At 34.3% G+C, this 139,820-nt stretch overlaps 1 protein-coding gene across 1 annotated transcript; it reads left to right on the forward strand.

Annotated features, from left to right (window-relative positions):
- Positions 1–3,844: 3,844 nt before the first annotated feature.
- On the forward strand, positions 3,845–121,520 carry LOC111045067. Its single transcript, XM_022330374.2, has 11 exons — positions 3,845–4,077; positions 35,959–36,001; positions 77,406–77,663; positions 98,069–98,222; positions 101,210–101,427; positions 103,841–103,977; positions 106,293–106,447; positions 110,838–110,916; positions 116,483–116,645; positions 118,905–119,067; positions 121,177–121,520. The coding sequence occupies exons 1-11, from the start codon at positions 3,959–3,961 to the stop codon at positions 121,401–121,403; spliced, it is 1,716 nt and encodes a 571-aa protein (XP_022186066.2). The 5' UTR covers positions 3,845–3,958; the 3' UTR covers positions 121,404–121,520.
- Positions 121,521–139,820: the final 18,300 nt, after the last annotated feature.

Raw genomic sequence — 139,820 nt, forward strand, 5'->3', positions numbered from 1 at the left:
TTTGCTAGAGCTATCACCTTCCACTTCTGCTTTCGGAAGTGCTTAGTAAACAACTATTCTCATATATATGTATATTTTTGTGTGTGGCGAAAAATAGCGTTCGCACCACGGGCAAAAATGTTTTTCCGGCTCTCAATCTTTTCTAGTCCTCGGCCTACGGCCTCGGACTTGAAAACCGATTTCGAGCCGGAAAAATCTCATTTTCTGTTCTAGGTGCGAAATATACTATGACAATAATACTGTATGGTAGTACACTTCCTAATCATTTCTGGTCTCCATTACATCTAAGAGAATAATAATTGCAACTTCTTGACGGGAAGAGGAACTGTTCGGAATGTCATTATTCCCTCACATTCCTCAACAAACCAGAGATATGTATTTATGTTGTAATTCCTCACGTAATAAAATGACGTGCAAACATTTTCTCTGAAACCTATCAATTTCATGTATTGTTGGTGACATCACGACAAATGCAGGCAAGTCGTGTTGTTTCAATGATAATTATTGTTGCTTGAGTGCTCAATACCGTAATAATTGATATTGAAGGAGGAGATTTAGGAGAAAGAGAAAATTAAGAAGAAGAAGAAGAAGAAGAAGAAGGAGGAGGAGGAGAAGGAGGAGGAGAAGAAGAAGAAGAAGAGTAGAAGAAGAAGAAGAAGAAAAGAAGAAGAAGAAGAAGAAGAAGAGGTGAGAAAGAAGTACAAAGATCACAAGAAAGAGAGAAATTTTATTGGAGTGATGATCTCATAGCTGTGATAGGCTACTCATAACAGTATATTTACTTCGTGGTTGATGTAAAAATAGAGAAAATGTAAATTATAAATTCAAAATTGTTTGTAATTATTTCAGGACCAAGAATATCTGTGTTTGAAAGTGCTGACGAATCCCTCTTTTGGACTAATTTTCAACAGAAATTTGGGAATGGGATAGTAAGGGCTATATGCCTGATTTTCCATTTCCAATTATTTTATGATTTTGTGTTTTTGTTTTTGTTGAATAAAAAATATATAAATTTTCCCTGATTTCTAATCAAATCATATTTTTATTTTCAATAAGTACAGAACATTAATATAAATATGTGTGACAACAACAGATCAACAATAAAGATGTTTATAGAGCATAATAATAATTAATAATCAATATTCCCCAACATAATGATTAATAAGTACAAAGAAAACAAAAGAAAAATAAAGATGTTTATAGAGCATAATAATAAATAATCAATATTCCCTAACATAATGATTAATAAGTACAAAGAAAACAAAAGAAAAATAAAGATGTTTATAGAGCATAATGAATAAATAATCAATATTCCCTAACACAATGATTAATAAGTACAAAGAAAACAAAAAAAAATAAAGATGTTTGTAGAGCATAATAAATAAATAATCAATATTCCCTAACACAATGATTAATAAGTACAAAGAAAACAAAAGAAAACTTCTCGAGGCCTTGCATGTGGGGGTGAAGTATCAGTTATATATATATATTTTTTTTTGATTTTGAAATAAATTCAGAAGCTAGAAATGAAATTTCAACAATGCATTTCAATATTTGGGGATACAAGTTAACGTTTCATATTATATCACGATGATTGAAGATTACAAACTCATCTAACTATTGTGGTAAGTCTTATTATGAAACTTATCTATTGTGCTCAGTCTTATTAGAGAGCGCCACTCTTCAATTCTATTGGTGGATGTCTATTACAGCGTCATACAACGCCGACCAATCACGAGCAAGTAAATGTATTGTCTAGAACAAGCCACGCCCACAACGTGCTCTCATTGGCTTGATCGAATAAACTCCATCTTGTTGAACGATATCATTCGAGAGTCGATGAGTTGTTATCGATTGAATTCAGATTCGTGAAGAGATGATTGAGTTAGTTATTCAAATCAAATCAAATTTATTCATGATTGAGTTGGTTATTCAAATCAAATTTATTTATGATTGAGTTAGTTATTCAAATCAAATTTATTTATGATTGAGTTAGTTATTCAAATCAAATCGTACGTTCTGTCAATGTTGTGAAGGTAGAAACGGATAGTGCTATCTGCTTGTCGAATGATAGACAAGGATAGAAACACCAACGTTAATCAAATACTGTCAGTGTAACGTGAACCTCACTATATAGTCCAGTCGCCAGCCAGATAACAAATCTAGAGTTGAATAATGTTCTCAAGAAAATATCTTTTTCAATTATGAAATAATACATTTCCATGATTAACCTAAAATATTCTTTAATTACTTAAAAACTATTTCTCCAGAGCTACTTGATTTGTTAGTTGAAAAATAGCACCATAGTAACTCTTCAATGTTTGATTCCATTACGAACTGCTTGTTAAATAATCACTTATGAACAACTAATTACGACATAGCAGTCAATTATTTATAAATAAAAGCTATTAGTTTCTACTCACATTAGTGGAGCGCTTTCGGACACTAGGCCATTGAGGGCTATAATTATAAATAACTAGCCGTCAGGCTCGCTTCGCTCGCCATATCCGTCTAGCCAGGGGCTCCGCCCCCTGGACCCCCGACTGGATCGTCCAAGAATGAGATCAGCGGGCTCGCTTCGCTCGCCTGCATTTTTCATTTGAGCATGCTTCATTCCATCATAAAGTCAAAGTACTGAGAAAACGCAGAAAAGCTGAGAAAAACGTTGGAAAAACGCTAATTTTTGGCGTATCTTTGGCGTTATTTCAAATTCCTTGTAACACAACATTATTACACCCTAGCTGAGCTTCTGTACTAAATTTGAACATTTTCTATTCATTTGTTCTCGATAAAGCTGAGAAAACGCTGGAAAAACGCTAATTTTGGGCGTATCTTTGACGTTATTGCAAATTCCTTCTAACACAACATTATTACACCCTAGCTGAGCTTCTGTACTAAATCTGAACATTTTCTGTTCATTTGTTCTCGATAAAGCTGAGAAAACGCTAAAAACGCTGGAAAAACGCAGATTTTGGGCGTAGGCTATCTTTGGAAATTTTTCCAAATCCGTTCTTAGTGCGCCTTTAAAGGGCCAACTGAACATACCTACCAAATTTGAAAGTTTTTGGTCCGGTAGATTTTTAGTTCTGCGAGTGAGTGAGTCAGTCAGTCAGTCAGTGAGAGAGTGCCATTTCGCTTTTATATATATAGATTGACTGCTATGTCGTAATTAGTTGTTCAAAAGTGACCATAGTAACCTTTCAAAAACTTTTTTCCAAAATTGTTTTTGTATTTTATAATGAAAAGTTTTTAAAAGGGTACCGGTACTATGATATTTTTTCAACTAATTTTTCAATTAATAATACTTCTAAATTGTTGAAGAACGATCTGTCAACGTTGTGGAGGTAGAAAAGGATAGCGCTATCTGCTTTGTCGAATGATAGAAAAGATAGCAACACAAGCGTTAATCAAATACTGTCATTGTAACGTGGCCATCACTATAGTCATATACTTCCGTCAGGGACTCCCCACCAATAAGAACCATACGAGTTTTATCATTACTATAGTCATAGAGAATATATATTGTATATATTATATATCTCTTGAATGCTGTGTTATATAGTCCAGTCGCCAGCCAGATAACAACATCTGGAGTTGAATAATGTTATCAAACGCGACGACGTATGAGATGATATTGGAGTGGTGCCATAGAGACGCGTATCACAAAGATGATACGTTTCGCCGGCTAATTGAGATTACACATTGTGACAGTGAGAGAATCGTGCAACGCGGATCCGAGAAGAATCTCCCAGAGTTGGTACAGAGGGCCCATGCCGCGTTGCAAATTGCTAACTGAAAGACAACGACTGGTACGTTGAGGAAATGAAAGTGACTGACTGAAGATGGTCCGTTTCTGGAAGATGTTGAGGTTGTGGGGGAGCGGGTGGTGGTAGAGGAGGAGGAGGAGGATTGGTCCCCCACCAGATATCACCACCAACATCTTCGGCTTCTGCAGGAGATGCCAAAACCCAACCTCCCGTTCCCGAATTCAGACGTCGTGTCAGCTTCTGTGATCAGTAGTCGTACGCGTTCCCTCAGGATCATGGATTTGGAAAAGTGCTTTTGGATAAAGACCAGGTGAGCCAACTACTTATCACTACGCATCCACACTGGCGGTCTCTGCATATCTACTACAAACATTGCGTGGAGATCGCCGATATACAAACTCATATAATCAGAACAAATTAAACACTCAACATGATATCATGAACCAGTGATAAAATTTATGTTATTTTCCATGACGAAACACTTCATAATAACTTCTTTGTAGTCTAGACTCTGTATTTTCACGTGGAAACAAAGTTAAAATATTAATGGGTATAAATTTAATGTATATTGATGGGTAAATGAAAAATTAGGTAATTAATAAATCAAGAGATATCTTGAATCAGTTGAATCAGATGTTATTTTCCATGACAAAACACTTCATAATAACTTCTTTGTAGTCTAGACTCTGTATTTTCACGTGGAAACAAAGTTAACATATTAATGGGAGTAAATTTAATGTATATAGATGGGTGAATGGAAAATTAGGTAATTAATAAATTAAAAGATATCTTGAATCAGTGATAAAATATTAATTGATGTTATTTTCCATGACGAAACACTTCATAATAACTTCTTTATAGTCTAGACTCTGCAATTTCACGTGGAAACAAAGTTAAAATATTAATGGTAGTAAATTTAATGTATATAGAGGGTAAATAAAAAATTGAGTGATTAATAAATTAAAAGATATCTTGAATCAGTGATAAAATATTAATTGATGTTATTTTCCATGACGAAACACTTCATAATAACTTCTTTGTAGTCTAGACTCTGTATTTTCACGTGCAAACAAAGTTAAAATATGAATGGGTATAAATTTAATGTATATTGATGGGTAACTGAAAAATTGGGTAATTAATAAATCAAGAGATATTTTGAATCAGTTGAATCAGATGTTATTTTCCATGACAAAACACTTCATAATAACTTCTTTGTAGTCTAGACTCTGTATTTTTACGTGGAAACAAAGATAAAATATTAATGGGAGTAAATTTAATGTATATAGATGGGTGAATGGAAAATTAGGTAATTAATAAATTAAAAGATATCTTGAATCAGTGATAAAATATTAATTGATGTTATTTTCCATGACGAAACACTTCATAATAACTTCTTTATAGTCTAGACTCTGCAATTTCACGTGGAAACAAAGTTAAAATATTAATGGGTGTAAATTTAATGTATATTGATGGGTAAATAAAAAATTAAGTAACTAATAAATTAAAAGATATCTTGAATCAGTGATAAAATATTAATTGATGTTATTTTCCATGACGAAACACTTCATAATAACTTCTTTGTAGTCTAGACTCTGTATTTTCACGTGGAAACAAAGTTAAAATATTAATGGGAGTAAATTTAATGTATATTGATGGGTAACTGAAAAATTGGGTAATTAATAAATCAAGAGATATTTTGAATCAGTTGAATCAGATGTATTTTCCATGACAAAACACTTCATAATAACTTTTTTGTAGTCTAGACTCTGTATTTTCACGTGGAAACAAAGATAAAATATTAATGGGTGTAAATTTAATGTATATTGATGGGTAAATGAGAAATTAGGTAATTAATAAATCAAGAGATATCTTGAATCAGTTGAATCAGATGTTATTTTCCATTACGAAACACTTCATAATAACTTTTTTGTAGTCTAGACTCTGCATTTTCACGTGGAAACAAAGTTAAAATATTAATGGGAGTAAATTTAATGTATATTGACAGTTGAATGAAAAATTAAATAATTAGTGAATTGAAAGATATATTGATTCAGTGATAAAATATTAATTAATGTTGTTTTCCATCACGAGACACTCTATAATAATAATTATAGAAATCACTGGTACCCTCTTTATATTTTTCACATAAACATAACTAGTCTCGAGCACTAATCAAATTTTTAAATGTATAACTCTATAATAACTTTGTTGTATTCTAGACTCTGGGTTTTCACGTGGAAACAAATTTAAACAAAAATGGTGTAAATTTAATGTACTGTATAATATTGGAAGATTGAATATTAGATTATTGTTAAATTAAAATGGGCTTGATTTAATTATGATTGAATATTATAATGGGTGTGAAGTGTCAATACAATTAATGATGATAACGTGAATTTTTCATAAATTAATAAATTTATATCTAATCATAAACATTGAAAACATTGAATCATAAACATGAGTTCAAATAAGAAACGTAGCCCTATAAATCACTATATAGTCCAAGTTTGTCTGGGGTTATCACAGATAATCTAAATCACATCCAATGAAGTTTTATTCAATGGTATTATCATTGAATAATGATAATTATCATGATATTATCATCCCTGATATACATAACAAAAACAATAACATTCAAAACATTCACTTGAGAATGGCTTTAAAGCCGAAAAATGTTGCGAATAATAAAAAAAAATAATATGTGTGCTTTGATTTTTAGTTTTTATAAATATAGATAACAAATTACGTGACAGATTATATAAAAGGTCTTCGAATAGAACAATACTGGTTGCTCAAGAAAATTCTTGTCTGCAAACAGGAGTTAAATGATAGATTTATGATACTAAATGGATCAATTTTCAGTTCACGCCTATCTGATAACGATGAGTTAAGACGGGAAATTTGATCTCATGTTATCTCGGGATTTGTCATTATAATCATACACTTGATGGGATTTATTGTGAATTTATACTCGATCACATGATTAACTTATGAATGAATAATATACATCATTTTGGAGAAATACGTATAAAAATCAAAACAATGCACGAGTAAATTAATTAGATTGTCCTCAATGAAAATGATAAAAACTATTTTTGTGTGAAACTTTCATTACAGATCAGGTGTATTTTCTAGTGATTCCACCCTATAAATCAGAAAAAGTGTGCGTCGTTTCTTAATATTGGTGTAACATTCAACCAATAACTGATCGTATGAAAATAAATCAATCTTCTATTGGATATGAAAATCTTTATTTTCCAATAAACAGTGTCTTGCTCTGCAAAAAAATTAAATCCAGTAATATCCTGATATTAGTTCGTGAAGTAATTTATTTGTGAATTGAAAGTGTCAACAAAATCTTTCTGGGATTGTTTGTTAAAATAATTTAGAAAAGTGACAATTCAGAATGAAACATCTTATTTCGCATTCAACTACTGCTATAATTCAAGCATTTCGGAATAAAAGTGTTTAATTATTTATTTATCATTTGTAATCAACTTAAGGACAAAGAAACAGACTACAGTCCAAAACTTCTTTTCATCCCAATTTCATAAAATAAATTGTCCAAATAAAGGTTATGTGCGACTTTCCAATTCTTCACTAATTTCCACATTGAAACAAAACACAAACACTTTTATTAATTTTGTATTAATAATTTTATTAAAATTTTATAACACTTTTATTAAAATTTTGTATTAATTATTAATAAAAACAATTATTAATTTTGAATTTAGAAAGATTAAGATCCGAATTGTTAGCAAAATTTCTTCTACTTAGTAGGCCTACTCAAAACTGTAAAATAAATATTAATTTGAAATATTTTGTTCCGAAAATTAAAACAATCTTCTCCACTAGAAGCACAGCTGTGTTGGATAATAGGTTTGAGTGATAACTCCTATTAGTCACAAAATTAGTGCAAAATAATGCATCAATTTCAGTGTTCAGTTTCATAATAATATTATGGTAATATCCCGGTGTTTAGATTGTAACTTCATCTCCCAGTTAGTTCAAAAAACTAGATCAATGTCTTGGCTAAATTTTATAGTATCAGATTGTCGAAAAGACCTTTAATAGAATCTATTTCTAGCTATATCTTGAGAAAGATATGCTTCAGTTATATCTTATTATGAACTATTACGTTATTAAGCTTCACACTAATGTTTATTCACGGTATATAAGAAACTCGACTGCAGAAAAATGACTTAAAATGAAAATTGTTACGGAAACTGCAGTTCGAGACTTTGTTTATCTAATTTAAAATAATCAGCCATGAAATCTAACCAGAAGGTTTATCAGAAAGGCTGAAAATATAGAGCTGTTCCCTACAATTTTACCCTTCAGAGATTGCAGAGAGAATTTTCCTCAAGAGTACAGAGGATTTGAATGATCACTCAAAAGTTAGCAGACAAAACTTTTATTGCTCAAATCAACATCTCACTATTGAATTGACATTGAAAATTATAATTGATCTTTCGTCCTAAGCAGAAGTGTATTGAAGACTTTGTTCACATAATCCATTTCCCTTGTAATGGAATTTCTCTTATAACTAGTAGCTCTGTGAACAGTAGACCTCGCGCAGTTATAAACCGCAGCCTCCTCTTTCAAGAAAGTTCGAGAGACAATACTATGTTATTTTAGTTATTAATTGCATGCGCTATTGCACGCAATCAATAGTTCATTTATTTATTCACAATGGAGACAACGGGTTTCCCCAAATATGTCTCCTTAACAATGAAATAATGATAAAAGAAAATAATACGTACTTATGTAATAATAAATAATACAAACAACAAAAATACCGCCTAATTCAAAAATGAAAAATACAATGATTTCAAATACTTATGAAAAAAGTAAAAATAAAACAAATTGAGAATTCAAAATTCCAAAACTTATAAAAATTAAAGAATATAATAACAATAATAATGAACAAAAATGTTATCAATAGAATAAATGACATTTATAACTGAACGACGTCCCAAACCATATGCACATCCACACTGATACACCAACTATTTTTTTGATCAGATCATGCTTACACAAGATTTAATTATCATATAACGTTTTCCGGAATTTAACACGAGAAAACCAGAATACATCTAGGCGCCCAGACAAGCTGTTATAAGTTCTCTGCATCCTATTTTAATAGTGCATAAAATTGCATTCAATGAGGCATGCAATTTATAGTCTACACAGCTGCTAAGTTTTTACCAAGTTACATTGAGATATTGAATTGCATGCGTTATGGCATGCGATTTATAATCCTCTCGTCAGCTGATTTATGAAGAATAATACTATAGTCTGATTTTTACTCTAATATTGGCTCATGAAGGAGGCTCCTATTATTATCCTTGAAATGCAAAATTTCCAAAAACCTTGTATATACGTCGACGCGCAATTTGAAAAGAACATACCTGTCAAATTTCATAAAAATCTATTACCGCGTCTCGCCGAAAATGCGCAACATATAAAACATATAAACATTTAAACATTTAAACATTAAGACTTGAATCTTAGACCTCACTTCGCTCGGTCAATAAACTAAATCACAAGAAATTCGTGAGACATATAAACCTTGGAAACCGTCAATAAATGTTTCAGCACTCAAATCAAGATTTGCCGCTCAAGAAAGATAATTAAAAACACAACAAAAATCCAAATGATAGCGATTGATTCTATATGAATACAGTTATTCCAATTATCAACTAACAAGTAATCACTCCAAAACTAATAGAAGTTTACCTATTTATTAGATACAAACTTGTTTTTTCGAATACGAAGTGTAAATTCAGAGAGGTTCAATAACAAATATTTAATTGATCTTGAAAATTTATTATATACACTGGGAGGGAGAATAGCGGCTGGATAGATTCTCAATAATTATTCTTAAAAATAATTGGATCAGCATTATGATTTTTTCCAGCTCTTAAACCATTTTGACATTGACGTGATATTGTTGTGGATATCCTTTGCTATCAATAAGGTTGATGGAATATTGTTAAGTAATAAACACGTGACTTATTCTATGAGAAATATCCAGCACACTCAATGAACATAGGAGAGAGTTACAAGGGTTGCAAGTTACTATAATATTATAATAGTCATAAAATAACGGATGAAGATTTGTTATTGAAATCATATGTTATAGGCTACTGAAACAGTAATGCATGCTCGTATTAATTACGTACATTTTCTTGTTGAAAAGACAATATTTAGAACGATTTTATAACAATTTTATTCACCACTTTAGTTCAAGATTAGAGAATATCCACATTGGAGCCTACATGATTGACAAGGTGATCAACGTCAAATACTGCAATCGTTATCACATGGTTGAGATATCCCATGGTATAAGGCGTGATGCACCAAATTTCACTGATTTCACAAATTTCATAAGTTTATAGTCCAAGTAGTTGTTTTTCGTGAAGCTATGTGACGCTGGTAGTCTCTCATCACCCGGTCGTGTGTTAATGGGAAGGATATTTTATATCCTTTTATATCTATTCTTCTTCTAGGATTTATTTTATATCCCAAGAGAAACAACAATTATTTGATGAAACACCGCCGATTTATGAAGTTACATCACATTATTATATTATCGTTATTCCAATTGAATCCAATCTTTATTCTCATTGATTAATTTAAACTTTGTAAAATTCGTTGAATAACAAGCATTATCGTCATTCAATGTAGATTAGTGTATAAGCCAGTAAATATTGTAACATACATAAATTAAGAAATCTAATCTCATCTAATCTAATACTGTGCAGCTCTTGAATACCAAATACAGTATTAAAATAAACAGTAGTCGACAGTAATCAGCTTGAGTTGACAAAATAATCTGCTAGAAATGCCAAATGTAAACAACCTATATCATGGGATATCTTCCTATCTTTTCTCTATGCCAGTGTACAACGGTGTAGCTGACCATATATCAGCCTGCAACGAAAACTTGATGCAGTGAAGCTTGACGAACTACATGGCTCAAGTTCCCATTTGTTCAGTATCTCAAGACTTGGTCGAAATCTTAGACCAGTTATAGAATAGACAACGGCTCATTGTATATTCATACTGAAAGTCGATGAAGCCAACCAACATCTACTGCCAAATCCACCCATCTTGACGTCACAACAGTGACGTCACGCATCGTAAAGAAATTATAGAAAACTTTTTTGAGTTTGTTGTGTAAGTGTTTGTGGTGTTTAACTTACATTGTTGTTAAACAATGCATTGTTGTTAGCTTGGTTGTGACGTCAAGATGGGTGGATTTGGCAGTAGATGTTGGCTTCAGAGGCTAGAATTCCAAGCGTGTCTATTCTATAACTGGTCTAAGGTCGTAATAGGTGCTTGATGAACTGAGAACTTGACGAACTGAGCCCCTCCAGGAAATTCATTGAACTTGAATATTATCAATAATATAATGAAGGAAAGGGTTGCCTTAGGAAAGGTGTATTAACTTATACACACGTACGCGTTAGGAAATTCACGAATGCATTATCACGTCTGAACTACTGGACTGATTTACTTGAGTTTTTGCAAATAGATTCTTAATTCCTTGAGGATGGTTATAGGCCTATTTTGAATTCTTCAAGATTTTAGTAGGTCAAGTTTTCAGTCTGTAAAATTTTCAATTGGACTCTTGCGAGGCACGGGTATCTGCTAGATAAAACAATTTCAAATTGCCTGTTGGATAAAAAAATCTTTAATTGAATGGAAACGACTTGATATTGTCAAACCACTGTTTTATTAAAACAATATGAGATACTAGTTTTGTTTGTTACACTAATCTCGATTAATCAATCAATCTATTATAATAAATATCGGGGCACCGAGCTTCGCTCGTTATTTATTTATAAACCATTGATAAACAGAACACAATAATTCTTCAAAATGATTGGGGAAGGACTAACAGGCACAGCCCAAAACTGTTTCTTCCCCAAATTTTGATTTATACACTATAAATATTCCAGAAAGTAGATTATGTTCCATACACTTGAATTCAGGTTCAATTTTCGGTCCAAACATTTAAAAACAAAATAGTTCTAATTTAGATTATTTACGAACCAAATTGAATAACAAAATAACACTCACTAATCACTTAGAACTGTTAAATAATGATTAAGTTTGAATATTATGATATACCATCTCATGTCAACAAATCAGATTATTTTGATCGAGACAATTAAAATTTCTAGATTTCTCGCGAGATACGGTAAGCTAATTGATTACACAGCTGATCTCCCACACAGACACATACATACGCATCTTCTGTTATCGACAGACGACGAAATTATCATCTGTTTTTCCAAGGATGAATCCTTTCCATGTCCTTCAGCGAGTTTTCCCAGGGATGAGACCTAGTGCAATCGAATTTTTATATCATAAACCTACTATGTTCCAAATTTCGTGAAAATCGTTAGAGCCGTTTTCGAGATCCGTTGAACATAAATAACCAGATATAAAAATATAAACAGATTTACAGAAATTGCTCGTTTAATATAATAGGATAAGCAATCCCTAATGAACTAAAATCTTAACTATTGAACAATAGAATATGATATACTCGTTTCATTTGTAACAAAGATTTCTAATAATCAATCAATCAATCTATAATAATGATAATAATCAATATCTTATTAACTGAAAACTTAAACGTTGAGCAGTAGCATATACGGTATGGGTGAAGCTCTTTGATTGGCCATTAGCTGTTGTCAAATGAAAGTTAACCTCTACTGTCATTGGCTGAGACAATACACGCTCAAGTTCTCCAAATAAAAGGTCATCAGAACCTTTCAACGACAACTACTATGGGAGAGAAACTTAGTAATGACAAAACCTAATGGTTTATATGAGAAGGAATAGAAGAATATAAAATTTGAGAATCAGTAAAGACAAAAATACAAAAACAACATCAATAAAAACAAAGGTAGAAAAATTATTGATATGTATGGATAAGCCAAATTCAAATTTAAAAGTGGAGTAACAAGATGGGCGAACTAAACTACTACTAAATATAAGACAAAGTTAGAGGTGTTGTACTAGTCAAAAATAAGTATGTTCATCTAAAGGTGCGTACAGATATACGCGCCGCGAACATGAGCAATTCACTTTTAATCAGCTGACTATATCTGTATTTCTACAGAAACGGTAAGATACAGATATAAAAAGCTTGGCATCAGCTGATTAAAAGTGAATTGCTCATGTTCGCGGCGCGTATATCTGTACGCACCTTTAGCTAGACATGGAATCTTTTTTTATTATCCTAGTTATTTACATTGTTTCTGATATGTTCAACTGTCTGCTTTGCCATAGACATGTAGAAATTGAACATTTTCTTCACCCTTGAACTTATGATTTTTTTCTATTATATGCTCGGGTATCTTATTTGAATCTCCCAAAAATTTGAGCTTCGCCCATATAGATTACTAGTGAAGTGAAACCGATTACTAGTGAAACCGATCCCCAGTTTACTAGTGATTGATAATGTTGAAACAACTGAAACCAGTATTTCATTATTGTTTCAATGAATTAGTGATTTCCATTCAATATGAATATCCCCAAAAACATCACCTTCACAAAAAAAAACAACAAAAATTTCAAGTACTCTTACTTGAATAACCTATGAAATAGGTTCTAATAATCTATTATCATTTGCTATTATACAGTTTCATGTCACGAAGAATACAATAGTTAGAGAGCTTTGAGTCAAAATTGATTTGACATGATCTTGTCCTTGTATTTTAAGCTTACTAGAAACTTTTTTTTGAGTCGCTCATTCATTAATTCTCCAAGGAAATTCCCATCTATGCTATAATCATATCCAACTTTCAAAATTGTGTCGATTCTTTGATCACCAAAGTAGCATTTTCTTCCACTTTGGAAACGATGAAAAGCAGTACAGCTTTGGACACTTGTTCATCAATACTATTACAAGGAACAATAACCACATTAGCGAGGCTATAGTGATGTCCACGTTATAATAGCAGGGAGATAGGAGAACAACGTTGCCGATCCTCTGTCTTGTCAATGCTTTCTATAGACGGTAGTTTATACAGACAGGTTTATTGATGCAATATTAACTGTTCATTCTCGTTTAAAATAATCAATTATACTTTTTGTGTAGTTGAGAAGTTGATATTGTGGTAATTATTCATATTGAATGAAGAAGACTGAGAAATTGTCAAAAAACCACTGATTTATTGATAATTAGAAAGACCGGTTTCGGTTATTACACCATTGAAAAATATTCTTTCTTGCTTAATAAAAAATAATTGATTATTGAATGAAAAAGACTGAGAAATTGTCAAAAAACCAATGATTGCACCATTGTCAATGGTGTAATAACCGAAACCGGTCTTTCTAATTATCACTAAATCAGTGGTTTTTTGACAATTTCTCAGTCTTTTTCATTCAATAATCAATTACATTTTAATAAGCAAGGAATAATATTTTTCAATAATTTCATAGTAAGATGAAATATTTTGTTGATTAATTATAAATTCTACATTGTTAAAAGGAGATCTGACAACAGAGCAAAGCGAGAAAGAGATAGCGCTATCCGCTTTGTTGAATGATAGACAAGGTTAGCAATACCATGGCTAATCAATCAATCACTGCCATTATAACGTGGACCTCACTATAGAGCCTTAGTGACCAATAACGTTTGTAACTCAAGGGTTCCGACATCCAACATAATAGAAGAAGGCTTTTCGTAGGCAGAATCAGGTGTCTCCAACAGGTGGCTGGACATTGTTCTTCAACACAGAGGCGTTGATCACTTAGAATATTAGCGCAGTTAATGATTTTCTTGTATTAATTGTTCATAACTAGATATAATAGGTTATTTGAAAAAAAATCACCCATTCCTGCACATATGCAGTGAATATAATTGTTTTGGCGCACGCAAATTGATTCAATATAGGATTTCAGTGGCTACAATTAGTATTACACGATTATTTAAAAATATTATGATAACGGCGGTTTAAAAATTGAAGGTAGTAGGCTCTATAATTGAAAAGTTAAATTTCCAAGTCTCATGTTGTCATGTTCATCTGTATATATAAAAGCGAAATGGCACTCACTCACTGACTGACTGACTCACTCACTCGCAGAAATAAAAATCTACCGGACCAAAAACGTTCAAATTTGGTAGGTATGTTCAGTTGGCCGATTAGAGGCGCACTAAGGTGAGATTTGGAAAAATTTCCAAAGATACGCCCAAAGTTAGCGTTTTCCCAGCGTTTTTTTGCTTTTTATCAGATTTATCGAGAACAAATGAACAGAAATTGTTCAAATTTAGTACAGAAGCTAAGCTAGGGTGTAATAATATTGTGTTAGAAGGAATTTGAAATAACGCCAAAGATACGCCCAAAATCTGCGTTTTTCCAGCGGTTTTTTGCGCTTTCTCAGCTTTATCGAGAACAAATGAAGAGAAAATGTTCAAATTTACTACAGAAGCTCAGCTGGGGTGTAATAATGTTGTGTTAGAAGGAATTTGAAATAACGCCAAAGATTAGCGGTTTTTTGCGTTTTCTCGGTTCTGATCTCATTTTTGGACGATTCAGTCGGGGGTCCAGGGGGCGGAACCCCCTGGCTAGACGGATATGGCGAGCGAAGCGAGCCTGATGACTGGTATTTAATAATAATAATAAGCTTATAGCACATAATACAACTTGGTTCATGCTTCATATTTGGAAACAAGAAATAAGTAGTGTTCTCGACGAATATTTCCTACACAGAATACATGTGAATGCAACAGGAATTGGTATAAACCTGTTTTTAGTATAAGGATAGGTTTCGTCAGTAAAAATTCAGTGCATGTCTCTCGTTCATGTTTGAATGCAATTTAAACACGTAAAACTGTCGGTCCCGGCTGAAGTATGACAGTCGTAAGGCTCACTGACGGCTTGAATTATATATTCAGGCGAGGTGTATCTTCCGTCAGGAGCTCCCCGCCACTAAAAGCCTTACGAATATTTTAATGCAATTTATTGGATGAAAAGACTAGAGATATTGGATAGATACCACAATATCACCTTCACAATTATTCTGAAAGAAATTCATTTTATTCTAGAATTCACGATCAGTAGAATAATTAGAATTGAATGAAAAAGACTAAGAAATTGTAAAAAACCACACATTTATTGATACTTAGAAATATCTAATCTATTAGAATAGATCACAATAGCAACTTCTCAACTACACAAAAAGTGAATAATTAGTGGTTTTATTTCTGTCGTATCGATAGCAAGGAACTTGTAGATTCAAAAGATAGGGCCACTAAAGGAACGTTTTCATTGAGCAGATTTGACTGACTGGTGCAGTACACTTGTATAGCACACAAAAGCTACTTCGAACGGATATTTTCAACTTTTCATCTTTTGAAAAAATTGAGAAGTCAATGAGATTGAGAGTTGACAAGACGGGACGATCGCACTGATATCATTAGACTGTAAGGAGCAATACAGCATGTGCTGGAATAATTACCGTATAAGGTTAATACAGAATGTGTGTAACTTACTAGAATAACTTACAGCTTTGTTATAGAGGCTGGCTTAAAATTTCGTCTCCATGAAGCCTCTTCAAGCCTCTGAAGTTTTTGTATTTTTATTAGAAATTTATTTTCGATTGTGATTTTTTATATTTTGATTTCTTTCGTGTATATTGTGTTGAATTGAATTAAATTATTGGTTGATCGATTGCACCAAAGTTTCAAATTTGCGAAGCTAAGAACTGATGCCAGATAACTAATCTCACGCATTACTTACAAGTATTCAGTGAAGTAAGTAAGACTAAGTACAAAGTACTAACTACAAAGAAACGAAGCTCTCTAGTCGAATATTTAAAATTATTGGTTGATCGATTGAAAGTTGCACCAAAGTTTTAAACTTGCGAAGATAAGAACTAAAGCCAGATAACTAATCTCACGCATTACTTACAAACTTACAAGTATCCAGTGAAGTAAGTCTATATAAGTACAAAGTTATAACTACAAAGAAACGAAGCTCTCTAGTCGAATATTTAAAATTATTGGTTGATCGATTGAAAGTTGCGCCAAGGTTTTAAATTTGCGAAGATAAGAACTGAATCAAGATTACTAATCTCACGCATTACTTACAAACTTACAAGTATCCAGTGAAGTAAGTAAGACTAAGTACAAAGTACTAACTACAAAAAAACGAAGCTCTCTATTCGAATATTTGAAAAACCCAATGATTGATCTTAAACTGTAAATTATTCGGTACAAGTTCGCCGGATGTTTCACACAATCAGTTCGATGTACTTGTCGGCGCAGGTAGAAAGAACTGATTTTCAATATTCTTCTCCGATCAACGGTACAGAGTTCTTTGCCTGAAAACCTCTCTATATCTGAAACGATTAGAACTACGGTTGAGGCAGGCTTCTCTGAGTCTGTTCATACGATGTAAATTTAATTTATTTTATTTATTTATTTATTTATAAGCTTTACAAAGGAGCACTCATTGGGAGAGAAAAACTAAGGATACTCCTTGTACTATTTCTCTCCCAAATTTAGATAACATTTTGAAAGTCCGAAATGATTTATGATTAGGGTTATGATTTCACTTTTCTAAAATTTAGTCCATTTTCACTCATACACAACGAAAACTAAGAATTTTGAATTTTTACGGTTAATAACAGAATATAAAACAAAAATATTACCCTCATATATTTATGTAAATATGTAATAAGTCTACAAATAAAAGCTATATAACAAAGTAATCTTGCATTGTTTTTCCAACGGAAATTAACTCACTCAACGACTATTTATCGGATCAAGAGTGACTTTGAATTTGTATCTCCATATTCCACTTTATTCCGCTTTTTCATTAGCGAATTGAAATGAATCTGTTGAGTAAAACGTTGGCTGGCTTCAAATTTCTTGTACATTGGCACCGAAGTTTACAATTTGCGAAAATGAGAGCTAGAGCCAGTCAGCCAGCTCACTAATCTCAAGAATAAATCAATATAATTATGAATTTCAAGTTGTGATCATATTCACATCTTATTGATCATATTGATCAATTAATCATTATGATTAATAATTGTGGCTATGATTATGATCACAATTGATCATAAGTTGTGATCATATTTACATCATATTCATTCAATTGGGTATTAGGCCGATGCACACCAGAGAAACATGATATAAGTCTTTAGCTGGAGTAAAGACAAAATTGATATTTGGGATAAAAGCGGGGTGTACAAACTTAAATGTGATGATTGTAATGCTTGTTACGTGGGTCAGACTGGTAGAAGTTTCAAAAGTAGAATTAAAGAACACATCAGAGATTGGAATAAACAAAATGGGGAATCTAAATTTGCAGAACATTTGATAACAAATAATCACAAGTTCACAGTTAAGGAGAATGTTGAGTTTCTGCATGTTAATAACAAAGGCAGATCTTTGAATATTCTAGAGGCTTTAGAAATAACAAGAGTAATTAAGGAAAATCCCCAGTATAGTTAAATGACCAGATTCTTTCAACCAGTACAACACTACGAATTTAGTTTTATCATAAACATGTAAGCATACATTAGTCAATATTTTTTCCATTTACATATTTGTTTTATTATCTTTAACATTTGTTTTCTTGGTTCTTATTTGTACTAAAAGTAAATTTTATTATCATGGCGATTCTGTTGCTTAAGCCGCCATTTTGACACACCGTTGAGGGGGAGGAGACTGTCTAGCTAGGCCAATGGCAGGCGTTCATGCCCTCGACCAATAGCAGTACTCGCCTACTAGTATAAATTCTGCTGCTCTTGTATTTAGTTTTAGTTTATCAGAGATTGACAATGGTGTAATAACCGAAACCGGTCTTTCTAATTATCAATAAATCAGTGGTTTTTGACAATTTCTTAGTCTTTTTCATTCAATAAACATGATATAAGATGCATCACGATGAAACTTCAAATTCGGCTTCAGTGGAACCAGTTAATAATAAGATTATCTCAATTAGTGCACACCAAGTTTCATTTTGTTGCATTCCGGATGATGCCCATATGAGATTGCTGCTTGCACGAGGGTTATATAAAGTTCAAGGTGATTTGATTGGATGATGGTCATTATGATCAATTAATGATTGATCATAATGATTTTTATCATTATTATTGTATGATTAATTGATCAATATGATCACAACTTGAAATTCATTATTATATTGAATTATTCTTGAGATTAGTGATCTGAAACGTTTATGCCTACCGGCGGGATTCGAACCCACGACCAGGTAGCGCTAGCAGACTGAAGGGTGCAACGCTTTAGTCATCTCGGCTATCCTGGTGGGCATTGAAATGCGTTTCAATTAAAACAAAACTTGGATTCCATTGAAACATGTTAGCTAGAGGCTGTAAATCGAGGAATTTATTGTTTAAGAAAGCACTTTTGAACTATTTCGTGCATTTTAAAAGATAATGTGTTCAAACACACACAAAAATGTAGCTAACCAATATGAATTTGTCTAATTGGAGACTGTACTTGATATTGATGGAAGTTTATTGGCTAGGGGCTGTAAATTGAATAATTGTCTACGAAAGCTCTTTTAAACTATTTTCGTGCATTCGATAAATTTTCAATGAAAATGAAAATGTGTTCAAACACACAAAAATATAGCCTACCAATGTGGATTTGTCGAATTAAATACTCGATATTGGTGGAACTTTAATGGCTAGGGGCTGTAAATCGAGGAATTGTTTACGAAAACTCTTTTTAAACTGTGGTTAGTGGAGGGAAGTCTACGTTGGTCGTGGAGTCGAGATGCTGCTATCCCAGAGAGCACTGGCTAACGGCACACTATCGCGAAGCGTTACCTCATTAACACGGTCGTTTGCTGGAACAAACCGTCTCTTCTGGAAAAAGTGCTTTTGAATGATGCCCAGGCTGATTTTTTCCCGTCGATTTTCGTGCATTTTATATATTTTCCGACGATCTTTCACGCGAAAAGATGTAGTAGCTATATGAAGATTTGGAAACTATTCCATATTGATTAATATTCATAGGCCCGGTTGCACAAAAGCCGGTTAAATTTTAACCGTGATTAATTTCACGAGAACCAATCAGAGAGGGCCTTTTCTCTGATTGATTCTCGTGGAATTAATCACGGTTAAAATTTAACCGGCTTTTGTGCAACCGCTCACTGACTGACTGACTCACTCACTCGCAGAACTAAAAATCTACTGGACCAAAAACGTTCAAATTTGGTAGGTATGTTCGGTTGGCCCTTTAGAGGCGCACTAAGAACGGATTTGAAAAAAAATTCTAAAGATATGCCCAAAATCTGCGTTTTTCCAGCGTTTTCTCAGCTTTATCGAGAACAAATGAACAGAAAATGTTCAAATTTAGTACAGAACTCAGCTAGGGTGTAATAATGTTGTGTTAGAAGGAATTTGCAATAACGTCAATGATACGCCCATAAGTAGCGTTTTTCCAGCGTTTTTTTTTCTTTTTCTCAGATTTATCAAGAACAAATGAACAGAAAATGTTCAAATTTACTACAGAAGCTCAGCTGGGGTGTAATAATTTTGTGTTAGAAGGAATTTGAAATAACGTCAAAGATACATCCAAAATTAGCGTTTTTGCGTTTTCTCAGTTACCTATTTCATCAAATAATAGACAGGAAATTTCCAAATGTGGTACAAGGTTTAGCTAGGGTCTAAAAATTTTGTGATGAGGTGACTTTTATATTTCATGAAAGATACGCCCAAAATTATCGTTTTTCTCAGCTTTTCTGCGTTTTCTCATTACTTTGACTTTCTGATGGAATGAAGCATGCTCAAATGAAAAATGCAGGCGTGCGAAGCGAGCCTGCTGATCTACTTTTTGGACGATTCTGTCGGGGGTCCAGACGGATAGACTGATATGGCGAGCGAAGCGAGCCTGACGGCTAGTATTGATATAAAATTACAGCTTCACATTACTCGAAATGGCTTCCTCACAGAAAACTCGACGCTCTGATTGGCTGTCTGGCTGGAACGGTGTACTGTGCTGTGATTGGCCGAGAGTTGTCACTCCTACTTTTAACACTTGGGAGAGGGGAAGAGTCAGCCAATGAACGTAATTGTTGAATCATCGGTTATCAACAACTGAACAGTATTTCAGAACTGTGATCTGAATTGCATGTAATCTTTATATCTTCCAATAATCTCTACCCCACAATCTCATACCATTTGACAGAATGGAAAAAGCATAATATATGCTAACAAACTAAACCGGTAACTCATATTTCATACTCTCGGTGACTAATATCAGAGACAACTGATACGTACTTACGCTATCTTCTCTATGGTAATATTTTTTTTAGGCCGGCCCACAAAGCCGGCTGACTAAGTCTCGATTTGTACAAGTTTCCAGATTCTAGATATGCTATCACATTAGCTGACTAGCTAGCTAAAATCGAATCTAAACCTAGAAAGGTAAAGTTGGGGCGCAGTCGTTTCTACCTAGATTTAGAGACGCCAGAGTATATACTCTCACGGCTAAGAAATTTCTATTTGTGAATTTACAAGTGTTATTAGATGGGATACACACAAACAGCTTGAAACCATGAATACATCCATCTCTCTTTCTGACTACCCACGAAGAAGACGTCAAGATGTCATGTCGATTGTAAATTGTAATCATGCCTAGTAAACGATTAGTGAAACAAAATTGAGTGAAGGTTTTCGCTTCTGGGTCAAAATTGTCAAAACAGTGGAAACACAATTTTTTCTTACGGCGGCGCTATGAGCATTGAAGTCCCTCCGAATACTTCTAATCACATCTTTTTATTAATTTAATATGATATAATTCAATAAATATTTACAATTATTGTGTAGCTATTCCGAAGCATGCAGCTCGACAGCTTCATGAGTGCATGCTGGATGTATTAGCCTTCACACACAGTCATAAAACTGTTGAGACAAGGTTTCTATAGACAAAATCGCTTCGTCCTCTTCCTAAGCGTTTTTACTTTCCTTGCCCTATTACCATAGGTAAGGAAAGTATTGCTTTCAAAGAAAAATTAAGGTACCCCAATTTCAAGTTTTCTATACATTTCAAGGTCCCCTGAGTCCAAGAACATGATTTTTGGGTGTTGGTCTCTGTGTGTGTGTATGCCTGTGAACACGATAACTCCATTCCTGATTAACCGATTGACTTGAAATTTTAAACTTAAGGTCCTTATACCATGAGGATCCGACAGTAAGAAATTCAATAAAATTCAATTCAAGATAGCGGAAAAAATGGCGGATAATTACTAAAAAAACCATGTTTTTCTCGAAAACGGCTCTAACGATTTTCTTCAAATTTTTACCATGTATAGATTACTATCCATAAGCCCTATCAACTGACTTGAGTCTCATTTCTGGGAAAATTGCAGAAGCTCCGTAATATTCTTGAGAAAAATGGCAAATAATTACTAAAAAACCATGTTTTTCACGATTTTCTCAAAAATGACTTGACCGATTTATTTCAAATTCATACCCTGTATAGTTATTTATCAGCTCTATCAACTGGCATGAGTCTTTTTTCTGGGAAACTAATGGGGTCCACCCCATCCTTGAGAAATGGACTTTGTGAACTCCTTCTTATGCATGAAGTAGGTAGGTAGAGCAGTTTTATAAAAAGAACACATAGTCGAATATTTCATCTGTAGAACTGCTGTTTTGACGACTTTTGAAAAATCATCGAATTTTACAATTTACACAAAGGAAAAAGTACAATTATATATACACATATACAGTAGTCTGATCGTAGTTTCAAATATGTTGCCGCCAATCGTCATTAAGTTATTCCCCTAAATTATTCTCGTTTAAGAATGAGGCTTACAGTTCAATGGGCAAGGAAAGTTGTGTGAGCGTACCATACCAGATTTATTATTTTTTTGATATTCGATATAATTTGTCATTCAGTGAAGTCCTGTCGAAAAAGCTCACTAAAAGGGGTACAAATAAAGGGGATAGAGGGGTAAAGATACGAACAGAACGGTGTGGTTGATATCCAGCTTTCATTGTAAGTCGCGGTCGCGATCGACCTTCATGCCAAAGTGCATACAGACTTCTGCGCCACGAACACGGGCATTTCGATTTTCATTATCTGATGAAAAGCTATGTTTATTATGTGTGTATCTTACTTTTTTTGTACAAATAGAGATATAATAAGCTGATTAACAGTAAAATGTGCGTGTTTGTGACGAGTAAGTTTGTTCGCACCTCTAAATTGTCACAAGTTATATAATATTCAAATCTATCAAATCAAGTTTATTATTCATCATAAGACATAATACATTCATTAGAAATTATTACATTCATTCAATCTAACCATAGCATAAGCTTATACATTCCAACACTCACTTGAAAATGCTGGAATGAATCTTAGTCTACAGTGTAATAATTTCGATAATTAACACTTTGTGGATAATGACCCAGAGGTTACAGAACCTGCTTGGGTGAGAGACAAAAAGACAAATCTTATTCCGAATCAACAAGAATGAAGTATGAAATTGTAAACAAACAAAAAGGTCAAAAACTACAAAAAAAACAAACCTACATAATTATTCAACGATAATACATACATCTTTGAAAACTCAAAAAATGCTAGTTTACCATAAATTTATTATACATTATATTGATGAATCAACTTGAAATTTTTGCTAAAACTCCTATGCTAAAATAATCTATTATTGGTGTTATAATTCATAAACTTTGAACAAGAATGGGAAAAAAGAAATGGTATGAAACTGCATAATTATAGATTTTTGAACGTAGGCCTACAATTCTTTGCCGTCCTATGAATTGATTGAACAGATGATGTTTGTCAAGTGTCAAGCTCCATTCAATCTGATTCGGAACTAACCTAAAAATGTAGGTCCATTCTACTACCATCATCTGTGCCATTATTCCCACACAGTTCTGGGTATCGACCTCTCCGCAAAAAATCTCATGACTTTCAAAAGACATAGTGCCTGTTGCAGAAAAGCCAGTTAAATTTTAATCGTTTTAATTTCAAGAGAACCAATCAGAGAAGGATTTTTTTCGAAAAAGGGCTTCTCTGATTGGTTCTCGTGGAATTAATAACGATTAAAATTTAACCCGATTTTGTGCAACCGGGCCATAGAGAAGAAATCTTAATCGTGATTAAAATCGGAGGATTTTTTTCGAAAAAGGGCTTCTCCGATTGGTTCTCGTGAAATTAATAACGATTAAAATTTAACCGGCTTTTGTGCAACCGGGCCATGGAGAAGAAATTGTATGCGTGAACTTCGAAGCCACTTAATCAGAGGGTTCGGAACACACCTGAAAATGTAGGACCATCCAACTCCGATCTGATCATATGTGCCATTATTTCTGCACAGGTCTGGGTATTAACCATAGCGCAAAAAGTAGGTTCAGAACCCACCTAAGAATACAGTCCATTCAACTAACATCATCTGTGTCATTATCTCTGCACAGGTCTGGGTATTAACCTTAGCGCAAAAAGTGGGTTCGGAACCCACCTAAAAATATACTCCATTTAACTACCATCATCTGTGCCATTATCTCTGCACAGGTCTGGGTATTAACCTTAGCGTAAAAAGTGGGTTCGGAACCTACCTAAAAATATACTCCATTTAATTACCATCATCTATGCCATTATATCTGCACAGTTCTGGGTATTAACCTTAGCGCAAAAAGTGTGTTCGGAACCCACCTAAAAATATACTCCATTTAACTACCATCATCTGTGTCATTATCCCCGTCTGGGTATCAACCTCTCTGCAAAAAATCTCATGGCTCTCAAAGGACATAGCAATCATAAGGTGCATTGGCAGTGATCTTGTGCACATTTAGTGTTAGTGTGTGTGTGAAGAGAATCGGTGGACTATTATGTTTGCTTACATGTGGTCAGGCATTGCAATTGTCCGAACGGTGTGAATTTGGTGTAGCTCTTCCGGTTCAGCGAACTGTAGAAAATCACATGTGAAAGGCATGCACCCTGCGCCTGTCAAAAGCGTGAAATAAGCATTTTCAGCAACACAAGTGAAAAAAAGCCCCACAGTCGTCTTCGTCACATTGCCCATTGCTCATTTCCAACGGTTTGATTCGAGTCAAAAGATGTGATCTTCCAACCGGCCAACATCTGATTCGTTCCAATAGCTATTCTCACTACTGAATTCCAGACGAGAGCTTTTATTTATCATTCTTCTTACCACTTTTTTATCCATATCAGTTGATGTTGTTTCCTGTCACGGGCTCCCACCATCAAATAAACCCCGTTTGATGGCTCAATCGCTAAACATTTCCTGAGAGAGTTCAGCGAAAAATGTATTCTTTCAACTCTTTCCGAATGATTGACGGATTTCTATACTGAGTATTTGCATTATCCAGAGTGTGGTAACAAATGAGTAACCTAATATCAAAGATTGATTGATTGAGTACTTTATTTATGTAGATTACAATATATACTGGCTTATACACTTATATACAATAGCTTAAAATACAGCAAAATTATAGATGAATTTACATAATATAGACTAAGAAAATAATTATTGAACTGTATATGATATGAAAAAGCAATTTGTAATATAATAACTATAGATAATAATTATATTGTTATGCATCTACATAAATTGGCGGAGCTTTGGACATATCAATGTCCATTCTTCGGAAAGAATATTAAAAATATCCTCCCAAATAACTCTCTACCAAAGACGGACATTTTTCTGTACTGAAATTTTCCACCACAAGCATTTTTCTATATGATTGTTGTACTGCACATAATAAAGTAAATTATTTCTTTTATCAATTTATTACCACTTCAGAAGTCATATGAGCTACTTTCTTCATGATATCATGTTTTAAATAGCTTAAATTCCAAGTTTTAAAATACAGATGTCCGTTTTTGAAACCAAAGTAGTCTACAGCCGTCCGATTTTGAAATTCACTTCAATCTTGTTTATTGAAAATAACCTATTTCTGTCCGTTTTTGAAACAAACTAGTGTTACCATTGGAAAGAGCGCCGGAAATATTATTTATGGTATATTTAGAGGAGTTCGGCTCTTGAAGTGGCCACCCTAAAGGTGCGTACAGATATACGCACCGCGAACATGAGCCATTCACTTTTAATCAGCTGATTATATCTGTATTTTTACATAAACGGTAAGATACAGATGTAAAAATCTTGGCATCAGCTGATTAAAAGTGAATTGCTCATGTTCGCGGCGCGTAAATATGTACGCACCTTCACATGGGAAGTAGCAAGCGCATGGAGCTTAACTTATATTATCGATATTATCAGAGCGATCACAAAACCAGATCGCTACCCACTCTTATTGATTATAGAGGTTCGTATCAAAACTGTTGAGTCTGTGGGTGGAGAGGGGTGAACAATTATAATACAAAATTTCTAATAAATTCTCAAGATGTTGTAATTGATTTGATGTTATTGATTCAAATTCAACATTACGATATATTAAGGCTAGATATAACATAATTTATGAAACACTTTATTCTTGTGTCTCAAATAAGACACTTATCTCTCGTGAGAAATTGTAATTCTTTATTTACAAATTGTTGTCAAAGTTTACATTGTATAAATAATGATTTTATCGTCAAAATTCAAAAATTCAAAACATAAAACATTTGTCAAGTCATAAAGTAGCCATGACTCAACTCAGTTTCAGAAATAAAACTGTTTCATAAAGCAACTGTTTTATCTAATCCAACGGAACTGTAGATCTAGTGGCAATGGATCAAATCTGAGGTCGTAGAGAGATAGAGAAAGAGTTATAGAGAGAGATAGAGAGAGAGAGAGAGAAAGAGAGTGATAGAGAGTTAGATATATTACAGTTGGAATTAGCTCAGTACATAATCTGGCATAAAAAAGCCAATGAAACTTGATTATGAGCGCATCTGAAACACGGGAAGGCTATTTTGGTTTAATAATTCCGTGAAACACATTTTAGACAAATATGCCATCAACGCTTCATTATCTACACTACTATATATATTTATATATATATATATATATATATATATATATATATATATATAGTATTTAGTACTCTTCACTACTGTGTATATATCACACTACTGACATTCTGAACCATGATGTAATCTGGGTGATAATATCTTTGGTAATATACTTGTAATAGTGGACCGTATCCAGATGTTCCTGTGATAATTTCATATTACTATATTGTGGAAGATTCTGTTTTCTCAGCTTTTCATGCGTTTAAAGTGCAAACCACTCAACTGTGAGCTGATGTTTTATCTTTCATGGTTAGGTAATACAGAATGATCGCATTTCTATGCTGTTACTGCACATGAAATTCCTTTCTTGAATTCTTGAGGAATGCTGTTAACAGTAAACATTGCTGTAAAAACAGCCTCATCGAGCAAATTATGATATTGAACCCATTCAGAAAAACATTCTGTATAGTACCATAGAGAAATAGTACATTTCGCACCAAGAGCAGAAAATGAGATTTTCCGGTTCGAAATCGGAAACGACTTGCCTGCATTTGTCGTGATGTCACCAACAATACATGAAATTGATAGGTTTCAGAGAAAATGTTTGCACGTCATTTTATTACGTGAGGAATTACAACATAAATACATATCTCTGGTTTGTTGAGGAATGTGAGGGAATAATCACATTCCGAACAGTTCCTCTTTCAGTCAAGAAGTTGCAATTATTATTCTTTTAGATGTAATGAAGAAGATGAAATGATTAGGAAGTGTACTACCATACAGTATTATTGTCATAGTATATTTCGCACCTAGAGCAGAAAATGAGATTTTCCGGTTCGAAATCGGTTTTCAAGAAACCTAGAAAACTAGAAAAGATTGAGAGCCGGAAAAACATTTTTGCCCGTGGTGCGAACGCTATTTTTCGCCACACACAAAAATAAACAATATATATATGAGAATAGTTGTTTACTAAGCACTTCCGAAAGCAGAAGTGGAAGGTGATAGCTCTAGCAAATCTGAGGTAATCTGAATATCAGGAAATTGTCCAAGTATTTTTATTTTTTATTCTGATTTGTCTAAATAACCTAAAAGATGATGTTCAATTATGTGGGAGGTTGAGTTTATACTTTTTTATTCTTTCAAATGACAATAAGATTATATTATTATAAATGTTTCAATTATTGAATAATGAAAAAGTTTTTTGATCAGCTGTTTTTTGATCACCTTTCTTAGTTCCATGTTAGCGGCTGGAAAGGGCACTCTCTCCGGCCTAGGCCGGAAAGAAATCTGTTCTGACTTCAGACAAGAGTCGTCTGCAAACAATGTCTTTCAGATCTACGTAGGGACTGGAAAACAGCAGCTTTCTGTGCAGTGTGGCGAAAAGATACTTGTATCAGTCTCATATTATAGCACACACGACACTTGTTAGGTCAACCTCTATCCTGAATATCAACCAAATCTGGAAGATTTGTATTTTCATGAAATCCATCATGGATTTTAGTAAAAATTGTCAAAAATAGAGATCGCTCAAACTCTCAGGAAAAAGTACTTAACGAGAGAAACAATAATAATATTATGTCATCACATTGGCGAAATTCTTGTCTATTCTTGAGTTACAAGCATTTGAAGATGAGTGATTTCTCACTTGAGTGGAGTAGAGATTTCAAAGATCTGAGAGTGGGGATGAGATTTTCTGTTTCAGTGAATAACTCACCCTGTATTAAAGCGAAACATCTCATATTATAGCACAACACTTGTTAGGTCAACCTCTACCCATAGCCCGAATATCAATTAAATCTGGGAGATTTGCCTTTTTCATGAAAATAAAAGGATTTTTGCAAAATGGTCAAAATTTAAAATCGTCTGAACTGTTAGGAATGATAGTAATATTGACGAGAGGTCATCACATTGGCGAAATTCCCTCCTATTCTTGAGTTATAAGCATTTGAAGATGAGTGATTTTTCTTATTTTTGAGTGAAGGGAAGATTTCATGTTTCAGTGGATAACTCATCCTGTATTGTAGCGAAACGTCTCGTATTATAGCACGACACTTGTTAGGTCAACCTTACTCTGAAAGTAGGTTCTTAACCCTAAAGAGACACACTGGGGTTTTTTAACACCCCAGGGATTTTTTTTCTGTTTTGCAGTTGACAATATCAAACAGATGGGAATTTATGCCCAGTCTGAATTAGTTTTGTAGTATTTTCAACTACTCTCCACCACTTCCAGTCAGTAATAGCATTCTACAAGGTCATCAGCTAATCTTGTTCTTCGTTTGGGGTGTCTAACACCCCAGAGTGTCTTTTACGTAGGAATTTTATCAAACACTTTTATTACAAAGATTTACTTGTATTGTCACCACAAATGTGGTATGGGATGATGGATCAGATTGGAATAAATGCTATGATTCTCTACAACTTGAGATTCAAAACAATAAAATGAAGAGACGTGAGTTTTTGATGAAGTTGTCATTGGCAATGATCAAGCCATTCGTTCAAACCGGATTAGGAGCTCCAACACTTAGGCGGAACATACGTACCGGTACTTCTAAAATAAGTATAAATATTGATAAGCAGTGCTTTACTTTTGATTTATGTATGCACTTGGAACAAAAATGATTAAGAAATGATGAAGTATGGTCTAAGTACTTGTTTTTCATATTTTTCAAAGAAAAATGCAAAATTAAATTGGGGTGTTCAACACCCCAGTGTGTCTACTGTGTTAGCATAAAGTAAGTGTGTCTCTTTAGGGTTAACAAGTAAATGGATATGATGAGAAAACAGATATTGTCGAATTCCACTATAATATCTTTGTTCTCTTATTATGGAGAGATTTCACAACATCAACATCAATTATACTAATTTTATTAAATGAATATGAATATGAAATCTATTGGAGAAATAATATTAGGGCTATTTGGTGCGGTGTGTTTAGTGAACCCATTTAGAAGTGGTCATAACCTTGTTAGAAGAAGAGGGCAGAGAAAAGCACTCAACCATCTCCTTCTGGTCAGCTAACCAGGACTGGGACACGCTTCACTGTCAACTTGCTACTTGTTTGTTCTCTTTGAGACAAAGACAAAATGAGAGAAACGAGAATAGGAGAATAAAGAAAGAAAAAGAGAGAGAGAAGCGAGAAAGCTGTAAGGAAAGGAGGTAACAGAGAAAAATAGAAGGAATTGGAGAAAGATTACATTAGATTTGACTAAAGTAAGGTCCACGTCATAATGGCAGTGATAAAGATAGGAGAACAACGTTGCCGAACCTCGGTCTCGTCAATGCCTTCTATAGGTGGTAGCTGATACAAGTTTATTAATATAATATCAACTGTTCATTCTCGTTTAAAATAATCAACTGTATTTTACCAAGCAATAAGTTCGCTTAAATTAAGATGAAATATTTTGTTAACTAATTATTAATTCTACATTGTTGAAAGACGATCTGGCAACAGAGCAAAGCGAGAAAGAGATAGCGCTATCCGCTTTGTTGAATGATAGACAAGGATAGTAATGCCATTGCTAATCAAACTCTGCCATTATAAGACCTCACAATATAGTTCTTTATTCATGTATGTTACAATATAGTCTGTACGCACCTTTACATCATCGTATCTTATTATCCATGCAAAAGTTGCATTGCAAAAATCCACATTTTTATGTGGTTTTCATCCAGGAGAAAAACATACGTCAAAGTATTCGATTCATTATCTATTTCTATATTTTTATACTTTCAATAAATTTTACTTTGCGAAATAAGATGGACGGGATAGAAAATTCACGATCGAGGCATCATCAGATCCGAACGTAGAACTGATCAACTTGAAATTTTGCACAAATTGCTCAAAGCCCATATTTTGAAATGTATTTATTTTCCATATTATTGGAAATTTTTCCATATCTATTATTATTGTTATTTAATTTACCGATTTTGAAATTTTACTCAAAGCCCATATTTGGTTTACTTTTGAGGCATTCCAAACAGCGTTCTCTGGCTTCAGATGGAATCAGCATACGGTTTAAACTCGAGTTATAACCAGTGATGGGTTAGACTTTGTTAAAATTGCGCATTTGCATACGGCCCTAAGGCTCTGAATTCACGGAGGATTTCAATTCAATTCAATTTATTTATTCACGTATCATACAATTTTAAGAACATAATTACAATTATGAAATGAATTTTCCTTTTATTGTCACTGCCGCCTGCTTCAATGATAATAATGTATTATTACTCTTGTGTAAAACAATTTTCCCCTTTTCCTTTGTATAAATTTTCGCTATTTCCCCTCTTTTCATTAATTATCTATCAAAATCTGATGTATATTTCTTATTTTCTTTTTGTAATTTGTATTTATTTTCTTTCATCTTAAGGTGCGTACAGATTTACGTGCCGCGAACATGAGCAATTCATTTTCATCAGCTGATTATATCTGTATTTGTACATAAACGGTAAGATACAGATATAAAACGCTTGGCATCAGCTGATTAACAGTGATTTGTTCGTGTTCGCGGCTCGTAAATCTGTACGCACCTATATATACTTAAAATCTTTGAAGTGTTATATTTATTTTGTCTAAGTTTATTTATCTTTTGTAAATTGTTCTTTCTGTAACTGGGCATTCGTTGAAAAACCTTCGGGTCTGGAAGGACCCTCAATTGTTTGTATTGCGAATAAAAATTTTGATATGATTTGATATTAGAACCCACATAGACTATTACGTCCGTGTGATGGAGCAGTATGATGGATAGTTATGGAATTATTTTCATTTTCATTAATAGTTTGGTTATACAGTCGAACCTCTCTATAACGAACCTCCACTTAACGAAATCCTCTACACTACGAATTTTTACCTGGTCCCATGACATTTTAGAGTTTTTGCTGCTTATTTACCTCTATTTAACGAATTTTGGACCTCTCAACAACAAAGTTTTCTATGACTTCAACATACAAAGTGTAGTGTGTATAGGAAGCAGACTGTCATTTTCAAGAAATTCTTTAGTTTCAGCAGAAAGGTCAATAGACTAAAAATAATGGCAATTCAGGTAGGAAGAAGATAGGGTGGTAGACAGTCAATAGAGGGTGAAACACATGTCGAAAATCGAATGCAAGTTACTGGAAATTGAATTCCAAGAGCTTGTCATTATTGTAGACCAGGCAGGTGAACGACTGGACTTTCCCATTCTTGCTTTTGTCACACATTTCAATTCTTTGAACTGACTATGATGATGATGATGATGATGATGATGATGATGATGATGATGATGATGATGACTGTGACGAACCTGAGGAGAAGAATCCGTCAGCTCAAGAAGTTCTAGAGGCTTTCAAAATTATCAGGCAAGGATTAAAAGTGAAAAATAGTGTACCAGACATGTGCGACTGTTTGAATAGATGTGAGTCGTTTATCGAACATGATGTTTTATTCAAATGCAAAATTCAACCGATATTACTCACTTTTTCAATATATAAAACAAAAAATAGGAAATTTGAGTTATTATAGTATCTATAGTGAAGTTATTGACAAAATAACCGTATTTTGCGTTCCATCTAATAGTTGTGTAAAAAGTTGAAAAATATTGCTACAGAGTAAGTACTTTGATTAAACTCTACTAATAGTACAAATCAAGCTTTCTGGAAATAAATTGGTGAGATTACTTACTTATCACGTTCTACAAATATTCAAAAAACATGTTTTTTTCAACAGCATAAATTTTCGAATTTCAATATTAATATTCAAAAAACATGTTTTTTTTCAACAGCATAAATTTTCGAATTTCAATATTAATATTAGCCTAATAGGTACCCTACCTACGTTCGCGTTCTATGTACCATATTCATTTATTTACCGCCGTGATACGATATTATAAAATCCATAGGATCGTGGCAGTTTTCTTGACAGAACCTCTCAATAACGAATACCTCTCGGCAGCGAATTTTTTCTCGGAATAATCGACTTCGTTATACAGAGGTTCGACTGTATATTCTAGTAGTTTTTCTAAATCCGATTGTGCCCAGCTATATATCAGTTTGTGATTGAGTTAGCCAAGAGTTGATCCGCCCTTGTTAGTGAGCAGTGAACAGTAGTAAGCCGAGCTTGGCATGATGAAAGAGGGAGACCCAGATGTGCATTGGTGGGTGATGCCTCTTGCCTCTTGCCTCTGCCTTCAATCAGGCAAGCACATCACCGTCCGCCCGCCCGTCCACCCGCTTCCCACCTTGCAAACCAACTCCAAACAAGTCACTACATTGTACTGGACTACTTTCGCAATAGCAAATACTCGATCGACCAATTCAAAAATTTAAATTTCAAACTCAAATTTGAAACTCATGCTGAAAGGGTGGAATTGGGGAGTTTGTAAAATTTTTACGAAGATAAAATCACTTCACTTATATGGGCTACTTTATTCAAATTATTAAAAACAATAAATTATTGTTTCTCAAAGTTAGTTATCATGATGCTTGAGTTAAACATGACATTGGCATACAACATGATTAGGCTACGCACAAATTAGTATTATCACAGAGACAAATATACAATGTCTGTGGTTTTTTGTGGTATTACAGAAGAGAAACTAGCATTGGTCATTACATCAACTACACGGTCTACACCTGATTCCTTAGACTAATCAAATAATGAATAACTTCTCAAAAAGTGAAAAATCGTATCTTCGTTCCTACAACTACATCTTTGTTTATATTTCACAGATTACTCAATTCCATCCTTGGTCATTACATCAACTCAATAATATACAGAGTGGGTGAAAAGTCCGAGAACGGCTTAATATCTCACACACAAATGTAATTTGACAGTGGGTGTGATTGGGGATCCTACTCAAATTGAAAATACTACTTTACTATGACTTCAAAAATCTGGTCCGCAATCTTGGTTCCGCCATATTGAATGCAACTTTGTTTTTTTAAATAGGAAGGTGGTCATGCGATACATGATTTCGATACGGAATTTCAAGAAAAAATGAATGGCGAAAACCGCATATCGGTAGACTATCTCAAACCGTTCCGAAGATATTCACATTATTGTATTAATATTATATATTATTAATTATAATTAATATATTTTATAAAAAATATATTATAATTAATATTATATATTATTAATTATAATATATTTTTTATAAAATATATTAATTATAATTAATAATATATATCAATACTATTCAAAACAGAAAGGAGAGAAAAAAGTCCGAGAACGGCTTCATATCTCATACACAAAGGTGATTTGATGGTGGGTGTGATCGGAAATCGTACTCAAATTGAAAATACTACTTTACTATGACTTTAAAAATCTGATCCGCCATATTGAATGCAACTTTATTTTTTTTAATAAGATGGTTGTCATGCAATACTTGATTTCGAAACGAAATTTTAGGAAAAAATGAATGGCGGAAGCCGCACATCGATATCTCAAGCCGTTTAGAAGATATTCATATTATCAATCAATATCACTTATATGTAATTCATTGCAGATTTGCATGGTATTGATTAGTAATGTGAATATCTTCTAAACGGTTTGAGATATCGATGTGCGGTTTCCGCCATTCATTTTGTCTTGAAATTCTGTATTGAATTCATGGATCGTATGAATCTTCGACAACCTTCCTATTCAAAAATATCAAGTTCATTCAATATGGTGGACAGGATTTTTGAAGTCATAGTAAAGTAGTATTTTCTATGTTAGTAGGATCCCCAATCACACCCACCGTCAAATTACCTTTGTGTATGAGATATTAAGCCGTTCTTGGACTTTTTTCTCTCTTTTCTGCTTTGTATAGTATTGATTAATAATGTGAATATCTTCGGAACGGTTTGAGATATCGATATGCGGTTTCCGCTATTCATTTTTTCTTGAAATTCCGATCGAAATCATGTATCGCATGACCACCTTCCTATTAAAAAAAAACAAAGTTGCATTCAATATGGCGGATCCAAGATGGCGTACCAGATTTTTGAAGTCATAGTAAAGTAGTATTTTCAATTTCAGTAGGATCCCCAATTAAACCCACCGTCAAATTACCTTTGTGTATGAGATATTAAGCCGTTCTCGGACTTTTCACCCACTCTGTATATTGAGATGATGTAATGACCTAGGATGGAATTGAGTAATTTGTTGAATATTCACGAAGATGTAGTTGTAGAAACGAAGATACGATTTTTCACTTTTTGAAAAGTTATTCATTTGATTAGTCTATGGAATCAAGTATAGTTGATGTAATGACCAAGGCTAATTTCTCTTCGGTAAAACCACAAAAAACCACAGACAATATGTTGTAGATTTTTCTCTGTGATAATACTAATGTGCGAGTAACCTAATCATGTTGTATGCCAATGTCATGTTAAACTTAAGCATCATGATAATTAACTTGGAGAAATTCTCTGAGAGTCTAGCTCCTTCATATACTTTTCTAGTTCAAACTAGATTTCACATAGAATAAGGTGAAACATTATTTGGAGAGCTAGTGAATTTGATAAAGTTATGGTATCAATAATAGACACATTTATGTTTTTGAACATCAGATTTTTTATTTAGTTGAAAAATGCATACGGCTCTTGAAAGCATGCTCAAGTTGTGAAAGATCGCTTGAGAAACTCACTGTGTTTATTGTCTTGAAAAAGTTGTAGAATTTATAAAGGAAGCATGCTCAAGTTGTGAAAGATTGCTTGATAAATTCACTGTGTATATTGTCTTGAAAAGGTTGTAGAATTTATAAAAGATTGCTTGGGACTACCAACTAATGATGCAGAAAAACTGAAATATAGGTTATTAGTAGTCCACTGATTGGTAAAAATCTGTGTGCACTGTATCAATACTTGTTCAAAATGGAATTCAAAATTGAATGATCAAGCATGATTTTTACATCGAATATCAACAGAACAAATGTTAAAATTCAATATAAAAAATTAAAAAAATCATTATTATGATTGAATGAAAAAGACTAAGAAATTGTCAAAAACCACAGATTTATTGATAATTAGAAAGACCGGTTTCGGTTATTACACCATTGTCAATCTCTGATAAACGTCAATGCCATTGTCAATGACAATTGTGTAATAACCGAAACCGGTCTTTCTAATTATCAATAAATCTGTGGTTTTTTGACAATTTCTTAGTCTTTTTCATTCAATATGAATAATTACCACAATATCAACTTCTCAACTACACAAAAAGTGCATTATTAGGATGATTATTATTATTATATCTTGATGAAATAACCTCCAATGTTTCTGTTGCAGGCTACAATACACAATACTGATGATTGTCTGGACGATACTGCAGGTAAGTTCTCAGACAAGTATAGTACTCAGATATTTATATAAAATAACTTTAAATATTATATTTTAAAGGTTATATGAATCTCTTCAGCAGTGCTAGTAATGCAGTCGAGTTCCAGCGCTCTTCAATCTTTTGTAATCTGTGATATTGTAATACGCATGAGTGGAATTCAATCAATACTTTACAATATTGCGTTGTACGATGTATCTCATTCCTCAAGTCTTGTCTGAATCCAAATTTATGAGGAAAGGGCCTCACATCTGTACTAAATTATATGTATTATAATCTAGATAATGGGACAATGATCATATGACACATTTCCATTCTAAAATCAACACAAACATGAATTTTCTATGAATTGAAATTTGAAGAGCCGAACAAACAATTTAAGATTTGATACATTCAAGATTGAAACTTTGTAGACTCAACACATTCAATAGCGGCAACTACAGATAAATATATTGTATGTATATTAATAAATAAATAAACACGAAAATAAATCCTTTTTAAGTACCTACATCACATTACATTATTCTAATCTGGTTGATATAACTATTATCAAGAAGATCAATGATAGAGATACAAAATCAAAATCATATCACTTTTTGATTTGAGAAAAAACGACTAACAGTGATTTAATAATAAGCAGTTCGTGATGGAAAACAACATTGAAAAAATCATATCAATAACATATATTATATTATTTAATCGAAACTATGTGAGAAACACTAATTTATTTATTTATTTATGCGTTGATATAATTACAAATCATATGAATATGATCGGGATAGAACAACAGGCATAGCCCAAAATTATTCTGTTCCCAAATTTTGATAAATAATGAAATGTCCGAAAAAAATACGAATGAATATTCAATCAAATGATGAAATTACGTAAAAAACCTATTTAGCCTGATGGAACTCATATAAATAAGTAGTCTATACATGAACCATAGTCTACCGCATTTCAATAGTTCAATGGAAATTGTAACAGATGAGTTACGAATCCATGAAAACGTTATCCACAGCTGATTATGAATTAAGGCTGTGCAAAGGCTAAAAATCCATGATAATTTCCAAACAGATTCATGAGATTTTAGATCAACAATACCATGAAGAATCCATCCTCTGAATCTCATGGATTTTTATCGTACCGAATTTGAAATCAAATTTGAAAACTCAAACTTCAGTCGCTCATATCTCAAAAAGTAATGATCGGAGAAAATTTTTTCCCTGAGAAAACTCTTTCATTTTGATAGCTTGATGATATACAAATCGAAAAACTTGGAAAAATATCACGAGTAGAAAGTTTTTTTTAGCCTTTGCACAGCCTTAAAATTAATTGATATTTCTATAATACACCTGACGAATTTGCAACATCTGTGGGTGCTGGATAGTGAGGGGGGACTCATGTGTTCCAATTTCCATCGTACTATTTTCGTGCAGTTGACTTTATCATAATAGAATAACGATGTTTCAGTTCATTAGATATTTTGTTAAAATAGAAACAGTTATCAACAAAAGTGTGAGAGAATGGATGATGTAATTAGGTTATCCTCATCTAATGTTATATCCGTGTTTCGGATGGACACGTTAAGCCGTCGGTCCCGTCTGTCTAAAAAGCAGTCGTTTGGTCATGTCAGAGGCCCTGAAATTGATCAGTTGCGACCTGAAAACTCTGACACCAGACCTGAGCCATCAAAATGTGTGTTAAGCCTGTTATCGAAGCTGATGTGTGGATAGCACAACATGATTTTTATTGACTGTCTGTACATTAAGATGAGATTTAACTCCAATAAAGACGGAAATTTCCAGTCCATTATATATTTTGTTCAGATAGAAACAGTTATCAACAAAAGTGTGAGAGAAGGAATCATGTAATTAGGTTATCCACATCTAATGTTTGTTATCGAAGTTGATGTGTGGATAGCACAACATGCTTGTTGTTGACCGGCTGTACATGAACATGAGATTCAAATCCAATAAAGACGGACATTTCCAGTCCATTATATATTTTGTTCAGATAGAAACAGTTATCAACAAAAGTGTGAGAGAAGCGATAATGTAATTAGGCTATCCTCATCTAATGTTTGTTATCAAAACTGATGTGTGGATAGCACAACATGCTTGTTGTTGACCGGCTGTACATGAACATGAGATTCAAATCCAATAAAGACGGACATTTCCAGTCCATTATATATTTTGTTCAGATAGAAACAGTTATCAACAAAAGTGTGAGAGAAGCGATAATGTAATTAGGCTATCCTCATCTAATGTTTGTTATCAAAACTGATGTGTGGATAGCACAACATGCTTGTTGTTGACCGTCTGTTCATGAACATGAGATCCAAATCCAATAAAGACGGAAATTTCCAGTCCATTATATATTTTGTTCAAACAGAAACAGTTATCAACAAAAGTATGAGAGAAGGGATAATATAATTAGGTTATTCTCGTCTAATCTTTGTTATCGAAGCTGATGTGTGGATAGCACAACATGCTTGTTGTTGACCGTCTGTACATTAAGATGAGATTTAACTCCAATAAAGACGGAAATTTCCAGTCCATTATATATTTTTTTTCAGATAGAAACAGTTATCAACAAAAGTGTGAGAGAAGGAATCATGTAATTAGGTTATTCTCGTCTAATGTTTGTTATCGAAGCTGATGTGTGGATAGCACAACATGCTTGTTGTTGACTGTAACGAACTCTTAAACTCTGTCTTAACAAACTGTAGATTAACTACAGAGAATGCATGTCAGACAAACCACAGATTGCATTATACGAGTTTAGTGCGGATTTCCTTGCCGGATCTTGCAAGCGAGCGAAGAACTGTTAGTTAATCCAAAACTTTCGCTGCACTAACGAATTCATAACTAGATCTGTTATCTGTTACCTCTTTCATAAGCGTTGTTCTCTCTATCTCCTCGGATATTTATTGCCTTACCTGCTTCTTCTTTGTTCAGATCAAAAGGAAGAGACTGCAGCTACATATAGCCCATAATGTACCTAATGTAAATGTTACGTAGCAACTAATACAAGAATGATGTTCCGGTTTATGAGTATTTAAGTGTTATCACATTTTCATTGCGTTAAACGGTTGATGTTGATTCTTTTCGTCTAATAGACCCTATACTGTTTGAACTACTTCCATTTGGTAATATTTTTTCTTCGTAGATTTCAGTTAAGGTCAACAACTGAAAAGATTCATGTATCATAATCCTTTATTCTTTATTGATTCATACAAAAAGTACATCATCAAAATGATAGGGAAAGAAAAAATGAGGTAACCTTGTGCTATTCCTCTCCCAAATTCAGATGAGGTTAAACATAGTCCGAAATAGGTTAAGTCTAGTAGTTGTTCACTTCACAAAATTTTCAGGCCTCAAGGCTGTGCAAAGGCTAAAAATAAACTTTCTACTGGTGATATTTTTCAAAGATTTTCGATTTGTATATCATCAAGCTATCAAAATGAGAAAGTTTTCTCAGGAAAACATTTTTCCCCGATCATTACTTTTTGAGATATGAGCGGCCAAAGTTTAAATTTTTGGGACAGAACATTTCAAATTCGGTAAGAGATAAATACATGACATTTGAAGGATTGATTCTCCATGGTATTGTTGATCTAGTCAAATAAAAATTTTCTGAAAACATCAATTTTTGACAAGGTTATACTAAAAATGACCAAAAATAACTTTTTGTTGTTATTTTTGGTAAATTGAATAACTTCATCAAAAATTTATATTTTCAGAAAATTCTCGTTTCACTAGATCTACAATACCATTGAGAATCAATCCTCCAAATCTCATGGATTTATCTCTTACCGAATTTGCAATGTTCTGTTCCAAAAATTTGAACTTTAGGCGCTCATATCTCAAAAAGTAATGATCAGGAAAAAAATTTTCCCGAGAAAACTTTCTCATTTTGATAGCTTGATGATATACAAATCGAAAAACTTTGAAAAGTATCTCCAGTAGAATGTTTATTTCTAGCCTTTGCACAGCCTTAATATTATTCTCACAAAGTAGACTTTATCAAATTGTATTTCCTCCCGAGTCATATATTCTGAAAGTGTTGATAGTGAAAGATTATAGTATCATTAAAAATTCCTTTTGAAGCCCTACAATGTAGATCTATTTTTCATCGGATCATTGTCCAATAGTATTTGTCCAACAGTACAATAGTCTAACTCTCAATGTCTCCGAATGATCGATAGTGTTGAATGTTTATGACAACGTTAGGTGGAATAAACCACTGAATGCGATTTTGTAAACTTCTCTGCAGTGTTGAAATGCATGCATGAACCACGCAATGAAACGATGTATACTACAGTGTGAGGGTCCTTTCCCTCATTTTGATCCGCATAATCGGTTCTGAAGTATTGCCAGTCAAGTATTACGTCACGGACACTCCGCACATTTGAAATCAATGAAGGGTGAGGTTGGTTCACCTGTATAAAACAACTAAAAATGTGACAAATCGGATGGCATCGAAACGGCAGGCAACTGTTGAGCAGACAAAGAAGAAAAGACTAAGGGTAACTGAAAGTCACGTCGCGGTAAAGCCAGGTGACAGGAAAGGCTTAAGATGGATCGCGAAAGTACGTTGAGAGTAACGAAAAGAAGAAAATATGTACCATGAAATAGATGTGAAGAGTACGAGTTCGCAGAGCCTAGAATGATGAAGATCCACAAATTTTATATCTTAGAGAGTTATCAAACAAAAATTGGACACATCAGATGAATAATATCGGGGACCGAGCTTCGCTCTGGAGTACAAAAGCATGAAAAATGTATTACGAAAGAAGAAATTATAATAACATTCATACAGAAATGTTCTATCTAATCACAGTGAATTGAGATTAATTCCCAGAGGAATGCAAAAATTTCCCTCACAAAGGCCCAGTTGCACAAAAGCATAAAAAAATTATTACGAAAGAAAAAAATTATAATAACATTCATACAGAAATGTTCTATCTAATCACAGTAAATTGAGATTGATTCCCAGAGGAATGCAGAAATTTTCGTCACAAAGGCCCCGTTGCACAAAAGCCGCTTAAATTTTAATACTGATTATCTTCACGCGAACTAAATCAGAGAAGACCATTACAAAAAGATGAATCTACTGGAATTAATTAGGATTCAAAATAACCCGGCTTTTTTGCAACCGGCACTAAGTACCTGATTGAATGATTACAGAAGTTCAACAGCTGAGTCATAATTTTGACACAGTCACACACACATGAACTCGCTCACTCACTTCCATCACCAACAAACGATGAAATAGTTATTATCAGCTGTTTATCCAAGGATGGATAATAATAATCCTTTAAATGTGCTTCAGCGAGTTTTCCCACGGATGAGACCTAGTGCAATCGAATCTTTATATTATAAAACTACTATGTTCTGAATTTCGTGAGAATCGTTAGAGTCATTTTCGAGATCCGGTGAAATACAAACATATAGGCATCTAAACATATAAACATACTAGCCGTCAGGCTCGCTTCGCTCGCCATATCCGTCTAGCCAGGGGGCTCCATCCCCTGGACCCCCGACTGGATCGTCCAAAAATGAAATCAGCGGGCTCGCCTCGTTCGCCTACATTTTTCATTTGAGCATGCTTCATTCCATCAGAAAATCAAAGTACTGAGAAAACGCAGAAAAGCTGAGAAAAACGTTGGAAAAACGCTGATTTTAGGCGTATCTTTGATGAAATATTGAAGTCACCTCATCACAAAATTCTTAGAGCCTAGCTAAACCTCTGTACCAAATTTGAACATTTTCTGTCTATCACTTGATGAAAGAACTGAGAAACGCGAAAAACCGCTAATTTTGGGCGTATCTTTGGCGTTATTTCAAATTTCTTCTAACACAACATTATTACACCCCAGCTGAGCTTCTGTAGTGAATTTGAACATTTTCTGTTCATTTGTTCTCGATAAAGCTGAGAAAGCACAAAAAAACGCAGATTTCAGGCGTATCTTTGACGTTATTGCAAATCATATTATATTAAGCGAGCAATTTCTGTATTTATATATCTGGTTATTTTTAAATCTGGTTATTTATGTATCTCGAAAACGGCTCTAACGATTTTCACGAAATTTGGAACATAGTAGGTTTATGATATAAAGATTCGATTGCTCTCATCATTGAGAAAACTCGCTGAACGACATTAAAAGGATAATTCATCCTTGGCTGAAACAGCTGTGGATAGTAGAAAAGTGAGTATGTGGAAAATCAAAATATCGCATCCCCGAAATTCATAAGATGACGTATAGCCAGCTGTGAAATATAAACACGATCATTTTAGAGAATTGTGTTATGTATATCAATAAATAAAAATAACGAGCGAAGCTCTCAGAAAAGTTCTGGATATGGAATTGATATTGAAGTGGCACCCAAAGTGTTTCGATATTCCACATGATTAGATATCTCTTCAAAACTGGGATGATCAGTTCTAATGAATATTGCACACAAATTCAGTGTATCTATGTTTCTGTAGGTCAATCTGTCTTTGTTCAATGCGAATAAGACTCGGCAAGAGTCGATTGCTGTTGATCGAGAAGAGGTTGGAGGAGGAGGAGTCATGAAATGACCTTTTTTCGTCGTCTACGGGTCACCGAGTAAGTGGAGAGGCCTCCTCTCCTCCTCTTCCCACCCTCACCCTACCTGGTAGCAGAGTATTGTGACGTCATCCTCCCTCGGTTCACGGCCTGCGATTTTCACCAGTCATCCTAGCATGCTTCGATTTTCATGAAAACCCATCTACACCATTTAACATCAAACAACAAACCCTGCTATGCGACTTCTTCAACCTGAAAAATGACAAAGCTTCATAGTTTTGCTTTTTTGTCGGACAACGTTGGTGTGGGAATGAAGCTGAGAGGTCAATAACAGGCGATTTCGTGGATGCGTAGACTGTGGTTCATCCGAGGATTCATTAATTGCTGAGGATGATGTCCACATAAGCTCTAGGCCTGTGCGTGGATAATGAGTCCGTCTCATTACCTCAATTGTTGGGTTTTTAAACTACTGTTGGGTCGGAACCAAACTGTTGGCTTGGGTGGGGGAAAGATGGACATGATTCATTTATTGCTGAGGATGATGTACACATGAGTTCTAGGCTTGTGCGTGGGCAATGAATCCGTCTCATTACCTCAATTGTTGGGTTTTTAAACTACTGATTTGCATGATCCAGGGTCGGAACCAAACTGTTGGTTTGGGTGGGGGAAAGATGGACATGATTCATTAATTGCTGAGGATGATGTACACATGAGTTATAGGCTTGTGCGTGGGCAATGAATCCGTCTCATTACCTCAACTGTTGGGTCGGAACCAAATTTTTGGTTTTGGTGGGGGAAAAATGGACATTTAACAATAATAATAATTCCTCAAGCTCATCAAAATCACATCCAAATCAGTTTTTTGTAGAGGATGATGCCCACCTGAGCTCTAGGCTTGTGCCCTTGTAATGAGACGTATGATGAGGAAAGATGAGTGGACCTACAGTTTTAAGTGGGTTTCGAACAATAGAAAAGTGAATTTTAAACTCAGAAATGTATTTCAACTTTATTTTTACAAATAGTACAATGAAATCACTTCAAGACTGAGCAAAGCTCTAGTGATGTATGAAATGTCACCAACTTAGATTCAAACGAAATGATGAATTGAATGAACAATGACATGATGTCTCAAGTTAAATTAATGATGAATTAATGAAGGAAGGATGAACTTTATAGGCTCTTTTTGAATCGAATAAGAGGAATGTTTATGATGCGCTAAGGATGATCCACACATGAGCTCTGTGTGTCAGTAATAAGATTCATTGATTGATTAATTGCCTTTATTAATGGCGGAGTTAGGACTCCAGGTCCTCTCTGCCACACAACCCTAAAGACTGCCACAATCTTAAGACGGATGATGATAAGAGATGAGTAGACATACAGCTTTACGTAGGATTCGAGCCACCGGGAAGCAATTTTTAAACTCATTAATGGTATTTAGAGGAGTTCGGCTCTTAGAGTGGTCACCCTTACAATGGGAGTAGCAGGCTCATGTAGCTTAACTTATCTTATCGATAGCTTATCAACCCGACCATTAAATCAAATCGCTTCCCCACCACATCATATATCTGTTAGTGGGAGGGTCTCAGTTTTTCTGGATTTCAGTTGATCCTGCCTATAAGGTTAGATGTTATGACATAAAAGGTTCTGTTCAATTATTACCATTTATTTTTCATTTCTTACATGCTCAATTTGTTGGTAAACAGTAGTGCAGACTGATTTGGGCGTAATGCCTGTAGTCTTCCTTGACATTGTAAATAAATAAATAAATATTATTCTTTGAAGATAAAAAGGTAGATTAGGGAGGTTATAGGTCTTTCCTATTAAATGGCAATATGTTGGTATTATTCAAAATGTTATGATAGCTTTAGATGATAGACACAAATAACGTTGACCAGAAACACAGAAAACGTTGACCAAACAGCTGATCAGGATGTTTGAAAATATCAAAATGTTCGATGTCAAACTATCAATGTTTGATGTCAAAATGTTTGATGTCAAACTATCAATGTTTGATGTCAAAATGTTTGATGTCAAACTACCAATGTTTGATGTCAAACTATCAATGTTTGATGTCAAAATGTTTGATGTCAAACTATCAATGTTTGATGTCAAAATGTTTGATGTCAAACTATCAATGTTTGATGTCAAAATGTTTGATGTCAAACTATCAATGTTTGATGTCAAACTATCAATGTTTGATGTCAAAATGTTTGATGTCAAACTATCAATGTTTGATGTCAAAATGTTTGATGTCAAACTATAAAAATGTTTGATGTCAAAATATCGAAATATCAGGATGTTTGAAAAAATCCTGAAATACAGAATGGAATAAATGTCACCTCTGTTAGTGTGATTGGAGTGGAGATTTGTAGTGCCATGTAGATATAGATGGATAAAAATGACTTCATTTTTACACTTTAACACATTACAAGTGTTGTGGAGGAAGTTGAGGCAATAAGAGATCCCTCTTCCACTCAACCCATAAGAGTAATTCCATGTAGTGGGTTATTAGGGGTTATTATTATGACGATAAAAATTCTATCACTAAAAGAGCTACGAAATATTTATTTTTCTTATGTCCAGTCACTTATCGATGTGGGAATTTTAGCTTATGGGGGTGCCTATAAAACATTACTAAAATCCTTGGAAGTTACACAGAAATCTATTATTAAAACAGCATTAAGAAAACGTATACGCACTCCTACTGATGAAAATTTTGAAGAATTCAATGTTTTAAGTATAAGGCAAATTTATGTAAGAAATATATTATTATACATTTACAAAAATCATAAAGATATGTTTAAGAAAATTGAGCACAGCTATCGAACTCGTTCGTCAGAAGCAATAGGAATCCAAGTTCCAAGGCTAGTCAAAACTCATTCCACTACAAGTACTTATTATATAGCACACACTCTGTATAGAAATCTGCCTGAAAATCTACGTAATACCGAAGGTAAATCCAAAAATATTTATAAAAAAATGTTAATGACTGGTTAAAGGAGATTGGGAGGACAAATATAGAAGTGATAATTCATTCATTGTATAAAAAAAGCAAATGTCGTGTAATGATAGTCCAAATTTAAGTCTAAATGTTTACATCTTTTATACTTAAAATCCTTTAAACTTCAAATTTTCTCTGATATTAATACCTGGTTTACCCAAGAATGTGATAGATGCAAGTATGGGGACAGTCCGACGTTAGCCAATCATCGCCAAGACCCTCTTCCACACACAGGCTTTGCCTTTGTGGAGAGTTTTCATGAAGTTTTTTAAAATATAATGTTGTATTTTCTGGAGCTACGATATAATAACAACTAGATTTAGTTATAATGATTAATTTTTTAGTTCAACTGTAAGTTTTATTTATGATTGTTTGGTTGCAGAAGATGTAACGTTGTTGTATAATATGAATATTTATTTGTACCCTGAAATCATGATAATAAAAACCAATTTGATTTGATTTGATTTATGTAGTGGGTCATATGGGATGGGTGATAAGTTAGTGATATCCAGCTGTTGCAAAAAAAAAAAATTGAGATAAGAATAAGTAGAATGGAGTGGAATGTAGATAAAAATAAGTGTGATGGGAGGACGTCACAGAGTAATTTTCAATTCTCTTTAATCAAGTTTCTATTTTATTCTAATCTATTTCAAGTCTCTCACTATAACTATTTCTAACAGAATTTGAGTGTGGAATATGATATGTTCTGTTTTCAACCGTCAAAATTTAAAAATACAAGTTTTCGTAGTTTTTGAGTGAAAATGGACTAAATTTTAGTAAAGTGAAATCATAACCCTATTTTGGACTTTTAAAATGTTATCTAAATTTGGGAGAGAAATAGTACAAGGAGTATCCTTATTTTTTCTCTCCCATTCAGTGCTTCTTTGTAAAAAATATAAATAAATAAAAAAAATTAAAAAAAAGTGTTTGGTCACTGATAATGGAGAATGCTTTCAATTCGCTCAGGATCCATTGTAAACAGTCCAGGCAGGGAGCGATTAGTGCCGTGGTCGCGCTGATAAGATTAGCTTAGTTTAAGCTTTAGAAAAGTTTAGCTTTATGCGCCTCCTACACACGTTATAAGGGTGACTACTTCAAGAGCCGAAAACCTCTGAGCACCATTTTTATAAGTTGACGACAAAAATCACTTCTCGGAGGTTCAGAGCCCACCTAAAGCAGTGCCTCAGGCAGAGGTTGCGTAAAATGAATTATGCTTTTGCACAGCTGGGAAGGTTCCTGAGTCCTGGACACTGTCGTTCTGTCTACTATGCATATGTGCAGACATTGCTTGAGTATGGCATCTTGGCGTGGGGCGGTGCCTCCTTGGGTGTCCTGCGTCCTGTTGCGGTCTCACAGAGAGCACTTATTAAAACACTATTGGCCAAAAATCATAGATATCCAACACATTTACTTTTCCAAGAATTCCCTGTTTTAAATATAAAACAATTATTTATAAAAAATTTACTTGTCTTTATAAAAAAGTAACTTTGTCTTCAATGAAATTCAACATTATTATCCCACTAGAAACAGATTGCATATAAATATTCAATTTCCCCGTTTAAGTAACTCAATTCAACTTGGAAACTGTTTTCATTTAGCCCATTGGCTTTACCGTAATGTACCGGCCGAGATTTCAACTACTGAGGGGGTTAGCGTTGCCGTCTACAAGCGGAGAGTGACCGGGTGGCTGCTCTGCATCGGTTCAGATGCTGCGGAGGCTCTTCTACATTCTCCATATAGATGAATATTTCTAGTTCTGAACACAGAATAACATTCAAATATTACACACAGTACCACGCTAATGAAGCTATATTACTCCCAACTCAGCCCTTTAACCGCCGTCGAGCTGACACTTTTATTTTATTTATTTATTGTTTTTTTTTCTATCTTTAGTTTTAAAATTTATTATTAAAATAAACTCTCTTATTATTCTTTCAAATTTATTTATTATTCATAGTTTGTAATTTATTTTATTATTGCTAGTGTTTGCCCTCTGTCTGATAATTTGCGACTCCTCCCTGCCCACGGACAAATCATCCAGGCAGGGAGAATTTATTCATGTAATTTATAACACTTATATTTTGTGAATATGTAATATTTCATGAATAAAACAATTTGAATTTGAAAGCGAAAGGTTCACTAAAAATCATCTGTCTCAATACCCACGCACAAGCCTAGAGCTCATGTGGTATCATCGTCATCCCCAGCAATATTTAGGATCAATATTTTGAAGAGTCAAGTCAGAAATCAATCTCTGTATCGCTCAGGTCCATTGTCAACAGTACAATTCGATGTCAAATTCTTGTTTTTCTATACTTTCAACTGAATATTGTGTGGAATGTATGTACAGAACTTGTTTTTGACTTGAATGATGCACATGAAATATAGTATTTTGATTATAAATACTATATTCATTATGTACAGAACTTGTTTTTGACTTGAATGGTGTACATGAAATATAGTATTTTGATTATAAATCTATGTTTCAACTTCAAGAGATTGGAAAACATACATTGGAAACAATGTACGGAGTCCATTCACAGAAGTACAGAATTCATTATTTTACTTGAATGGTGTACAGGATGCATTAAGAAGGCATGTATCAATATTATGACTTCGGAAACATGTGCAGTATTGGAAACATGTTACAATGAAAAACATGTATGTAATACAGAAGAACAGAATTTGTTTTTCAACTTGGATGTGCAGTATGAAAATGAAAATGAAGTTACTCTTTATGAGGCGGAGTTGAGACTTCTCTAACCTTAAAATATTAGTATTGTCTTGTCAGGAGCATCAGCACTTTGATTGGATAACCACGTTTCAATATTATGCCATTGGAAAATATGTACAGAAAACATGTAACATTGAGAATACATGGTACGGAATATAGAAGTGAAGAATTTGTTTTTGAGCTTGAGTGGTATGCAGTAAGAAAATGAAAATAAAAAATACTCTTCATTAGGCGGAGTTAAGACTCTATCCTTGAAATATCAGAATTATGTTATCAGAAATGTCAATCTTTCGATTATAAATCCATATTTCAATAGCATGACATTCAATTCCGACATGTGTTTCAACCTCTATTGACTGTCTACCACCCTATCTTCTTCCTACCTGAATTGCCATTATTTTTAGTCTATTAACCTTTCTGCTGAAACTAAACAATTCCTTGAAAATGACCGTCTGCTTCCTATCTACACACTACATATTGTATGTTGAAGTCAAGAGAAAACTTTGTTGTTGATAGGTCCGAAATTCGTTAAATAGAGGTAGATAAGCAGCCAAAACTCTAAAATGTCATGGGTACCAGGTAAAAATTCGTTATGTAGAGGATTAAGTGGAGGTTCGTTATAGAGAGGTGCGACTGTATTTGGATTCATGTTTAGATAATATAGTGAGTATAGTAGACCAGTGTCCAGACAGTGAGACTGGAGAGGCCAGCTAGCTCTGTGTTGTTCTATGCAGTAGCGAGTAGCAAGCGACTCTTTGTTACGGACCATTTATCGCTCGCGATTCTAGGCTGGAAAAAAGACAAAAGATGGTGCAGCTGCTCGGAAACAAGGCCTCCTGGATCGAATAATGACAGCAGAGGCATCTTCTGCCGCGTCAAGAAAAGGCTTTTCCGACTACAGGTCAACGCTCCTGTTTTTCACCGATCCTGCAAGCTATTGCATTGCTCTAATCCCTTACCTTCTACCACCGATGCAACAAGGCATGTCTTGTCCAGTATGACAGACACCATTCTAGAAAATTGTTGTACTGTCGATGTGGTGGATCTCGATTATGCATAACGATTATCGATTATCTTGCTATGGGATCCCTCATCGATGCAAAACTGGTCTTGTCCATTTGTCCAACATGATATACACCTATCTCAAAAATAGGAAAAAAATGTGACACATTATTGAATGTCGATGTGCTTATCGTGCATGAAATATAGTATTTTGATTATAAATCCATGTTTCAACTTCAAGAGATTGGAAAACACACATTGGAGACATGTAACATTGGAAATATGTACGGAGTCCATTCACAGAAGTACAGAATTCATTATTTTACTTGAATGTTGTAGCCTACAGGATGCATAATATTTGCAATAAGAAGGCATGTATCAATATTATGACTTCGGAAACATGTGCTGCATAGGAAATAACATGTATGTAATACAGAAGTACAGAATTCATTTTTCAACTTGGATGTGCAGTATGAAAATGAAAATGAAATTACTCTTTATAAGGCGGAGTTAAGACTTCTCTAACCTTGAAATATCAGTATTGTCTTGTCAGAAATATCAGAACTCTGATTGAATAACCATGTTTCAATATTATGCTATTGGAAAATATGTACAGAAAACAAGTACATCGAAAACATGTAACATTGAAAAACATGTACGGAATATACATTGTTACATAGTTTTTGAGCTTGAGTGGTGTACATGTTGTGCAATATGAAAATGAAAATATAAAATACTCTTCATTAGGCGGAGTTTTAAGACACTATCCTTGAAATATCAGTATTATGTTATCAGAAATGTCAATCTTTCGATTATAAATCCATATTTCAATAGCATGACATTGAGAAACATGACAGACACCATTCTCGAAAATTGTTGTACTGTCGATGTGGTGGATCTTGATTATGCATAACGATTATCGATTATCTTGTTAAGGGATCCTCATCTTATACCACCGATGCAACACTGGTCTTGTCCAACATCACAGACACCAATCTCAAAAATCGGAAAAAATATGACACGACCGTTATTGAATGTCGATATGGTGGAACTCAATTATGCATAACTCGCCATATGACTTGGACTTACCTGTGGTTCCTGTAGTGAAGTCCACATTATAATGGCAGTATTCGATTAACATTGGTTATGCTATCCTTGTATATCATTCGACTAAGAAGAAAGCGCTATCCTCTTTTCTAGCTACGCAACGTTGCCAGATCTTGATCAGATCGTTTTTTAACAATGAAGGAAAGCATGATATGTCAGAAATATAACATAATAATTAATATCAATTATTGAAATGTATTATACAACCATTGAAAAACAAGTTTTTTCGACGAATAGATTATAATTGATTATTTGAAACAAGAATGAGCAGTTGATATTACTTCAGATAAACCGGTATCAGCTATCCTATTATAGAAGGCAGTGGCAAGGCAGAGAAGCTGCAACGCTGTTCTCCTATATTTCTCCACTGCCATCTCACTATAGACCTAGAAGACAAACGATGTGTGATTAGGTTAGCCGTTAGCAGCGTTTGCATTGGTCGAAGTTTTATTGAATTCAAGAAAACTTGAAAGAGCGTTTAAACAAGTTTCTGTAAGGAATGAACGATCTTTGCAAACTTGGAGTTCAGTTTACTTGAAATCAAGTTTTTGTAATTTCAAAAGTTCATATAAAGTGCAAAATGGTTAAAAATCGAATTGATCTTGAAGTTTCCTTCTCCACCTGATCAATACTTACTTCTATGATTGTAGTTGTTCTAGACATTTTGGATTGGCTGAACACTGTTTCTATCGATTTTATTTTGACCAAACCACATCAATGTTCATATAAGAATATGAACATTCAATTCTCACATGAAAATTAAAATAGAAAGAGCAATAAAAATACAATTCTCTTGAATCGAACTAGAAATGAAAAATATTCTCTGTAAACTAAAGCAACAGTACAATATGTTATGTTCATGTTGAATTTTGGATTCGTTGTTTTCGATACCATTTTCCCATTTGTAGGGCCTACCTTCAAGTTCAATGCACAAGTTAAACATCCACTTGTTTAAAGAAAACTTCAAGATTTAAGCTTTGAATCAACAAAGCAACAAGACTTGAATAAGTGCTCGCATTTCCATTTGATAAGCTTACAAGAGAATATTTTTGAGATAGCTCTTACAGCCCGTCAATAGTAGTAAATAGCTATCACTTTCAACCTACATCAACACTCATTTATTTCATGTTACAAACCAGATACATTTCAAATAAAAATAATAAACTTTTTTCCATGCATGGGAAAAATGCCTGTGTGCAGGTAAGAGTAGCAATCTGAATAGTTCATAATAAGTTAACATAATGACAAACATGACAATATATATGAAAGATTGAAATGAGAGATGGAAAATTGAAGTATGATGTGAAGAAGAAGAGAGAGAAAAATGAATGAGAGGCAGAAAACTCACTGTCAAGCCTAGAACAAGAGAAACGGATCAGAACAATGACCAACCGACTCAGCATGCATTGAGACTAGTCTTATCAAAATGTATAATTTGATTTAAGAAAATCTAAAATTCTTATCCTACCAACCTCCAATAGCCATCTATTAATGTGGCGTTTGTAGATACCTATGGACCGTGCTTCAATGTCTTCAATGTGTTGGGGGAGTTTTGAGTATAGTATATTTGCTTTATAGAAGGAATTTGTTGTGTTTATTGATTTGGATACTCTAGGAATAACAATGCCAAAGTTCACCGAGCTCCTAGAAGGAATTTGTTGTGTTTATTGATTTGGATACTCTAGGAATAACAATGTCAACGTTCACCGAGCTCCTGGTTGTGTAGTCATGTTGGACTTGAGCGAATATGTCTGGTTTATTCTTGTAGAAGTGCATAAGTAGGGATCGAACATACAGCTGATTAATATTAAATACTTTAAACTCGTTAAATAGGGGTTTAGTTGGGTACCTACAATTTTTTTGTAACGCCGTTTTAATAATAGATTTTTGAGTCACTTCCAAGGGATTCAAGACAGTCTTTGTGGCGCCTCCACAAGCTGAAGGTGCGTACAGATATACGCGCCGCGAACATGAGCAATTCACATTTAATCAGCTGATTATATCTGTATTTTTACGGAACCGGTATAAGATATAGATATAGAAAGCTTGGTATCAGCTCATGTTCGCGGCGCGTAATAATATGTACGCACCTTAAGATACCATACTGTAGTATAGATTGGGCATACGCATAATATACTTGCTTAAGCATTTAAATATTCATGATTTTACTTAGAAAAATTGACACTAAATCAACATATCCCAAGCTACCCAAACCAAACCTCATGTAACTCCATCCTGAATAAATTGAGTTGTTAAAAATGACCTTCACAGAGAAGCTTCGCACTTTTTTAATCTTGCATTTCACACTAAAAGTAAATTCGTATGGCTTTTGTTGGTGGGGAGTCCCTTTCGGGAAGGTCTTACCACCTGAATATATAATTTAAGCCGTCAATGGGCCTTACGACTGTCATACTTCAGCCGGGACCGACAGTTAACGTGCCCATCCGATAACACGGGAGTGATCTGGTTAAAAAACTTTTGGTATTGAGAGGGTTTGAGCCCGGGATCTCTATGCTGCTACGCAAGCACTCTATCCACTTGACCACGGATCACTCCAAAATTTCACACTAAAAATTATAGAGACCTTATTGTCTCACCACATACTGTATTCAATAATATAAGAGTTCAATACGATGTAGCACGATATTCCTCAACCTTTCTTGTCCTAAAATGTACCAACCTAAAACTGCTGGTGCATTTTTCAGGTGTATGTGGTTGTGATACTGAAACTCCCCTTTCTTATTCCCAGTGGCGCCATTTCACCAAACTGCTGGGGGGGGGGCAAAAGTCAAGAGGTATGAGGGGGGGAGGAATACCCCCAAAGAATAGAGAGTCCTGGGTTTTTCCCCATAAATGTTACATTCGAAGATGTTATTATATTCTTCATTTTATCCAGTTTTATACAAATGTGGTTGAAGTATCAATACAAACATATAGATTATTAGTTATTAAATCATGAAATACTCATTAGAAATATAGGTCTACAGAGAAATATAGCTCTAAAGTAGGAATACAACGGTACAGAGATCTTAAAAAGCATGGAAACAGTTAAATTTTTCTTTTACAATGACAATTTCAACTATTTCATTGGGGATCATATTCTAATTGGAAAATAACTATCAGTTAGAAAGCTAAAGAAACATTAAGCTGTTCCCATAATTCTCACCAACTCTGATGTACATTTTTGATTGTCTGATTGTGCCCTTTCTTTTGCTTTCACTGTGACATCTTGCAACTCGTTAATTCTCACGTTGAAATCTATGCAGTACTCACTTATTGTGCCCTGATCAATAATATTGTACCCATTTTTAAATTCAAGCTTCAACTATATACCACAGAGAAAAATATATTCTTTATTACTCCGTACCCGTATCCATACTTTCTAGGCAATTTTGCTACATTGTTGATACTGTAGAAGGAATTATTCTACTGCTGTTTAAAAAAGTATTAAATCAGTGTGAGATTCTAAGGATTCGTGTAGATACACCAGAATTTTCATTATTTATCTGATCCTTGGGGGGGGGGGGCTAGGACCCCCCTTCTCCCCTAAATGGCGCCCCTGCTTACTCCACATTCCTCATTCGCTCGCTCAATAATCAGATGATGACTATCAACATTCTGCTGTCAGAATTCGACCAGGAATCCTATTTGGTTGTAATAGAACGTATTCTAGAGTTATCAACATTGATACACATTATTAGTATAACTGCTCTATCAAATTTTTGAGAATACTCCTTTGAAACTTGAATCTAACAGTATTAAAATATAATATAACTAGCCGTCAGGCTCGCTTCGCTCGCCATATCCGTCTAGCAAGGGGGTTCCGCCCCCTGGTCCCCAAAAATGAGATAAGCGGGCTCGCTTCGCTCGCCTGCATTTTTCATTTGAGCATGCTTCATTCCATCAGAAAGTCAAAGTACTGAGAAAACGCAGAAAAGCTGAGAAAAACGTTGGAATAACGCTGATTTTGGGCGTATCTTTGATGAAATATTAAAGTCACCTCATCACAGAATTTTTAGACCCTAGCTAAACCTCTGTACCAAATTTGAACATTTTCCGTCTATTACTTGATGAAAGAACTGAGAAAACGCAAAAAACCGCTAATCTTGGGCGTATCTTTGGCGTTATTGCAAATTCCTGCTAACACAACATTATTACACCCTAGCTTAGCTTCTGTACTAAATTTGAACAATTTCTGTTCATTTGTTCTCGATAAATATGAGAAAAAGAAAAAAACGCTAATTTTGGGCGTATTTTCGACGTTATTGCAAATTCCTTCTAACATAACATTATTACGTCCTAGCTGAGCTTCTGTACTAAATTTGAACATTTTCTGTTCATTTGTTCTCGATAAAGCTGAGAAAACGCTAAAAAAACGCTGGAAAAACGCAGATTATGGGCGTATATTTCGAAATTTTTCCAAATCCGTTCTTAGTGAGCCTCTAAAGGGCCAACTGAACATACCTTCCAAATTTGAACGTTTTTGTTCCGGTAGATTTTTAGTTCTGCGAGTGAGTCAGTCAGTCAGTGAGTGCCATTTCGCTTTTATATATATAGATAAAATGAGTGCTGTTATCAAGAGATTGGCATTTCGATGTGAATGGTTGAATAAATCATGTCTGACTAGCAATTAGAAGGTATCGGGTTCGATTCCCGGACTGACAAATAATTTTTGGATAATAGCTCATCGAATTTCCTTCTAGCTGTTCACCCTGTCAATATTTGCATTAGCAGAAGCCTTCGGGATAGCTATAGCATTTAACTTTTGATTTCCTTTCAATAATAATTATAAGTACTATAAGGCTGGGCGTTAGTCAAGACAAGACTAGTCATGTTTAGTCACAATACTTCACATAGTTGACATGTCTATTTGCAATGACTAATCAGTGTGAGTTGCGTCATAAGGCACATTGTGAAGTATTGTGACTAAACGTGTCTGATCCTGTCTTGTCTTGACTAACTGATGTGCACCTAGCCTAAAAGTACAGTTCTGCAGAGTAGGCCTCCAACAAACAATAAGTACATTCATAGTTTAGAAAATAGCGTGTGATCTTCCCTGATTTTTCATTTATTTCATGAAAACTCTTGATCATCAGTTATGAGACACAAAATTTGTTCCTACAGGGTTCTGTTGCATAAAGAAATACAAGCTAATATTTTTGTTACAGTATTTCGTATTCTAATAGACAGCTGATAACTTTTATTATTAGTTTGTATTTTAACATGCAATAGGTTACTCGTAGCCCATACCTAAGATCAATTAGACATACTACAGTATAATGGTATCACCATCTTATCAACTACTGTTTTGTCGACCCAAATAGAGACCCCAGGGGTCGATTAATACACTTTTTTGTATAGTGAATGTTTACTTCATTGAATAAAGAATTTGAATTTGAATTACAATTAGAATTTGAATTTGAATTCGAATTAGAATTTGAATTTGAATTAGAATTTGAATTAGAATTTGAATTAGAATTTGAATTAGAATTAGAATTTGAATTAGAATTTGGATTGGAATTAGAATTAGAATCTGAAAAATATACAGAATTATAGCTATACGCGAAGTGCGGTTAGAATTAGGGAATTAATTATGGACACAACAGGTTGAAGATTCAAGTTGAAATGCCAGATATTCAATTGTTTGTTTTTATTGTCACTTCTATTGTTATTAGGACTGTTTTGACGCACTAATTTTGTTTTATCTTCATATTGTTATGGATAGTTATATTGATGTGTATCTATCGATGTGTATGCAATTGTTTTAATAGCATGTAAAAATTTAAAATTTGTTAGAGGCAGTTAAAATGAAAGATTAGTATTATTATCTATTCATGTGTTATCTATCGATGTGTTATGCAATTATTTCAATAGCATGTAAAAATTTAAAAATTTTTAGATACAGTTAAAATGAAATATTAGTATTATTATCTATTGATATGTTATGCAATATTTGAATAGCATGTAAAAAGTTGAAATATTGTTAATGTAGGAGCAACTCTTTGTATGAGCTAACGCTTTAAACAAATAAACTTATTTATTTATTTATTATTTAATTATTGAATAAAGAATTAGAATTAGAATTAGAATTAGAATTAGAATTAGAATTAGAATTAGAATTAGAATTAGAATTAGAATTAGAATTTGAATTTGAATTTGAATTAGAATTAGAATTTGAATTTTAATCTGAAACTGTAAAGACGTATACAAATACTCAACAATCGCATATTTATAATCCCGCGTTCCTTGTAGACCCATTCATCTCTCTCCTTCTCCATATCACCCACAAACAAGCCTAGATAGAGCTTATGTGGACCTCATGTTCCCAAAGTAAGAAAAATACATTTTTCTTAGCGTAGGTTGCACACATAACATTCTAACATTCATGAAGAAAGGATCATCAGCAAAGTCTATATGGAACTAATGTGATGTACTCCTTAGAACGTTAGCTGGAATCCAATAATTTAGATATGCTTTCCGGAGTTTGCAAGAAATATGAGGTAAATCGTCTCTCTTTTTTATCGACAGAATCGCGACTCGTATAGGCTAATTCAATATCTCGTACGTCCACTCACGCTTGGTTGACTAGCATAATTTTTATATATAGGTTATAGCTAGTCAGGCGGCCACTCCTATATTAAGATTCCTCCTCCTTGTCAAGCATGAGCTTATCATTTACTTATCTATTCATCAGCTCCGAAATCCAAACCGGCAAAAAACTCAGCGGATCACGGAGTATTTTCTTAGCTGCTATCTTCTATATCAAACAGTGTCAAATGGTGAACGCGACTAAACATTTTTTGCATCTCAGTTGTTCGTGCATTTATTTTTTCAGGGTGTCAGTCATTGCTGATCCGTTAGAAGAGACCTACTTTCACCTCCCTCTCAAAAAACTCCCTTCAAGCAAACTATCAGTTAGGCGCTGAAACATACAATCCGTATACATTCCTGTCATATCGTAATTCTATTCAAATCAAGATAAATAAATCCAAAACTTGATGATATCATTAAATTTGGAAAGTCAATCTTTCTCATTCCTCTGTAGATAATAATGTATATAATTTATCCAGCTAATGTAGTTAAACTAGGCGATGATACACACAATTCTATATTCCTGTCATATCATAATTCTATTCAAATGATTAAAATCAAGAAGGATCAATTCAAAACTTCTATCATAAAAAAATCTATGAAATTTGTAAGGGCAATATTTTTTATTCTTTCTTGGATTACATTCAGGAAATCCAGCTAATCCAAAGTTAGGAAAATCATAAAATTCAGCTATCCAGCTAATCTACTTGAGCTAGGCGCTGATACATATAATCCTTACACATTTCTTCCATATAATAATTCTATTCAAGGTGATGAAATCAAGATGAATTAATTCAAAACCTGATGTCATTATGGAAGAAACCTATGGAGTTTAGGGAGTCAATATTTCTTATTCTTCCCTGGATAATAATCTACCCAGCCAATCCAGTTGAGCTTGGCGCTGAAGCACACAATCCTTATACATTCTTGCCATATCATAATTCTATACGAATTGTTAAAATCAAGATGAATTCATTCAAAACTTGATGTTATCATGAAAGAAATCTATGAAATTTGAAATCGTCATGTCATTCAAATTTGGAACATAGTTCACATAGTTTGAATTGGTCTTTCGATTTCAAATCGAATCAAATCGTTAATTGCACAAAAAATATATACAGAATACAACAAAAAGGAAAACAACTTTGTGCTACACGTCGGCAAAAGAAAACTTGTACGCCGACGTGGAGTCTTAATATATCTTATTCACTTGTACATTAATATTAATATATAAAATATTATAATATAGGCTTACAATAATTAACATTCAACCAACTAATGATTAGGCCTAATGATTCAAATGATTAATTTTGTTTAGGTCTTTCAGTTTTTTGGTATAGTTTTAATAAGGTCAAGTCTAAATTTATTCATATATTTGATCCACATCAACACTATAAGAATAAAACCAGTTTTCTTTTCAGTTTCTCAACCTCCAAAATTCTTAGTTTCTGTTGTTTTTGAGTGAAAAAGAACTAAATTTCAGAAAAGTGGAATCATAACCTCATTTCGGACTTTTAAAATATTATCTAAATTTGCGAGAGAAATAGTACAAGGAGTATCCTTAGTTTTTCTCTCCCAAGTTCTTTCTTGTAAAAATTAGAATATTAAATAAATAAATAATAATTAATAACGTAAAATACAATATTGCTACTCCGAACTTGGGTTCGATTCACATGAACCTGGCATAATTACTAACATCACTACAGGTACGAACAGAACGGTCAGCTCGCTGGCGTTCTCTTCTTTCATATCTACATCGATGACTCCAAATGTTCTTAAATTGCATCATGGAAGAATGTGAGCAAAAATCAAGAAAGTGTAAGATTTTAGAGTCACGTGATAAAAAAATACCATCCACCACATTTGGATAATAATGATGCATTGATTGAATGTTGAAAATTGATGATAGTCATAGTGAAATATTTATAGTGACCTAAATTCCATGCAGTTTGTACCAAATCAAAGGTTGAAGGCTTTATAAGGATGGAATGGAGGTTCATTTATATTTATTTATTTGAGCTACAATTACAAATCATATGAATATGATTGGGAAATAACAAATATTTTGAAACATATCATAACATATTATGGAAAAACTATGACAATAATCATCGACTGAGGTTTCTTGTATCCTTCCTTTCAGAGGCTTTTTCACTTCTCTCCTTCTTTTCTATGATATTTTGAAATATACTCACTCATAAAATATTCTAATGAATTATTATTATCAAACTAAAATCCAAATTTAATGCTGTAATTCACCCCGAAGACTTCTGCTACTGCAAATATTGACAACAGGGTAAACAGCTAGATGGAAATTCGATGAGCGCTACTATTCAAAAATTATTTGTCAGCCCGGGAATCGAACCCAGTACCTCCTAATTGCCGGTCAGGAATGCTTACCCTTACACCAAACTGACAATCTCTGGATAGCAGCACTCATTTTATACGAAGCCATAGCGGCCAGACAGTATACAAACTGAAATTAATGAGATGTTCCAATTATTCAAATGCAAATGAATTGATAATAATAATTATTAAACGAGAATCCAAATTAAATGCTGTTATTCACCCCGAAGACTTCTGCTACTGCAAATATTGACAACAGGGTAAACAGCTAGCGCTCATCGAATTTCCATCTAGCTGTTTACCCTGTTGTCAATATTTGCAGTAGCAGAAGTCTTCGGGGTGAATAACAGCATTTAATTTGGATGCTCGTTTAATAATTATTATTATCAATTCATTTGCATTTGAATAATTGCAACGTCTCAGTAATTTCAGTTTGTAGAATATTCATACTGCAGAAGAAAGCCGTGAGGATAATTTATAAAATTAATAAAGGTGTTCTTGAAGGCCTTATTTTAAAGAAAATAAATTGCTGGCGGCTCCTGCTATTTATATTTGATTTAGCACGATTTATCACCCTAATACTCTATTAAAAGGTTTCGTATACCCACCTCATAGACTTTCTCTGCTGGAGAGTGACTCGTTCTATGTGGGAACGAAAATATTCAATTCACTCCTACTTACATCTGAGAAATTGAGGGCTTGAGGGAGATCAAAAAAACACTCTGAAGATTACTAATTGTATTTTGTCCATACAAATTAGCAGACTTCCTTGTTAGTTATTTTTTGCTTTATGTATGTTACGTGTTCTCTGTTTTGTTCTCTTGTCTGTTGAGTTTTATAAGAATAAAGAATAAAGATAAGAATGAGAATAAGAATCTTTATTATCATAGACATTGTTAACAATGCATTGATAAACGTCAAAAATAGGTACTAGATATTACATAATACAATTAATATATACAAATAATATTAGCCTACAAATATTTGGTCCAGTCAATTACATAAAATTCTTGGATGTTATATAAACTTTCAGCTTTCAGTACAGTTTTTAATTTCCTTTTGAAGAATGTAAGAGGCAGTGCCTTGATTTCTAGTGATGATGAATTGTACAGTTTAACAGATGTGTACAGAAGATTTTTTTTGTGAAGTTGTGAACCTGAACTGTTGAACTCTGATATTATCCCTATTTCTGGTCTTATATCCATGAAAGTCACTATTCAATTTTAAAAATCCAAATTACTATGTACATAACTAACTCTAAATAATACATACAAAGGAAAGACAGTCAATATTCCCAAATTTGTAAAAAAAGGTTTAAAGTGGGTCCTCATATCAACATTACAAATCAATCCAATTGCTTTCTTTTGGAGTATAAATATTTTTGAGACATGAGTACTAGAGCCCTATAATAGTATATCATAGCACAGTAAACTTTGTATTCGAGAGAAATACACATTCAATAATACATCAATATCTACAGTAAACTTTAAACTTCTCAGCAAGTAGAGTTCCTTTGCTATTTTTTTACTAATTAGCTCTGCTTGTGGTTGCCAATTGAGTTTGCGATCAAGAACAATACCTAGAAATTTTAAAGGTTCAGTCCCTTCTTCATTGTTTGAATTTCTATTGTAGGTGAACATAATATCAGAAATTTTCTCTAGGTTCAATGTATGATAGATTATTACTAGTACACCAATCATTAAGGAGTGGAGAGCTATCAAGTAGACAATTTTTGTACACCTGCTTTGGATTTTACAACTAACTTTGAGACCAAAATCATCAGCAAAGAGAAATAGAATATGAAGGATATATAAGTAATATATAAGATTATACACTTTGAGGTGTCATATAATGCGTTGCTTCCTTGATGCAGTCCGATATGACGAATAAGTAAAGTAAAGATAGTAAGACATTTGTATATATTGTACATGTATTTTGTGCAAAAGGATTCAATTGAAAATCGAAATGAAAATTTTGTTGGAAGCATTCATTTTGCATCGGGTTTGCACCGGTTACAATACCAGAGATTTTTCGCAACATTTGAACTATTCTATTCAATTTTCTAACCTACTATGAGAGTGGACCTGGACATTGATGTTGGTTGTCTTGAGTGGTGATGTTGCAACCAATGTCGTCCAGATAGCGCGCATCACAGAAGCATCTGAAGATGCTCCACATTCAAGCTGGGAGACGATCATTGAGGAGGCTGAAAAGGAGGAACGAAGAGGAAGAACAGGTTGAAGAAGAATATGCAAGGTGGAGGGAGAGGAAGAAGAAGATGGGAAGGAGAAGGAGTGGAAAAAGAAGAAGCCAGATTTGTCACCGTGCGTTTAGTTCCGGACGATTTGCGTTGACGGGTTCCCATGGAGTCATCGACCGCTGTTTCCCAAATCTCCCCCCCTCCCCGTATCACCCCCACCAATTGCCAATTTCCGCCTTCCAATTATTACTTTTTAATTGTCATCCCTCACTTTCAATTAATCGAATTCGTTGATGAGGGTTGATTATCTAAAAGATGATTATAAAACTTTGTTCTATTCTATATTCAATGCAAAATGATGGTATTGTTATCATGTTCTGTCCCCCCTCCAAACAATTGCCAATTTCCGCCTTTCAATTATTACTTTTTAATTGTCAACCCTCACTTTCAATTAATCGAATCCTTTGATAAGGGTTGATTATCTAAAAGACGATTATAAAACTTTGTTCTATTCTATATTCAATGCAAAATGATGGTATTGTTATCATGTTCTGTCCCCCCTCCAAACAATTGCCAATTTCCGCCTTTCAATTATTACTTTTTTATTGTCAACCCTCACTTTCAATTAATCGAATCCTTTGATAAGGGTTGATTATCTAAAAGACGATTATAAAACTTTGTTCTATTCTATATTCAATGCAAAATGATGGTATTATTATCATGTTCTGTCCTCCCTCCAAACAATTTCTGATTTCCGCCTTCCAATTATTACTTTGTAATTGTCAACCCTCACGATCGATTAATCGAATCCTTTAATAAGGGTTCATTTTCCAAAAGACGATTTATATAACTTTATTCTGTTCTATATTCAACGGAAAATGATGGTATTGTTATCATGCTCATGCCCCCCCCTCCCACTAATTGCCAATTTCCTTCGTCCAATCATTAATTTTTAATTGTCAACCCTCATTAATCGAATTCGTTGATAAGGTTTGATTATCCATGAATCGATAAATTGATGGTATACGACACGTATTATGTTTTCGATTAGAATGAGCATTAGCATACACCCCCCTCCACTCAAAATTGCCAATATCCGCAGTCCTATTATAACTTTTTAATTACAAACCTCACTTCCAATTAATCGAATCCTTTGATGAGGGTTGATTATCCAAATAGACGATAAATTCAACCAAAAATTTTGGTATTATTATGTTCTGCTTCCCCCCCCCCACATTTGTCAATTACCACCTTTTCATTAAATTTTCTGTATCAGTACTCGTTTCAGTACTTATTTCTGATAAAAAAAATCACTGCTTTCACATTACTCAGCTTATGATTGGTGGAATTTTCTGTAGCTGTACTCCTATTTCTGATTAACAAGATCTCTGCTCTCTCATTGGTCAGCTCGTGGATCAGATTTCCTATATCTGTACTCCTATTGGTTTATTTCAGATCAACAAAGTCACTGCTTTCACATTAGTCAGCTTGTGATTGGTTGAATATTCTATAGCTGTACTCCTATTTCTAAGCAGGCAGGTTTCAGACTTAACAGCTACAGTACTCTAGTGTAGCCAGTTATATAAGTTCTATATATCCATTACTATTCATTATCTCTGAGTATTCATGAGTTATTTTATTATTTACGCATATGTTTATATTTATCTCTCCTGCAAAACAAACATCAACATCGTTCGGATCTGATTAACAAGATAAGATCTCTGTTCTTTTATTGGTCAGCTCGTGGATCAAATTTCCTATATCTGTACTCCTATTGGCTTATTTCTGATCACAAATTTTCACTGAATTTCCTTTATTTTTCAATGATTCTTGACATTCCCAGCTGATCAATTTTATTCTACAATTTGTTTCTCAACACAGACTAGATATATGAGCGTATTTTAAAAGACTTATTGATGATTTAATTCAGATGTATTGGAGTTTCAATTTCGCTTCAAGTCTTTAGGTGTTACAAGCTCGAGACTTTCGTGCTGCTGTGAAAAACTCTCAATAAGGAGAATTCAAATCAAATCAAATAGCTTTTTATTCACAAAAACATATACAAATTTATGAAATTCATTTACACACCTAGAAGTGAATACTCTCCACAAAGACTTGGGTCTGTGAGTGGAGAGTGAGTTCTTTCAAGTTGATTGAGATTATGTTCTCATGTTTTGTACATATTATAATTAAAACTATTGTAATTGAATCTACTAACATTCATCAGCAAATCAAGAATATAAATTGCACACAATGACATTCTATACTGGTTATTAGTATATACAGACAAATATATAAAAAGTAGCTCAAAGGCTATACTACTCATTATAAATGGCAAACTCACTATGAGATCAAGTTCTGAATGTGAAGGCGGATTGAATCAGTTGCTCTGCAGCATCCCTGCCAATTTCTAATAACCATCTAACCATCTACTCAAATATTTCTTGTAGGTGTTAATACTGTATTTTTCAGACAGTTTTAAATTATTGGGAACGTGTCTATACAATATATGACAAATGTATTTACTATTATTTCTCAAGCAGTTATGTAGGAGTCGGGGATGGGCAATACCAAAGTTAATAATAAAGTTCTAATAATCATCTACTCAAATGTTGCTTGTAGGTGTTAATACTGCAATTTTCCAACTGTTTTAAATGATTGGGAACGTTTCTATACAATATATGACAAATGTATTTACTATTATTTTAAAGCAGTTATGTAGGAGTCGGAGATGGGCAATACCAAAGTTGATTAGATTTCTTGTATTATGAGTATGAACTTAATTATTGAAAACGAAGTGTTTGTTGTAGTATATATATGTAATTCATTAAAACTCGTATATAAAGCTGTCTAGTATTTAAAACTTGAAACTCTTGGTAAACAAGATTAGATGGGTAGAGATAGTCTCGCCTGAGACATGTCTTGATGACTACTCGCTGTGCCACCGCCACCGGCTCCAAGGCAAACGAGGAGGCTCCACCCCAAGCTATGATACCATACATAAGAACTGACTGGATATATGCGTGGTACGCCACCCGAAGTTGATGTGAAGGGACTTACAAGACTTCTAAACGTTATTTCATTGGATTTTCCACCTTGAATGGTACGTCTAAATAGTTATTTGTATATCTAGAGTGAAAAGTGCTGTTTTTTCTACCTGAGGGAAAAGTTTGAAGCCCGAGGCGAAGCCGAGGGCAACAATTTTCCTGAGGGAGAAAAAACATTTTTCACTCGTGATATACACAACATTTTTCCTACACCTACATTTTTTTAAAAACTGCTAATAAAATAATTTTTAAAAACGTATGTGACCAAACAATGTGTTACAACATAATCTAAAAAGTAAACAGAAACAGCTGGCTTGTAATCAACAATGTCAGCCAAAACTACAGCTATGATGAAGTTCCCGTTTCAAATTTGATTGGTTAATAAGTAATATTCGTTGGCTGATATTTTGAATAACATGGAATAAAAGAAAAATATATATACATTTTTTTAGTATAGTGATATGAAGTTTGTAATAATAATTTCAGCATACAAACATAAATTTTATATATCGATCAAATGTCTGGTTGAGGTATTGAATTTAGTTGGTTTAATGACTACTCTATATGCTTCATCATCTGAGCTTAGACCTTCTGACCTATTCCAAATGTATGTTTTTAAAATAGAGATGCTTCCCATGTTATTTAAATGGAGTCACTTTTACTCCCTAGGGAGTTTTTCTGTTTTTTAGTACCGAGAGCGAAAAAGTGACACTTTAGTATCATTTCTCAGGGAGTAAAGTAAGTAATTTTGACAGTAGGTGGAGGAAAAGTTAATTTGATGTGTACTGTATACGTGATATACAATGAAACAATCATGTGACCAAATTAAACATTGAATTCATAGTACAAGATTAACACTCCAGTACTTGCACCTCTCTTCCTAACGTGAAAGGACACGTGGGGTCTCTGAGTACCCCACTCAGTATTCAAGTCATCATGACTATCTAAGTTGAACTAGTTCTTTTAAAGGTATAATATCTTCCAACAAAGTATTTGAATGACCAAGAGCCATATACGCAGCATCCACCTTTAACGCTAAACCATGTTTAATCGTAGATATTTTTGTATTATTTGTAGATTTTTAGTATTATTTATTTAGATTTTTTGTAGATATTTTGTAGATATAGTGAGGTCCACGTTATAATGGCAGTGGATAAAGATAGAAGAATAGCGATGCTGATTCTCTGCATTGATTAATTATATTTCTACACTGTCAAAATCATAATTGGCATCGTTGTGGGCCTAGAAAGGATAGTACCACCGTCTTTGTCGAATGATAGACAAGGATAGCAAAACCAAAGTTGATCAAATACTGTCATTATAACGTGGACCGCACTATAGTACATTGATTACTTGATATAGTGAAGTCCATGTTATAATGACAGTATTTGATCAACTTTGGTTTTGCTATCCTTGTCTATCATTCGACAAAGCCAGTGTTACTATCCTTTTCTAGGTTCACAACAATGCCAATTATGTTTTTGACAGTGTAGAAATATAATTAATTAATGCAGAGAATCGGCATCGCTATTCTTCTATCTTTATCCACTGCCATTATAACGTGGACCTCACTATAGACACATTATTACTTGTTGTATATAATATCAAGTTTAATATTAATATTTTTATATAAAAAATATCTTTTTTTTTGGTTTTGCAAAATTATTTCTTATGAGTTCTTCTTCTTCTTCTTTGGCTGTGCCTTATCCCATTTAAATGGGGTCGGCATTCCTTCCTCTTAGTCTGCCTCTCCACAAAGCCCTATCCAATGCTTCCTCTCTCCTCCAACCACTCTCCCGCAAGTCAGCCGCTATTCTATCTCCCCACCTCATCATAGGTCTACCTCGTCCTCCAATACCAAATCCTGCACTCTTCGTCCAACATAATCCTCCTCCCGTCGCTGTACATGCTCAAACCACCTCATCATTGTCTCCTGCTTTCTTTCCCAGTGGTCCAACTTTTACAGTGCCTCTGATCAATTCATTTCTTATTTTATCTCTTCTTGTAACCCCACACATCCATCTTAACATTCTCATCTCAGTCACTTCCATCTTTCGTTCCTGTTTCTTTGAAATGGGCCATGTTTCTGTTCCATACAGCATAGCTGGCCTCACAACTGATCTATACACTTTTCCCTTCATTTGAAAATTCACTCTCTTATCACAAAGAGCACCACTCATTTTTCTCCAGTTCATCCATCCACAATTTATTCTATGCTGTATTTCTACATCAAGCCCTCCATCTCTCTGTACACTTGAACCCAGGTACTTAAAACTTGCAACTGGTTGGAGTTGGTTTCCTTCAAGCTGTAAGGGTAGCCCATCATTGTTTTTTTTTTTTGAAATTATTATAGCCCAAAATTATTTCTTATGAATAAAAAAATATTTCTTCAAAATTATGATGTGAATAATTTCCTATTTTAGTGATAATAATTTGAGATATTTCTTCTATGTTTGGTTTTGAAGCATCTAACTTTCAAAATCTTCTTTGTGGAAATAATAATTAAGGACTGGACATTTTTTGAAGTGAACTTTTGAATAAGACTTGACCTATTTCGGACTATGTGTAACCTTATCCAAATTTTGGGAGAGGAATAGCACAAGGTTACCTTATTTTTTCTCTCCCTACAATTTTGATGATGTACTTATTGTATCAATCAATAAAAAATAGAGAATATATATATCATAATTTATTTTATACGGAGTTTGAACGAACAGCTGACATTCCTCCGTTTAAACCAAGTATCAGCATACGGGCGTTAACGATGATTTTGAAGATGATACCAGTTGGCGGTTTCGCTCGACTATACTTACTATAGTCAAGTTCACGTTATAATGGCAGTGGAGAAAGATAGGAGAAAAACGTTGCCGAACCTCTGTCTTGTCAATGCCTTCTACAGACGGTAGCTGATACAGGTTTATTGATGTACTATTAACTGTTCATTCTCGTTTAAAATAATCAATGAATTATATTTGTTAATAATTTCGTAATGAATTTACATAATTTAAGATGAAATATATTGTTAATTATTAATTCTACATTGTTAAAGTCGATCTGGCAACAGAGCAATGCAAGAAAGTGATAGCGCCATCCGCTTTGTTGAATGAAAGACAAGGATAGCAATACTGTTGCTAATCATACACTGCAATTGGGGCCTCACTGTAGCTGTGTTTTAAACCTGAACTGATAAGTTTGATGACAGTTGTAAAAAAATTACAAAATCTTATTCTCCACTTTGAAGAGCAATAATTCATGGATCTGAATTGAACAGCTGAATTAAAAATAGAAAGAAGAATTATTTATTTTTTTTATTTTTATTGTTTTGTAATAGAAAAATATAATATTATTATTCTAATTTTCACAAGAAAACACTGAATGGAAGAGAAAAACTAAGAATACTCCTTGTACTATTTCTCTCCCAAATTTAGATAATATTTTGAAAATCCGAAATGAGGATATGATTCCACTTTTTTGAAATTTAGTCCTTTTTCACTCAAAAACAAAAGAAACTAAGAAACTAATTCATTATTTCTACTAATCCAAGATGCAGTAAATACAAAAGAAGCATTCATTTCCACTAATCCAAGGTGCAGTCAAAGCAAAGAAAACCTAACCGGAATTCCGGTCTTCAGAAAGGCATCAACATTCGCTTTCTTAATTCACGGAAAAGATTACAAAAATCATAATAGAAATGATGAGGATTTGGAGTGAAATGAAGAGAGTTTTGTGCAATGCGCACTCCCACGACATCGCCCTAGAGTTGTAGCGACATTGTAAACGGACAAAAATTCCTCCATGATAAAGATTATCTTCAAGGTTAAGTGGAGTTTAATGTGCTTTTATCAGATTGCAGAGAAAGTAATCTTGGTATTTGATTGACAAGAATGGTGCACTCAAAATGTCCTTTGAAATATGAACGAAGCTAATTGCATAATATTTTTGCCTCTCCTAATAAATAATAAAGATAGGTTCTGAATTCTGATTATAATTAATTTGCACTCAGTGTCCTGGAAAATGTGAACAAAGATAATTGCATAATATTTCAAGCCACTCTTAATCTATCTATAATATAATAAAGAAAAGAATTAGCTCATACATGTACGGGATAGGAATGGAATAGTATATATTTTTATATTTTTTATTTGTTCAATACAGTAGAGTCATATGAATCACAACTATACAATTTAACATTGTCATGTACAAAAAAATCTCTTTATATAGATATAGCCTGTATGATATCATACATAATTGTCACATAAAAATTTCTTTCAACAAGGAACGTTAAAGATCGTTTTTGAAAGTCATGCTCTTAAAATCTATATTATTATATAGATGTTTGCATGCAACTTGTTTAGAAATTTTGTCCCTATGTAGCTAGTTTTTTTTTCTCAAAAAGAGTTGGCCTGTGAGGCTGAACGATAAAGTTGTTCCTGTTTCTGGTGAAGTGTGAATGTACCTGTGCATTGGTCGTTAAACTGCTCATATTCTTAACCACATACAATACAGTTTTAAAAATAAAAATACAAGGTACAGTGAGTATGCACAGCCTTTTAAAATAATCTCGACAAGGATGATTGAACCCCAATCCCACTAGACACCTAATAGCACGCTTTTGCAGAATGAATATCTTATTTATGTTCTGCAGAGACGTGTTACCCCAGAGCTCAATTCCATATGCAATATGTGAATGAATGAGTGCGAAATATAACGTTTTTCCTGTCTCAGGGGGCACACACTTGACTATGTTTCGCAGAACAAATAAACTGCTACTGATTCTGTTCGCCAGTCTGTCAGTATGGGCATTCTATGTGAGATCCTTATCCACAATCAGTCCCAACAGACTCGCCTCTGTCACATTCTCCACAATAGTCACTATGGTTCAAATACATAACGTTTGAAACCAAATTGAAGGCAATTACTTTTTTTAGGGTTCACTGACAATAATGATTCATTATAATATTGTACAACAGAATTTGTCTGTAGATTTGCTTCCATCTAATACACGAATGACGCATCATCACGTCTAAACTATTGGACTGATAAACTTGAAATTTCGATGAAAAGATTCTTAATTTATCGAGGATGGTTAAATGCCTATTCTGAATTCTTCAAGATTTAAGTATGTCAAGCTTTCAGTTTGTCAAGTTTTTAATTGGACCCTTACGGAGCACGGGTTACCTGCTAGTCAATAATGCACATTCCGAGTTCTGATTGTAATAAATTTGCTCTCAAAATTTTCAAGAAAATGTGAACATGTCTCATGACATAATCAATTTGTTCTCAAAATGTCCAATAAAATGTGAACAAAGCTCGTGACATAATATTTTTGCCTCTCTTAATCAATGATAAAGATTGGTTCTGGATTAAGATTTTAAATTTATCAATTTGCGTGATTTTAGTTCAAATTTGAAACCATTTACGTTTATTGTCTCATAATCGGGACTTTTCCAGACAGTTCAAATAATCAGAACTAGCCCCGTTTATTGTATGCGTTTTAACAGTTCAACCGGAGAGTATTTTTAATCGGATATTGCAGCCAGAGAAAAATCAATATTAAAAATTCTACTCTTGGAAAAATTAAACTGGATACAAAAAACTGGACATAAAGTAATTACTTCTTCCATTTAGATATATGACTCGAGATTTCTGTTCCAGCATTGTTTCTTCATTAGTTTTTTTCATTTTTCAGTAGACTCGCTTACCTTTATTTTGAGTACCTATTTCTTCCTTTCCCCCCATTTCTCTCTTCCCTTTTTTCCTCATCACTTCTCTCTTCTCTTCTTTGCCTGCCAATTACATGGGAAACCATATTTGGCTAGGTATCTTCCTCTCTTTTTTTTCTCTTCTTCAACCACAAAGCCCATGGTTTTTAAATTTGTAACATTTTATTGTATTTTATTTGTTTTGTAATTCTTTGTTATTTTGTTTTGTGTGTTTTTAATAATAATAATAATTTTCTTCAAGTTTCATACAAAATGAGTGTTAGATTCAATTAGTTTAGTAATTGATCAATTAATCATTGAAATGAATATCTGATGCAACAATGATATCCAAATTAGGTAAGAACTTCAAATTAGATTAAGAACCTCACTGAAACTTGAACTATAGAAGCAAATTCTTATGATATCCAAATGCTTATCCAAATTAGGGAGAGGAATAACACAAGGTTACTTTATTTCCCCTCTTCCTATCATTTTAATTATGCACTTGTTGTGAAAAATAAAGAATACCAACGAGGGAAAATAAGATGGAAAAAATCCATATTGATAGGTCTAAGGTTACAGGAAAGCTGCAGAAAAATACAAAATTACAGCCTTATCACGCGACACTATGAAAAATATTCGAGTTAAAGATGACATTAGGTGCGGCAAGCAGGGGAAAAAACAAAGGCTATTAGCCGGCTAACAAAAGATGGCAGAGACAGTTTTGGTAGAAAGACTTGCGGTATATTACACCGCAGAATATCATAATATTATCTTCTAGGCGGCGCCCACAGCTACTGAAAAACTCTCTCGGGCCATCAAGGAATGTCTCCGGAAAAAATTAATTCTTATTTAATGTCTCACGTCTCATTCCGACAGCACTTGTAGAATGAGACTGGAGAAAGATGAAGAGATGAAGATAGCAATGGAGGAAAAGAGATTACTATCATGACAACGTTTGCGGTTACTTCAATACTTAGCAAATTATTCTTTCTTCTACCTGCGCTAATCGAACGTTTTCACAACTAATTGTTATCATTAGCTACGCTAACTGACAGTAATTGATTTTTTTAACAGGTTATGGTGCATGATCATAAAATTCATGTTTGAACCAATAGAATCATATGGGTTACACGTTTACAAATAATTTACTTCTAATACTCAATAGAATCATAGAATCAATAGAATCATATTATGGATCACACGGCTACACATATTTTTACTGATACAAACTTCTTCTGAAAAGTTTCCTCTGATATAATGGGTCGATTGAATAAAAGCTAAAATCCAGTGACTAGGAACTAGTCCATTAGTTCAAGTTATTGCCAGAATTCAGTTGAATAATCAAGTGCTTCCATTGTTCAAGTCTCAGAGAAGTTCTTAATCAAATACTAGGCTCGTCAGCTGACTCGAATCCCAGTATTATAGTCAAGCCCACGAAAATAGTCCGATGGAGATTGAAATTGCTGAGTACATCCTCACCCCCCCCCACCGACAAGCAATCATAGACGTTGTCAATTCGTCAGGTGTATCATACATAATATCAATTAACTCTTTTATAAACAGTTGAAGACAACGTTGATCAACTCTTATTTGGGAACATTGCACTCATTTGTGGCATTCTGAGTAGATGTCATTAAATATCTTGGAATCTTTATTCATTCATCTCTTAAATGGAGCACCCACATAGCAACCTTGCAGAAAAATATTAATAGAGACTTATGTAAATTTTATCACTTAAGAGACCTGTGTAACACAAAAATCCTCCGCACCGTATATTTTGCTCTAATAAATTCTAAATTAGAATATGGCATTGTATGCTGGGGTGGAGCAGCAAAAGTACATTTCAGTCCACTACAAAAATTACAGAAGCATTTTATTAGGATAATACTTTTCAAACATGGAAGAGAGCCTTCGTTTCCTTTGTTCCAATCACAGGGTATTTTCCCACTTCGGCATTTATTTGCTTTTAAACTATTAAAATTTTTTCTTTTTGCGTAGTGGTAATGATGGGTTTTTTAGACCCTGCTTTTTTGAAAGACGAAGAGAGGATTCCATATCACGACTACCTAGAATAAACTTCAGTTTTTTTGCGAAATCATTTGTTTATCTAGGTCCGAAACTGTATAACATTATACCTAATGATGGCAGGAGGAAAACCTCCCTTACAAATTTCACGAAAGTAATAAAACCTTGGTTGTTTCAATAACATGATTTAGACAGTTTACTTCGAGTTTTATCTTAACATGTCAGATTGTAGTTTTAACCCATTGTAATCTCTTCATGAATATATAAGTGCACTATAAGTTTTCTGAATTGTATTTTTAACTGTTTCTATGCTTCTGAATTTTTTAGTTTTGTTATTTGACATTCAATTTTTAACTCTAAATTTTGACTCTGTAAACAGTATTTTCTTAAAAAATTCTTATCATTGTACCGCAATGGCTGCAGATAATAATATTGTTATTTATTTTATTTACCAGCTCTTACCTCTATATTATGAAATTTATATATAGAATGAATGTAAACTGGCAACGTCTATGAAAAATTGCTGCTAGTATAATTCTGAAACGATTATTGTATTTAACTGTTGTATTACTGTACTCAAAGGAAGAATAAAGTTCATTTTCATTGCATTTTCCTTTGGAATTGTTTATATACATTCTACATTGACTGACAACTGTCTTGATCTCATTTACCAATTTGTAAGTTGGATTTAACCTTCAAGATTAAAAAAAGAATCGAAAAGTCAAACTTCGAACCGAAGTCAGTGTTCAATATTATTAATCTACATGAATCAACAAAACTTGAAGAAGGCTCTACATTAGTATAGTGGTTTCAAGTTCTCGTAAACTCGACTCCAAGTTTGCAAAATAGATTCATTAACACGAACGTCAAGAAAACTTTAGTAATGTAAACGCTCCTTGATAGTTGATTTTTCCGTTACCATCTCCTTGGAATCACATTGGTTTAGTGAATTCAAGTTTCTGTTGTTGTAAACTCGACTCCAAGTTTGCAAAATGGATCCATTTTACACGAACGTCAAGAAAACTTTAGTAATGTAAACGCTCCTTGATAGTTGATTTTTCCGTTACCATCTCCTTGGAATCGTTGATCGAATAGTCGACCAAAAAAGGAAGATAGGTCAGTGGAGATGAGAGTCGACGGCGAGCATTCTACCCTTGTCAATCTACGGAGTACCTGCTGCTTTTGGGTTCCGGAAACTCATAAGGTTATGATTGGAGTCATGAATATGAACCCGGAAACAGTCATGACGGACACTGCAGAAGATGAGGAAAATTGCATTTTCAGAGAAGAATCGGCGGCAGAAGAGAGATGGAGGAGACATAATCAATTTGGGAAAAGGAGCGCCGAATCGACAATAGGCGGCCAATAGACAGAGACGAACAAACGGTTTTCGGGATCGTTCCATCCTTGTCGATCAACGGTGTCTTTCAACTGTACTTCCCACCAATGCCAAAGTCAATGTCACCGCATCTTACCATACTCTACACTACTTATGTAACCATTTACAAAAGTACATCCTTGAAACATTTTTGTAAAACTAATAACATGTACTGAATACTGGATAGTTTCCTACTCATTTTAATTTTTTGGGCTACTGATATTATTGAAACACTATTAGGGCCGGTTTCCGAGCTCGGGATTTAGCTTAGTTCTGGACTTTAAACAGATGGAGTAAAGCTGTAATACAGGGGTATTTGAAAGTGATTGGACATCATATTGAAAACATAGTATTGGGATATACTTTTCTGATATGTGAGGAACATTAAAGAACAACTTTCATCTTGATCCAATCAATTTTCTCGTAAATAAATGTTTTATTTGGTGCTACGTCTCGCCAGAGTAAGTTAGTGATATATCGTCTACATCTTTCCAAAACTTAATAGAGCTACTGTACCTAGTTCTACGATACATTTTTTTTCAATAAAATTGTAATAATCATAGTTTTTTTGGAGATTCATCATTAAATTTATGGTGATTCATATAAATGTCAAAGTAGCATTATACAAATTCTAGAATTTAGAATCTATCTCCAGAATTTATCTCCTCATCTCTAGTACCACAACTACAGAGAAGAATTGATTACTTTTACTTCGTGCTTGCACATAATGTAATCTGAGGCTTAAAAATAGCAATGTAAGTGTAATATTCCTCTTTGCGGTTCAACATGTAATATCATTTTTTGAAGCGAGAAAATCTCGACCTCGGAAATTGTACGAAAATCTTTCGGCGCGTTACTCCTGGAAAATGATCGAAGAGGACAATACATGAACAGTATTGGCTATTGGCTCCGTGGCTTCCACTCAACAATGCACCACATGATAACGGCAACATCGTATCATATCATATCACCGCCCGTTATCCACGCTTATGTAGCGGAAAAAACAGAATGAAAACTTTTGCAAATTGTAGTATCATCAAGTAGGTACAATAATAGCATACCATCATCATCATAATCATCATATTGAATGTAGGAATGTGAGGTCTCATAAACCTGCAAAGAAAATAAAGAGGAAAAAAGCATCATATTTCTATGAATGACATGAACGAAAATGTTACAGTTAATGAATATTCTCAGTTACTGAAACAAGCATACCATTACATTCCACCAGCTCCATTAGGTTCTCTTAACAAGTTTTTAGTTACATTCATCGTCATAATGCTGTGCGTAATAACTGAAATCACCATATCATATTATTATGGATAAGATGGATTCTTCTTATGATCAGTTTTCAGTTCCATTCATCATCAAAACGCCTATATAAAATCACTTGGAAACAATGTGAACATGAAAACTGTAATCATCATAATATTATATTATTGGTATGGAGGATTCGACTTATAAAGCAGCACCACACTCCTTGTATCACAACTGGTTCATTTATTAACCTAACGGCGATACAGTAATGTTTTGACAATTAGGGCCGTGACATTTAGTCTACTGGTAACCAAACAAATAGGTATTTCAGCCACTGGACTAATGCTTTTGTGGAATCGGAAGTTTATAAAGTAAAATTGATAAAATCCGATCATCAAATAGTTTAAACTTTTCAAAAAAAATGTTATGTTGCATACAATCAGTTTTTACTTTCATACAATAAATTTCTATTTGTGAACAATTTAACACTATGTCCAATATTGTTGTCTAATGTCTTATGCCCAACATCATGCCCAAGTGAGTCATCCTGTTCTGTGATACATTTATCCAACATGGCGGCTGATTGAACTTTATCACTTATTTCTTTAAAGACTAAAACTTCAATCAGCCACCATTTCGGATAAAAGTATCATAGAACATTTCATCTTTCTTGTTTTAGAAAAACCTTTAAAATGATGTATCACACAATGGGTGTTATTATTAAAAATATTTGAGATAAAACCCCTCATTTCCTCAAAAGCTAAAACTTCAATCAGCCACCACTTTTAATACAAGTATCATAGAACATTTTAATTGGTGTTATCTTTCTTATTTTGAGAAGGTCTTTAAAATGATGTACCACACAATGTGTGTTCATATTTTAAAATATTCGAGTTGCAATCCCTAAGTCACCTCCTTATGAGGGGTTGAAATTCAGTTGTACGTCAAAAGGTAGAGTATTTGACCAATAACTTATCCTGGAAGTGACAGTATTATATCAACAACAGTCTCCAACTTATTGAAGGGTTCCCATACATATGACTCACTCTGTACAATCCGTAATGGTTCACTAATTTGAATGGTTCTCTATTTTATGATACTGATTTGATTTGATATGATTGTGACTCCTATCAATCGTTCTCTTGATTTTGTCTCGTATTAATGATTGTCTATTTTAGATCTGATTTGATACTGGTCTGATTTGATATTGATCTGATTCCATATCGATCTTATTTCATATTGATATGATCCAATTTGATTTCATTTGACTTTATTGATTCACACAATAAGTACATCATCAAAATGATAGGGAGAGAAAAAATAAGGTAACCTTGTGTTATTCCTCTCCCAAATTTAGATAAGTTTACATATAGTCCGACATAGGATGTCTTGTAGTTGTTCACTTCACTAAATTTTGAAGACCAATTTTTACTTTCCTTGTCCTATTACCATAGGTAAGGAAAGTATTGCTTTCCAAAAAAAATTAAGGTGCCCTAATTTCATCTTTTCTATACATTTCAAGGTCCCCTGAGTCCAAAAACATGATTTTTGGGTGTTGGTATATGTGTGTGTGTGTGGTGTGTGTGTGTGTGTGTGTGTGTGTGTGTGTGTGTGTGTGTGTGTGTGTGTGTGTGTGTGTCTGTGAACACGATAACTCCATTCCTAATTAACCGATTGACTTGAAATTTTAAACTTAAGTTCCTTATACCATGAGGATCCGACAATAAGAAATTCAATAAAATTCAATTCAAGATGGCGGAAAATTACTAAAAAACCATGTTTTACATGTTTTCCTTGAAAACGGCTCTAACGATTTTCTTCAAATTTATACCATGGATAACTATTTATAAGCCCTATCAACTGACATGAGTCTCATTCCTGGGAAAATTGCAGGAGCTCCGTAACATTCATGGGAAAAATGGCAGATAATTACTAAAAAACCATGTTTTTCACGATTTTCTCAAAAATGACTTGACCGATTTTTTTCAAATTCATACCCTGTATAGTTATTTATCAGCTCTATCAACAGGCATGAGTCCTTTCCCTGTGAAAATAATGGGGGGTCCACCCCATCCTTGAGAAATAGACTTTGTAACCTCCTTCTCGTGCATGAGCTAGGTAGGTAGAGCAGTTCATAAAAAGAACTCATAGACGAGATATCTCATCTATAGAACAGCTGTTTTGACGACTTTCAAAAAAATCATCGAATTTCACAATTTACACAAAGGAAAAAGTACTCTGAAAACAATTATATATACACATATACAGAAGTCTGATCGTAGTTTCAAATATGTTGCCGCCAATCGTCATTATGTTATTCCCGTTTAATTAAATTATTCTCGTTTAAGAATGGGGCTTACAGTTCAATGAGCAAGTGAGTGTACCACACCAGATTTTTTTTATTGATTTTGACTCCCATTAATGTTCCTTTATTTTCCGAATGTTTCAGGCGGGGAGCGGAGTTCGAGCACACCTAGACATGACCACGGCGGAAATGGGGACCGGAGCGGGAGCGGAGGCAGTCGCCGTCACGGAACCCCTGACTGCTGCGGGGGGCACCGCGACGGGGGAGGAACAGACGTCGCCCCAGTTACTGCTCGAAACCTTCAAATTGGATCCTTCGGGGCCCACCGATGAAGACCTCGGTCCCAGAGACCTCAACAACACTCATGACCGGCTTTCACACGATGGCAGTGAGCAGAGTTCGGTAAGTTATCATTTTTGAAAAATCTCTTTTTTCAATTTTAAATCAATAAGAGAGAGTAGGGTTGTGTCTGTTCGTTTGTTCGCATCATAACATGTCAACTTGTTGATTCTTCTTCTTGTATGACGTTACATCCTTGGCCTCCACAACTATCAACCTCCATGCATCTCTATAGTTTACTATGCCTCTCCATCCCCTCAATCCCAAACTCCTAACATCACTCAGCACCTCATCCAGCCATCTTTTCCTGGGTCTCCTTCTGTGTCTCCGCCTTTCTCACATCACAATTTCAGGGATTCTGCCCGCAGTCATCCTCACCACATGACCCAACTATCTGATTCTTTAAGCCTTTATAAATCGAACCATGGTCTGTCCTCACCTCAGGTCTACCAATTCCTTGTTGAAACGGATTCCATACCAACCCCTGTCGGACTGGGCCATAAATTTTCCGCAGTACTTTTCTTTCGAAGACATGGATTTTGTTTTGATGTTTCTTTGACATTGTCCATGTTTCCGAGCCATAGGTCACTACAGTGCCTACTAAGCTGAGGTAGAATTTTATTTTCGCCTCTTTGCTAATCAGACCGCTCCTGAATAAGCTTACATTTGCGTAGAATGCTCTATTTCCAGCTTGGATCCTCTCACAGATGGTCTCACTCATTTCCTTGAATGATGCTACTCCCCTCTATTTCATTCCTGTCTATAACTAAATTCCTTGGAACTCTTGTTCCAGGTGTTGGACCTACATGCAAGTATTTAGTTTTGCCAACTTGTGGATTGCATTCCGGAGAAACGGGAATGATTTAGATCTCAAAATTTTGCACATAGATTCTAAAAATATCAATCCCGTTCACCTCGAAACATAAATTTCAATTATCCTTCTAGATTTTTCAGAATTAATGTTCAAATTTTATTCATGGGACATGAATACATACCATTTATGTTAATATAGATCTATAATCTATTTTGTGTTTTTTAATAAATTGATTGATTGATTGAATCTAGAGACTACTACCTCTTCGAAACAGATGGTTGAAATTGGCAACTAAAAATCAGTCCAATTTTGCCAGTTGAGGAAGGTTTCTGAACAAGATTTGAGTTCTGTCACTTTATCAGGTTAGCACCAAGTTGAAGAACTTATCTATACTATAATAAAGCGAGGAACACTGGCTCATACACGTTTGGGATGAATTATGTTTGACACATCATCACGTCTAAACTACTGGACTGATTAACGTGGAATTTTGCATATAGATTCTTAATTAACCGAGGATGGTTCTAGCCCTATTTCAAACTCTTCAAGATTTCACTCGGTCAAGTTTTCAGTTTGTCAAGCTTTAAAATAGACCCTTGCGGAGCACGGGTTACCTGCTAGTTTAAAATATGAGAAGCTCTTGAAATGTCCATAAATCACTGAACTTGTTCACTTGGGAAATTTCGAGATTGAGTATTTAAAATATGAGATTTTAGAAAAGATTAATAGAGTTTCAAACTAAGAGTCAGAAAAATGCTAGTAGAGAAAGCCCTATACTCTGCTGCCGAATTTTAATTTGTGAAAAGGGGCTGTAGAGTGTAACTTAACTTTTTGTGACTTTCATTTCTATGTGAATTTGATGAGATACATCATAGAGTGTATTTATTTATTTTAATTTCAAGAAGTTAGAACTAAGTCTTTTAAATATAATTTTGTTCTAGTATTGACATGTCACCAGTCAAATGAGTGTTACTCAAAAATTGATGTAATGTGACGATAAATAAATGAAATGAAATAGATCACTGAACTGTTCACTTCAGAAAACTGTGAGATTGAAGATTTAAAATATGAAATTCAATTGAAATGATTAATAGATTACAGAACTGTTCACTTGGAAAACTGCGAGATTGAAGATTTAAAATATGAGATGCAATTGGAATGATTAAGGCTGTGCAAAGGCTAAAAATAAACTTTTTACTCGTGATATTTTTCAAAGTTTTTCGATTTGTATATCATTAAGCTATCAAAATGAAAAAGTTTTCTTAGAAAAACATTTTTTTCTGATTTTCACTTTTTGACATATGGGCGCCTAAAGTTTAAATTTTCGGGACAGAACATTTTAAATTCGGTAAGAGATAAATCCATGAGATTTAGAGGATAGATTCTCTAGATTCATGGTATTGTTGATCTAGTAAAACAAAAATTTTCTGAAAATATCAAGTTTTAAGATAGTTATTCAATTTACTAAAAATAACCAAAAATAACTTTTAGTTGAGTTATTTTGTAAATTGAATAACTTTTCCAAATTTTTTTGTTTTACTAGATCAACAATACCATGAAGAATCCATCCTCTAAATCTCATGGATTTATATCGTACCGAATTTGAAATATTCTGTCCCAAAAATTCAAATTCCACTCGCTCATATCTCAAAACGTAATGACCGGAAAAAAATATTTTCCTGAGAAAACTTTTTCATTTTGATAGCTTGATGATATACAAATCGAAAAACTTAGAAAAATATCACGAGTAGAAAGTTTTTTTTAGCCTTTGCACAGCCTTAATATATCACTGACTGAACCAACTGTCCTCTTGGAAAGCTTCCTGAGTATATTGGCCAAGATGTAAAAAATCATAAAGACCTTCTATGAAATGTAGATTTGAAATGAAACAAACTCAATCAATGTCCGTCAGTACAACATCAATTTTACATGCCAATGTTCATTAAGTGTGCAGTAATAATTCAAGTCATTGTTCAAAGAAACAAACAGACAAAGAAATGGTAGAGAAAGGCTATTACTATACGTGGTATACGATATTACAAGGACGGTAAAATTTGTTGCGGCAAGATAACGAATCTCCGAATATCTCAAGTATAAATACAACATGTTTAGTAATGATCATATACTGTAGATGCAGAATGTATACAGTAATAATGATATAGTGTAGATGCTGAATGTATATAGTAATAATGATTTAGTGGAGATTCCGAATGTACACAGTAATAATGATATAGTGTAGATACTGAATGTATATAGTAATAATGATATAGTAAGGATGCCGAAGACCGTCCTCAACCCACAAACAAACTCTTCTTCATTAGCCTATCTCTAGTCATTGGAAAAGTTCTCCTGTTCTTTCTACTGGGTCTAATGCTTGAGTGAATTTTGAACAGCAGATTCTACGGTGTGTTATTGTCTGAGTGTAATGGCATTGAGAAGTACCGTCTGATTTATGACCATCATGCATAACTTGTGAACGGTATTGTACAGAACCGGAAAAAGCTGGAACTTTATGAATGAATCCGAACGGGATAGATTAGGTCAGAAACTCGTATGAGATTTCCATTTATGTTAAGGAGGTTTCAATTTATTGCAGTCATTGTTGTAGTTCAGTAGATTGTCAGATTTGTATCCCTAAAGACACACTGGGGTGTTTCACACCCCAGGGTTTTTTTTTCTGTCCTGCAGTTGACAATATCAAACAGATGGGAATTTATGCTCAGTCTAAATTGGTTTTGTAGTATTGTCAACTACTCTCCACCACTTCCAGTCAGTAATAGCATAGAGAAACGATAGCATAAGTAGATATCCCATGGTATAGGGCGTTTGTGTCGCAACTTTTACTGTTATCCCAAGCCAATAGTTCACGTAGTTCTTTCCTATGCAGCTGTGTGATGCTGGTAGTCTCTCAAATTGTGCCATCCTTACACTATCACCCCAACAAAACAGTAAAAATTGACAATAATCGACAGTAATCGGCTTGAGATAACAGTAAAAGTTGTGACATAAATTCCCTATACCATGGGATATCTACTTACACTATTGTTTTTCTATGGTAATAGCATTCTACAAGGTCACCAGCTCATCTTGTTCTTCGTTTGGTGTGTTTTACGTAGTAGGACTTTTATCAAACACTTTTATTACAAAGATTTTCTTGTATTGTCACTACGAATGTGGTATGAGATGATGGATCAGATTGGAATAGATGCTATGATTCTCTAAAACTTGAGATTCAAAACAATAAAATGAAGAGACGTGAGTTTTTGATGAAGTTGTCATTGGCAATGATCAAGCCATTTGCTCAAACCGGATTAGGAGCTCCAACACTTAGGCAGAGCATACGTACTTCTGAAATTAGTATAAATATTGATAAGCAGTGCTTTACTTTTGATTGAGATGAATGATGAAGTATGGTCTAAGAACTTGGTTTTTTCATATTTTTCAAAGAAAAATGCAAAATTAAATTGGGGTGTTCAACACCCCAGTGTGTCTACTGTGTTAGCATAAAGTAAGTGTGTCTCTGTAGGGGTATTTATTTATATATTGATAGACACAATATCAATCTCAACTATGAATGATTCAGAAAGGAACAACAGGATTCAAGCCTAAAACTGTTCCTTTCCCAAATTTGGGTAGAAATTGTCCAAAAATAGGTTATGTTTACACTTCATAAGTTTTGTCCATCAACAAAATTCAAGATTGGACTAGAAAGTGGAGAATGAAATTGAATGAAACAAAGTCGATTCACATCAATTTTACCAATAAGAAGGACCTGCCCATACCAATAACTATCAACAACCAAGTTGTACCATATGCTAATGATGCCAAGTATCTAGGTATGACCTTGGACGCAAAGCTTCGCTGGAAGGCCCATGTCAAGAAGAAGAGAAAAGAGCTTGGAATCAAATATAAGAAGCTGTATTGGCTGATCGGAAGAAACTCTGTCCTTTCAATCCGAAACAAAGTACTTCTGTACAAACAGATATTAAAGCCAGTATGGACGTATGGTATACAACTTTGGGGGTGTACCAAAGACAGCAACATCAATGTCATTCAACGTTTTCAAAACAAAGTGCTAAGGAACATTGTGGATGCTCCTTGGTATGTCAGGAACAGCGATCTTCATAGAGACCTTCACGTCGATCTGGTGTCCACAGAGATCCAGAGGCATGCGGAGAGGCACGAGGGGCGATTGCACCAACATGACAACGTCGAGGCGATCCAGCTGCTAGACAATGGAGGGTTGGTGCGGAGGCTCAAAAGGAGGAAACCGTTTGAACTAGTGTAGTGCTTGTTCAAGTAGTGTCCAGTGAAAGAGCAGAGCAGTGATTGAGTGAATCTAGCTTCTATAGTGCAGTCAATAAGTGTACATATTAATTAAACAATAGCAGGAAGAGTTTCTAATGAGAAATTCACTGTTCAATTTTTCAAGTAGTAATTTAGGATAGAAAAAATTAGCTCATTAGTCTTTAGACTAGATGGCTATAGTGTTGATCAATAGAAAAAAAAAGAAAAAAAAGTTTTGTCAAATTTTGAGTCCAAAATATATATAAACTAGGAATTTATGTTATTTTAGAAGACGTAGGTCTATTGATTATATTCACGATGTTGAATTTAGACAAGCTAATCAAAATTAAATCAGTTTTCAGTTGAGGAAAACCAGTTTCCAGTTGAAAGCAAATCAGTTTCTAGTTCAGTTTTCTCATGTCTCTCTATTCATTTACATACTTATTAGCTAGATCAAAAATATAGGAAATTTATTTGAGTTGAAAGAACTGACGATAGTGAAGCTATGCCAACAGCTCCTTACATCAAAGACGAGAAAATTAATAAAAAATTAATTAGTTTATTTCGAGGAAGATTATCTATACTATAATAAAGGAAAGAACTGGCTTATACACGTACGGGATAGGCAAATTATGTTGACGCATCATCACGTCTCAACTACTGGACTGATTAACTTGAAATTTTGCATATAGATTCTTAATTAACCGATGATGGTTATAGGCCTATTTTCAATTCTTCAAGATTTCTTTACCTAAAGTTTTCAATTTGTCAAGTTTTAAAATAAACCTTCGCGAAGCACGGGTTACCTGCTACTTTCTAATATTATTCAGGAGACTGTTTGATACCACAGCTGGAAATAATTCTGTTTCTATCCCACACACGCATCTTCTGTTTCGACAGACGACAAAATTATCATCTGTTTTTCCAAGGATGAATAGTTGTTATCCTTTTCATGTCCTTCAGCGAGTTTTCCCATGGATGAGACCCAGTGCAATCGAATTTTTTATCATAAGCCTACTATGTTCCGAATTTCGTGAAAATCGTTGGAGCCGTTTTCGAGATCCGTTGAAGATAAATAACCAGATATGAAAAAGTAAACAAACAGAAATTGCTCGCTTAATATAATAGGATAATTGATTATTTTAAACGAGAATGACCAGTTAATATTACATTAATAAACCTGTATCAGCTACCGTCTGTAGAAGGCATTGGCAAGACAGAGGATCGGCAACGTAGTTCTCCTATATTTCTCCAGTAACGTGAACCTCACTATATAACAATTGGTCCCGACTGTGTATTTCAATACAGTTTATTATTGTTTGTAATATAATGCATTGATTTCGTTCCAATTCTACCTCACTGTAGAAGTGCGTTATCTCTTCTGCTACCTTTTCTCTTATGCTATTGTGTTCTTATGCAAACTTTTTTCTATGGTATCCTATACTATTAAACGACCAATTTCTGTTTATATGTTTGGATGTTTATATATCTGTATGTGACCGGATCTCGAAAACGGCTCTAACGATTCTCACGAAATTTGGAACAAAGTAGGTTTATGATATGAAAATTCGATTGCAATAGGTCTCAACCCTGGGATAACTCGCTGAAGGACATTAAAAGGATAAATACGTGCTTGGAAAAACAGCTGGAAATTTTGTCGTCTCTCGATACCGTAATGGGAGAGAGTAAACGAGTGCATATGTGGGATCATCCAGATGATCTCACGAGAAGAAAAATATAGCAAGAAAAACTTATTTTCGTCTATTTCTCTTTTCTTTAGAAAACATGTTTACTTCAGAAAGCCCAAAATAGTAACTAGATGCTGTTAGTGTAGAATAGTACATAGTATATTAACAAATATTGTAGGAAACATAGTATATCATTCTAAATCGAATTCATAGTATATCTATTTGTAATTGATGATGTGTTTGTCTTTTGAAGTGTGAATAAATTGTTATTTTGATGAGTGATAGTAGCTAAACCTAGATTTTGATTTGGACTGTAGTATAAATTTGAAAAGGGACAGTTTTGGGCATAAGCCTGTTGTGCCTCCTCATATAACTGTGAAAATAATTGTATGACTGAGAAAATTGAACAGCTGTGCTAGTAGTGAAGTTGTGCTTCTTTTCTGGCTCAACATTTTGCAAATTACTCAAAAATTTCCAATTTTTAGAGATTCGAGTGAAATATTTTTGTTTTTAATTAGTTTTCAAATATCAAAATTTAAAATTTTTAGTTTAGTCATTAGCTTTGAAGTAGAAATTGGACTTTTTGAAGTGAAAAGTGAAATTATAACCTCATTCTTTTTTGAAAATTTATTTGTAAAAATTTGGGAGAAGAAAGTTTTGGGCTATGCCTGTTTTCTTCTCCAAATCATATTATATTGTAATTATGATTTGTAATTGTCAATGAAATGAATAGATAAATAAATAAAATGAATAAATAAATATAAACTGTAAATTCAATCTTTCGTTACAAATTTTCTATGCTTTTACACTCCAGAGCAGAGCTCGGTCCCCCGATATTTAACTATTACTACATCAGTATTCATTCAATAATGACTAAGCATCCTCCTACATCGGTAAGCCGCTTCTGAAAAGAAAAGACACCTATCTAGCGGGAAATGCGAGGGCCGGAAGCCTACTGTGTCCAATACTCACCACTTGACGACTGGAGGACTCCTTCAGTTGACTGGGAGCGATGGCCAGATGTAACGGGCCTGGGGCGTGGGGTACAGGGGCCTCTGGGCCCCCTGCAATTAGTCGCATTAATTCGTGCTGCGGAGCTAGGAATGCATCACGTCGTGACATCTGGATGGTGGCAGGGGGGGACCCCCCAAATCCCCCCTCTGCAACAACACACCACCTATAGAGAGGTCCACGTTATTATGGCAGCGGAGAAAGATTGAATAACAGCGTTGCCGAGGACAGCTATACCGGTATATCTGATGTAATATTTACTGTTTATTCTTGTTTAAAATAATGAATTATATTTTATTCGGCAAGAAAATTTATTCAATAAATTTCCATAATAAAAGTTGAAGATTTTGCTAATTATATAAAAGCGAAATGGCACTTACTGACTGACTGAGTCACTCACTCGCAGAACTAAAAATCTACCGGACCAAAAACGTTCAAATTTGGTAGGTATGTTCAGTTGGCCCTTAAGAGGCCACTAAGAACGGATTTGGAAAAATTTCTCAAGATACGCTCAAAATCTGCGTTTTTTCAGCGTTTTTTTAGCGATTTCTCAGCTTTATCGAGAACAAATGAAGAGAAAAGGCTCAAATTTAGCACTATGTCCTGTATGTGATTAAGTAGGCTAAAGCAGGAGTACTAGTCTGAGTGATCTATATGACTGGTTTTCCTGTTTAAACATTTTATTATGTGTTTTTTACCTATATAAGTTGAATGTCGACCCATCCTCTATCCACTATTGTGGATGTTCAGGACATGATAAAAATCTAATCTAATCTGATTTATTTTCTAATGACTAAATAATAGATATCCAAAACACATTTGAAATATATTGCTATTTGATTACCTATATTTCTACATTGTCAAAATACGATGTGGCGACATTGCGTCGCTGGAAGAGGATAGCGCGATCTGCGTTGTGGAATGATAGACAAGGATAGCATCACCAATGTTAATCAAATACTGCCATTATAACGTGGACCTAACTATAGATGGCAATCACGTCGGGCGGTGGAGAGTGTGCGTGTGTGCGTGTGTGACGCAATACAACGTGCCGACTACTGGATTAAAATTGTTGTCTTAAAAGAGTTTGCACCCTAATGACGAAAAACAATCTTGAAATTATCAATACTTTTATCTGTATTCAGTTTTTTCTTTCCCCTGAAAAATTCTGATTTTTGACATGTTTCTTTTCAGACCGATTCAATTATTTTACTTGCACCAATCATTAAATTTGACTCCCATCACCCTTGAAGAATAACATATTTTATACCTCGATAACTAATAATACCAAAATTATAACGATTGGGTGATAAAAAACGAATAATTTGAACAGAATATTGTTCTGTTAGGTTCATATCTCCTGTATCTTTCATTGTATGTTCCTCCACCAATATGCATTAGAATATTTCTGCGATACGTTATGCACAAAACCACTAAATTCAGTGATTGTTAGCTCCTGGCGTATTATATCCTGGCTGCCCGAATATAAGCACAGCGGGATTGACGTGTTCAACAATAACTCTATTCTTCATAGGATCCGAAAATAATCTGTTTGTCAGTTGTGATTTTTATGCTATTGTTAGGTTACCTTTGATTCATGCGTTGCTTTGAGGTTAGATTGCTTTCGGTTGAAGTGTTTATTGTAAAAATTAAAGAGTGATAATTTATAATATCATAATGAGTAGAAGAAGTGCTTATTATACTGGATTAAAATTGTTGTCTTAAAAGAGTTTGCACCCTAATGGCAAAAAACAATCTTGAAATTATCTATACTTTTATCTGTATTCAGTTTTTTCTCTCCCCTGAAAAATTCTGATTTTTGACATGTTCCCTTTCTCTTCAGACCGATCCAATTAATGAATTGTCAGGAATTTGGATGTACATCAAGCTCCAGGCTTTGTGATTAGGAATGATAATTTATTTATTTCATTGACGATCACAACGGAATGTGATCATTTCATAACAATCATAATGATGGGAGATGGGAGGCAGTTTTGATGAGTTGCAATCAACTGGGAAGCTGTTTTCAAACTCATAAGTTATTTTCAAACACATAGTGGAATTGACTCTATGAAAACCCATAACCAATCAATCTCTATCCTGGAAAATGGCATCATCAGACAAAGATTCAAGCTACCTGTGCTCAAGTCTTCAAACCGATCCGAACTCATAATCAAAGCCTATTGAATAATCAATAGATTTTTTGTTCAATATAGTTTGATACCCTATTGGATATGACAGATTCCATGTGACGGTTAGAGCTCAGTGAAGTAAGTACCTTGAAGAGCTCCAATTCCATATAAAACAGTATGACCCAGTTGCACAACAGCCGGTCAAATTTTAACCGTGATTAGTTTCACGAAAACCAATCAATTCAACCGGCTGTTATGTAATAATAATGATAATAATTGACCGAGCGAAGTGAGGTCTAAGATTCAAGTCGACGGTTTGGCATTTCTCTTTTGTTTAAATGTTTATATCTTTTTATGTTGCGCATTTACGGCGAAACGCGGTAATAGATTTTCTTGAAATTTGACAGGTATGTTCCTTTTTGAATTGCGCGTCGACGTATACACAAGGTTTTTTGGAAATTTCGCATTTCAAGGATAATATAAAAGGAAAAAGGAGTATCCTTCATACGCCAATATTAGAGTAAAAATCAGACTATAAAATTATTCATATAAAGCAGCTGTTAAGTGGATTATAATACTACCCGTTCAAAAACATCGAACGTTTTGAAATTGTATCTTTCCATCAACGTTAGTAGACAGTTGACTATAATACTACCCGTTCAAAAACATCGAACATCTTGAAAATGTATCTTTCCATCAACGTTGTAGACAGTTGCAGCCAGACCTGATAACAGCGCTCACACTCACATTCCGGGACGACACGTCATGGTACGATAGGACAGAAAGCTCTATGTTTATTTAGGATTTTTTCTAGGCATTTTAAATTGATAAATTATTTATTATTTTTGAGAAAACATAGCAACAGGTCAATGTAACTTACTGAGCGCGAGGTCTACTGTTCACAGAACTACTAGTATTCTGTATTTGTTCAATACAGTACAGTCATTATGAATCACAACTATACAATAGAACATTGTTATGTACAAAAAAAAATCTTCAATATTTAACATAATAAAAATATAGATATGGCCTATATGATATCATATATGATATTCACATAAACATTCATCTACACTATAAAAACTTCTTTCAACAAGGAACTTATAAAGATCATTCTATGCAACCGATACTATAACTTTCACAAGCCAGCTTGCTCACTCCTTGAAGTAATACTACACAATGTACGAAACTGTTCCAAGATTCAAGATATCATTCTAATTCAAAAGATGCAAATACTTTCAATTCTACCATAGACAAAAGATGGCATAGTTAACTATGCTTTATTTTCTATATGGTTTTACTATAACTTATGACTAGAATATCTGACTCAACCCACCACAGTTTAGCAGAAACAAGTCTGTCACATCTTGGATTTAACATTACAGTCGAGAGCGCATTAATTTCATGTCATCGGCTTGAATAACAAGCAATGTTGGGATGTTACAATAAAGATCATTATTTGACATCAAATGAATGGAAGTCTGAGAGAAAGAAAGAGTGAAACATGTAAAGCTAGAGGTGAATAACATATAATTTTGGTATTTTTGGCAAAATCATTATAGTAGGCACTGTAGTAATACAATCAAAAAGTAAGAACAATACTTTTATAAAGTATGCATGACCTACCATATTTATCCGGTTGTTGGAGAACATGGATGGTTTGTGTTGTATGCTGGCAACATAATGTTGTTTCGTACATGCTATTGACTTCACACAGTACAGTGATTTCGAATACTGCAGGTCATGGTATAAATTAATAAGTAAGAACAATGTCCTTAGTTTGATTCAGACATTCAAATTCAAGAACAGATATATTTTTTCACAGCGTTATTTCTTTCTTTTGAGAGAAATGGTCAGCTTCTTAGACATTTCTCATAGGACATACACAACTAGCGCCCAGCGGTCAAATGGGAGTGCTACATGGCTCCGATACACACGTACACTGTTTACGTCGTGACGTCATCACTCCAGTCACATTATTTGTCTGTCCCTCTCTCTGGTTTCTGGTAGAGAGTTAGTGGGGAGGATATTTTTAATATTCTTTCCGAAGAATGGACATTGATATGTCCAAATCTCCGCCAATTTATGTAGATGCATAACAATATAATTATCTACAGTTATTATATTACAAATTGCTTTTTCATATCATATACAGTTCAATAATTATTTTCTCAGTATATATTATGTAAATTCATCTATAATGTTGCTGTATTGTGAGCTATTGTATATAAGTGTATAAGCCAGTATATATTGTAATCTACATAAATAAAGTACTCAATCAATCAATCTCTCTCTCTCACTTTCTCTGGAAGTGATAACAGTATATAAACTTTCCGATAAATATCTGCTTCATTAAAATGATCATTCCTTTCCTATTGGACTCCAAAAGTGTTCCATTGATTTAGTTCGACTTGTGACGAATCTTGAAATCATGAATACATCGAATTTCCAGCTCTGACAGTATGTTGAAAAGGTTGACGACCGGGAATCCCCCGGTTTGTGAAAACCACACCACCCCATCAACTTTTTAGCACATAGCACATATTTTATTGACTCTTTCAGGCTGTCACCATGAGTGAGAAAATGAACAGTGTTGATATGTTTACTACGCTATGAGTGACGGAGGTTCAAAGTTATTAGTGTTTGGAGGTTTTAGGTATTCAAAAAATGTATCTTTATCTATCACCCACATTGTCTTTGTCATTGAAACAAAATTCAGAAATGGAAAGTCAAAACATTAGAATGAATGATTGAGACGATTTGTTTGCTAGAATCTATTTGACAGAGATTATTCATTCAAGATGACTGTATCTTAATGAATGATTGTTGGTGCAATCATGGTTCTAGCCCAATCTTTCAATATCAATTAGAATGTAATTTATAGGATGGAAATATGTATCTCATTAACTTGGCTAATATGTTGTCATAATACAGTAGTGTTTCGCTTGAAGCTTCCTTAGGATACTGTAGTGAATTTGAATTTCGCTCCTTCAGTCGGGGAACGTAATGTCGGCTGCTAGTGAGAGCGAAATGGCATCACTCGCGATGACGTCACGGACGTTCACTTTGTTACGTTCAATCTGTGAGTGCCCAAACACATTCTGACCGCTGGGCACAAGTTGCAGATTCCCGGACATCTATTGAGTAAAAGAAAGGAGACCTGTGCACTGGGCTATTGTTCCAAAAAGGTGCATCCTCAACTCTCGACTAGCATACTTTATTGTCCACTGATTCCGCTTCATTACTCTCATTATTAGTGGCCCTGTGTGCTTTCTTGAAGGCAATTCTAGCTGGTAGCACCAACGTATCTATTACTTTGTCCTTACATCTGTTACTTGTATTTTCTGCAATAATTATAGAATGTAAATCTGTGATCAAGTGCTTGTAATTATTGTATTATTTCCAATGGTTCATTTGATGAAACTCAACTTGCTCACAAGCTATATACAGACTAACTTGAGTTACATACAATTCGATACTTATTGAACGTACGATTTCTTGGCGTCCTTTCAATTAGATTGAACACAACTTGGCAAACATGATGTGTATCATGTGTTTGTCAAGTCCCATTCAATCTCAGAGAATTTATAAGGACGGCAAACAATTATACGTTCAAAAATCGATGTGGGCTTTACACACCACGTACGTTCGACTAAATTTGTACTTGTCATCGATAGTAATGTGTGTGTTTATCCAATCACTATATGGTTTACAGCTGAAAGTAACTACACTGTACACTGGTCCACTGGTGTACACTGTACTGGTACAGTATACTCCAGTGCAGTATATACTGCACCAATAGAATATACTGGTGTACACTGGTCCACCAATATATTGCTCGGAGTGGAAACCTTAACAATATACCACGAAAATGTCGATATTCAATAACAATAGGTGACCACTGAAGGGTCAGTAGAATTTCTACCTGTCCATCCATTGTTTTCGGCGGCCCCGTCTCATTTCTTTAACCCCATCTATTAATATGATAAAGGAAAGAATTGGTTAACATGAACGGGATAGAATATACGAATGACGCATCATCACGTCTGATCTACTCAACTGATCAACTTGAAATTTTTCATTTGGAAATTTCGGCTACCAAAACTTCCTGTCTAGTTTTGGTGAATATCCATATTAAATGAGATCGATTTTATATTTTCAAATCCTTTATTCTCGAAACAATATTCGAGATACTACTTCCCGCTGTGACATCATTATCGATGAACTGAGGCCCAGTTGCATAACAGCCGGTTAAATTTTAACCGTGATTAATATCATGAAAACCAATCAGAGAAGGCGTTTTTGAAAAGACGGCTTCTCTGATTGGTTCTCGTGAAATTAATCACGGTTAAAATTTAACCGGCTGTTGTGCAACCGGTTCAAACATTGAGCAGCAGAATTAGTAGTGAGGGTGAAGCCCCACGATTGGCCAGTAGCTGTTGACCAATGGAGGATGAGCTCTACTGTGATTGGCCGAGACACGACACGACCAAGTACTCCAAATATGGTCATGAGAACGATTAGACAATAACCAATAAAGAGAAACTAATAAAACTAATAATGAAACAATAAAATAAACTAATAAAGAGTATCTAATAAAACCAAATGGATAATTTGGATAAAGAATTTTGTCAGCATTCATGCTTAATTGAGATTTACCTTGAAAAGATTTTACCTTGAGTCATTGATACTGAATTATTCAAATGTAGGCTTATCATGAGTAGACGATTGTCAACTCCCTTAAAATTCAAAAGTTTCTCATTTATCAGAGTGACTAGGCAAAGAGGTTTAAATTTAGCACAATTGTTTAGTTCATGATTATAGTGTGGTCTACGTTATAATGGCAGAATTTGATTAGCATTAGTGTGCTATCCTCGTCTATCATTGGACATAGAAGATAGAGCTATCCTTTTCAAGTTTTGCAACGTTGTGAGATCGTTTTTTTAACAACTAGTAGTTGATTGATTGATTGATTGAGTACTTTATTTATGTAGATTACAATATATACTGGCTTACACACTTATATACAATAGCTTTCAATACAGCAAAATTATAGATGAATTTACATAATATAGACTAACAAAATAATTATTGAACTGTATATGATATGAAAAAGTAGTTCTGTGAACAGTAGACCCCGCGCAGTTATAAACCGCAGCCTCCTCTTATACTGTGCATCAGTGTAAATCCTGTCTGTATGTCGTGTCGGTGAGATATCGGTGTGAAAAGGCTAATGGCTGTTGGGGTTGGTGTATCAAAAATGCTAACATCAAAAGCTAATCTCCATCAAGACATACTGGCAACAGGACAGAGTTCAAAGCAGAGAAAGTTCGAGAGACAATACTATGTTATTTTAGTTATTAATTGCATGCATTATTGCACGCAATCAATAGTGAATAAAAATTGCATTCAATGAGGCATGCACTTTATAGTCTAAACAGCAGCTGATTTTCTACCAAGTTACATTGAGATATTGAATTGCATGCGTCATGGCCTGCAATTTATTATCAACTCGACAGCTGATTTATGATGAATAACTCTATAGTCTGATTTTTACTTTAATATTGGCGTATGAAGGAGGCTCCTTTTTCCTTTTATATTATCCTTGAAATTCAAAATTTCAAAAAAAATTGTATATACGTTGACGGGCAATTTAAAAAGGAACATACCTGTCAAATTTCATGAAAATCTATTACCGCGTTTCGCCGTAAATGCGCAACATTATAAACATATAAACATTAAGAGAAATGCCAAACCTCACTTCGCTCGGTCAATAAATTAATATAATTAATGAACCAAATATTCAATCTCAATTATGGAAATGTATTATTTAATCATTGGGAAATATATTTTCATGACAAATAAAATGAAATGTATTATTTTAAACAAGAATGAACAGTTGATCATATATACCAACTATTCTCTATAGAAGCCCTTCTTGTGACAAGGCAGAGAATCGGCAACGCTGTTCTACTATCTTTCATCACTGCGATTATAACGTGTAAATCACTACAGAAGGACTATATCGAGTTTTTGAGATCTTATGATCTTTACGAAGACTTTTATCATGTAGAAAACTTTAAAGTTATAACTCTCGTGAAATACGGTAACAACTTTTAGTGGAATTGATTCACACGTCAAGGTCTGGAAAAGTTTTCGCGCGAAAATTCAGCGTCTCTTCTGAAGGGGACAAGCATTTCCAATGCCGTTATGTATGTCTACGGTCTAGCGCTTCTGTGCACTCATTAAAATTACCATTCCGTTACCAAGAGTGACGGCATATCCACTGTTTCCACTACAATTTCCTTTCTTCCCCATACACCCACACTAAAATTATGCTATATTTTCTCTTTCGTTCCAACTTTTCCAGATGATGAGTTCCAATGTAATTTGGCCCAAAGTTTTTATACATATTGTCATCAGGTTTGCATTTGCAATTGAAAAACTACACTTGGAGTAGAAGTAGGTCACATTTTAGGCTGGAATTTCGTTCGATTTCAATTTCTTTTTTCAATAAATCCCAGACAAGAAGACATTTGAATCTTTCTGAGTAGTTGTGGAGGTGATATTGTGATAGATATCCATACTGAACGACATCTAGTCTTTTTATTAAGACATTTGAATCGTTGTACATTTGGAAGGAATATGGGTATCTGTGGAGAAAAAGGTATCTGTGAATGAGTATCATTAAGGCAGTGTAAATGCTAAAAATAAACTTCCCACTCGTGATATTTTTCAAAGTTTCTCGATTTTTATATCATTAAGCTATCAAAATGAAAAAGTTTTCTCAGGAAAACACTTTTTTTTCCGATCATTACTTTTTGAGATATGAGCGCCTGAAGTTTGAATTTTTGGGACAGAACATTTCAAATTCGGTAAGATATAAATCCATGGGATTTAGAGGATGGATTCTTCATGGTATTGTTGATCTAGTAAATCAAAAATTTTCTGAAAATATGATTTTTTGTAAAAGTTATTAAATTTACCAAGAATAACTCAACTAAAAGTTATATTGAAAAAATATTATCCAATTTAAATAAAAATAAAAAGGTGTACTGAACAGCCTTAAAGCTCCTCCTGTTTGTGCCAATGTTCTATGTACTATGTTCTACCTACTATCACAGAATTACAAGGAGTTTATAGGAGTTTTAGGAGGACATTATAGGAGTTCTAGGAGGACATTATAGGAGTTTTCTCTGCTACTATGTATATGGTGATTGGTGCATATCAGAGATGACTCGATCTGCGTCACGGCTCACGAGTCAGTGTCAAAGTCATCTTCTCAGAGTTGTATTCAGACTGGAAAACTGCCAAGATATTGTCTCATGAAGTAAGTAATTAACATGGAAGTGACAATGGAATAACTACATCAGTAGGGCAGTAGTTTTTACGGGTGTCATTTCTTCAGAGAACTCTTCTCGTAATGCAAGATACGATCAGCTAGAACTAGTGTTATTGGCAATGGTTATTATTTTTCAACATAAATTATTGTAATTTTTAGTACGTGGTGAGTCGAAACCCGTTCTTTTTTATATGTTTCGAAAAGTGTTATTACGTTTTATTGTTTCAGCTGAACCGCAAAGAGAAATTACACTCATATTCTAAAGCCTCATATTACATTACATACTAGCACAAAGAAAAGAGAAAAATTTTCCTTCTTGTACTTGGTACAGGTGCTGGCTTACATTGAGCATACATGACAGAGGCAGAGAATTTGACTTCGGATTATTGTTAGGGGGTCCTTAGTGTATATGAAACTCGATGGCGTCACGTCCCAGGGTGGTCGACAGATTGGGGGGTGAATTATTGTAAAAAACGCGCGCTCATAAAATCGCCTGTCCTGCAGTTACTATTCTCAGTAATACCAGTAAGAATATCGTTGTCTCTCAAATAAAAAATATTGAATAATACTTTTAATTGGTAATACTTCAGAAGTACAAGTTTTTTGTTTGGTCCTGCAAAATTATTTCTCTAATAAGTGAATATTTCCTATTTTAGTGATGATATATTTCTTCTATGTTTGGTTTTTAAGCATCTAAATTGAAAAATCAACTTTGTGAAAATAATTAAGGGCTGAAAATTTTGTGAAGTTAACAACTACAAGACTTAACCTATTTCGGACTATGTGTAACCTTATCTAAATTAGGGAGAGGAATAGCAAAAGGTTACCCTATTTTTTCTCTCCCTATCATTTTGATGATGTACTTATTGTATCAATCAATAAAGAATACATTGGAGAGATTCAGGAATTATCCCACAACCCGTCAAATCAATAGCTTTCAACCGTAGGTCATTTATTTATTTATTTATTATTTATTTATTTATTTATTTATTTTTTATTTATTTATTTATTTATTTATTATTTATTTATTTATTTCCAACGGTACACACCTGTCATGTAGTATTCCTTCAGCGATCATTAGTCCGACAGCACCTATTATTTGGTTCTTGTTCAGAGTGATTCTACGTGGTCCTGGGAATATTTAAGGATCCGGATGTCTGTATCTCACACTTTGTTTCAAAAGTTCACCCATTCGTAGCCTTCAAGATAGAGTTTTTATTTTGGAGTGTGTCAAGTTTGAAGATCTATTAGGACTATAGCAAGTGTCAATTTTAAATATTTATTTTGGGAAATTTTTTTAGCGTGTTTAAATTTCGGAGGGCTTTTATGGAAATTTATTCCTGCTAGTGCCAATTTTGGATAGCTTTTGAGGCGAATGTAAATTTTAGGCTGGGCGTACACCGGTTAGTCAAGTCGAGACTAGTCACGTTTAGTCATTAATTAATTATTAATTATAACTTAATTATTGATGAATCAAATGAACTTTATTCTTTATTGATTTATACAATAAGTACATCATCAAAATGATAGGGAGAGGAAAATAAGGTAACCTTGTGCTATTCCTCTCCCAAATTTAGATGAGGTTAGTCCAAAATAGGTTAAGTCTTGTAGTTGTTCACTTCACAAAATTTGCAGTCCTTAATTGAAGAGGTGGATTCCAAAAGGGCTTAAGTCATTTTTTTCAAATTTTGAGATTTTAGTTGAATCTGATCCTAGAGCATCATTCTAACATTGGAAAAACAATTCATGCCATAACAGCTTAAGTCAAGTATATTATACACATTACAAATCAGTAATGTTTGTAATAATTATTCATTAATTATTTTTTAACTTACTGAGCTGTGTTTTGTTTTTCTTATTGATTCTGATTGTAATATTGTGAGTTTGAATAAATAAAATTTGAATTGAAAAATTGAATAGTCACAATACTTTACGTGGTTGCTTATGAAGACATGTCTAATTGCATTGTCTAATCAGTGTGAGTTGACTAATCGAGTGTAAATTTTAGGCTGGACGTACACAGGTTAGTCAAGACGAGACTAGTCACGTTTAGTCACAATACTTCACGTAGTTGCTTATGAAGACATGGCTAATTGCAATGTCTAATCAGTGTGAGTTGACTAATCGAGTGTAAATTTTAGGCTGGACGTACACAGGTTAGTCAAGACGAGACTAGTCACGTTTAGTCACAATATTTCTCATAGTTGCTTATGAAGACATGTCTAATTGCAATGACTAATCAGTGTGAGTTGCGTCACAAGCAACAATGTTAAGTAATGTGACTAAACGTGTCTGATCATGTCTTGTCTTGTCTTGACTAACTGGTGTGCGCCTAGCCTTGGGGTGCCATTTTGGCGAGTCTCAATATATTTCAGAGAGATATTTATATAGGTGTCATATTTGCGAGTTTCAATTATAGATAGCTACGAGTCACCAACGAAACCAAAAAAGATCAAGCCACTGCCGTTTGGAAGGAAATTGATGGCCACGGTATTTTGGGATTGATTTGGCATTACATTGATTGACTTTACGCCACGCGGAACGACTGTAAATGTAAATGCAGAAACTGTGAAACACTCTTCAAGTTGCGGCGTGCCATTCAGAATCGCCGCCGCGGACGACTTACCGACGGCATCATACTGTTGCACGATAATGCTCGCCCACATGTGGCTGGTAAGACGCTCGATATACTGAACAGATTTGGATGGGAAATTTTCAGTCACCCACCATACAGTCCAGATTTAGCACCTTCAGATTACCATTTGTTTGGAAAATTGAAAGAATTTTTGGGAGGTAAGCAATTCGCGGGTGATGACGAACTTAAAGATGCCGTGAATCGATGGCTAAATGAACTGGCGGCAGAAGAATACGACGAGGGTATATTAAAGCTGGTGAATCGCTATGACAAATGTCTCAATTCATATGGCGACTATGTAGAGCACTAATGTAAGTTGTGTATTTCATTCTGTACCACTTTGTTTGAACATATTTTTTTAATAAATTTTTTTACAACAAAACGGTCTTTACTTTAGAGATAACCCTCGTATTTTGAAGAGCTATTTATGCATGTGACAATTTTGTCAAGTGTCAATTTGGAAAGCTATTGATGCCTACGGCGATTTTAGCAAGTGTTGATTTTGGTGAGTTATTTTTAAGATTCATTCTAAAAATTACTTTTTTGGTGTCTGTTATAGGTGGTGTTCGTGGGAGATGGGTACGTGCCAGTTACCACCCAGCTCAGATCAAGACCTATATCACATACAGAGCCACAGCATCACGATTGGCGTTTACAGACCGTGGAAGGGTGGGACGCACGTCGTCATGGAAACAATAAAACGCGTGTGCAACGTAAGTTAACTGAAAAATCCTCTTAAATCTGACGCTTTTCTCAAATCTCTTTGGCTTGGTGCTAAAACTACCAATGTCAATTTTTTCAAAAATGAGTTTAATACACTAATACATCACATGGATCATCCATGAATATAGAGTTCACACAGCATGTTATTAGATCTGTGGCTTGGTGCAAGAACTACCAATGTCAAAATATCAACTTTCTCACAAATCAGCTTGAAAGCTCACCTTGTATTTTCCAACTACGGCATTTCGATACTGAAATGCGAGTGCTAGAAATGCAGAAGTCGAAGTCGACATTGGTAGTTCTGGCACGGAGTATAAATTACAATCTAAAAAAAATGTCTTCATTAGTAGTTTTCACACTCTGAGAGTGGAATTACTAAATACTAAAACTAACTTACTAAATCATGATATTTGTAGTATAAATTGTATAACTTTTTATTGCTTTGAGATTGGCACTTCTGGAACTGGAATAACATCGATTAACATTAACATTAACATATAACATCGATTATTTCCAGTTCCAGAAGTGCCAACCTCAAGGCAATAAAAAGTTATACAATTTATACTACAAATGTCATGATTTAGTAAGTTAGTTTTAGTATTTAGTAATTCCATTCTCAGAGTGTGAAAACTACCAATGAAGACATTTTTTTTTAGATTGTCACCATTTTTTTATACTCCGTGCCAGAACTACCAATGTCGACTTCTGCACTTCTAGCACTCGCATTTCCGTATCGAAATGCTGTAGTTCGAAAATACAATGTGAATTTTGAAGCTGGTTTGTGAGAAAGTTGGTATTTTGACGTAGGTAGTTCTTGCACCAACCCACAGATCTAATAACATGCTGTTTGAACTCTATATTCATGGATGATCAAACATCCATGCCATCGGCGGGATTCGAACCCACGAACCAGGTGGTGTTAGCGGACCAAAGATCGTAACGCTCCTCACCAATAGGTCTTCTCTCTTTCACTATTTCAACTTGATATCTCATGCCATTTGAAATCATTAAGTTTTTTTTATTATATGAATTGTTGTAGCTATTAGAAAACTGGATTTTCAATGTGATATGATAATCATATGTCATAAATCAGTTGTTTGAATTATTCTAAATCATCAGAAAGTTTGTTATTTTATCTCAGTTTATTTTAGTCAATAAAAGCCATTATTCTAGCTCTTCAATGGTCTCTATTTATTACAATTATATTGACTAAAATAAGTACCGGTAATCAAAATGCCAAAGAGAAAAACCCGGGATCGAAATAATGTTGAATCTCCATCACGGAATTAGGATAAGCCTACCGAATTTATCTCGAAATGAACCCGTTGATACATCTTTCAACTCGGAATCAATTGGGAAAATTCTCAAACCAAAATGTCTAAGTGTGGATCCAGATTCTCCTAGTCAAATCAAATCAAATCAAATTTATTTGCCATAATATTGGAAATACAAATCAAAATAGACAATACAAAGTTTTACACATTAATATAAACAATTTCTATAAGTACATAAAAAGTGCACCAATAGTGCACTTTGGATGCACCACCTAGTGCACCAATGGAATGGAGACACTGGAAAAGAATGCTGGATGCCTACTTGAAAGGAAACTATTACACTGAAGATACGAAATTGGATATCTTAGTTACCTTGCTGTCAGCTGAAAATTACAAATTGATAATAGATTGTACTACATTCGAGGAAAGTATCTCCATCCTTGAAGGCATATTTATCAAGAAGAAAAGCGAAATCTTTACAAGGTACCTTCTCTCTATAAGAAAACAAAAACAAGGTGAGTCCATCGATAATTTTTTTCCTAAAACTGAAAGAACTCAGCCTAGAATGTAATTTTACAGCGATTTATTACACATTACGGTCTCTATTTATTACACAATGTAAATCTTGTAAAGAGAAAAGTCTTTCTCTAATTATTTCTCTACAATCGAAAAATGAAATAAAAAATGAGTATAATAATTGCAGAGGGATTGATTTATAATAAAATATAATAGTAGATATCATTGAGTTGAAATAATTGAAAACTAGGTATGAAGGAATTTATAAAATAATGCTACATTGTCCATGAGTTCTTCTCGATTATGAAATATATGTTTTAACCTGGCAATATCCATACGACATGGTCGTATTCGTACGTTTCAATAGGTTCTCACTTGATATTTTTTTTGTTATTGGTGAGTCCATATGTTATGGATAGCAATATCCATACGACATTTCAATATGTACCTACTTGATAGTTGTTTGTTATTGGTGAGTATTAAACAATGCTTGTTCGTTCTTTTAGTAATTTATGGATGAAGAGAAATTAGCTTACATTCGATTATATCTGATTGTCTGAACTGTACTCTAGTTCATCTAGGATCAATTTTTTTTTAACATTGGTGAAAAGTTATTACTTATTACAGAACAACTATTACAGACTACAGGCATTAAGCCCAAAACAGTCTTCACTACCATTTACAATCGAATAAAGTAAGTTACTAAAAGAAATAAAAATGAGAGATACAGTACATGCAATTCACAAATACATAAGAAAGTTGATAAGTATGAGGAAAGCATAAGTAATTGTAAGTAATCTAAGCATAAATAATAAGTACAGAATAAAAACCAATCTAACTTATCCAAACTTATCTAAAACTTATCCAATAATTTATAAAAAGAATAGGCCTACAATTGAGCATAGAAACAGGTTAAGGGAAAACATGTGCTACTGTGGGAAGAAAATTGATGAAAGCAGAGAAGAAAAAAGAAAAAGTTTTAACAGCAAATATTCAAGTATAAAAGTTAAGGGATTTAAACTGTAGGTTTGATCAACTCTATAAAACTATAAATTAAAGGTGAGGCATGTAATTTTCCTTGTCTATTCTTATTTAGTAATACTGAAAAACGCTTGAGAATGTCAGAAAAATTCATGATTAATAACAGGTATATATTGTGTATTGATATGCAAAAATTTGATTTCAAGATATCGAAGCTGAGTGCCAGGACGACTATATGAAGATTCGTATAGGCTTCAACGGATCTTTCGGTGGTTTACTATATTCGTCAGGCTATTCGTACGACCCGGACTGTGTGTACATCAATGGAACTGGACGGGATTATTACGAATTCTATATCCAGCTCAATCGATGTGGTACACTCGGCAAAAACTCAAGACAAGAAGATGCCAGGAAAAATCCAGCAGTAAGTTATGATGATTTCTCGATTGATTGACATTGTCTTACTTCTTCTTCTTCTTCCGAGCCTATGTCCCATTTCTCTTGGGGTCGGCCCTACTAGTCCTTTTCCGCCATTCCGGGCGTTGTTGAGTCAGTTCAGGCTCTAAATCCGTCGTCCTCATATCCTTGGAAATGTTACCCATCCAGGTTGTCGGCGGAATTGACATTGTCTTACTGAAGGGAGAATAGTAATTATTATTATTGGTTTATAATAAATTAATCGACAAACCTCTTTACTAGCTTCCGACCTTTGATTTTGGCCTATTTTGAGAGAAAATCATTGGAAAACTCACACTTCCAGTCGTGTGTTGATGCAAAGGATATTATTCTATATCCTTATCAGCGAGTCGACAATTATTTGTTGAAACACCACCGACTTATGTAGTTACATTACAATATTATATTATTGATATTCAAGTTGCTTTCATTCTGATCGATAATTTTTCATACCTTTGAAAAATACTCGTTGTATAATTTAGCTATATTGTCATCTATTATACACTAGTGTATGAGCCAGAATATATTGTAATTTACATGAATGAAGAACTCCAATCTAACCTTGAATTCATTTTTAATTGGGTTCCTCAATGTCTGAGGGTTTAAAGGTTTTTGAAAATCAATATTCTCTGGAAATCTAGAAACATTTTTATTTATGTTACACATTGGAGAGGAAGAAAAGTCAAAAGTGGAGGAATTTATAAGTCCTTGTTAAGTCCTTAGGACTTATAAGGACTTAGTCCTTAGGGACTTATAAATTCCTCCACTTTTGTATTTCCTTTCTCTCCAATGTGTAACATCAATAAAAATGTTTTAAGATTTCTAGAGAATATTGATTTTCAAAAACCTTTAAACACTCAGACATTGAGGACCTACATATAGAAAGTATTTATAAGTCCCTACGACTTATGACTAAGTCCTTAGTCCTTAAGGACTTATAAATTCCTCCACTTTCGTCTTTTCTTTCTCTCCAATATGTAACATAAATAAAAATGTTTCAAGATTTCTAGAGAATATTGATTTTCAAAAACCTTGATTTTTAAAAGGACTAAGTCCTTATAAGTCCTAAGGACTTAACAAGGACTTATAAATACTTAAGAACTTATAAATTCCTCCACTTTTGTATTTTCTTTCTCTCCAATGTGTAACATCAATAAAAATGTTTTAAGATTTCTAGAGAATATTGATTTTCAAAAACCTTTAAACCCTCAGACATTGAGGAACCCAAATAGATGATCAATATATTGTTTCACAGAAATTAATGGTGATTGAAGAAGAATCCAACTTTTTTCATTGATAAGGAGTTAATATGTATATTCTATCATTTGATATGAATAGTTTGAATACTATACTACCATGTGTTTACTTCTGTGTATGTTGAATAATCTAACTATTTTTCAATGTATGATTCCATTACGAACTGCTTGTTAAATAATCACTTCTGAACAACTAATTACGACATAGCAGTCAACTTGACTAGTTGTTCAAAAGTGATAAACTATTTTTATTCAATATGCTCTATTGCAATATGCATATGATAAACTATTTTATATTCAATATATTCATCGTGGAAAAATGAACATGCCTTCATCAAGAAACTTATATTCAATGTGAGAAGAACAAGCCAAGTATTTATTTCAATTGTGGTCAAAACTAAACTTTTATTAATATCCTCATAAGAAACTAATGTTAAAAGATGAAATGAAAGAGGTTTTGTCAGTTCCTTATGTGGAATAGACAAAATCTCTTCCATTAAATGAAATAAATAATAAATAAATAAATGTTTATTTCCCCAAAAAAACTAAAACTACAACATCAATTACACAAAATATTAGATAAATTACAATATTACATACAATAGTTAGTTACAAAAAATCTTATAATGTGTCCTCTACTTGTTTAGTTTTTTCTGTGTGGAGATTGACCTAATCCACTATGGCGTACCATGTTCTAGAGTAGGTTTTGTTAGTTTTTCTGTGCGTATTATTAATTAGTTAGTGTTTAGTAAGTCATTAGGTGGTTAGTTGTTGTTTGAAATAATGTTTTCTATGTTCTGTCTTCCTTTGCTCATCAACCAATTGTGTAATATTGTTTTGAAACAATTAACTTTCCAGGATGATTAATCTGTTTAAAGTTTGCAGGAAGTTCATTATATAATTTTGGTGCTAAATGATTGAAATGTCTCTGGTATAGTGCCTTCCTTGCAACACTGGTGATGAGAAGATTCCTGTATCTGGTGTTGTGGTTGTGGTTTCTGGTTTGAAATGTTGTTGGGTTCTTCTGTAATCTGAATTATAACTAAATTATGGAGGAATTCCATTATTACATCTTTGTATCTAGTGTGAAGTTTAGAATCTAATCTATTTTATTTTGTTTCATAGAAAAATTTGATGTGGAATACTGTAACAGTTCAATACAATCCTTTAATAGAGGAGGAGTGGGATGAACACTTCAAAGTTACCTGCGAATACGGTTATGACTTTTGGAAAACAGTCACATTTCCTTTCCTGGATGTTGAGTAAGTTTCTCACCGTCATTTTAATCCTCTTAGTTTTTCATTTTCAAGTATTCTATGCTTATGAGAAATCTGTGAAGGGTCATTGAAAGACGTTGTGACTTGCATGTAGCTGCTCACACGGAACGCTACCAGCAAGTGCACGCGTACAGAGTGAGTGTTCCTATATTGCTCTTTCCAGATTTTGTTTCTCATCTGCACGATTGGTCATGCATAACCAAGCTTGCACTTGCACACATACGTATCCAATGTGATCACGACCTAATGTTCCACTGTCAATTATTTAAAATAACTATGATAGTTAGAATTATGTCATATAGAATTCATGATAGAACAGTTACATGATAGAACAGATATGAGGTTCGGAACAGGCAGATATGCCTAAAACCCGAAGGGTAGTAGTAGTAGTAGAAGAAGAAGAACTGATGTGCTTGTAAACTGGAAAACATATATTAAGGAGGAACAACCGCATATCAAATATATCAAGGAGGAGGATAGTCATTCTGAAGAAGAAGAAGAAGGAAATAATGGGTCATATGAATACAGTTGAGCATTTGCTTATACTCCTAAAATATGGAGCATTTGTTTCATTTTCTATAAATAAACGTGAGCAAAACCTTTTGCTCATGCTCATCAAAAAAATAGTTTGAGCATTTGCTCAAAAGTAGAAGCTTATACTCAAAATCGTATGAATAAACTAGAGCATTTGATCGACTTTTGAAGCAAACGCTTTAAAAAAGGTGAGTCTAGTCCAGAGCAGCTTTTCACCTTTTGCTCATAGTAAAATGGCTCAACTAATTCGTATGAGGAAGAGGAAACTATACAAGATACGATCACAACCAATAGTTGAGAACTATAAAGCTCTTTTCAGATTCAACCATGATATCACCTTTATTCCTACAAAAGATATAAAGATAGGCATCACAAAATAGGAAATAGGCATTAAAGAAGATGAGAGTGTAGACGATTATAAGAAGGTTATTGATATTATAAGATTATGCTGAAGATTATTATAGAGATGACATTTTTTCACGCTATTATTTCAAAATTCTAAACTCAACTAATCTAAAACTCAATTCATAAATAGAAAATAGAGCTGACGACGCAAACACAAGCGGTGTCTCCTACTTGCATATTTAGCGCTTACGTGAGCTACGTATAAAAACAAAGAAATGCCACAAAGGCGAATCAGCTGATGAAAAATCTTTAAAATACGTGATCATTTACTCCAGAGTTCAGGAGCATAAGGTAAGAGTATAGGGTAAAGCTCATTCATATAGAAATGAGCAAATGTTTATGCTTCTACCTAATGCTCATGAGCAAAACCTTATGCTCCATGCTCATGCTCATGAGCATATGCTTTGGTTTTATTCATATGGCCCATTGTCAAAAACCAATTTATTTTTGAATAACTATAATTGAACTGATGATAGAATAGTCAATCTAGTTAAGGACTGGACGTTACTTGCTTGAAGTTTTATCAAACGAACTTTTATCTTAGACCTACGTCCAAAATTGATGTGTATGAAGACGCCGATTTAGTCTCATGTGCCACTGCCTTTAGACTTTTATCTCATGCGCCCCTAGACTTCGTATAGAATTTATATATGGTTTAGTTTATAATACAGGTTTGTGTTAAAGTTGGTGTCGTGTGAACAGAGATTTGAGCAAACTTGGCTCAAAGCCAGATTTGCGTAAACCTGGCTCTGAGCCAAGTTTGCGCAAATATCGTTGTCCCGGCCTTACGACCACGGCGGTCGTGTTTAGTCGAGACAAGAGACGACCACTACACGGCGTCCGTGCGATGAAAATCGTTGATCGATTATAGATTCTATTAGATTAAACATAACTTGGCAAACAGATGAAATGATTAATTGTTTGCCAAGTTCCGTTCAAGTTAGATTCCATAAGGATGGCAAAATATCGAACATCCAAAAATCAATGATCGATAATTAGTTGGTTCTATTAGGTTAAACATAACTTGGCAAACATATGAAGTGCGTACTTGTTTTCCAAGTTCCGTTCAAGTTAGATTCCATAAGGACGGCAAAAAATCGATCGTCCAAAATTCGATGTGTGTGTGTGTGTAACTGGTTTAACTAGTTTCTATTCATTACTCCGGTTTGCTTGTGATCCATTTTTCGAATTCTAATATCAATAATCGAGGCTGATAAAGCTCCTCTTCAGGAGTGAAATGCATTCCTCAATACTCCAAGAGAAGTAAGTGTTTTTTTCAAATATTTACAAGTAACACAGTGTCTGAACTACAACAAAGTCATCAATAATCATTACTAAATATTTTCGTATTTGTTTATCAGGGTAGCAACTGGAAATCCTGTAGTATTCACACTGTCTCCTCCGGAATGCTACATGGAAATTCGTTACGGTTATGGAACAGCTGGGAATCGAGTTGGTGGACCCGTCAGAGTTGGGGATCCACTCACCTTGATCATCTACATGCGCAGTAAATACGGTAAGTAAATTACCATAGAATAAAACAATCTTTTAAGTATAAGTTTTCTCTGATATTACCCATTCCATTATTCAAACAACCCAGCCATCCAAATAACCTCATGATCCATTTATCCTTACCATTGAACAATATCGGGGCACCGAGCTTCGCTCGTTATTTTTATTTATTGATAAACAGAACATAATTCTCTAAATTGATCGTGTTTATATTTCACAGCTGGCTATACGTCATCTTATGAATTTCGGGGATGCGATATTTTGATTTTTCACATACTCACGTTTTTACTATACACAGCTGTTTCAGCCAAGGATGAATTATCCTTTTAATGTCATTCAGTGAGTTTTCTCAAGGATGAGACCTAGTGCAATCGAATCTTCATATCATAAACCTACTATGTCCCAAATTTCGTGAAAATCGTTAGAGCCTTTTTCGAGATCCGTTAAACATAAATAACCAGATATAAAAATAGCCAGATATAAAAATAGCCAGTTATAAAAATAACCAGATATAAAAATAACCAGATATATAAATACAGAAATTGCTCGTTTAATATAATAGGATTAGAGACTTGTCTGTGACAGATATTAAATTAGGAATCAAGAATTTTCTAAAAAGAATCTGTTTTTTCAATGTTAATGAATATTTTAGATTCAATATGGAAAATTCATAAATTGTGATGATGTATAAAAGTGATGATTTATAAATTGTGATCATATGTAGTCCTATGATAAAGATTGTGATTTTTATTACGTGGACTATACTTGTTCAATATTTGTCGTTGGCAATAAATAGATTTGATTTGATAGATACTGATCTTTGCAAGATACTCATGCAAAGCTTACCACGGCTAGTGTCACCTTAGAATTGGACCAATATATTTATACGGATAAAAGTTCCAGTAAATAATTTATAGTTCCTGATTCTTTATTATTCAACATCATTTGAACGCTATCGAAATCCTATAATCATCAATGTAGTATCTTACTGAATAAAATATTTTTATACTGATAAAAGTTCCAGTAAATAATATATATATTTCCTGATTCTTTATTATTCATCATCATTTGAACGCTATCGAAATCCCATAATCATCAATGTAGTATCTATACTGAATAAAATTGTTATTCACTACCTAGATTCTATTCAGTTCTAGTATATAGTTCATTACTCATCATCTCCAACTAAATAAGAAACCATGCTGATTACTCAACACAGAATTTATTGCAATGAATCTTCCAGATGGATTCGATATTTTGGTGGACATTTGAAGATGACTGATTTTTCTGCTCGAGGAATGGAGAAAAGATTTTATGTTTGAGTGGATAACTCACCCTGTATTGTAGCGAAACGTCTCATATTATAGCACGACACTTGTTAGGTCAACCTCTATCCATAGCCCCAATATCATACAAGTCTGAGAGATTTATATTTCCATGAAATCCATGAATAAGAAGAAGCATAATTGATTTTTGCAAAAATGGCCGAAAATTAAAATAGCTTAAACTCTCAGGAATGATAAGTACTTGACTAGAGGAAAAATAACATAACAATAATAAAAATGTCATCACATTGGCGAAATTCACTCCCATCCTATTCTTGAGTTATAAGCATTTTGAACTCAACGAAATCTCATAATCATCAATTTAGTATTTGATTCAGTAGATTCTATTCAGTTCTAGTCAGTGAGGACTGAATGTAATAGAGAAGCCTTGCTCATAACTGAATGCAGAGCGGGAGCGTGCTTGACCCACCAACTCTGGTTAAAAACCCCGCCATAGCCGTCTCAAGCTTTATATTGCAAGCGTTACTTGAATTGTCCATATCTCCAGTTCCAATGGGAATATTGGAATATTGATGTTGATGGCTTTCTCAGATTATTATCTACAATTGAAGTCATAAACTTTCATCGTAGCTGTCACTGTTTGCATGTTATCCGTGTACAAACCGAAATAGTATAATATTTGACGATTACATATACTTTCATTTTTATCTATGAACAATTATGGAAGCGTTCAACGAAAAAATGTTATCGATCGAATTTGTAGTGCATGAAAAGACCTTTCTATTGATATATAATAATACGTACTTGGTGGTCACAGAGCAACACACCAATGTTTTCAAAGAAAAAATAATAATACATCATCACTTGAAGCTGAGTGAGCATTGTACTACTGGAGTGAAGCGAGAATATAGAATAATTACATACAATACCATCAATGGTACAATGGATTTGATGAGTTGACATTTATTTACAGACACTTTTTCCTATTGTTCATGACTTATATATGTACTGCATTTATGCTTTTTACTACACTAACTTGATTCTGAATTTGTTTAATTTCAGCGACTCATTTCATAGGAAAAGAGTCATTGATAGAATAGAAGTGCCTTTGTCAAAGAATAGATTTTTTCGATCCCTAGAAAGTCGAAACGAAATAATTATTTCATTTTGAAATTCATTTATATTCAGCCGTGTATAATCATAAAAATTGGCTAATTGAGTCCATAGAGAGAATATATTTTTCTCAATAACGATTAAGAAATAATATATACAGTATATAATATATAGCTGTAGAGTTATTTGTGTATTGTTAAGTGTAAATGATGAGTTCAGTGTATTAATTTATATGTGTTATGAAGTCTGACCAAAACATCAAATTAATGAGTGTGACCTGATCAGAATACATCATATTCTCGAACTGAATATCAAAGGTAACTTCCAGCTTACATGATATTTTTACAGTCCTATAATTACAATATTAGTCAAGTGTTGTTTAACCCTCCTAGTACCACGTGTTTGCATGAGACATAGAAGACCAGGTGGGGTCGTTTCCGACCCAGTCCCCAATTAAGATTTTTCCCTCACAAAATTTAATTTGAATTCGAATGAAAATATTATTTATTTATATAAATATTATATATATATAAACATATACATATATTATATACATATATTTAAAAGGGGAAAAAACACTTGAATGATTAAAAACTTTTTATATATGAGTGCAAAATTCCAGCTTTCCAGTGCTTCTAAATCTACATCAGAGTGTGGTTAAACCACAAACAAGCTTGCTGGTATTTACAAATTAAAAACTAAATCTGCATAAAAAAAGCATAGAAATACGTAATGACATGCCTAGATAGGATAGAAATAATCTGTTGTAATTTATAAACTAGTTATATTCTCTCTGGGAACTTCATAAGGTGTTTCTATGCATCTATACAGATTTCATTTCTATCTGTAAGTTGAAATTTCATTTATATCATTACCCACGATCTATTATATGCACGCTAAAAGTGTGTAATAACTATTCCACTTAACGAGAACGCAAGTTGAATAGAGAAATTCAAACAATAAGCATCGAAATAAGTTGAACAAGAAAGGCCATGTGGGGTTGGATGCGACCCCGTTCTTGACACCTAACATTTTAATTGGCGATAATAAAAAAAGTTTACTTATCACGAACCTAAGCTCTGGTCTATGTCTGGAGAAATACTGAAGGAAAGGTTACATGGAAGGGGGTGGCGTTTCCACCACCAACATGCCCACAAACCGATAAGCAATGGCGCCTGGGGTCGGATACGACCCAACGTGGTACTAGGAGGATTAAGAGCAGAGTCACAGTGATCCATCACTGGCTTTGTTTCGTTTGAACGCATAATCTGTGATCATCAAGTATGTATGATTTTATATAAATATGAAGGTCTTCCTGTGTACTAGAAGTTCTATTAGTAGCATTTTGTTGTTTAAAGCTTGCAAAATATCCTTTTGAAGAGAATATAAATCCATGCAAACATTGAATATCGAACTATTTCAGCTTGCACACTGATAACTATCAAATACTTGCAGATAAAATGGGAAAGTATGACATTAATTGTAGGGAATGATGTGAGAAAGACATGGACATTAATTTTGTTTTGATATTTTCATTGGTACTAGAGATATGGACAATTTCCGTAACGCTTGCAATATAAAGCATTGAGACGGCTAAGGCGAGGTATTCAACCAGAGAGTTGGGGTGGGGGGGGGGTAAAGCACGCTCCACACTACGGGAAGGCTGTTCTATTACATTCAATACTCACTGGTTCTAGTATATGGATAGTTCATTACTCATCATCTCCAACTATATACAAAACCGTGCTGATTAATCAATACAGAATCTATTGTAATGAATCTTTTCCTTCCTTTCAGATGGATTCGATATTTTCATAAACATTATTTGAACTCATTATTCGAAATCTCATAATCATCAATTTAGTGTTTGAATCAGTAGATTCTATTTATTTCTAGCATAAAGCTCATTAATCATCATCTCCAACGACTAGATAAAAAACCATGCTGATTACCCAATACAGAATTTATTGTAATGAATTTTTCCATTTTTTTCAGATGGATTCGATATTGTGGTGAACGATTGCTATGCTCATAACGGCGCTAACAAGAGGATACAGTTGATTGATCAATATGGGTGAGTACAGTAGTAGCTTAACCCTAGATGGCCTAGATCATTTAATCTTTCGTCGTTTTTGGGGGGGAATGATGCCCACATGAGATTCTTGCTTGTGCGTGGATGATGGATTGATGAGATAATCAAACGTCCATGCTATCGGCGGGATTCGAACCCACGAACCAGGCGGTGCTAGCTGACCGAAGCTTGTAACGCTTCTAGACAACCCGCCCGGCAAATATTTGACATTACAATATTGTAATGCGGTGTGTATAACTGCATTGCTTAAACCGGCGACAGATCTTTTTCCATCCATCTATCTACAGACTCTGCAGAGCTACCGAGTTTGGTGTGAATACCTCTCAAGTCTATGAAACTGCGTGTGATATTGACTGATTGACTCCCCTTTCTTATGCCAGCGCCACACTCTTGCCAAGTGCGTCCGAATGACGACAAGCGCGAGAGTGTGGATGGCAACTATGCGAGTGCTTGTCATCACTTGCCTTTGCTTCAAGATGAGATGAGCAAAGGCCAGCCAAGCGCTTCCATCCACACTCTCGACAAGTGACTCGGTGAGCGACTTGGCAAGAGTGTAGCCTAGGCATCAAAACCTCCTAAATTTTTCATAGTTGAAGTATTGACATTTTCCCAGCCGAGTTCAAATGAATCAGATACTCCAATCATATACCTTAATTTCGTAACAAGAACTCATCTAAAACACGCTCACAGCTACGTTTACACTATGTAGATAGAGAGCTATATGAAATTTGAGCTACATATAGCTCTGTCAGCTACATATAAAGCTAGGTTTACTCTAGATTTATAATTATATTTAGAACATGTAGCAGAGCTATATAGCAGAGCTACATGTAGCAGAGCTATATAGCTCTGCTACATGTTCAAAAAGTGACACTGGAAATCTGCTATATAGCAGTTTTAAGCCTATTTTCTCAGCTATATAGCAGAAATTGAGCTTTCCAAAGTTTTTGGTAAACATCAAAGAGAATCAGAGCTACATGTAGCTCTGTTACATGTCAATTTTTGTTTATAGCAGAGCTAGATGTAGCTGCTCTGTCCTTGAAGGAAGTCTACCGCAGCTGTTTACTGCTGTTTGCAGCTGTTTGGTGCCTCCTGGATTTACAACCTGATATACTGTACTCATTTAAGGTCAAAGACCTTAAAGAGATATCTTTCTATCTTAAAGAGATATCCTTCTAAGAGATATCTTTAAGGTCTATGTCACTTGTTGTCAGAGTGCTAGTAGGCTACTGCGCATTACAAGCATTTCTTTCTGATTTATAATTATATTACTGTGCAAAAATGGAGAGTGAATTTGACTGGAATAAAGACAATATTAGAAGAAATTTCTTGAAACTACCATCACAACGAATTTCATAAGTCAAATCGTCTCTATCATCCTCATTTAGGTCTTTCAAAAGGTCACTACCACTATATAGTTTTCTAGCCTGAAGGGAGGGTCTTATCCAAAATCTTCTTTCTCTTTTCTATGCTGAAAATATCACAGTAGCTGCGGCTGCTGCAAGAACTACCTTCTTCTTCGGCATCTGGCTGGGAACTGAACAGTGAACTTTATTCCAAACATCTTGCAGAGCTACATATAGCTCTGCTAGATAAAATTAGCGTTAAAATCTACTTATAGCAGAGCTACATCTAGCAGAGGTATATGTAGCTGACAGAGCTATATGTAGCTCAAATTTTATATAGCTATATAGCTCTTCAGCTACATAGTGTAAACGTAGCTTTACTCTGCTAGATGTATCTCTGCTATAAATAGATTTAACGCTAATTTTATCTAGCAGAGCTATAAGTAGCTGTGCTAGATGTAGCTCTGCTACATGTCAATTTTGTGTATAGCAGAGCTGGATGTAGCTGCTCTGTCCTTGAAGGAATGCTGCCGTAGCTGCTTAGTGCCTGCTGGGTTTACACCAGATATACTGTACTCATTTGTTGTCAGAGTGCTAGTAGGTTACTGCGCATTGCGAGCATTTCTTCTTGATTTATATATTATTGTGCAATGATGGAGAGTGAATTTGACTGGAATAGAGACGAAATTATCCGATATCTTCTTTATCTTCTCTGTGCTGCCATTTTGATGCCATTACTGGTAGCAGAGCTACATATAGTTTGGAATAAACCAGTATTCACTGCTCAGTTCCCAGCCAGATGCCGAAGAAGAAGCCGTTAGCTAGACCACCTAGCTCCGCAGTGCAGGCTGGTTGCTTGGCTGAATCGGACTAGGCGCTGAGACAGCAAGTAATAGCAGCGTTGGTGGGAATGCGAGCGGCCGCAGTAACATCTTCCACCCAGCAATGGTTGGCGTAGTTCCGCCTAGCGTACAGACGAAAGATCAAACCAGTCGGTTATTTGATCCCTCCAGCCAGGCTCAGCCAAGCAGCCGAGACAATAGAACAATGGAGTGGCGGTCTTATTCGCGTTCATCAGCAGTTTTCTTTCTCACGATTATTTCTATTTTTGTGTTGCCTATAAACTCCAGTCACCAGTAAAAAGTTTCCAGAAACGTGGTGTACTACCATATTGATGACTTTTCATGATGATTTTTAATTATTTTAAAACATTGTTGACATTCTGAGCCTTTAGGCTAAACTTGGGGTCGCTGAGAACGAATCTGCAATCAGAATTTCTCTATCACGAAAAATAACGAAAAAAATCCAGCTGTTGATCTTCCGGCAACCGTTAACAGTCATCCTGCAATGCGGCCGAAACACTTCCAAGTCAGACACCCATCTCGAATGACAACAACGCCAAGCTGTAAGAAACCATCCTGCACTGCGGCGCTAGGTTTAGTTCTTGCAGCCGTGCGCTGCTTTCGCCGCAGCTACTGTGTTATTTTCAGCACAGAGAAGAGAAAGAAGATATTGGATAATTTTGTATCATTCCAGTCAAATTACTCACTCTCCATTATTGCACAAAAATATATAAATCAAAAAGAAATGCTTGCAATGCGCAATAACCTACTAGAATTCTGACAACAAATGAGTACAGTGTATCTGGTGTGAAACAAGCATGCATTAAAGAGCTGCAAACAGCAGTAAACACCTGCGGCAGCCTTCCTTCAAGGACAGAGCAGCTACATCTAGCTCTGCTATATAAACAAAAATTGACATGTAGCATAGCTACATACAGCTCAAATCCTCTTTTATGTTTGCCGAAAATTTTGGATAGCTCATTTTCTGCTATATAGCTGAGAAAATAGGCTTAAAACTGCTATATAGCTGGGCTATATGGCAAATCTCCAGTGTCACTTTTTGAACTTGTAGCAGAGCTATATAGCTGAGCTACATGTAGCTACATGTAGCTCTGCTATATAGCTCTGCTACATAGTGTAAACTTAGCTTAAATCTCAGTACAGAGCAATTCGCAAAAACCAACAATGCTCATTCTATTCTACGTCTATTCAATCAAAATTGGAAACTTCTAATTTAATAAATCATCTGTCTTCTCCATTCAAAACGCACAAGTGTCAGAGCCCAAGCCCACGACCTGTAACAGCATTGTTCTTATCAATAGCGATAGCTGAAGATATATTTCTCAATAAACAATGTCTAGAGAAAATGCTTCCGAGTGAGTGAACCAGGTACTTTAAATATAGGTAGGCCTACCGAAGAAAGATTCTGACACTATCCTATTATATTATATCAAGCGAGCAATTTTTGTATTTTTATATCTGGTTATTTAATTATATTTATGTTCAACGAATCTCGAAAACGGCTCTAACGTTTTTTACGAAATTTGGAACATAGTAGGTTTATGATATAAAAATTCGATTGCACTACGTCTCATCCCTGGGAAAACTCGCTGAAGGACATGAAAAAGATAATTCATCCTTGGAAAAACAGATGATAATTTCGTCGTCTGTCGATAAACAGAAGATGCGTGTACCTGTGTGGGAGATCAGCTGTGTAATCAATTAGCTTACCGTATCTCGCGAGAAATCTAGGAATTCTGATTGACTCGATCAAAATAATCTGATTTGTTAACATGAGATGGTATATATCATAATATTCAAAGTTAATCATTACAGTTCTAAGTGATTAGTGAGTGTTATTTTGTTATTCAATTTGGTATGTAAAGAATCTAAATTAGAACTTTTATGTTTTCAAATATTTGGACTGAAAATTTGACCTGAATTCAAGTGTATAGAACATAACCTACTTTTTGGAATATGTATAGTGTATAAATCAAAATTCGGGGAAGAAACAGTTTTGGGCTGTGCCTGTTAGTCCTTCCCCAATCATTTTAAAGAATTGAGTTCTGTTTATCAATAAATAACGAGCGAGGCTCGGTGCCTCGATATTTTGTGATCATTATTTCGTTGATAACTCCAATTTTGAGCATAGAAATGACGGACTAATCACAAGCAAGTTCCTTAATACCTACTAAGACACGCCTACAAGTTCCCCTACTCTCTCATTCCTGATTGGTCCACGGCTCAAACTGACTGTTTTCGAATTTGGCCACTGAAGAGCAGCAGCTGCTGGGTTACTATACATTCAACACATTTTCACAATGGAAAGTTAATAAATTGTCATTGATAGGAAGAGAAGAATCTTGAAACTCATGAATGTCTCTAAATAATATTAATCCTGACTTCTTCTACAGAATTGAGGATTGAGCTTATCAATGTTTCCAAACCTATATTATGAAAAATGTATTACAATAAAATGAATTATTCAAGATTCAAGATTCGTTATTGCCAGAACAACTTTACATATTATGAGCACGTCAAAAAATAATAACAATAATATAACACTTGTGAAATAGAAGAGAAATTATGATATAAAATTAAGCATATGATAATAGAAATCGTTTAACATATGAAAATATTACAATAAAAATTTGTCTTAGTCTTAGTCAGAAACAAACTACAATTCATATTGATAATAATTAATAAGTTATTCAGTTCACCAAGAATGAAAAGGTACATGTTGCATCATGAGCATTCATTATATTGAACATTGAAGATACTCATCTACCGAATAGTACGCACTCTTTGTCAATTTATTTTTTTAAATTTGTTTGAATTCATAGATTGGCAGCTCTCTAATTTTTAAAGAAAGATTGTTATAAATTTTGGCTTGTTGAAAAATATGGCTATCTCTTGTCTTGGAGAGTCTTATTTGAGGCAGTAATAGATCATTGCCACGTCGGTGGAGTAAGAATGATTGGCTCCCAGACGCGGAAAAGACTCTATATTCATTTTAACATATAGCAAGGTATGAAGAATAAAGAGAGAAGGGAACGTTCGAATTTTCAGACTTTCTTTACAAGACTCTCTGTTCTTCAAGTTATTCAATACTCTCACTGCCTTTTTTTGCCAAATAAAAAACTTTGTTGCATGACAAGAGTTGCCCCAGAGACGAATTCCATAAGAGATGAGGGATTGGAAAAGTCCATAATACACAAGTAACAAAGATTCAGCATTCAAAGATAACTTGAGTCTCCTGAGAAGAAAACAACTCTGGAGAGTCTCCTGCACAAACTCAAGATATGAGGCTCCCAATTATGAAAATTATTTAAAAATTGTATCATTTTTGTTAATTTTCAGATGTCCGGTTGATGATAAGCTGATAAGTAGGTTCAGGGGTTCTTGGTCGGAGAGTGGTGTATTTGAGACACAAGTGTTTGCCTATATGAAAACGTTCCGTTTCACAGGCTCGCCGGCGCTTTACATTGAATGTGATGTTAGAATGTGTCATGGACGTTGTCCGGTAAGTTTACCATCCAACTACTGATTAATATTGAATTTATTGGTTCTGTTTCACAGAGTACCGTTAATATTGTAGTCCCAGTATCACCACCTTATCCTTCAAAGTATGACTCAGTCAGAAGCTATAGTCAGGTCCATGTTATAATGGCAGTGGAGATTAACGTTTCGAAGAATAGGAGAACAACGTTGCCGATCCTCAGTCTTGTCAATGCCTTCTATAGACTGTAGCTGATACAGATTTTTTGATGTTATATTAACTGACCGGCACGGCCCTAGGGACTTTGCTGCCCTGGGCGAAATCGGCAAATGACACCACCCCCCCCCCACCCACAACAGGTATCCTGTCTAATTGTTTACTTAAAAATTTGCCCGAAGGTTATCAGCTGTTTAAGTTGAAAATTTCATTTAAACAAATATTTGACAAATATAAATATTGGGGAAGGGAAACACAAAATATCTGATTAAACTATTTTTATGTTCGAAACAGATACGGTACACAATAAGAAAACATAATAAAGACGGTAGTTTTAAATCAAGAGACTGCAAGAGAGTATTACGCCTATTTAACTTGCTAAGTAATTAAAACTACAATTTATTTATTTATTCATTCGTGGACAGAATCACAAATCATATAAATATGATTAGGAAGGAACAACAGTTGGCCCAAATCTATTCAATTCCCAAATTTTGATAAATTAATAAAATGTCCAAAAAATAACAGGTTATGTTTCTACTGTAAAACGTTCAAGTTCAATTTTCGTCCAAAAATATATACAAGCTAAACATTTTGATTTATAGAAATTAAAACACCAAACTATATTCAAATATAACAATTAATTATCACTTCATATTGAATTAATCAAGTAATTTTATAAAATTTTGAACCCAAAAATACACACAACTTCTCTCACTTATTTTTGATTTGCTACAACACGAGTTTGTTTAACACATCTGTTTAATTAAGTAGAACTCGTCTGACCTTTGCATAGAAAAATTCCATCTCCATTTTTTCAAGATCTAGGGACTGAGCTATTTTATGTTCGCTAGACCACTCAGATGTTCCTGGGACATTGTTGATCTTATATATATATATATGTCTTCATTAGCTTGAGTTTGGAAAAGCTTCTTATATAATTTTACTATTCACATTTAATATTATGAATTTATTATTTATTCCGTTCCTTAAAATTTGCCGCCCCCAAAAATCTGCCGCCCTGGGCGGCCGCCCAGTTCGCCCACCCCTGAGGCCGGGCCAGTAACTGTTCATTCCCGTTCAAAATAATCAATTATATTTTTCAATAATTTCATAATGAAGATATAATATTTTGTCAATTAATTATCAATTCTACATTGTTAAAAGACGATCTGGCAACAGAGCAAAGCGAGAAAAAGATAGCGCTATCCGCTTTGTTGAATGATAGACAAGGATAGCAATAATACCATTGGTAATAAAATACTGCCATTATAACGTGGACCTCACTATAGAGAGAACCCATTTCTTGTAAACTTCAGTACGGTAACTAAATAGTCCAGTCAAATGGTCGTTTTTCAGGAAATAGCCCCGAAAGAATTTTTCTCGACGTTTCTATATGTATTTTGGGGCGCTGAATTCGAATCCGAAATTTGCTGACACGTCAGTGAGCGGCTACACCCCCAAACCCCCCAAAAACCCCCAAATTTCGTACTTTTTTCGAATTTCTCATTCAATCTCGAAAACCTTGAGTTTCTCAAGAAAAATCATTCCTGACAAAATTGAAAAAAATAGAATTTCAAATGAATTGAGTGGTCGCACAGGACTACCGTTTTTGGTTCCGGAGCTACAAATTTTCAAAAAAGGGGCATTTTTTGAAAGGGGCATTTTTTGAAAATTTGTAGCTCCGGAACCAAAGACGGTAGAGTCCTGCGCACAATTATTTGAAATAATCAAATACTCAATTTATTGGAAATTCTATTTTCTTTAATTTTGCCGAGAATGATTTTTCTTGAGAAACTCAAGGTTTTCGAGATTGAATGAGAAATTCGAAAAAAGTACGAAATTTGGGGGTTTTGGGGGTGTAGCCGCCCACTGACGTGTCAGCAAATTTCGGATTCGAATTCAGCGCCCCAAAATACTTATAGAAACGTCGAGAAAAATTTTTTCGGGGCTGTTTCCTGAAAAACGACCATTTGACTGGACTAAATTTGAGTAAACTTTGTGACTGAAATCTGAAATGTACTTATGATTAATAAATGGTACTGATGTCTTTTTCTCATTTGACAGAGTCAACCATGCCACTGGAGAAATGCGAAGAGTGTGCAAAAGAGAGCAATCACTGAGAGTGTGACACCTTCCACAGTCCCTCTCTCTCAGAATATCAACCTCTTCCAATCGCTTCGCGTTTTGCAGGAGGGTGAAGGTCCAGAGGAAGCTGCATTGACCAATGGTAATACAATCGATTAATTCAAAATATACTCATTTACTAGAATGATATTAGGCAGAAGGTTAATCCTACATCACGACATTTGTAATACGATATAATATAATATATAAAATTTATAATCTCCTTGAGAGCCTGAGCCTGAGAGCTTTATTCCTATACGTCATCTCGTCTTGAACATTATTGGGTAAATTCAGGGGGGTCATGTGACTCGAATACTCTACTGTGATTGGCTATGCTGGACTTGGCTGTGTTTGTAACTAGTTGTGGAGCTAGCCGGGTTTTGTAAGGACGTAGCATGTTTGAATACGTTTTATGCATTGATCTGGCCGTTTCTGTAACAAACATATGCCATATTCGAATTCAGCGTTTAAAATACTATAAGAATAAATTAATATAATTTCCGAAATTTTTTGAACTTGGCTGAGTACGTAACTGGGCTACTCAAATATTTTAGAACCTATTTGCATAGTATCTATGTTTTCCTTAAAAAATAAATTCTTCTAAACTGGATTTGTCTACTATAGTCTTCTATAGGCTTGAACATTTTTTTTAGTTTCTTTAATTTTATATATTCATTTTTCAATAAATTTGTGATATATTCAAATCTTTTCGAGAAATTAAAAAAGAAAAAATCTAAATTTGTTTATCTCTGATTAGAATGTCCAACTTCCACATCAGTTCACGTTCAGACTTTGTATGTGATTCTATGTATTGTTGTTGAATGGCGTTGTTTATTTGAAGCCGAAAATTTCTCATTGAAGAATCAATGAATTTGATAGTTCATACCAGGCGCACACCAACGCAAAAGTTTTGTTGCGGTGCGAATTCAATTCGCAGAACTTGCCGTGCGGAAATTTAATACCATTGCGGTGTTTGTGCTGGCGCAAACAAATGCGTTGCGAAATATTTCCTTGCGAATAATTCGCAGCTTTTGCTACATGCAGAATTTGCAGCGCTTTTTCGTGTTGTGAATTTTGTGACGAGTTCTGGATCTACACTAGTTTCGTCTGCCTTGTAAACAACATAAGTCAACTCAATATTCCCACGCTCCACATTGCGATTATTTCGCTTCCCAGTGTGCGTGTCCCAGTATTTCGCAACGAAAACTTCGTTTTGAAACTGCAGTCTGAATTCTTGAAAATTCCGCAACGAATTTGTACGCATAGGTGTGCGCATACCTTCAAGAAGCACTGTTTCATTGTAACAGTTCCGTTTATGATGAACAAGAAAAAAGAAAGAAAGAAAGATTCCCTTCCATCACAGTGAAGAGGTACTGATTAGGGTCGCCGTCTAGTTGTCACCCCGAATACTTGACACCTGGTCATTTTGGCCATAGGCGACTACTTGTACCCTCGTAAAAATATGCCATTACCGTCAAGTTGTCCTCCCGACTACTTGACACCTACTGGACCAAAGGTGCCAACTAGTCATGACCATAAACGACAACTTGACACCTCGCACCCTCGTGTTAGCTGCATTCTATGGATGGTCCCATGTTCCATGATATTATAGACCTTTGATTTTTTTCTATGGTCCAATTTTCCACGTTCCACCGTGGTACGGCGATTACCATGGTACAGGATAAAAATAAGAATACACTTTCAGCACCACAGAAATGACAGCAGATATCTATAAAACGAAATGGCACTCACTCACTGACTGACTCACTCACTCGCAGAACTAAAAAACTACCGGACCAAAAATGTTCAAATTTGGTAGGTATGTTCAGTTGGCCCTTTAGTGGCGCACTAAGAACGGATTTGGAAAAAATTCCAAAGATACGCCCAAAATCCACGTTTTTCCAGCGTTTTCACAGTTCTTTCATCAAGTAATAGAAGAAAATGTTCAAATTTGGTACAGACGTTTAGCTAGGGTCTAAAAATTTTGTGATGAGGTGAATCAAACATTTCATCAAAGATACGCCCAAAATCAGCGTTTTTCGAACGTTAAAAATGAAAAAATGCAGGCGAGTCCGTTGATCTCATTTTTGGACGATCCAGTTGAGGGTCCAGGGGGCCCTTGCTAGACAGGTATGGCAAACGAAGCGAGCCTGACGGCTAGTGATATTATAGATCTTTGTATGGCATTTGAAATATTCCATTTGGTTTACAGGAACAGAAGGAGACAGCAACGACCACCATAACCCGTACTCTTACTGTATGCGTAGCGGACTTCTAGCAGCTGTGGTTGCATTTGGTTGCACGGTTCTCTGCGTGCTAAGTCTGGCGCTCACCATAATGTGCTACAGGGCTCGGCGATTGACCAAAGCCGTCGATGAGCCACACATGAACACGCCACCTCCACGATGCTTCCTCACACACAAGGGGCGCATCAACTGACACATCAACCGTGGTGCACAAGAACTGAACAATGTGTCCAGACTCCAAACAAAACTGATCATTAATAGGAAAGCATTTAGACCATAGTATGAGAACCTGGTCTTTGAAGAGAATAATTAAAAAAAAACACATAAAAAATCTTGCTAGACTGAGAAACCTCGAACAGAAATTCTTTATTTTAAAATTATGCCTTAGCTATAGACTACAAACGGTAGTCTCTGTAGAAGGTAATAACATTGGACCCCAACCAAAAACAATACTCGCCAAAATAAAATAAAAAATAGAAAAAGACAAAGTAAAACGTTGATATTTAAAGAACAGAATTAAGAATCCTCTATTTAAAAAAATACTTTGAAAAAACCAAGTTTAGTCTGGAAATTTCCCCAAAAATTCACCCTTATCTGGAAATTTACCCTTGTTTTAGAGTAATAATAATAATAATATCGAGTGACCTGGCTGGCTCAGGTCTGGTGTCAGAGTTTTCAGGTCGCAACTGATCAATTTCTGGGCCTCTGACATGACCTAACGACTGCTTTTTCTTCTTAGGCAGCCGGGACCGACGGCTTAACATGTCCATCCGAAACACGGATTGTTTATTAAAACAATATTTGTTTTAGAAAACAAGTGTAGTCTGGAAATTAACCCTGACTGATCTCCCCTTTCTATCATCAATTTATGATTCTTGTAGCCTACCAAACACATTCTTTATACAATAGAACAGACTGCCACAGTACAGTTCTTGAACTATTTTATACAATATATCATATAACAGTATAATATTTCCACTGTGTAATCACAGAACTTATGCAACTAAAATATAATACAGTGAAAATTATTCTATTGCACTAGCAAATATATTTTTAAAAATTCCAAATCACACTTGAATATTTAAAAATATAACATTAATTCAATTAGTCTATTCATACTGTTGATTAACACTCAGATCAATAGCAAAGCCAATAATTAATCAAGATTTGTCAATAATTGGATAAAAATTCAAGGATATGCTGACTGAGTAAACACTAGAATGATTCTTCCTCCAGTACTGACGTAATAGCAGTCTACATTTGAAAATACTTTAATTTGATTGCGCGAAATTGATTTGGTTGATGATATTGTAAACCATGTTTTCTTTCGTACCAATCATCTATATTGAAGGGTGAATATCTTTGAACAAAAATCTATTAGTTTCTCAAGCTACAAGTTTTTTTTATCAACTACATAACAATCATTAAAGAGGATTGGGAGCAAATAAGGAACTTAATTTCAACTTTCACTCATCATAATACGTTTCCATTGAATTTTATAAGCATGAATACAATAGTACAAGAATACAACTACATGATAATTTATTGATATACATAAATTCCTGCTCGATATTTTTCATTCATCTCAGTTCCTGTTTTAGTATTTTCAGTCAAGAATATTTTCTGCATTGCAATCTATTTTATAAGTAGGTATCTTATGTTTGGAGAAAGCTCTTGTTAGTGATAGTGAAGCTTCAATCATATACACAACTAGGCCCATTCCCACGGTAAGATTGAAGAGCCAAACTTTAACTTTGAAGATTGAATGCTATTTTGAACTTAATGGGGAATCACTATTTGGAGTCTGGGACACTTATTCAGTTCTTTCACATAATGGCCAAACTCCGAAGGAAGATGTGAGACGTACTTAATTTATTACTGTGAACATCTTCAATTTACTAAACAAGATTAGACTTTTGAAAATAGAGCCATTGTCTCATAACTACAAACTTTCAGTGGCATCAATATTTTTGTGCGGATGAGTTCTTCGACAAAAGTCAGTTCTTCGAGAATAACATCTTCAGCCTACATATATTCTTCAGAGTTCGGAATGAATGATAATATTATGAGTATAGCTGCTCTATATAGTGTGCTCATTGAACTTCAAGAAATTAATGTGATTTAAGATATTTTTTATAATGTAATCTGATGTTATAGTAAGTTATGTTATAGATGATACATTATAATAATTACTAAAGCCATTCTTCAGAATTCCAGTAGTGTCGAGTGATGAGAGCTTCATCAGAGTTTCATCGTTCCATGGCCAGGATCACTTACAAAAATATTGAGCCTTTCCATATTTCTCTTAAGAAATCATTTAATCGTTATTGATGACTGACAATATTATTAGTAGAATCAACAAAATGCAAGAAACAAAATTGATAAAAATAAATATTAGAGAGCAACAAAAGATATAGGACAAATCTCCTGTTTACATAAAAATTAAAGTATTTTTTCAACATTATTTCATTTTTCTCACAACATTTTTCGACTTATAATGTCATTTTCAAGTGGAAAAATGAGAACTCACTTAAAAATAGCATGTTTTTGACAGTCGAAACATGTGAGAAATTAAATAAAGTTGAAGCTACTTTGATTTTCAATTTTTATATAAATACGAGTAGCCCTTACCAATAAAGTGAATCTCCTACATGGAAGTAGGATTTTAATTTAAAATCAGTGAACTTCATTCCAGTGAAACTCACTGAGATTTTGCTAGTTTACTCAAATAATATTGTTGAATCAAAAATTAATTCATGAGAGCAATATTGTTATTTAATTTGGTTTTCAATCTTTCTATATTCAAAATTTTTGTTTGGTATTGTTTGGAAAATTGGACAACAATTTTATGGAGTGAAAAATCATAGGTAGGCCTACACTTTTTTCTGGATTAAAATGAATCAAAATTCTGGGAGGAACATTTTTTGGTGATGCCCCAATTATTTTAATAATTTTCCCAAATTAATTATAACGTCCTAGTAAATTCCTTCAAATATTTTTCCTGAAATACAAATAAATCTTGTAATTATTCATGTTGAATCAATCCAGTCATGGTGTCTGAGTTGCTAGATGTTTGGAGATCAAACAAAAGTGAACGTTAGCAAAAATTTAAATAATTTTTATTTTGTCAACAATAAATAGGGACACACGATCCATGATCCTTCTCGTGCCATCTTGAACTTGACTTAGGAGTGGTCTGAAGACTGGCTTTAAATAGTATAGGCGACTGCTACTTGATAATAAGCTTTACCTTAATTCTCAAATTTCAATCGTCCTTCCAATGTTGGAGACGATGCAATTTTGAAACCCTATCCTTGTTATGTACAATGGTTGCCAAACGATCCATATTTATTTCGCTTGATAGAACGCAAATTAAGAAGTATCGATGTTTAGAACGTATTTTATTTTTAGGTATCGATGAAAAAATGTTCTTTGTACTATACCATAGAATTTGTAGTAATTTATACTATTAGAGCGTGTATTACATTATTTTCTTCGAGCTTAGTTTTCTTACTATTGTGTGTGTAAAGATGAGCTTAACGGTATGTGAACTGAAGAACAATATTCAGAACTTAGGTGAGCTCAATTCTGGATCTCAGGCCTCGAATCAGTTCATAAGACAGCGATTTCTTCATCAAACGGCCAGTATGGTAAAATCTACCTCTTGCATTATATCAATCTTCTTTTTATCTGCTTAAAATTATTAGAATATCGAATAAACATCACTCTTTGAATTTCCAATAATAGTGTAGTATGCAATATCAGCTCATCTTTTAGAAATATCTTTCCTTTATGAAAATATACAAGTTATAAAAAAATTAGATAAGCATTTTATGAGGTATGTGATGATAAGAATGTATTAGTATTAGGGATGTTCTGTTGCATTAATTATATGCCTAGTGCAGTTCAGATGTCCCATCATTCATATTCTATAGGCTTAATATCAGTGGCAACTCGCTCATTTTCTAGATTTGAATTTCCTCGAAACATATATCAACTTTAAAACTAAATTACCTTCTAAAAAGCAAGAATTACCAACTTCATATCAGTGAAACTTCTATTATGATTTTAATTAATTTCTTATTGATAATTAACGATTAGTTTGATAACTGGCACAATATCAAGATGTATCAGCTCATATTGTAATACTGTAAACAAAATGTGGAATAGTGTATTTAGCTGATAATATTATTAATTTTATTGATTTTACATCTGATCTACAGATTTTTCAGCTCATATTGTAATACTCTGAACACAATGTGGAATAGTGTATTAAGTACTTATTTTACTGATAATATTATCAATTTTACTGATTTTACATCTGATTTACTGATTTTTCAACTCATATTGTAATCCTCTGAACACAATGTGGAATAGTGTATTATGTACTCATTTTACTGATAATATTATTAATTTTACATCTGATTTTTCAACGCATATTGTAATACTCTGAACACAATGTGGAATAGTGTATTATGTAGGCTACTCATCTTACTGATATTTTTAGTTTTACTGATTCTACTATGTACGGTACTGATTTAGTTTCATATTTTACTGAATTACTTAGAAAGTATAGGATAAACGGGGGACTTGCCACTGATATAATAATGAAACTATGTATATTTTATTGTAAATTTGACAATTTTTTACTTCTTTCAACGATAATTTTATTGTAATTTAAAGTAAGGATTCTCTTATCAATAGCGAGAATGTTATTTCTGATGAAATAAATTTATAATTTTACAATATATCAAATGCTATTTATTGAATATCCTGGAGATTTAGTGGAACATTCATTGAAAGAGCTGGCTTACTGATCATATCCCATTCCTTAACCATTTTTCATAATCCTGTAACTCATACTTCAATTGACAACATTTTTTTCATACAACTAATTGAAAACATTCTGTTAAAATAAGTTGTGTGTTCTTGTCAGAATACCAACCACACTTTAATAAAATTAGTCGATTTATGTACATAGGAACAGTTATAAACAGAAATTTAAATGAAATGGAGAAGAGGGATAGCAATATTGCTTGTTCTAATTATCCACACAAATTCTCATAAATTATATTTTGCAAGAGACGCATTTCTGGACAGAAATATGGTATTTTGTCACAATATTGTTTATTTAAACTATTCATTATGTAAGGGTGGGAAAAAGAAAAACAAGATAAGATCGTACAGGTTTTTGATATTTTAAACAAATCAATAAATTATTTATTACAAAATTATAATTATGATTAGAAATTATGAAATAATAATAATCAGATGAATATTTCAGGGGCTACTCGCTGTGCTGATCTGTGGTCGTTCAGTTTGTGATAATAATAACAATAAAAAACTAAAATTACTATTTAGAATATTATGGATCTTACTTTACCTTAACAAAATCCTTTGGCCTGTTCTTCAAAGGTCCAGTTAAAACACTCCCGAAATTAAAATAAAAAAATATAGTTAGTTGATGAATCAAAAACACCAGCTTTCCCTACAAGATTCAAATCCTGAAAAATACAATTATGTAGGTTTAAACTGCCCGGACTGCGACAGCCTATAATTGAATTCTCAAGACAGAATCCTTCAGGTAACCAATGTCTTAACTCAACAACTCACTTCACAAACGGTTCAAATATACGGGCCTCGAAAAAAATTCCAAATCTATTTATGTGAAAAACACATGCAGCCTTGATTCACAGACCAAAAGTCAACTCACTCTTGTTTGTATAGCATGGAGCTAAAAACCTTAATATTGCCTTCACGAAACGTGATAAAACACACGTTTCATCTTTGTACATTGGAGATCTTCTCGCTTTATCAATTACATTTAATAATTAAATCCGCGACCAGATCTCCAATTCACAAAATAATATTTCAAAAAAATTGAATAGGTTTTGATGTCATGTATGACAATTACTTTCTCAAATCCGATGGTGTTATCGGATGAGCACGTTAAAATGTCGGTCCCGGCTGAAGTATGACAGTAGTAAGGCCCATTGACGGCTCAAATGATATATTCAGGCTAGGTGGAACTTCCTTCAGGGACTCCCCACCAATAAACGCCATATGAATATTATTATTACTTTCTCAATACTTTAGGTCCGACATAGCAGTTTGAATTTAATGAATGATAGCTATTCGGACTGAAGATGAAGTGTTGAAGATGGACATGGCGTCCGAAAGCGCTCCACAATGTGAGTAAATACTAAAAGCTATGACTGCTATGTCGTATCTAAAGTATTGAAAAAGTGATCATTAAGGCTGTGCGAAGGCTAAAAATAAACTTTCTACTGGTGATATTTTTCAAAGTTTTTCGATTTTTATATCATCAAGCTATCAAAATGAAAAAGTTTTCACAAGAAAACATTTTTTCCCGATCTTTTTGAGATATGAGCGCCTAAAGTTTCAATTTTTGGGACAGAACATTTCAAATATCTGTCAATGACAGATGACTGTTCAAAAACAAAATACTGTTCATTGAACTTTTAATAAGGTTGTGCAAAGGCTAAAAATAAACTTTCTACTCAAGATATTTTTCAAAGTTTTCCGATTTGTATATCATTAAGCTATCAAAGTGAAAAAGTTTTCACAAGAAAACATTTTTTTCCCGATCATTACTGTTTGAGATATGAGCGCCTAAAGTTTCAATTTTTGGGACAGAACATTTCAAATTCGGTGAGAGATAAATCCATGAGATTTAGAGGATAGATTCTTCATGGTATTGTTGATCTAGTAAAGCAAAAATTTTCTTAAAATATCAATTTTTGAGAAAGCTACTCAATTCACCAAAAATAACTTTTAGTTGTGTTATTTTTGGTAATTTGAATAACTTTCTCGAAAATTGATATTTTAAAATTTTTGTTTTACTAGATCAACAATACTATGAAGAATTTATCCTTCAAATCTCATGGATTTATCTCTTACCGAATTTGAAATGTTCTGTCCCGAAAATTTTAACTTTAGCCGCTCATATCTCAAAAATTAATGATAAAAAAATGTTTTGCTGAGAAAAAATTTTCATTTTGATAGATTGATGATATACAAATCGAAAAAAATTGAAAAATATCACCAGTAGAAAGTTTATTTTTAGCCTTTGCACAGCCCTAACAGGCAGTTCGTAATGGAAAGTGAAATAGGAGAGAATTATTTATCATTTTTGACAATTATTTATACATAGACAAAACCAAGTCAATGATTAGAAATCATTATGATTGGAAAGACTGTATATTCCATTAGTAATTGAAAATGTGGATACTGGACCTGAAAATTATTGTATTGGAAAATTGATGCTTTTACATAATTCGTAAATCAAAATAGAAATTCTAATTGAAAAATTGAATCTCTGACAAAACTTACAAAAAAGAACAGATATTACATTAAAACACAAAAGAAAGAACATTTCTTTATTTGTTCTGTAATATAATACTTTCAGTACCATTATAATCACTATAATCCTACTTGGTTCTCTATTGCGATACTCACCACAACTTTATTGACTTTATATTTATTTATTCATTTTTATTTATTATTATTTCATCCACTGACCTCCTATAAAAGGGGTATTTGGACTTGTCAATGTCGTAAGTCAATAAAATACAGAACATAAATACATAAATGATAAGTCAATATATTTTCTTCTCTCCAAACCTTATCTCGACGCTCGTAGTTTAGAACATAAATAGGCACATGAAAAGTCAATACATTTTTTTTCTATTCTCTCTAAACCCCATTTCGACACTCGTAGTACTCTCTGAACTCTTCATTTGAGTACGCGCATATGGACAGCAGCTCCTTCTTTAATTGATCTCTGAATTTTGTATCAGTCATTTCTTTTATATGAGCTGGCAATAAATTATACAACCGAATACCAGAACTCCTAACACCTCGCTCATACATGGTTGTCTGGTGTGTGTCGTCTCTTAGGTTGTTCCTATATCTTGTTGGGTATTGATGGAATGTTCCGTCTGTATTAAATTCATGTAGATTTTTCTTAATGAAACAGATTGTTTCGAAAATATATAGGCTTGGGAATGGGAGAATTTGAAGTTTTTTGAAAAGGGTGCGACAACTTGTTCGAATTGATTCTCCCATTATCACTTTCAATGCCCACTTCTGCATTCTGAACACCTCAACTACACAACTTGAATTTCCCCAAAAAATAATGCCGTAGGTCAGGTGTGAGTGAAACAGTGCGAAATAAACACTTCTAAGAGCCCTGGAGTCCAATATAGCTTTGAAATTTCTCAGTACGAAAATTGCTGAGTTCAGTTTGTTTTTGAGGTATTCTTGGTGAGGTCTCCAAGAAAGGTCAGAGTCAATCACCACTCCAAGAACTTTTATATCATTCGCGGATTCTATTTTATAGTCTCTCATACTTAAATTATTTTCTCTGGTAGTTCGGAATGGAATTTCTTTAGTTTTGTTGGTATTTAACAACAGCATGTTAGCAGATAGCCATTTTTCTAAATTAATAAGGGCAGTCTTACTGTCCAATTCCACATTGGACTGACTGCTGCTTTTCAGTAGAATACTCACATCGTCAGCATATAATACACTTTTAGCTGGTTCAAGGTATGATGGCAAGTCATTAATATATATAATAAAAAGCAGGGGACCCAGTACTGACCCCTGGGGGACCCCGCTTCTCGTCTTCATCCATTCTGAATGGTACTCATGGGTATGAGAGTCAATGACTACCTGCTGATACCTCTCGTTGACTCTAGCAAGTGAAAATAATAAACATAAATATCAATTCCAAACATATTTATTATACATATTTGTGAAAATAATAAACATAAATATCAATTCCAAACATATTTACTATACATATTTCATCAACAATATATTCATTTGCTATACATATTTCACAATACATATTTGTGAAAATAATAAACATAAATATCAATTCCAAACATATTTACTATACATATTTCATCAACAATATATTCATTTGCTAAACAGATTATATATAACCATAAAGATGAATTGGAAAATTCACAGTCTTCACAAATCACAATCAGTACAGTTTTTTATCAACTGCTAATTATTTAGCTTTTAAATATATAAAAATAGACATACAACCAATTCAAGTTGACAAGGAACAGCCATAGTTTACATTACATTTCTATTCCTGACCTCACGGAATTTTAAAAATAAAAGAATAAATAGTACATGAATTTGAATGAAAATAGAAACCTACTTTTTTCTAAGTAGGTACCCTTTTTAAAATTGTTCACTCATAGCCGACACGTTATGTTGTGAGTAAACAATTTTTCGCCACACTGCACAGAAAGCAGCTGTTTTCCAGTCCCTACGTAGATCTGAAAGACATTGTTTGCAAACGACTCTCGTCTGACGTCAGAACAGGTTTCTTTCCGGCTAAGGCCGGAAAGAGTACCCTTTCCGGCCGCTAACATGAACTAAGAAAGGTGAGACTGCTATTCCAACTTTTTTGAAAATGTGTTTGGACAACTGTGCAATATGGTGCATTGTGTTCAGAAGAGTGAGATCGGAAATTTCCACCCAACTTTGAGTACCCTACGAAGTCTGGTTCTTGAGATATGAGACATCAAAGTTCCTCCCCCCTTCATAAAACATTCTTATTCAATTTATTATTCTTATATAGCTGATGCCAAAAAGTTAGGCGGCTTCATGGGTCACATGGAGTAACCTACTCACAGCTGATGCAATTCATCTATTTATTGTCTCTTTTGATTTAAAAATCAGCTGTTGGAACACACAAGAGACCACGAAACCGCCTAACTTTTTGGCGTCAGCTATACCTGTAGTGTGGCGAAAAATATCGTACGCGACTCTCTCAGAAAGGGTGTTTACGGTATTCGGATAACATTATTCCCGAGCTCGGCAAGCCTCGCCCGGGAAACTATCCTCATGCTGTAAACACTAACTTTCTGTGCTTGTAACGTAATATACTATTATAGGGTACTTAGATTTCTATTCTTATTTATATTCAAGAGTAGCCCTAACGGGAAAATGACAATACATGAATTTTAAATCAATGAGAAAAGAAAAGTTTCTAAAGACTTGCAATGAATTTGAAATACAGAGAGATGAAGTTAATACTATTTACATTTAATATCACACACGACCAGTAAGACATAACATTTTTTTTGTATTTACACATTATATAAATAACAAGTAACATTGATGTGTATAATATGAATGACTAAGTATCGAACATATAAATGCTTAGTATCAAACTTAAATGCTTGTAAAATATTACATGTGGAAACAAAACCTGCACTAGTCTGATAGTCATTGATACAATAGAGAAAAGATAACATAAGTTGTATTAAATTATGCTATAATTTAAAATTATCCTATACATTTTGTGGGCTTCAAGTAATTGAAAACAAATCCATAATTATCCACTAGATTTTTATTACCTTGCTTATTTTAAACATCAGTACAAACATCGATTTGTTATGCTATCTTTTTTCTATGGTGATTAGGGATGTCAATCCCGGGACTGATTTCCAATCCCGGTATTTCGGGATTATCCAATATCAATCCCGGGATCGGCAAAAATCAGTTTCATGCATTTTTAACCAATTGTTCCTCCTCAATTATATGTTCAGTAACAGTGTGTGGAGATGAAAAAGGGCTCATTATAGAGGGAGAGGATATTATTTAAATGGAAAAATACTTGGGGAAAATATTAAAATTAAACATTCTATTTCTATAATTTTTTTCAAGATTAGGAGTAACTTTTTTTTAAAAGCTGACCCATTACTAAATGAAATTTCGTAGAGCCAACTAGATATTTACTCCAACTAGATATTCTACTTATGATAAAGAAAGAGAAGAGGAATAATTAGACAGAGAGTGAATAGATGATGCTTGTTTATTTCTGATTTCTGAAGTCTTTTCAAAGTTCTTAGTGCATTTCAAGGAAATGCCATCAGCACTATTGCAAATATTGCGCCGTCTAGACTGGTAATTGTGGTGCTGTGTGAACAGAAACAAATGTAGAAACATAACTGATCAACAACCATTCTGCGAATGATGCAAACCGATAATGCGAATTCTATTTAGCCAGTACAGAGTACAGTATTTATGCATCTGTAGACTGTGTCTGTAAAATAAATTAGTCGAATACTTAGAACAATAAATTAGTTATGCAAAACTCATATTCATCACCGTAAATGAATTCTATACTGAATTGTTTTTAGAAAGTTACGATTCACAATTTCAGGTTTTCTAATCCCGAAAATCCCGGGATTGACGCTGAAAAATCCCGGGATTGTTAGCTATCAAAAATGGACCGGGATCCCGGGATTGACATCCCTAATGGTGATACTGAATCCCACCCCTTATCAAGAGTTGAAGGATCTATTACAATCAGTAGAGGACACTAATATAGAAGTATCATGCAAAAGTATCTCTGGAAATTCAGAACAGGTCTAAACCTCAATTCTTGATTATTGTATAATCAAGATTTGTCTACCCCTGTAATTTTAATGTAATCTGAGCCTGAGGATGACAAAATTTCATATGTGATTACGAATCACATATGTAATTGAGCCATGTAACATATAGACTTATCCAAGTAAGGCTAGAATTAGACCAGACGAGCAACTTATGCTAAGAAACTGCTAATTATGAAGAAATTACACATGGATTCAGCCATGTAACATATCAACTTATCCAAGTAAGGCTGAGGTTAGACAAGACGAGCAAATTATCATTATTTCCCTACTATCCTTCTTCTTCTAGCTTTCAGGGTTTAGGAATCTCTGCCTGTTTCGAACCTTATATGTGCCCATCTTTTTGTTGTCTTGTCTGAACTTATCCAAGTAAGGCTAGGGTTAGACAAGACTCATTGACCCATATGAATAAAACCAGAGCAAATGCTCATGAGCAAGAGCATGGAGCATAAGGTTTTGCAAATGAGCATTAGGTAGAAGCATAAGTATTTGCTCATTTCTATATGAATAAGCTTTACCTTATGCTCCTGAACTCTGGAGCAAATGCTCACGTATTTTAAAGATTTTTCATCAGCTGATTCGCCTTTGTGGCCTTACTTTGTTTTTTATAGCTCACGTAAGCCCTAAATATGCAAATTAGGAGACACCGCTTGTGTTTGCGTCGTCTGCTCTGTTTTCTATTTATGAATTGAGTTCTAGGATAGTTGAGTTTAGAATTTTGAAATAATAGCGTGAAAAATTTCATCTCTATAATAACCTTTAGCATATCTTATAATATCAATAGCCTTCTTATAATCGTCTACACTCTCATCTTCTTAAATGCCTATTTCCTATTCTGTGATGGCTATCTTTATATTGGATAGGTAACTTTTGTATTTATTCTTTTGAGTCATGGTTGAATCTAAAAAGAGTTTTATAGTTCTCAAATATTGGTTGTGATCGTATCTGGTATAGTTTCCTCTTTCTCACACGAATTAGTTGAGCCATTTTACTATGAGCAAAAGGTGATAAGCTGCTTCAGACTAGACTCACATTTTTTGAAGCATTTGCTTCAAAAGTTGAGCAAATGCTCTAGTTTATTCATACAATTTTGAGCAAAAGCTTTTACTTTTGAGCAATGCTCAAACTATTTTTTCGATGAGCATGAGCAAAAGGTTTTGCAAGTTGAAGCAAATGCTCAACTTTATTCATATGACCCATTATTTCCTTAATATTTCTTCTTCTTCAGAATGAAAAATATCCTCCTTGATATATTTGATATGCAATTGTTCCTCCGTGATATATGTTTTCCAGTTTATAAGCACATCAGTAGAAGACAACCATTTACTCCTACACCTCCTACATTTACAGGCCAGGTCATGCTGTATTTAGAGACTTTCTGCCTCAGAACGACTGAAAAAACCCAAGTTTCACATCCATATAGAAGGGTTGATGCGGCTATGTTCCTCCACCACGCAGCACTAGGGGCTGAAATGGAGTCCCGCTTCTGGCACCACTTCAACATGGTATCCACAATCAGTAACCGAGAATCACTTCGTGAAAATTATTGGACTTTTATATTTTTTACTGATCTGAGGTAGGTGATGGGGGAACCCCCATGAGTAAGTAACATTTCCAGATTCTATAAATTGTTTTAAAGGTTTAATGGTCCAAGGAAAGATCTATGGCAGAAGAGGACCAGGAAGAAGGAGAATATCATGGCTGAAAAACCTGCGTACCTGGTTCTCCAAAACTACAACAGAACTTTTCAGGATGACTGTAAATAAGATATCCATAGTCAGGCTGATCGCCAATATTCGGAACGAATAGGCACTAGCAGAAGAAGAAGAATGGTCCAATAGAAAATACATTTTATAAGCTCCAAACAAAACTGACAATTATTACTGTAGTAGGAGAGCCCGGTAAGGTTTTTACTTCACCGGAAGTGAGGGAGAGGGTTTTTATTTGATTTTCGAGGGTCGTTCCCTAATAATTAGCATATTCCCTTGGCTATATTTGAATGTTATATTAAAAGTTTTCATTTTACTATTTACATTACTATTTTCTATTCTACTATTTACATTTTTAAACATACTATTTTCTATTCTACTATATACATTTCTTAAAATATTAACTAATTAACATATTCTATATTCTGTATGCCTCAGTGATCTGGCAAAGAGAAAGAATCACTTGAACAGAAAGAATCGAGGCTGTCCAGAGAAAGTTTGTTAGAATGTTGTGTGGAAGGTGTTTCCCTCAGTTTCAAGGACCGGGAGGCCTACAATTTGGCAAACTTAGAGTCCTTGCAGTGGAGAAGAAGGAAAATTGATGCAAAATTTTCTCACAAATCTTTGCATGGAGTTCAGGGACTCTCTGTGGAGAGTGTTGGGATTGTTGTGCCATCTCATGCATTCAAGAGGCACCGACCCTTCAAGTCTTGCATCAAAAGTGATGTCTCTCCAGATGCACCGAGATCGCCAACATCTTGTCACCAGCTATTGACTTTTTTACCACAAATCGACTTCACAAGGATGCTGAGTGCCCTTCGAGAAAGCTTCGACTGAGCTTCAACTCAGCTACCATCCTGACGTGTGCAGCATACTAAGGCAATTTCTAAGCTGTTCTGCTGCACTAGATAACCATACAAAAGACTAATTGTTATAATGTCTATCTTTGTAACTCACTTGTTTTTTGTTCAAATGAATAAATAATTACATTTTCAACATAGTATACGTGATCAGTAATCAAAAACCAATTCATAAAAATTATTGCACTTTTATATTGTTTACTGCTGTGGGAGGGGGGTACACCAGTAATGAGTGAGGGGGCATCGAGGTTACAACCCCCCATGAACACGAAAAAAGAGGCCCAAAGAACAAAGAAACAACCCCCCTCCAAGTGCAGAGTCTTTTTAGGGGACAGATTCTATGGTTTACTGGGAGGAGGGGAAGTGTCGTAGCGAAGGGGGCTTCGAGGTTACAACCCCCTATGAACACGAAAAAAGAGGCCCAAAGAACAAAGAAACAACCCCTCCCCCCAAGTGCAGAGTCTTTTTAGGGGGCAGAGTCTATGGTTTACTAGGAGGGGGGGAAGTGTCGTAGCGAAGGGGGCTTCGAGGTTACAACCCCCCATGAACACGAAAAAAGAGGCACAAAGAACAAAGAAACAACCCCTCCCCCCAAGTGCAGAGTCTTTTTAGGGGGCAGAGTCTATGGTTTACTAGGAGGGGGGGAAGTGTCGTAGCGAAGGGGGCTTCGAGGTTACAACCCCCCATGAACACTAAAAAGAGGCACAAAGAACAAAGAAACAATCCCCCCCCCCAAGTGCAGAGTCTTTTTAGGGGGCAGAGTCTATGGTTTACTGGGGGGGGGGGGGGTACACCGGAAATGACGGAGGGAGCAGTGGTATAGCGAAGGGGGGGCTTCCAGGTGACCCCCCCATGAGAAAGAAAAAAGACTAATTGTTATAATGTCTATCTTTGTAACTCACTTGTTTTTTGTTCAAATAAATAAATAATTACATTTTCAACATAGTATACGTAATCAGTAATCAAAAACAAATTTATAAAAATTATTGCACTTTTATATTGTTTACTGCTGTGGGAGGGGGGTACACCAGTAATGAGTGAGGGGGCATCGAGGTTACAACCCCCCATGAACACGAAAAAAGAGGCCCAAAGAACAAAGAAACAACCCCCCTCCAAGTGCAGAGTCTTTTTAGGGGACAGAGTCTATGGTTTACTGGGAGGAGGGGAAGTGTCGTAGCGAAGGGGGCTTCGAGGTTACAACCCCCTATGAACACGAAAAAAGAGGCCCAAAGAACAAAGAAACAACCCCTCCCCCCAAGTGCAGAGTCTTTTTAGGGGGAAGAGTCTATGGTTTACTAGGAGGGGGGGAAGTGTCGTAGCGAAGGGGGCTTCGAGGTTACAACCCCCCATGAACACGAAAAAGAGGCACAAAGAACAAAGAAACAACCCCCCCCCCCCAAGTGCAGAGTCTTTTTAGGGGGCAGAGTCTATGGTTTACTGGGGGGGGGGTACATTGGAAATGACGGAGGGAACAGTGGTATAGCGAAGGGGGGGCTTCCAGGTGACCCCCCCATGAGAAAGACAAAAAGACAAATTTGTGCATTGGTTAATGTGAATCAATAAATAAATAAAAAAGAGGCTCAAGGATCGAAGAAACAACTCCCTCAAGTGCAGTCTATAAAAGGGGGCACAACAATTTTTAGTCGCCCCCCCCATTTCAAACTCATGGCTACGCTTCTGGGAGGGGACACAGTCAGCGTGTACTGTGCATGCGCATTATGTGACTACCACATTGGCATTGTGTGAATGACGTTTACCGCGCATGCTCATTATGCGATTGTGGCATTCAATCACCCTCGCATGTGCTGTCATCCTCATTCAGGGATTTGCAATGCTCTTCATCGAATACGATCAGATACTTCCCTAGTTCTATCCATAACAATGCCTGCCAGCGATCCACCTGCGTCTTTTCCGATGACCCGGCGGGCAGCTCCCGGGAAACCAGAGCTTTTCGGTTCCTAGGGAACTATGGAACTTGAAGGAATTGACAGAAGGGCACCACCAGGAGTGGAACCTGCAGCTTAATTTGACGCAAAACTGGAAAACAAACCAGGTCCGGACATCAGACAGATTGATAGTCTTTCTTGATTCAGTGGTGCATGGCTTAATTTGGCTCAACACTGGAAACACTAGGCCCGGACACCAAAAAGTTTGACAGCTCTTTCTTAATTGGTGGTGCATGGCTTAATTTGGCTCAACACTGGAAAACACACTGGGCCCGGACACCAAAAAGTTTGACAGCTCTTTCTTAATTGGTGGTGCATGGCTTAATTTGGCTCAACACTGGAAAACACACTGGGCCCGGACACCAAAAAGTTTGACAGCTCTTTCTTGACTGGTGGTGCATGGCTTAATTTGGCTCAACACTGGAAAACACACTGGGCCCGGACACCAAAAAGTTTGACAGCTCTTTCTTGACTGGTGGTGCATGGCTTAATTTGGCTCAACACTGGAAACGCTAGGCCCGGGCACCAAAAAGTTTGACAGCTCTTTCTTAATTGGTGGTGCATGGCTTAATTTGGTTCAACACTGGAAAACACACTATGCCCGGACACCAAAAAGTTCGACAGCTCTTTCTTGATTGGTGGTGCATGGCTTCATTTGGCTCAACCCTGGAAAACATACTAGGCCCGGACACCAAAAAGTTTGACAGCTCTTTCTTAATTGGTGGTGCATGGCTTAATTTGGCTCAAAACTGGAAAACACACTATGCCCGGACACCAAAAAGTTTGACAGCTCTTTCTTGATTGGTGGTGCATGGCTTAATTTGGCTCAACACAGAAAAAACCAGGTGGGCTCTTCGGTTGGAAGAGTTGAATATTATGTTGTTCACAAACCAGGGAGAAAGCACACTAATGCTGATGCACTCAGTCGTGCTGTCATGGGAATCATTCTGCCTAGCCTGGAGGAACCGGAAATTTCAAGGGAACAGCTAAATGATCTCAGCTGTATGGTGTTGGTGAAGGAGGGTGAAGGAATTTAAGAACGAGGGGTGATATGGTGGATGGCTGTAGTAGCAGAAGGAGAAGAGGATGTTTTTGAGGATCTTTCTTGATTCGTTGTCCTGATTAGTTCAAAGCCAATGGTTCCCTCATAAATGACTCCAAGATGCAAAATACAGTGTTTTCATTGGATAATGGGCTTGAATTGTCAAATAATTTTGTAAAAAATGAAACAAATTATCTATAATGCAGCAAATTATCAAAGTCCATATTTTTAAAATGTATGAATTCAGGGCTACTTTCTTGTATTTATAAAATAGAATTATAGTACTCTTTAAAAATAATAAAACAAGAATACAAATTGTAACTTAACACCTCACATTCCACAATACAATTTGTATTCTTGTTTTATTATTTTATTCATTTTGAAGGGTCTAAATCCATATATTTGTTAAAGATTTTAAATTATCATGTTTCAAATTTTCATCATGCTTTGTTCCATTTCAACTCGAGTTGGATTAGAGCAGGAATGCTCTATTCGTGCTCTAGAAGTATGCTCGTCTAGTCCAACCTCAGTCTTAGAAGTATCTATTCGTGCAACTCACACTGTGTTCAAGTTATAAAAGAAGAGGAAATATAACTAACAATAGATAATAACATAATTTTAAACATTATCACAGTCTGGCTTGAGAATTTAATTGCAAACAAATTTTATAATTGATAACCTCATTTATACTGGGTGAGAATGAATTATTGAATCCATTTAGTTGTAGCTAAAAAGTAATTGATTAGTCAAAAAACATGTATGATTCTTATTGAAAAAGCATTTTTAACTATTTTATCTACAGAATTTACCAAATTCAATCAATTTCTTTTCATTACAAATGCTTCATAGATCATTGATTATTCATGTAATATGTTTTTTATTTTTGGTATTTTTATGAAGTACCGTAAGTTTCAAAGTGGTGGATTTGGGTCTTATGTCCTTATAATTAGTGGCATTGGAGCTTTTCAGTTTATCTTTTGATAGTTTGACACCTTGTGAGACCGGACTCCCCATTATTTGATACTCCATCTCCCAGTGAAACGTAAAGATGAAAATATGCCTTCATGAAATAAAATGAGTAACATTTCCAGTTTCTATAAATTGTCTCGTTCATACAGCAGACTAGTTCTATCAAAAATATTTCTAGAACTTACAATGATGTTTAAAAAAAGGGCAAGCTAATGCCGCTTCTATACATTTTTAATTCCAACGAAATGGATGCGATAATTTATACTCGGTAAGCTTTCAATTGAGAGAATAGCTATGAATAATCAATACAAAATTGAGTAACTTACTTCTTCATTTTTTTCAAGAAACTCTGAAATGTACAACTGCTTGACAGATATTGTGAAAACTCTCTATAAATAGATGAAACAGAAGTTTTCAATTCTACAATTTTTTTCCACAGAACTGTTTTTATTTGAAACAAAGTAGAATTTCAATGCTTATATTATTGAGCCAAAACAACTTCAACAAATTTGAGCTAGATATTCAACCGAAGATGATGAGCATTAGCATTCATACTCGAGTTTTGAGTGAAACATATATCATCTACTCTACAAATGATTTTGTGACAAAATCATTTGTAGAGTTGATGATATATGTTTAA

The sequence above is a fragment of the Nilaparvata lugens genome, chromosome X (assembly GCF_014356525.2).
Source record: "Nilaparvata lugens isolate BPH chromosome X, ASM1435652v1, whole genome shotgun sequence".
NCBI classification, from domain to species: domain Eukaryota; kingdom Metazoa; phylum Arthropoda; class Insecta; order Hemiptera; family Delphacidae; genus Nilaparvata; species Nilaparvata lugens.

Coding starts and splice junctions, on each gene's coding strand:
- LOC111045067 (XM_022330374.2), top strand. CDS start 3,959: ATGCCAAAACCCAACCTCCCGTTCCCGAATTCAGACGTCGTGTCAGCT. Junction 77,664..98,068: donor ATGGCAGTGAGCAGAGTTCG/GTAAGTTATCAT, acceptor TGTCTGTTATAG/GTGGTGTTCGTGGGAGATGG. Junction 98,223..101,209: donor CAATAAAACGCGTGTGCAAC/GTAAGTTAACTG, acceptor TTTGATTTCAAG/ATATCGAAGCTGAGTGCCAG.